Source organism: Arvicanthis niloticus, chromosome 2 (assembly GCF_011762505.2).
Source record: "Arvicanthis niloticus isolate mArvNil1 chromosome 2, mArvNil1.pat.X, whole genome shotgun sequence".
Taxonomy (NCBI): domain Eukaryota; kingdom Metazoa; phylum Chordata; class Mammalia; order Rodentia; family Muridae; genus Arvicanthis; species Arvicanthis niloticus.
In genome coordinates, this window is record NC_047659.1 from 127,519,894 (window position 1) to 127,645,944 (window position 126,051).

General features: G+C 49.8%; 2 protein-coding genes across 4 annotated transcripts; one reads left to right on the forward strand and one right to left on the reverse strand.

Moving 5' to 3' along the window:
• Positions 1 to 36,693: 36,693 nt before the first annotated feature.
• On the reverse strand, positions 36,694 to 70,174 carry Kiaa1755 (KIAA1755 ortholog). 3 transcript variants are annotated; one of them, XM_034495400.2, is made up of 14 exons: positions 69,950 to 70,174; positions 60,732 to 60,929; positions 56,778 to 58,125; positions 56,180 to 56,362; positions 53,561 to 53,684; positions 51,794 to 51,887; positions 50,695 to 50,778; positions 49,119 to 49,235; positions 46,607 to 46,705; positions 45,554 to 45,702; positions 43,891 to 44,029; positions 41,950 to 42,072; positions 41,154 to 41,366; positions 36,694 to 37,615 (listed from the first exon to the last, which is right to left on the reverse strand). In XM_034495400.2, the coding sequence occupies exons 1-14, from the start codon at positions 70,157 to 70,159 to the stop codon at positions 36,914 to 36,916; spliced, it is 3,783 nt and encodes a 1,260-aa protein (XP_034351291.2). In that variant the 5' UTR covers positions 70,160 to 70,174; the 3' UTR covers positions 36,694 to 36,913. The 3 variants fall into 3 exon arrangements, with proteins under 3 accessions (XP_034351291.2, XP_076786261.1, XP_076786262.1); XM_076930146.1 differs by having other exon boundaries at positions 60,732 to 60,932; XM_076930147.1 differs by lacking the exon at positions 69,950 to 70,174 and adding an exon at positions 62,500 to 62,836.
• Positions 70,175 to 97,941: 27,767 nt separating this feature from the next.
• On the forward strand, positions 97,942 to 125,796 carry Bpi (bactericidal permeability increasing protein). The gene is made up of 15 exons (XM_034496165.2): positions 97,942 to 98,301; positions 101,004 to 101,118; positions 101,300 to 101,428; positions 102,740 to 102,898; positions 103,767 to 103,830; positions 107,270 to 107,333; positions 108,446 to 108,537; positions 111,409 to 111,585; positions 113,204 to 113,263; positions 114,356 to 114,523; positions 115,507 to 115,574; positions 116,550 to 116,592; positions 120,865 to 120,928; positions 121,679 to 121,755; positions 123,677 to 125,796. The coding sequence occupies exons 1-15, from the start codon at positions 98,022 to 98,024 to the stop codon at positions 123,713 to 123,715; spliced, it is 1,599 nt and encodes a 532-aa protein (XP_034352056.2). The 5' UTR covers positions 97,942 to 98,021; the 3' UTR covers positions 123,716 to 125,796.
• The last annotated feature ends 255 nt before the right edge of the window (positions 125,797 to 126,051 follow it).

Consider the following 126,051-nt stretch of genomic DNA (forward strand, 5'->3'; position numbering starts at 1 on the left):
TAACCATTAACTCAACACAGCCTAGAGTTCCTGAGAAGTAAGTTCTAACTGAGGAATTGCTCAGGTCATGCTGACATTTGAGCATCTCTACAGATGGTTGTCTTGATAGTTAATTGATGTTGGAGGGCCCAGCCCACTGTGGGCGACACTATTCCCTAAGCAGGCAGTCCTTGGCTGTACAAGAAAGCAAGTTAAACATGAGCCCTTGAGTGAACCCGCATGCCTCCAGGTTTCTCCAGGGTTTCCTTAACTGTGAGTTCCCTGCTCAGAGAAAATGCTGCATGCATGAAATAGCAAGCAGCCCTGCCTTTAGGGTCATGCCTCCACTCCCTCAAAGATGAACTGTGGCCTAGAATTGTAAGAGAAACTAAAACCTTTCCTGCCCTAAGTTGCCTTTGGTCAGAATGTTTCATCAGAACAACAGAGAATAAGCTAGAACAATGCTTTAAAACCTAAGTTAAATTACAGCACTCCCCTGCTCCAGAGCTGGCAATGGCTCCTCTCTGTTTCACTTAAACAAATGTGCCCATGGGCCTCTTGTTACATCACACCTTTTCCTCTGGCCATTAAGAGATGCCATTCTTGGACTTTGCCCTGTATCCATGACAACTGGAGCAGAACAACGCAGTGGTGGCCAGGTCTGTGGTAATGGGGCTAGAGCTGGTGACCTGGGTAGAGGTGGGACTTTGCGGTGATGCAATTGCTTGGGGTCACCCACCCTCTTGTAAGCAATTCCTCACCTGTGCTCTGTAAGAAAGCCAATAAACTCACTGGTCTCACTAAGCTGAACTTTGTGACATCACACTTTGACCTGCCATTGATGCCAGTCTGGGGTGATTAGATGTCTGTTTTTGGCTACCCCACATTCCAGGACCTGCCCATCATTCTTGGACCTCCTCTCCCAGGGCTGTCCCTGCTCCCTTAGCCCTTAGCTCCAGCAGAATTGGCTCTCATCATTTTACATTGGCTCTTCCCTCTGCCTAGAAAGGACAGACAGACATACTTCTCCAACTTTGTGCCTTATCTGCAGGAAGCTTAGAGAGAGGGGACTCCACAGTAGAGATCGGGCCTCACATGTAAGGGGCTATGTGGCCTCGAAGTCAGTTTTACTTTCTCTGTTTCCTCTTTAGTGGAAGTAGCCGACAGCTTGACTGGGCCAGTGGTCATGTCTGTGGGAACACAGACAGAAGACAGATGTCATGAGGTCAGGACCTCAGAAGTAGCTAGTTCAATTTCCCACTCACCCTACCCCCACCGTGGCCTGTTCCTCCTCACCCCCGTGACCCCTTCCTCTTCCCCCTCCTCTTTATTCTTTTCTGGTAAGCCTGGATGCTGGGCAAGCACTGTCGCTGTGCCACACCCCAGGCCAGCAAATGATGGCTTCCATTGTCAGACACCCCTAAACGCTCAGAGGCAGAACTGTGGGGTGTTTTGGAGACTGACTTACTGATAGAATAATTTTTTGAACACTTATGGAGCCCCTCACGTGTCCTGAGTTGGGAACAGAGTTTTGTTGAGGAACTCTAGTCTCTATGGAGGTAAACAGGCCAGCTCCAAGGTACTCACTGTGTTAGCGGTTCACAGCCTGAGCTCAGAGTTGTGGAGGGGAAGGTGGGAGACTCGAGGGGCTATCTGGAAGATCAGGACAGGCTCCACGGAGGAGGCGGCAGTCTGAGTGTGGCAGTATGAGTTGGGCAGATATGGCAAAGCATGGTACTTCCAACCAAGAGACCTGCGCGTGCACACAGGACCAAGTCAGAGGGGTGAGGAGGTGTGGAGAAACACATGACGGGAGTCTCAGGGCCCATGGAGGGAATGAATGGATGGGTAGAGCAGAGGTAGCAAAGTGTCCCAGACTTGGGGCTGACCCACAAAGAGCCAATTATTATTGATGCAACAGGAGTGGCATGTTTGGACCAGAGTTTGGGGATGATGACAGGGAGCTCATTAGTGGTGGGGCTCTTAGAGTTGGACTTAGTGATGCCAACAGCCCTGGGCTCTTTCAAAAGATGAATACATGGAGGCTAGAGGTAGCAGTGGTACCCACAGGGCAACAGCTCCTACCTACCTGTCAGGGGAGGGAGACAGAGGATGAGGATGAGGCTAACCTGAGCCGTTCGTAACACCGTTCGCCATCTCTCCCATTTGATCCTGCCCTGGATTCTCAGAAGGCCTTGGTGGGAACAGTGATCCTCTTTGTAGATATTTCTCTCCCAGTGCGTGCTCCTGGCTGTGTCATTGGCTCTCCGGAGCCTCAGTTTCCTGCCTTCCTGATGGGTGTGATAGATGCCACACAGCTGAGGACAACAGTTGGGCAGTCTTGACCTCCTCCCAACTTACGAGGCCACCGAAAAGGAAGCGGGCAGCTGTCACCAGAAGTCCTGTCTACCGGCTGGCCTTTGGCAAAGGTGAGGAAACCGAGGCATGTAAGTTGCCTCATCGGAACCTAGTGTGTTCCGAGTGGCAGAGACCTCCTCCTCCAGCCCATAATAAGCACACCTCACTGAGGGTCTCCAGGTGATAATCAAGACAGCCTTGAAGAAGGGCGGGCTTCCCACTACCCTTCCATCTCCAGAAAGCCTCTGTCCCTAGGTACAATAGAGAGTTTTAATGTCAGTCCTGATTTGGGAGCTGGTACAGCAATGGCTCAGGGCCCTGATGGGTGTATGGATGGGTGTATCAATGGGTGGAGTCATTGATCCTGTACTACTCACAGACCATGAGTGTGACCTGAGCCAGCCTGGGCAGTTCTTAAGACTGGCCCTTTCAAAGGGTCTCCAGACTCTGGTGCTCGGGGAACTGTGGGTGGCAGCAGAGTTAGGCTCTCCCTGGAAGCTCAGTTCCCGTCAGGCTCTCAGAGAAAGATTCAGGAACCTCCCCTCACCCCACCAACGCTGACTGAGACTCACACTGTTGCTTAGCAAGCAGGGAGCAGCACCCACTGTGGGCCCAGTCTGGCCAGCCCTGTGAGAGACAGAGCAATGAGCTCAGCGTGTTTTCCCTCTGAGGCGCTTCCAGAACATCTGTGCTCTCCCTAATTGATATTGATGCCTGCTCACTGTTTGACATTTGCAAAGTTCAAAGAGCCAAAAGAGGAGAGGGAAAGTCACTGAAAAGTCACCAGCGGAGAGCAATTGTTGACATTTGTCGTATCTGTCCAGCCTTGCTCTATGACGGCCAAACAGCTGCAGACTCAAATAGCTATGCATTGCATTCCTAAAAACAGAATCATGCCATCCTACAAGGTCTGGGTCTTGAGAGCCTCCTCTGTGCCAAGTACGTGTCAGGGGATGGGCAAGAAGGACACAGTGCCTACTCTTGTGAAAGTTGCCACGCCAGTGCTGTTCCCACCTGCCTCCTTTTCCTCAGTCTAATGCTTCTCAAGCCACTTGCATTTCTGCAGCGTGTGTATCAGTGGTCTAGAATCTCACCAGATAAATAAATGCACTGAGTTTTATCCATCCCCTTTTACCATACGCTTACACTCAAGCTGTTTCCTTCTGTTTTCATTACTGCAAACAGAGGAATCCCTGTCGCCATGGGCTCAGACAGTAGTCGACTCATTCAATGTCCGTTTTGACCTCCTTCTGTGTGATTTCTGGTATGCAGGGTCTAGAAGGAGAAAGATGGCATTTCCCAGACTCCTTTGCAGCTAGGGGTGAGAGATCAACTAGGTTGTGCCTATTAAAATGCACTTGTGGGAACCTGAAGACAGAGATAGAGACAGACAGACAGACAGACAGACACACACACACAGAGGTGAGAGGGAGAGGGAGAGGGAGAGGGAGAGGGAGAGGGAGAGGGAGAGGGAGAGGGAGAGGGAGAGGGAGAGGGAGAGGGAGAGGGAGAGGGAGAGGGAGAGACAGGCAGACACACACACAGAGAGAGACAGAGACAGAGAAACAGAGACAGAATTTATACATACACTTAAATCTTAAAATATACCTGTCTGGGATGGTTATATAAATCCCAGCCATCAGGAGGCAGAATCAGGATGATTGCCCCAAGTGTGAGTCCAGTCAGTGCTTACACTAAAACCCTGTCTCAGAAAACAAACAGGTGACTGCTTGTGTGACATTTAAGACAAAGGAAGATGGAGGTAACCTCCTCATGCTTCAACTTTTTAATAGCCGGGTCTCAGTGCCTGTCAGCAGCTGAAAAAATGGTTTTGGGGTACCAACAGTATCTCCAGTACCCTGATTAAAACTAAGGTACACACATTCCTGAACATGATTCCTAAGCTTCTGGGTTGTCAACAGGGATGATGGCTTCTCTAGACGGGCCAGCTTTGTGGTGACACCTGAAAGTCAATCCTAAAGGCTCAGGGCTACTTCTCCAGGTCTTTCGATAATTTTCCAAGAACCCAGTTTCCTGTATTAAATTACTTTCAATTTAGAACAGTAAATGTGGTTTTCTGGGCTCTGGGTGTGAACCCTGAGTAACAAATTATTCTGGAGCCTGTCAGCAACTCTCTCTTGAGAATGAGTTTCTGCCTGTGTAGACTAGCTCAGCCTTCCTCATTGCCTCGGCTGTTTTTGTGAGATGTGAGGTTCTGGCATTAAATGTGTTCCACCACAAATCCTAGAGGACGACAGAGCTTAGATTCATCACTATCATCAGTGTTAGGATATTTGTTGCCTGGCTTCCAGAAGAGGCCTCAGCGAGCGGTGGCAGCGGGCATCCGTTATCCTAGCCCTTGGGAGACACAGCAGCCTGATGTTGACACTGGGCTATAGAGTGAGGGCGTGCTTCAGAAATCTAAAACGGTCCCCAAACACTTCCTACCACCGGTGTCATCCTCATCCCCCTCCCAACATCGTAGGCAACAAGGGATCAGCTTTCTGTTCCTCTGGATTTGTCTGTTCTGGGTATTTCATCTAAACATAATTAAGCGCTGTGTTCTTTGTAACTGTCTCTTAGTACAATGTGTTCAGGGTCCAGGGGCGTGAGACACATGTTAGAATATCATTCCTTAAATTTTATTTTTCACTGAGATATATAGACTTTGGTTCCAAGTTTTAAATTTTGGCTGTGATTTTATTAATTTGAATGTTTTTAAAGATTAAAGTTTACTAAAAAAATTTTTTAAAAAAATAATAAACAAGCAAAACAAAACCAGAAATGAAAAACACACACCTTTTTTATTTTCTTCATTTATATATATATGTGTGTGTGTGTGTGTGTGTGTGCACGTGTACATGTGCACATGAGGCCTGCCACACATGTAGAAAAGACAGAGGACAACTTACTGGAGTCAGTTCTTTCTTCCCATCATGGGGTTTTGTATATAGAGGCCAGAGAACAACCAAGGGTGTCATTCATCAGGACCCATCCATTTTGTCTTTCTGAGACAGAGAATTTTGTTGACTGACTTGGAACTTGCTGATTAGCCTAGGCTAGCCCCAGGGATCTATCTGTCTCCTTCCCAGAGCTGGGATTAAACACACAAGCCACTGTGCCCAGAATTAAATATATACATTATAAAGATTCATTTAGTTATTTATTTAGCTAGAATAAATTTAGGGAGGTAGGACACTCATGTGCCATGGAAGTTACATGGAGATCAGAGGAGAACTTTCCAGAGTGAGTTCTTCCTTGCCCCCATATTGGTCTCAGAGTTGAATTCAGGATGTCATACTTGCAAGGTAGGCACTTCAGGGACTTCTCTATGTCCCCAGATCTACTTTGTTTTCATTTTCTTCTCTTTTATTTTAAATTAATTTTTTAGGTTACTGCTAGAGTAATGGATCTCACCCCAGCCATCGTCTTGTTAGTGAGCCTTCTGACCTATGACCTCTTCTTATCCAGGGCTCTCTCTGCTCTCAGCGACGCTCTATGGTTTTTGTTATACAAGCCATGGACTTTCATATAATTTGTTCCTGAGTGTTTTATTCTTCTGGCTGCTACAGGAACTGAAATTGTTTTCTTAATTTCATTTCAGACCATTCACGGCCAGGGTGTAGAAATACCGTTGATTTTGTACATTTATCTTGTGTCCCTCAACCTTGCCGAAGTGGCTCATCAGTTCTAATAATGTTCTGTCCATCCCTCACCGCTTCCCTGTATAAGCTCATGGCAGACTGAGATATTTTTTGTTATCTTTGTGTTTTGCTCTTTGAGAGTGGGTGTGTAGCCTAGGATAGCCTTGAGCTAACCTCTCAAATGCTGGAATTCCAAGGATGCCCCCTCACCCTCACCCAGGTCATTGTGAAGATGTACCGTTTAGAAATGTCACAGGGCTGGAAGAAATAAAGATTTTCTAAAAAAGATACTCTAAAGAGACAGATTATTATAAAGCAGTAAACCCCAAAGAAATGAGATTTTTCCCAGCACTCTCCTGTTGGGAAAAGGAGAAGTAGCATCCAGAGCAGGAACTTGTCTCTGAAAGAGATTTCATGATGCTCTACCAACTTGTCAGACTTCCTTGCAGGATGAGACTGAATCGCAGACATGGTCGGAGGCGAGCAGGACAACACCCAGGCAAGGATCGTTTCCCACGTACATATCTCTGGCTCTCTGTTCATAAATTTGCCTTCACTTCAAGACCCGAAAAGTAAGAGTCTCTGGGTGGGGTGAGGAGAACATTCCCTGGATCTCTTCTCAGTGTGGACACACCAAGTAAACCTCTCTTTCCTGCTTCCCACTGGTGGCTTGGCTCTTTTAAAACCTTTTAGATTTAAGTATGATTTTACATATGTCGAGTATTTTGTCTGTACGTATGAGACATTTATGTTCACAGTGTCCTCAGAGATCAGAAGAGGGTGTCAGATCCCTTGGGACTGGAGTTACAGATGGTAGTGAGCTGGCACGTGGATGCAGAGAATCAAACTCAAGGCTTTTGCAGAAACAAGAGCTCTTAAGTGCTGAGCCGTCGCGGCGCTGCAGCCCGCAGCTTGGCTCCTTTGCGTGGCTGTCGAACATGGTGGTTGAACCTGGCTTGGGGCATAGGCTGTGATTCCCAAGTCTGGTAACAAAAGTAGCCACATTTCTCCAGGTTACACTGGCAAACAGAGGATAGGGGCCCATGGCACAGTCTCTCCTTTGATCTAGTCCTGACAGTTCTGCTCACAGGGTGGACACGGCTCTGCGGCAACCATAACTATAATAAGGCCTCTTGGGAGCATTGTTCATGTTAGCTATTCGCAAACTCGTGAGTAGGTTGCTCCCCACCCCTTAATGACTGGTTCATTGAAGAATAACATTGTGCTAGTTCATTTTAAGTGTCCAGTTAACTAGGTCATGCTACTCTGTTATTTGACCGGGTAAGATTCTAGCTATTTCTACAGAAGTCTTCTGTGCTGTTGTTGTTTCAGACAAGACAAACAAACATCTAACATTCAAATCAAGAAACTTTGCACATAGCCAGTGAGCCTCCTGGCTCAATGACTCGGCCTTCCTTATAGACTGACCTATGATTCAAATAGCTGTGTCACTACCTTCCTGACTCTAGCCTGTTGGTCTACCCAGAGGAGCAAGCCTGTATCAATAGTCTACCTATAAATCTATTTATCTATCTGTCTATCATTAATCATCACACACACATACGGTTCTGTTTTATACATCTCTGAAGAGCTTCAGTACTGGCACATACACAAGGAAGTACTCACAAGTGAGCAGCCTGGTGAGTTTTCACGCACTGACAAATCAGATTAGGAAGTGGGGCACCACACACCTTCCTGTAAGTCTCCTTTCGCTTTCACTGGGTCACTGACCACAAAGGTAGGCAGGCAGGCACCTCCCTGCTGTCTGGCAGTGCAGAATTAACCAGGCTCTGCTAGAGCTCTGTGTAGGTGGATCTAGCTTCCTGACTGGATCTTCCACTCCCTTGCATGTTTGAGTGTGATCCTTCTGTCTGTGCCGCTGTGAACAGTCATGCCTGGCTCCTGTTTCTTGCTCTAGAGAGTTCACAGTGTGCCTTACCTCAGGGAACACATCCCTTCAGCTCTGGTGGGTGTGGCACTCTTTCCCACTTGGGGTTGTTATGAGTGGTTCCAACTCAAAGATTCTTGCCTATGTGAAGAGTTTCTAGTAGGGGCTTTACTTTTGGTTTTGTTTGGTTTTGAGACTGTCTCATGTAGCCAAGGATGGCCTCAAATTTACTATGTAGTGAGGATATCTTTGAATTCCTGATCTTCCTGCTTTCAGCTACCAAGCTTGAATCCACAAGTATAATTACCCCAGCCTTTTATTTATATCAAGTGTCGATCTTACTTTTTCATTTAAATGTTTCAAATGGAACTCATGAGTAATAACACACACACACACACACACACACACACACACACACACACACCTACACCTGTGCAATGACTAGTCTATCATATAAAGAAGGAATAGGAAGGAAGTTATCTGTAATAAAATAACGTATTTTAATATAGTCTTGGGAACAACCACCCAGGAAGGGTTAAGAAAATATCAGACTCACACATAATGAGTAAATTCAGATTCCAAGCAAGTAAGGATCCCAGCAAACCTTAGACCCAGGAAGCCCAGGAAGATGAAGGGGTAAGGGGTTCAGCAGGAAAAGAAAATAAAGCCTGCTGTTAGGGCAGGACATAATGGCCTGTGCTCATCTGCATGTGACCAGAGGACGAGAAATAACCATAGCTGAAAAAGGAGAGCATGCAGGAAGACACATGGCACCTGTCACTTGAAGAGAGTCAGCAAGGGCCCCCAGAGAACAAGGATACAAAGTTCCCAACTAGATATCACAACTAGAAAGTGCATCCCCAGCTCAGAGATGCCTTCTGCCTGCCCCGTCTAGCAAACCTCAGTTGACCACATCCCTTATTTGGATGGGGGGGTGAATCACAAGAATCCACTTTCCATCCGGTGATACGGGAAAGCCAGTGGCACACTAGAACTTGATGCTAAGCCTGTAGGAGCCTCAGCTCTCCGTTCCACGCTCACTCGCTGTTGGTTTTGCTACGTTTGCAAGAATTACAGCCATGCTCAGAACCCTTTTCCTATAACTCTGCCATTGGAGATGGTTCAACTTTCAGACCAAACGGGCTGCGTGGAATGAGAAAATGATTCAGAAACTGAGTCACCATTCCTGTCCCATGTCTGCTTCTCTATCAGTAACAACCTGTTCCCGAGCTAGTGTCTTTCTGTGACTTCCTGCAAAGTCCTTTGGCTCTGCTGTGGATGAAAGCCTGACTTGTTTAGATTTGCGGTGTGTTTTTGGTTTCTGTTTTTGTTTTTTTTATTTTTTGGTTTTGTTTGTTTGTTTGTTTGTTAATGGGCGTTTGAGAGTAGTGAAGGAAGTCGAGTAATGCTCTGTTGGAGAAGACAATTCCAGATGTTTTGGCGAGGCCCAGGACCCCTGATTCTTGGACCCAAAGCATCACTATGGTGCTTCATTCCTTAATTGTTGTGACATCCAAAATAACATTATAAATTGTAAAATGCCGCCCCCCCGCCCCCATCCCAGACCTGGTGACTTAAACTCACACTGCCTCAGTGACTGAGTCTGACTGGTGTCTGAGTCCAGGCACCACACAGGCTGTAGGAAGGTGCCCCTTGCGTTCTGTCTCCTCACACTTAGTCCCTCGGTCCTGCTGTTCCATGTCCTTAGACACTGTGGTTCTGATGTCCTATGACATATCGCCTCTCCTGAGTCACCTTTCTATTTTAAAGTGAGCTGCAGACAAATTGTTGACCTCACAGTGTGAGCCTGTGCTTCGTCGACTCCTTCTGAAGAAAGCTTAGATGTTAGAGTTTATCGTACGGTGTGGCTCTGAGTGGAGAAGTGACTTGCCCAGGATCCCTCAGTGAGTCAGTGGAGCCAGGACCCAACAGTTGACCTGTTCTAGCCCCTAGGGCTTTTAATTCCTCTGATACCGACTCAGCAGCTGGGAGTAGGACCACACACTGCTCAGATTTGGCCTAAAAAGGGGTGGAATCCAGGGACCTGCTCCAGCCAAGTGCACAGTGTCCACAGCCTTATTTCAACACCTGGCTAGACGCCACTGAAGGGCAGTGAGCCAGCGCTTTGTGGAGAGAACCATGTATACAGCTTTGCCTGATTAGAGATACCAGGAGATGCCATTCAGGCTTCAGTGTCAGAGTGGTGGATGGGGCGTGGGGTGGGGGACTGACATGTGATCTCCACCGGGCCTTGGACTCGGTTTTCCCATCAGTAAAGTGGAGCAGCCCCTCTATGGTGGTTAATTTGTGTTGATAGTCAACTCAACAGGAACTTTAATCGCCTAGGAGACAAGCCTTCAATTGAGTTTACTGAGGCAAGAAGGCTCAGCCTTCGTGAGGGCGGCACCATCCCTCGCATTGGAATCTCAAGAAACTGAGTTCATGACTCTCCAGTTCCTGACTTGGATGCAACATCACACAACACCTCCAGCTCCTGTCCCCACGTCCTCCCGGCTGTGAAGGACGGCACGCTCTGTGAGCCAAGTGAACCCTCCCTTCCTTAAGCTGCTTCAGTCCCAGATTTTGTTACAGTGACCAGGAACACAATCATTACACTCTCCTCCCACCACTGTTTGCCTCCTAAAAGGTATTGTAAGAATCTAAGGCGGCCTGAACTATTTTGACTCTCTAGAGCATTCCAAAGGTACTGACTTGTCCTGACACGGGAGTCATTGAGCTGTGAGAAGTCCAGCTCGGTTGGGTTTCAGCAGGAGGCTCTTGATGCTGGGGGAGGAGGGGATAGCACTGAGGAAAGCCTTGAAAGAGATGGGCAAGTGAGGGGCTACTGCCATAATCCAGGTGTGGGATGAAAGGGGGAGCGGATGTTAAATGGTCAAAGGTCAGACTCTGGGTACCTTCAGTGTGGTGTGAGAGACAGCTGCCAAAACTGAGTGGGAGGGTTCTGACCCCAGTGGAAGATAGCTGTCATTGACTGGGATGGGGAGATTCCGAAAGAGATGATGGCTTAACCCTGACATGGGAAGTGTGACTTGCCTCAGACATCCAAGTGTTCAGAATATCAAGTCTATCGTAACTGAACAATTAAGCATGCTGTCCCTCCCTGGTTAGCCAGTGACCTCAACACTTTGTCCTTGACATTCTGAGGAAGGGCAATGTGGTTGTACATGAATGCCCTTCTTGGGAGCACCTCTTCTGTGGCCACTAGTATTTCTCTCTGCTGGGCTACTTGATAGTCTACCCTTCCCTCCCATCCGCCTTTCCTTATGTCCCAGCTCTAGTCTGACTTGTGCTGTTGTATTTCCTCTGAGATACCCTGGGGAGCCCCTGGAAACCCTAAGGGAACACTGAGTGGTCTAGGAACTTAGTATTTAAAATCAGACTGCCCGGGGCTGGAGAGATGGCTCAGTGGTTAAAAGCACTGGCTGTTCTTCCAGTGGACCTGGGTTCAATTCCCAGCACCCAGAGAATGGTCTGTAACTCCACCCCGGGGGATCTAACACCCTCTTCTGCCTTCTATAGGCACCAGGCATGCATCTAGTACACAGACATACATGCAGACAAAACACCCATATATACAAATGCAAATACATCTTTAAATCAAGCCCCCTCCTCCGTCCATGTATTGGACAACAAGCCAGAGTGTCTTCCTTAGTGATTCTTCATGCAGAGGGCACCAGAAACACCCCGCTGTGGTCTCCAACCTGTGTCCTCTTCTCTAAATTGTCGTTGGCTTACCTAGACAGCAGGCAAGCAGTAGCCAGAGTGAAGCTCTAGCTATGTCTTGCTGTCTCTGAGTCAGGGATCGACAGCTCCAGCCTCCTGGGCTCTGAAATCACCTACTAGGGTCAAGATGATTCTGAGTCCTGGCCTTGTGCAGGAGTGGGAAATCCAGGTCTAAAACTGGGCTGTGGCTTTTCCATGTCACTCAGCAATGCAAGGCTCAGCTGGGGCTGGGACTCAGGCTCTCCTGACCATGGTCTAGGATGTGCACATATCTCCCTTAAAGCAAGCTCTTCCTAATGGAAGAAAAACCCTTCCCACTATTCTGCTGCCCAGAGTCTTCCCTCCCTCCACAGTCCTGGTCTGTACCTGTCTACCTTCCTGGTTTTATTCAGCCAGTGAGCCAGACCTTTATGCAGGGCTCCCCTTCTAGCCTTTGCAGGACCAAAGCATAACCTCTGTGAAGATCTGCTGTGTGAACTCTGGTCATAAGCAGCTAAGTGTGTCTACAGATCTATTTGTAACCTTCAGATGACCACCAGTCCATTTTGCTGATGAGTGCACTGAGGCCCAGAAAGACTATAAAACAGATCCAGGATTTAAAACAGCAGCCCCAGTCTCTTCCCCCACCTGGCTCTGTTGTTCAGAAACCTTGTCCTGAGGCAATCAGTCTCTTGCAAACCCAGGCTGGAGTGGAATCTCTGCTTTCCTGTGGGCCAGGAGAGCCAGGCCTCTTGGAGTGGCCTCCAAGGGAGACAAATCCAGGCCAAAAGCTGGAGATGCCAAAGCAAAACTAGTTAGGTTGGTATCAGAAAGTGTGGCTGGGATCAGGCCAGCTGAGGCTTGGCTGGGTCAGGAAGGGGTCACCAAGGAAACCAGGCTTGTTAAACAGGCCCCCTTCCTCAGCAGCACAGCCTACTAGCCCTGCTAGGGGCCTCAGTGGCAAAGCCATGTCCCCCCTGAAGGCCATTTAGTACCACCCCAAACCCCAGCCCCTCTCATTGAAAGAGATACATCCCCCTCTCTCACTGACCATATAATTTGGCCCTTCACTATTCCCAGATGTAAGGAACAGGAGAAAGAGTCCCAGAATGCCTGCCAGGACTTCTGGGCTGTTCATTCACCAAGTGGGGAAACTGAGGCAAAGAAGTGGTTTACTCAAGGCTAACCAGCTAGTACAGTGGTAGATGTGGGAATCGAACTCCAATCTGCCTGACTCTGGACTCCAGCTCGCCATAGCCTTACAGGCTTGCCGGAGAAGTGGGAACTGGTTGAGGAGAGAACAGAGGAGCTACAGTCTCCAGAGGGAATGTTCAGAAACATCCTGTCAGATGTTTCCATGATGCCAGGGGCCACGCTTCACTTGGTAGAATGAGAGGGTTAGCACTGGGCACTTTGGGGTTGAAATCATTTTGCTGGGAAAGAGAAAAGGGAAGTGAAATTTTAAAAAGCCAGACAGACTCACAGTGGGCAGTCAGCTTTCTCACCCAGCAATGCTGTGCCACAGGCTTGGATGGAAAATCGAGAAGTGGCTGGATGTCGGCATCATTCCTTCTCTCATGGGCTTTTGTCACTGTATACCCAACCTGAGGCTAAGCCATTGGACCAGCAGGATCCAGTTGAACAGGAGCCAGTCCCAAGGTTCCAGATAGGCATGTCAAGAGCCTGGGGATACAGCTAATGATTAGAATGTTTACCTAGTGTGCCAACGGCCTGGGTCTGATCTCAGGCACTTGGAGCTTAGGTTATACTGCAAACATGCATGAATGTGACTACCTCTGTGCTGGGCAAGGGACACACTGCAACCTGAAGAGGTGTAGTCAGAGAAAGAGAGAGAGAGAGAGAGAGAGAGAGAGAGAGAGAGAGAGAGAGAGCGCTTCCAAGATGGCACTGGTGTGCTTTGGAGGGAGATAAGCACCAGATGGATGGACAACTGGGATTGGCAGGTGCCAAGGCCTGGACAAGCAGAGGACAGCTTCCTTAGGGAACTAAAGATTACTTGGCATGCAGAGAAAGGAAACATGACCTCTGAGCCCAGACACTCTGGCCACGAGAAGCTGGGCACTGGGCTGAATAATACCCTTGGCAGAGGAGGAAGGTGAAAGCCAGGAAATTTCCATGGTACTTCCTGGACCAGACACCTGACACACCCATGGCTCAGGGACAGGGCAGCTTTCCTGAGATACAGGAGCGTCTCAGCATGCCTCAGTCGAGGACATGGAGAGTCAGATTATAATGAGGGTGGTGGTGAAGCAGAGTGCCCATGATGGAGCAAGTAAGACCAAATACCTCCAGTTCTTGCCATGCCCGGCCAGTCTTCATGTCACCTCACTGTTTGAGAAGTGCTTCTGACATGTCATGTGCCCCCACCCCCAATTCTTTAGCACACCTAACACTGCGCATCCATCCAACCAGCGGTCCTTACTGTACCCAGTATGCCCTGGGCTTGAGAACAGAGTGAACACCACAGCCAGGCACGCATCGCACGGTAGAATGTATGACACAACTGGGTGACAGATGTCAAAAGGTCACTGAGGAAATGTGGGCAATAAAGGCGCAGAGCATGGTTTCCTGAGAACAGAGGACATTGTCCCGAGTGTTTCAAAGTGGGCTTCCTAGAAGTCACCCCCAATCTGAGAGTTGCAGGAAGAAAAGTTACACACAGGCAGAGAGGAGCAGTCAGCACCCTGCACTTCCTCCTGGCCTCTCAGCCCTGGTGCCTCCAGTTCACAAGGCTTGGTCAAGTCCATTCAGTTTGCTGTGTGCTTGGGGGTACAGCAAGAGCATAGACTTAAGGGGTCACCTTGACTCCCATGTCCACTGAACAGTGACAACAGCCACCTTCCTAACTTCCTGTTTTGAGGTCTGCTCCACTGACCTCAAAGCCTTTCTTTCTGTGCCATCTGTGGTCACCTCTCCCCCCAGTCTTTCCCACCGGCCGCTATCTGCCTGGGTTGCAAAACCACTGCCCAGTTCCTGAAACACCACCATGTCCCTCAGGCTCCCCTGAGGCCAATGGTCATCCCCTATACTTGGGAAATGTCAGCTATAGGACATGCTGACCCCGGGTCAAGGCTTTTGGAAAGAGTTTCATTTCCACAGAAAGGCTGACTTTAGTGTCATCAGGCCTGGGCAGCAGTCATCAACATTACGATGTCACGTCTTAATCTTATCTGGCTTGTAAGTGTTCATTCATCTGACAAATGTTTGCCGAGTACCTGCCACAACCCCTGAGAGACAGTGGTTACAGGTCAAGCAGAAGAGACAAACCACAGGGGTGATCCTATCCCGGGTGCTTACATTCCACCGAAACAAGTACTATGGGTAACTAAGCAGGCAGGTGCTACCACACTGACTGCTGACAAACTGCAGAAGGACTGAGGGCAGACGTTAGATGAGGGCTCCGCCAGCAAAGTGCTTTCTGTGTCAGTGGGAGGACCTGAGTTTGGGTCCCATGAAAGCCGAGGATGGCAGGTCACACCTCTGTGCTCTCAGCCAGGAAGGTAGAAACACGTGGATACCTGGAGATGACCAGCCAGCAAGCATAGCTGGTTTTGATACAGGACTGTTGGGATGTCTTTGAGATTGACGGGCTCTTTCTGAGGAGCAAATGTCCCAGAAACTTAAAAGCTGCCTACTAAGCTGGCTTGAACAAATGGCTTTGGGGGTCCTTGTCTTAGGAAAAAAAAAAAAAAAAAAAAACGAAATTCATGGGCCGTAGAGGAGGAGTTTTAAAGAGAGAGATGTTTATTATAGATTCATAGGTGGGAGCATAGGAGAGAGGAACCCGAGCTCCTGGATAGCAGGAGGCAGGGCTTAGGAAATAGGGTATTGTGCTGTAGTGGCTGGGTTTGTGTGTCAACTTGACACAAGTTAAAGTCATCAGAGAGGAAGGAGACTTAGTTGAGGAAATGCCTCCATGAGATCCAGCTGTACGGCATTTTTTCAATTAGTGATCAGTCTAGGAGAGGTGGGGGAGCTGTCAGCCCAGCTGGCCCACCAAGCATCCATTGTCTGTTCTGTTTCAGTCACACTGTGAAGTCACTTTGCAACCTCCGGCAAAAGCATTCATCTAGGAGCTGGCACAGGAACCAGGACCCTGCCGGCATTCTTGCTTTCAGCAAGGATGTTGTGGTAACTGCTACCTCAGAGTCCTCACCCTTCCTCACTGGCTCCCATCACCCTGCTCATCAGTCTCATGAGCTCCAGATTCAGTGAGAGGCCCTGTTTAAAAAATGAGGTGGGCTATGCCAACCTCTGGCTTCCACACGGGCTTGTCCACACTAGCACCGCCCCCAACACACAGGAGCTAAAAGAGACATCACAGACATCTTCCTGATGTCAGGGCTGGAGAGATGGCTCAGTGGGTGACTCTTGCAGAGGACCCGGGTTCACTTTCCAGCATCCACATGGTGGCACACAATTATCTGTAATTCCAGTTCTAGGTGATTCCATGCCCCCTTCTGGCCTCCATGGGTACCAGGCACGCACGTGGGGCACGCACATACATGTATAGCCAAACACCCAAACACATAAAATATTTTGACATCTTCTGGGGAAAGAACCAAAGGAAACAAGAAGTAAGCTACATGATTTGGGGGAGCAGGAGAGGTGTGGGGGGCGGGATGGAGGAATGCGAGCATGGAAGGCTAAGGCAGACATGCACTGTGGGTGTGCTTGTGTCTGTTTTGAATTAGAGATTCTCAGGAGTGCATTCTTTGAGACAAAGGCTTCCTATGTAGCCCAGGCTACCCTAGCCTCACAGTCTTGCTCCTGCTATCTCAGTCTCTTAAAGTTTTGGGATTAAGAGCATGTGCCACCATGACCAAGGACATTTCTGTCATGTATTCTATACGTGTGTGTGTGTGTGTGTCTGTGTGTCTGTGTGTCTGTGACACAGACAGACAGACAGAGACAGAGACCCAGAAAAACTGTAGCCCCTTTGCCTCCCCCACCCTCTGCTTCCTGGCATCATCAAGATAAAGAGAAGGAAAATCACAGATGATTAGATGATTCTAATGTGCAAGTAAAATACCGCCTCAGTGAGCGCATTATGCAAATATATGCAATTAACATCACAAATGAGGTGAAGCCTGGGGCCAAGCAGCGAACTTCTCAGGGGGCCTCAGCTCTCCACTTCCTGGTCTCCCAGTGCCAGAAACTGCTCTGGATGGAAGGGACAGAGTAGAGTGAGTGGTCATGGCTTAGGTGTGCCTCAGACGTACACTTTATCCTATAGAGAAGACTTGGGCATTGCTGCATTTTCTGGGCAAGGGCAGAAGCATCTGGTGGGCGTGGCCCAGCTCTGGGTGGGATCCCTTCATTAAATAACTGCATTTTGTTCCTTAGTGAGGTACAGTGAACTATGAAAGAGGTGCATGGTTGGATCCCAAGTCAGGTGTGCGGTCACTGGTCTTAAGGGATCTGTGCGTCCTAGCTCTCTGTTCTGCTATGCGCTTGCCCTGTGAAAGGCAATTGTCACCTGTCTTTTGTTCTGTCTCCACGGGGGCCACGTGAAGGGTGACTCAGTCATTGGGGGCAGCCTGGTGATGGATGCTGACTGTCAGCTGGGAGCTTAGCACTGGACCACAGGCCAAAATACGTCCTCGTGGCCCTCAGGGTGGACTCTCTGTGTGGGGCTTAGGTCAAGCTTCCTTACAGCTTGTTGGCCAGGCTCCAAGGCAGCCAAACAAAAACGCATTTTTATGACCCTGCTTTGAAGTCACACAGAGTCAAACTACTGTCACACTGTTCTCAAAGGGAAGGGAACACAGACCTCCACCTGCACAGTCCGGAGCCAAGGTCAATCTGTAAGATGACTTCTTGGAATGAGAGATGTCCATTGTTATGGGCAGCTTTGGATAATGTCATCCACCCATAGCTCTGGGGTCCTCAAAGTCCTTTGAGACCCCTTTCTGGGCCAAGTCAGTCCCCAACAATCCTGGACTTTCTTGCACAGAGAACTCAGAACTGTACAGCAGCCTGTCTTTGGCCACTGGCCTTGTGGAGCCTTTCCTTACAAACAATGAAGTAAAACCCCTCACCTACACATCTCCCCATGACCCAGCAGTGGGCGGTGTTGGTTGAGAAGATGTGGAAACCCTGAGACAGCCAGCAGGGAAACGTCTGCCAGGCCAGAGGGTGTGACTTCGATGAGGGTCAGAGAGTGGACCGGGGACCCTTGGAGTCCAACTAGTGGAAACAAGGCTTCTGGAAGATGCTGGGGCACACAGAGTCATTGCTGAGTCCTGAGATCCCAGCTGTTGGACCTCCAGGAAGATGAGAACCCCCGCCTAGGCTCAAGCGTGGTAAGTGGACCAAGGCTCCCTGACAGCTTGTGGCAGAGCTCTGGCTACTGCTTGGGAAGGCCTTTTGATCTGAATGAGCTCAAGAGGCTTGCAGGAAGTGGGAGGTTGGGGTACAGAGTTGTGGTGGTGAGGAGTTTGTTGGCCTGGTGGGCGGGGCCGGCCTGGTGGGCGGGGCTGGCCTTGGTTCTCACTCTAAGCAAGTGCCTGAGCAGGTCACAAACCCACTGCATTAGTTCAGTGGAGGACTCTTAGGCTTCGGACATGGCTCTGTTGTGCTACCAGCCTCTCTGAGAATCCTCCATGTTGCCTCATGCAAGCCCAAGGCCACAATTTATAGCCCCTGTTTTCAGAGAAAGAAGTGTGACTTACAGAGACCAGAACCGCCAAGTTTGGCTGTCACACTCAGGAGCATGTTTACGGGTTCTCCCGCAGGGTGCTGGAGTGCCGGGATGTTCCCAAGATTTGTTCAGCTTACTGGAGTTTCCAGGCCATTGAAAACCAGAGATCCCCAGAGACCCTCTGCATGCAGTTTCCTCTGCAGGGCATTCAAAGCAGTGGGTTGTGCTGACACCCTACCCCCCCAGCCATCTTGGCTCAAGTAACAGCCTCTTTAACAGATGGATAAACTAAGGTGGACAGGAAATCAGTTCCCCCATTAGGGTTAGGGGGAGCTGCAGCTGGGATGGGCAGGCTTCCTGCCTGCAGCTCCTCCTCCAGAGTGCCTGGATGCCTGGGAACCATAGAAAGCCGGGACAGCCCACAGCTGCTCCCTGCAACTTCAGCCGGTCAGAAGGCCCCATGACTCATCTCATATCCCCAAAGCCCTGCCCTCAGCTCCCTACCCAGCCTAGTTCCTCAGAAATGAGAATGGCATCAGGACTGTTCCCCTCCTTCTCCCAGGATCCCAGGGAGATACTGTTCTCAGTACACACAGCAGATGGGATGGGTATCCATGCAATTTACCAGCCAAATTGGAACACTTTAGGGAGTTGCTGATAATTACACAGGGATGGTGCACGGCAAATAGCGGTGCCTGCCATCCTGCCGGAGTCATTGCTTAACTCACCTAACTTAGACCTCAGCCACAGATTAGAGCCAAAGAGCACAGGGGTAGATGTGGGCTTGAGAACTCCACACCCTGAGGGGAATCCAGGTGTGTAAGAGACTTCGAGGACGGAGTGAGATGAGCCTGCCTGGGTTCACATCCTGCTTCTGCCACTTGTGGGCTGTGTGAGCTCAAGCATGTTGCTTAACCTCTCTGACCCTCAGTTTTCCCATTCATAAAAATACTCACAGGACCGTGGGAACAGCTATGAGATGGATAATACAAATGCACTAAGCACAGTGGCCAGTACTTAGTAAATAAGAGGCCATTGTTATTGTGTGAGATTAATGGCTTTGGTAGGTCTTGAGATTAAACATCAGAATCCCAGCCACAGCCCTGACCGGTGACTTAGGCACAGAACCATAGGAATGAAGACCAGTTGTCCATGAGGGACTTTCTCACAGGGTAAGGACTTCAGAATTGTGTTCCAGAACAAGGCAGCCTCTGGGCAGGGACAGTCGGGCCTTTCTGGAATATTAAGCCACATGTTAATAGGGCCACCAAGTCCTAACACACAGAAAGAAAGTGAAGAGCTCCAAACTCCGGAGAACCTTCCTCAAGTCTCAGGAATCACGACCACCCAAAAATCACAAGAAACCATACCTGGATGCAATCAGCAGAGGTTTATTAGGGAAAGAGCTGGCAGCCAGCGGTCTGACCAGGTACTCGTGCTGGAGTCAAGGTCCGACACCCACGGCCAGTCCTTGGAGGGTTTTAAAGGGAAAAACCACAAACCAGGGGAGTGGGAAGGGGGGTGGTGGTGAGGGGTTGTCAAGGATACAAAACATGAAAACAGTGGAACAATTCAGAGGTACTCACCCTAAATGATTAGTGTCATGTGGAAATCGCCCTGCATTCTTCTCAAAAATGTGGTTTTTTACCATGCCATTGTGCCCTATCCTGCCATTTCAGATTACTATCTTTACTTTTTCCGGCTATAGCCCCACCTAGGTGGCAGCATCTTTATCTGTAGTCAGGAATGTCTTCCTGCCTTGAGCCTCTCCTACCCATAGGTGGGAGAGGCTTGAGGAATGTCTGCACTTTTCCTGCTCAGGTCTAAGGCAAAAAATCTACACATATTTCATAAAATGGCCTTTATAATTTTTCACTCTACAAAAGCTTTCTGTATTCTGCTTCTTGTGGGCTTGCTCTGTAGCCCAGGCTGGCTTTGAACTTGTGATCCTCCTGCCACAGCCTCCAGAGTGCTTGGATTACGTACAAACACGGCCGTACATACGTAAGAAGCTGATGGTCTGCTTTTGACCTCCCTGTAAAAAACCTCAGTGCTCGGTGATCTTGCAGAGGGGCGGGGTTAGGTTTTCCAGAACTCACCTGATGGCTCCCAACTGACTGTTCCTCCAATCCTTACGCCCTCTTCTGGTCTCTGTGGGTACTGCATGCACATAGTGCACTTAATCCAGTGGCCCAGGCCTCAGTTCCCAACCTAGCTCTGTTCCTCGGGAATGTGAATGCAGCAGGCCATGCCGCCAAAACACTCAATAAAATAAAAATAAAAATAAATAAGCCTTAAGAGAAGAACCACAGGGCTCTTTTTGAAAGGTCAGATGCCACTCTTTCTCTCCATAGGTTTTCCTTGATGTCCTTGGGCTTGCATGTCACCTGCATACTGTTTAGTCCAGGTGGGAGAAGAAGGGAAGAGGGTGTTCAGAGTAGGGTGGGGGATAGTGGAGCCTGGCCTAGGGAGGCAGTAAGAGCTGCTGCCTCCAGGCCTCCCAAATCTACCTCTGAGCCCATCAGTGAGGCCTGTTCTGATTTCTAAGACCATATGCTTTCTTCTGACCGTATGCTTGGTTCAGAAGTTGTCTAACTTCTTTGCTCCCCCCCCCCCCAAGTTAAAATCCTGAGATAGTTTTTCTGGCTGCCTAAGCCACCTCTCTCTCTCTCTCTCTCTCTCTCTCTCTCTCTCTCTCTCTCTCTCTCAGGATCAGTCTATGATGATGAGATATAGGCATAGGCTAGGCAAAGAATTAACTACATATAGAGGTTGGTAAGAAAGAAGTCTGTGATTGATTAACGATGTCTGCCACAGGTGCCGGCTGGGTAAAGGCGATGTGTGTGTTTCAAAGTTGAGAACTTAGAAACTAGATAGGGCCATGCCTCAGGGACCCCTTAGGGCCACAGGCATGCTGAGTACTGCCGACTGTGCCCAGTGACTATTGTGCCAGGAGAGAGAAGAGGCTTCTAGAGGGCACAGCCAGGACAGAAGCTTAGGTGTGGGACTCTGACCTCAAGTGTGCAGAACACTGGGTGGGTAGGCTTCTATCAACCCGTCAGTGGCTGCTTGAAGGGCAGCTCCCCCAGCCACACCCCTGTTCCTGTACCTGATGTCACAGCCCCAGCCTGAGGGAAAGTCATAAGAGGGTTGGCAGCTGAGCCCAAGCTCAAACAAACCCTATTCCTTTGCCAGCCCATCCTCTGTGCAGAGGAGGGAGTAGGAGCACGGGAGCGGGAGATGAGATCAGGAAATAACAGGCTTCACGGGAGCAGTAATGACATTTTAACTTGAAAATTGCAAGAAGACAGGGCTGCGGAGGCATATGCAAATTTCACATAAACGAGATGCAAATGAGCCTGCCTCTTGCACCTGGATGTGGCTCAGTGACAAATCCTAATGGGCACAGCGTGGCTGTGTGATTGATTATTGAGGCCAGCTGGGATGACAACTGTGCTCTTTTTCTGGGAGCTGGGGGAGAGATGTGCCTGTTCCTAGGCGGCCCTGAGTTCTCTCTGGCAGGGGACCCCAAGGCATAGCCCTATCAAGCTCAAGGTTAGTGAATTGAGGGCATATCTACTACCTATATTCCTGCCAGTACTCATGGCAGACATCATTAATCAATCATAGAGTTCTTACTGAGCTCTGGGCAGTCCTTATTAATAGAAAAGAGTTACTGTTCATTCACTTATTCATTCATGCACCTGACCACCATGAAGTTCAAAGGACACAGAATAGGCAGACTCGGTTCTTGTTCTCACAAGACAGTTTTAGGACAAGACACGAGCATTAGTAAAATGTTGCAAAATGGCAATTTAAGTACATATCAAGGAAAAGTATAGGTTTATGTAAGGTGTTTATATATGTGTATGTAAACATGTGAACATGTATATTATATTGGGGATTAAATCCAGGGTCTTCCTCCACCGCAGAGCTACACCCTTATCCCTAAAAGGAGTTTTCCACCTTCAGGGTGGGCAGGAAAGGCTGACCCTGCCAATCAGAAGGCTAAGGAAATCTGGATAGTTTAAAGGAGGAGTGCAGAATTCTCTAAGTCCTAGGAAGAGAAAGCCCATGTGGGACACCATCAGTGCTGTCTGGATTCCCGTGGTCACTTTTTCTCATTTTCTTTTTCCTGTGCTTCTCTCTCTTTCTGGCTTCTGTCTGTCTGTGTTTCGTGTGTATGTCTTAAATAGTTATATAAAGATAAAGCTTACATACCACAAAATCTGCTCACTTAAAACACACAGCACCAAGATTTCTAATGTATTTACAAGTGTGTTCTGCCATCACCACAGTTAATTTTAGAACACTTTCATCTCAAGAGGAAGAGAAAGAAGAAGAGGAGGAGGAGGGAAGAATGATGATGAAGATGGTGACAACAGTGACGAAGACAATGATGATGATATCTGGGGTCAGAGAGATCCCTCAGCCGTTTAGAGCACGTGCTCTTGCAAAGGACTCGGGTTCCATTCCCAGCACCTATGTGATGGTTTACAACCATCCCTAGTTATGGTTCCAGAGGATCCAGTGCCCCTTTCTGACCTCCAAGTCAACAAGCATGCAAGTGGTACTTGCAGGTAAAACACTCACCCACAAAATAAAATGAATAAATTTAACATAAGATCCACTTGGAGAAAGAAGAGGAAAACAAACGGTGTGTTGTGTTCTGTAAGCATCACTTCTAGACCCGATGTTCCCTTCTGCAGTCTTAGGAACCACCAGCTCCTCTTGTGTTCTGTGTAAATGTGGTGACTATAACCCAGCCTCCCAAGACTAATGTCTTCCACATAGCATGAAGTCTGGAAGGTCATCCATGTTGCCTTGTGAATCACTATTTATCTCCAACAATTTTCACTGTGGTAAAATACACTCAGCGTAGGATGGGTCCCTTTAACTGCTTTCAGATGCGCAGTTCACTGGTGGTCATCTCCAAAATGTGTGGGCACCAGCACTGGCTATTTCCAAATATCTTTCCTATGTTCAAACAAAAACCCCCACCCACTAACAATTCCTACTCTCTCCTCTCCCAGCCCCAACTAACTCCTCCCCCACTTAACCTCTCTATGAACATCTGGCCATTTCACACAATGGAACGGCAAACAGCCCTCTTTCTGTGTCTCGCTCATTGCACTTAGTATAAGGCTTGCCCCGAGTTGCAGCGCGCATCAGAACTTGGCTCCTGTTTAAGTGGAGTGTAGCTCAGTAGGCAGAGCACTTGCTGAGCGTGTCCTTAAGCTCTGGGTGTGGTGGCGCATGCCTGTTCCGGGGAGGTGAGGGAATTAGAAATGCAAGTTATCCTTGGCTACATAGTAAGTTCAAGGCTAGCCTGGGATACATAAGACCCAGCCTCAAACAAATAAGCACATCGTTCCTTTCTCTATATACGACATAGATCTATATATGTGATGTGTGTGTGATTATCTATTCATATTTTCTGGATATTTGTGTTGTTTCTGCTTTTAGTTATTGTGACTAATGATGCATAGTTTGCATAAAATACCTTTTTTTGTTGTTGTTCTTGTTTGTTTTCAGTTCCTGGGGTTTGTATCCCAGAGTGGGATTGTTGGGTTATCTAAGCCATAGCAGCTGTACCATTATGTGTCTAAAAGTTCTGCTTCCTGAGCTCCCCACACATAGTATCTTCTGCATTTGTTATTGTATCCATCTCTTTAGGAGGTGAGAGCCAGGTTGTGGCAGTTTTCATCTGGATTCCCTCATGGCAAACGATGTGTCTTTCCATGTGCTTTTCCACCGTTGCTGTGTTCTCTCTCATGATGTCAACTCAAACAGAAGACTGTCTTCTGTTAAGTTGTATCAGTTCTTTATTTCTTTATGTATCCTGGATAAAGAAGTCTTCAAAGACTTCTGTATGTGTGTGTGCATGTGTGTGTTGGAGAGTTGTTTCTCTCCTTCCACTTTTACAAGAGTTCCAGGAATGGAACTTAGGCTGTCAGGCTTGTGTGGTCGGCACTTTGCTCTCTGAGTGGGCCCCAGACAGTTGACTCATTCCGTGTGCTATCTGCAAATGCTGAGTCCTATTCTACATACTGTCTTTTCACTTTCATTTTTAATTTTTTATTATATACATAATTTATATTAATGTATATGAGTGTTTTGCCTGCATGTATGCTTGTATGTGCATGTTTGGTGCCCACAGAGGTCAGAAGGAGGCGTCACATGGAGTTACAGAAAGTAGTGAGCCACCATGTGGGTGCTGGGAACTGAACCTGGGTCCTCTGCAAGAACGACAGGTGCTCTTAACCGCCCGTCCATCCCTCTATCTCCTTTTTTGCTTTCTTGATAAGGTCTCTCGATGTATAGAGGTTTTAACTGGAGAGAGAGTGTCTCACTTCACAGCTTACCCTGACCTTGAAAATGACCTATCCTCCTGCCTTCACTTTCTGAACGCCAGGATTAGAAGTATGTAGCACCACCACACACCTACCTGTGTTTAATCTCAATGAAGTCTAATTTATACATTTTTACATTTTTTTCCCTTGTGATTTACCAGTCATGTCTGAGAATCCACTGTCAAGTCCAAGTTCACACTTCCTCCTGACCTTTCTTTGGTTTCTTTCTTTTAGATCTGTGATTCATACGCTTCGGAATATGGAGTCTGGAAAAAGGGGTCCGGCTTCATTCTTTTACATGTGGAAACCCAATAGTCCCAAAGCCATTTCCTGGAGAGACAATTCTATTTCTCAAAGGTCTGTTTTATGCATTATTGCTGTGTGTCTATGATGTGCTTGAGTACACATGTGCCACAACAAGCACGTGGAGGTCAGAGGACAACTTTCCAGAATCAGTTACAGCCTGGGATAGAACTCAGGTCATTGGGCTCCTGCGGCAAGCACCTGTACTCACTGAGCCATCTTGCTGGCCCTAAGGAGACAACTCTTTCTTCACTGGTAGACTTGACATCTTGGTCAAATAGACTGATTGTGGACACCTGGCTTCCTTTCTGCCTCTCACTCTGTCCCACTTAGCCATGTTTATCCTCTGGCAATACGGCACTGTTTTCATCAGTGCAGATTCATAGTAAGCCTTTAAACTGGGAACTTGGAGTTCTCCAGCTTTTTGGCAGTCTAGGGCTTTTTGAAGTTTGGTATAAATGTGAAGATTATCTGTGCGACAGAGCCTTCAGGAATTGTGCAAGGCTTGCCCTGCATCTGCAGATTGCTTCTGTGAGTCCTGTGCTCTCATCAGGGTAAAGTCTTCCTGTTACAGGAGATTTCCGGCTCAAGCTTGGGCCCTGGCAGCTCTACCAAGCCAGACTCAGCCACCCACCCTCAAGAGGCCAATTCAAGAGACAAGAAACGGTGAAAAGCTGAGGTGGGAGATTTATTCAATGTGGTCCCATTGGAAAGAATGACAAATGTCCAGTGTCACTCAAGTCCATTTTGGGGACTCTGACATGAGCTCTAGTTTTAAAGGGAGGGCAAGAGCTATGCATAAGGAGGCACTCCTGGTCCAAGTGTAGCCCTGCCTGTCACTGACCCATCATTGTCTCTGCTCCAGTCTGTCCTACAAGATGGTCATGGGGACTTACCTGAACTGTGTGGAACCTCTTTCTGGGAGGCAGGTTTCTTGTCTCTGACTGTACCAGGATTCAGCCTTCCCCTCCCCCCAGCATAGGCCTGCTGAAGAAACTCTAATTCTTTGGGGCCCATAACTTTAGTATCTAACACTTGTGTTAAGTGGCCTCATTAGAATACTGTCTCTCTTCCCAGGACCAGGATAACCCCCTTCTCTTTGTTTTTTTATTTCAGTCTCGAGTGACTTGATGTGATATGCTGTAGTTGACATAAAATTTTCTGAAATTCAACTGAGGTCTTAAATAAACATCATATACAGTATACAAGTAACAACCCAGGCTAGAAGATGTTCACTTAGTGTCAGGTCACCATGGTGAAGAACCGTTCTCTTCCTCTCTAATCTAGGAACTAGGAAGGACAGGTACAATCCTCCTGCTACCACATCGGAGGGCAGTGGTAAATGCCAGATGTCAAGGAGTGGGTGCAAATAAATCCTTTACGACATGTTTTAAGCAGCTAAGGAGGTATAGAATGAATAACTCTTAGATCCGGCCTCACTGGGGTCTGTTCTTAAATTTCTTTTAATTTTTGAGAACTTTATAAATGGAGTTCACCATATTTATGTCATTTCTATCCCTCTTTCTCCCCCTTCTCCCCCATCTATGCTATTAGGTCAACTGGTGTGGTCTTTTTTTTTTTTTTTTTAAGATTTATTTTATGTATATGAATATACTGTCACTGTCTTCAGACACACCAGAAGAGGGCATCTGATCCCATTACAGATAGTTGTGAGCCACAATGTGGTTGTTGGGACTTGAACTGAGGACCTCTGTTCCAGAGATCAGCTTAGCCATCTCTCCAGCCTAACTGGTGTGGTCTTATGCAGGCAGCCATATTGTTCAGAGTCCATGAGTACAGCTTCCCTGTCATACCCAGCAGACACAACTGCAGCAAGCAACCACCTCCATCCTCTGGCGCTAACATTTCTGCCCTGCCTTTGCAGTTCCCCAAGCCTTATGCGTAGGGATAAGATTGTACAAGTTCCTTTTGGAGTTGCATACCCAGAGTCACTTGTTCTATGCATAATGACTAGTTGTGGAATCTCTGCAACAGCTTCTGTCTGCTGTAGCAAGCAGCCTCTTTGATGAAGGGGTGAAAGCCATATTTATCTCTGGACATAAAGATAAGTATTTAGAAGGCAGTTGGGAACTATACTAATTTAGCAAAATGGTAGTTGTAGATTCTAGGGTCCATGACTCTCCAGCCATGGGTTCCTGGCTTGGTTGATAGTACCAGGCATGAGTTCCGTCCTACTGAGCAGGCTGTAGGTCCAATCCCACAGCTATTGGTTACCCTCAAGATACACACGCCACTATTGCGCTGCTGAGGCCATCTTGGTGGGTGAGTTGTTATGGTGGTTCACAGGCTTTACAGCAAGATAAAACTATTGATAAATATTCTCTCCTGGCAGTTTGCTTAGCTCCTTCTGCTGCTGTGAGAATTAGCTTCAGGGACGAGGCTTCCAGGAAAGAACCATCTTGATTTCTGCAAGTCCTATAACCAAAGTGTGCAGTGTCTTTAGCAACAGGGTCTTCTGTGAAGTTCTGGCAGCCAACCAAGAGAATTAATCCTGTCAGTTTTATGGGTGATGTGTTAGAGTCAGAAAACAACCCCCCCCCAAACGCACACAAATACTGTTTATGTAATAAAAATGGCAGCTGTAATTCTGCAGACTGTTACCAGACAACAGTTATACAGCTTTACCAAAACATAACCAACAGCAGCAAATATTTAAGGAAAACTAGCCTGCAAATTCACTGCTTGTTTACAGACATATTCCCTAAGTGACTAGTGTCTAATACCTCTTAATTATTAGGAAACGCTGCTTGGAGTGCACAGTGCTAGGGCCTGTCTAATTATCCTTGCTTCAAGGGAACAGTCATGAACACACAATTAGGAACACACAGAGAAGGGCCTGGGAAAGGTAAACAATTCTCTTCTGGAGCAGACTGGCTTGGTAAAGGGTTCTCTCAGGTTTTGGGTTGTAGAAAGCTGAGACGACAGAAGAGGAACATATGTACACTAAACGGGTAGAGGGGTCACTGTCGCTGCACAGGCAAACATCCAAACGTTAGACCTCTTACACATGCAAGGGCTAGCGCTAGTGACAACAAATGGACCTGTTTTTTCTCATGTACAAATACACCCATAGACACAACAGCAGAAGGTCTTTAGACAAGGCAAATAGATGTGGACCAGCGTTTAAATCTCGGGCCTGCCTACATGGTGAGCCTGTAGTCTAAGCAGCACTGATTTAATAATGGCAGAAACTCCAGGGGGAATTTCCTTGGCCCTTTTATGTGTTAAAACTCCAGATATAAAACATATCATATAAAAGAGAGCACTTACTAGTCATTTTGCACACATCAAATTTACATGCTTTTACTTCTAGGAGCTTTCATATAATATATAGATAAAGGGATGCCAATGTGGCTCAGAAAACAAAAGTGATTGCCACCAGGACTGATGACCTGAGTTTGGTTCCTGGAACCCATGTGGTGAAAGGAGAGAAGTGACTTCTGTAAGCTATCCTCTGGCACGTGGGTTGTGGCATGCTCACATGCACACAACTGTACCTGTGCACAAACATACACATAATAAATAAATGTTGCAAATTTCAGACTTGCCACTCCATGTATTTCTAAGCACAGATATATAGAATTAAACGCACTGCAATCACTTTAAAGTAGTTGTGTATAAAGCAGTTATTTAAAAGACTTTAACAAAAATAGACACTTACATGAACCTTGACTTTGTTCAAACTCAGTTTCCCAAGCAGTGAAAAACCAGGCAAAATCCACAGAAACCATAAGCAACTCTAATAAAACATAAAATCTTGATGATTTTATAATGTACATGTACACCAAGTTAGATATTAAAATATCCACTTTCACAACATTATTTATAACAAAATATACAACCTATTCACCAACCAATCGATGCTGAGTGGCAACTTTATTATTCCAACTGCAAAATTAGCCCATTTCAATGCTGACAAAAATATATGTTGTTCCATATGGAACAAAACCCAGAAATGTTGTAAAAAATATATCTCTAAATGTAGGTCAGTATAAAAATGCATTTTTAAATTTACATTTTTAACTTTGCCTGGCAGAAATCAGCTTAGAAAACTTCTGAGCACTTAACAAAAGCATACATTAACACTCTAGTCACCTTTAAATGCTAGATTTTAGCTCTCTCTTTTTGATAGGGTTTAATAATAAGCCTCTTTCCTATTACATTCAGGGTAAGCGCTTCATAACTACTCTTTATAAGGACTGAATTCTCCTGGAAATTTCATTATGAGAAGGACATTTAACATAAAGATATACATCTATATTTCCATATCTGTAACAGCCTTAATAAAAACGTGCACTGGACCTGTAGAAAGCTTGCATTTATCAATCCCATATTAAGAACATCCGGCCAGTGAGACGGCTCAGTGAATGAGAACACCCACCCCACAAGTCTGGCCACCTGAGGTTCATCCCCAGAACTCTCAGTGGAAGGAGACAACCAACTTCCAAAAGTTGACCTCTGACCTCCACCAGGGCCCTTGTGTTCCCAGCATGCAGACACAATAATAATAAATTAATTCAAAAGTAAGAATATTTCTGGAAACCCATAAATAAAAGGAAGGTTCCTCCCCCCGCCAAGCTTTAGTTTCAATTAATTAACTCAAAATTAATATTTGAAAGTTATAGACCAAAACTATCCCACAAGTTATCACCTTGGGCAGTGGTTCTCAACCTTCCCAATGCTGCGAGCCTTTCATACAGTTCTTCATGCTGTGGTGGCCCCCAACCATAACATTATTTCATTGCTACTTCATAACTGTAATTTTGCTACTGCTGTGAATCATAATATAATATCTGATATGCAGGGTATCTGATGTTGAACCCCCAAAGGGGTCGCAACCCACACATTGAGAACCACCGCCTTAAGGTATCAGACACTTAGTTTTACAAGTAAACTCAAAATTAACCTTTCATTTAATAAACATTTGGTTAGGCCTAATACCAAGTCTATGTATAACTAGACTTTTTCCTTCGGTCTCAAACTGTCTAGTGTTAAACTCACGTGCTTTAGCTATTTTGGGAGATGTGTGTTTGGACGCCTCCCAGTCGGTATTTCAGAGAAAGCGAGACTCTGTATGATTTATTACAAAGCTGTGGGGACGCTTCTGTCCGGGTTGAGAACAGGTTCAGGGCCTGTGACTGGCTGAAGTAAAGACTGTGCCGAGCACAGTCATCCAGCACAAGGCTGGTGATGTCCTGTAGCAGCAGGTGATCCTCGGTTTCAACAGGCAACTGGACAGAGTCTAGAGTCCCCTGAGAAGAGAATCCCAGTGAAGGCTGTGCTTTCAACGGCTTTCCCGTTGGCTGGAGGGTATGTCTGTCGGGGGAAGGGGTGTCTTAACAGGATTAATTGAGGTGAGGACCCACCCTTACAGTAGAAGGAAGAATTTCCTGGGCTGAGTCCTGGACTTTGTGAAGAGGAGAGAGAGTATTGAAAACCTTATGTATTCATTCTCTCTGCTCTTGACTGTGGATGTGATCACCTGCCTTGACTCCCGCTGTTGTCAACAGGCTCTACCCTGAAATCCTGAGCTAAAATAAGCCCTCCTTCCAGGTTGCTTTGGCTGGGGTTATTAGATCACAGAGTCTGCAAGGATGCTGAAACGGTCCCATGGGCTAAGCGTTTGACGGCTGCTTCCCCTGCTGACGGTGCTGGTTTAGACGGTTCTGAAAAATTTGGAAGTAGACCCAGCTGAAGATGAAAGTCACTGGGGTTGCATGCTTGGGGGTGTATCATTCCCCAGCCACGCCCACTCTCATGAATCTGCTTTTCCTGGCTCCCGAGATGTCAGCTGCTTTGCTCCAGCGTGCCCTCCCGCCATGATGGACCGAACCCTCAGAAACCTTCTCCAAGACAGCTCCATCTCCTTTGCAACTTGTTCTGCCAAGTGCTGTACACGTCAACGCCTACGTGGCTGATGCAGGGCTGAGGACGAGGCTCCACTGGCAGGGTGCTTGCCTAGTACTCACAAAGCTCTGGACTTGATCCCCCGTACTGCATAAAACTGGGCATGGTGGTGAGTGTCTGTAATATGGCACTTAGGATGTGGATGCAGTTGGATCAGATATGAGTTAGAGGCTGGCCTACTTGTGACTGTGTCTAATAATAATAATAATAATAATAATAATAATAATAATAATAATAATAAGTATGTGCACCTTCCGTTTTGCACCCGAGTCTCTGGGCACAGTGCAATGGCCTGCCCCTGAGGCCAGCAGTCAGAAGCAGCCAGAGCCACTCAGCAACAGCTGGGCTCATGTCTAAGTCCTGTTCCTGGACAGGTTGGCGCCATCTTTAAAAGGCTCTTTAATGATGTTTTCATGTACGTTTCCCTTCTATTTTTATAGTCTGTTTAGAGTTCTGGAGAGGTTCAAGGGCATGTTGTTCCTCTCCTCGGTGCCAGGATGGGCTGTTAGTGAGTGTGTGGAGAAGGAGGCAAGGTGGAAGCTTCAAATGACAATACCCAGAGGCCACCCTGCCATCCTGCCTCCACTCCCTCAGAAGGTCAATCCTTCACCACAGGCCACTAGATCTCTCTAAAAAAGCTAAAGCCACGGGGCTCTTCCGTAACCCCAGCTCTCTGATGGAGCCTGGGTGGGGCATTCTTCAATTCAGGTCAGGGTGGTACTGCCTCCCTGGGGTCAGAGTTGGATGGCGCAGGCCACCAGCTTGGGCCTACAGGACAGTTCCAACTTTGGATGCCAATCACATGCCTTGAGCTGTAAGTTGGGGGGCCCACACCCCTCCTTGGGCATCATCTCTTTGCTGAGACAGATCACAGACCTTGGGAACACACTTGTACACATATGTCAACTACAAAGGTAAAGAGGAAGAACATGGCAAGCAAAGAGGCGAAAAGCTTGTGCCCAGCTGGGCTCTCCATCCTCCTCTATTCCCCAGTGTCCAGCCTGTGGCAGCTTTCCTGATCCAGGCCTTGGACTCTTTACAACGATCACATAAGGCAGCTCTCACTGGCGAGTCAAAGGCTGTGGACGATCAGTGTGACTTTCAGCCCCCTGGTCTTCCTTGGTTCCACAGACAGGATTTTTAAGGATTGGAGATCCTATTCCTCACTCAAAGACCCTCTCACCCCTCTGAAGACCTGTCGGGGTTCAGGAACTGTGAACCAGGGACCAGGTATGGAGACCAACTAGGTACTTCCAAGTCTATCTCAGCATCAAATCCCCATTTCATGGATGGGGACATTGAGGCCTGAGGAGATCAGTGTTCACTCTCCAGAGCCACCCACACCCCCCAGGGCGCTGCTGTCCTCAGGGTTCCTCCTCAGGGTCCTGCTGGCTCACATGCATTGTGATATTTTTCATCTGGGTGAGGGTGGGGTTCTGGGCTGGACAGTTTGTCCTGGGCAGGGAGCCAGCTTAAAGCCCCTGGGAACAGCACAGCCCTATTTCTTGAGGGCAGACTGTGCCTTGACCCGGACCAGCTGTCCCCTCTCCATCTGGAGTGAGTAGTTAGTGGGTACAGAGTGTGTATTGATTACCTCAGAATGGATGGCGCTCTCTGGCCAGGCTCCGTGTTGTCCCAGATGCCGCACTAATCAGATATGGGGGTCCAAGCTCCCTCCTCTCCATTTGTTTCCCAGATATTTGGCCTTGAACAAGTCTCCCCCCAGGCACCCACCTTCTTGTCTGGGAAATGGGAGTGTCTTAGAGGATGGCTGCAATACCATCAGGGCTGAGGTGAACATCAGATGAGGAAATGGTCTCAGTTTCCCTTTGGGCTCAGTCCTGCCTCTGCCTCCACCTCTGTCAGGATCAAAGCTTTGCTCCTTCACAGGACTGATGGCTGCAGAAAGGGAAGGTTTGCTATGTGTTATAATGCCGAAAACTGGCCCCGCAAGGTCTGCTTGCCCCCAGGGACAAGGAGATCCTCACACACACCAAAAGATGCTCTGTAACCTTGTTCCTTGAATAAGGATGTCAACAGCCTGCAGCTGGGCAGAAGAGAGGTAGGCAGGGCTTCCGTTCCCAGGCTGGGGGTTTGAGGGTCTGAGGCAGAGAGACCCATGAGGAGAGAAAAGGAGACAGAAGAGTCCATGGGGTAAGGGATCATGAGAACTGGCCATGAGGGCTGGACCATCTGACTAAGAGCAGCCCAGTGAAACATGGCAAGTCATGTCTCAGGGTTATTGACAGGGAAATAGACAAAATAGCTTAGAGGGTTGATATCTACCCAGCTCTAGTGCTGACTAAGGCGTATTATAAGGGCTTTCTGTCTTTTATCTGGGAACTAAGTGATCTAAGGTGGGGTAGAAACCCCCAATTAATTTTTTACTGCCACAGAAAGGCTTAGTGCTGAGCTTGGCGATCCAGTTTCTTGACCCAGCAGGCTTGTCAACCCATTTGATAGATGGCGAAGCTCAGAGTAGCCTTCTACTGAGAACACCAGGCTAGTGAGCCCGGGTTCAAGCCAGGGCTTTGTGTTTCTCAAGGTGGAGAGGGCTTCCATCCATCCAGAGCACCCGTTTGATATAGGAGGGAGTTTGGCCATCAGAGGTGAGGAGCCACCTGCCGGGGGGTTGCTCCGACATCTCAGGCTATGTTCCTTCAACTGTCCCCAGCCTCCCATTTCCCAGGCTGGGAGGGATCCTGAGACAATGGGATAACTGGTCACATCACCACCTACTTAGGGGTCTCTAGGAACTCCAGTTTTCTTCCCCCACAGCAGGTTACAAACCTCTGCCTAAAGTCCCACGGAGGGACACCGTAGCCCCAGTCTCTCAGAGCAGCCTCTGGGGACAAGGCTTTGCTATTGGAAGCTACGGTCATGGGGCCGTTTCCCATGTGTGGGAACTCTTTGCCAGGTTTCCACCTTGCTGATAAATTCCATCCCTGTGGCCTTCAGGAGTCAACTGGGGATTCAGAAAACACAGGAAACCATATGACTTGGAGTGACAGAGTCGGGAAGTCAGTAGGGGATTTTGCTGGGGCTCTGGAGAGATAGCTTCCTGGATATTCCAGGTAACAAAAACAAGGGCTGGCAGGGCTGGTGCCAAAGTTATGCATCTAGCTACCATTTAGTGAGCAGTTACTATGTTCCAGCAACTGAGGAATTCCCACAGGCCAACTCATAATGCTTACCAACAAACCTCTGAGGCCCTGCAGTTTTCAGTCTACAAGTAAGGAAACCAAGAAACAGAGACACACAGCCTATGGCTGACACAGTCTGGGCAGTCAACTCCAGGTTTTCATCGCTAACCTTTCTCTAGGTCTGCTCATGCTCCACCAGAGGACCTGGCATTAGTACCACCCAGAGAACCAGGACTTCTGGTGCATGCCAATGACCAAGGACAACAGGAACAAATCCTTAGCCACCAGCACCCAACAATCAGCTCCAGCTTGCCTGTGGTGGCCAAGGCATCAGCATCACATGTAAGGTCCACATCAGTCACTTGTTGTCACATCAGATAAGACATCCCCAAGCCACTTAGAAGTCTTGACTTCCTCCTCCAGAAAATGATAGGAAATTTGATGCCAACTCCACAGGGCTGTGGGGATGCAGTCAGCTGAGCAGACTTGCGGAGTTTTTAAGGATCTCAGCACCAAGCTGGATGCAACCGAAATACCAGCTGGTTGCTCGTTTTTTTTTTTTTTATTGTTAGATTCTTGCGGGTATATGAACGTGTACTTGAGTTATTACCTGTGCACGTGGAGGCCAGACACGGACAACTGTGTTCTTTCTCCCCACCTTGCTTTGTGATACAGAGTCTCTCACTGAACCTGGAGCTCAATGATTCAGCTAGGCTGGCTGGCCAGTGAGCCTGGGGATCTGCCTGTCTCCTCCATCCCACTGCTCAGGGTTAAAGGCATATACTGCCATACCACACTGGGGACCTGAGCACAGGTCCCCAGGCTTGCACAAGCACTTCACCACTGTGCCATCTACCCAGTCCCTCCTCGTTTTTGAATGTCATTCACCCACATTCTATGTCTGTACCCCTTCTCCTTAGGAGCCGCTGTAGGCAGCTCAATAGTTGAGGTTCAATTCTTTTTGGAAACAGAAGAATGCATAAGACATTGGGGCCCCCTCCTACACAACAATCCTTGGCTCACCCACCCTCCCCGCCCCCCATCCCATCCTCATTCCCAGCAGAGGTTGTGGGTCTCACTAAAGGCAGCTTGCATTCTTTCTCCCCAGGTTTCCTGCTCCAAGCCTGTGGTCTCCGCTGGCTGGATGCTGTTGCTATGGTAACAATAGCTTAAGAGCCTTAGGCCCCCCCTCTGGGGTGACAGGCTTGGATGGAGATGGCTGATCAAATTCCTGGAGCATCCTCAGCCTTCTGGATGCAAGGCCTGAGAGATGAATACTAAGTCTGAGCTGCCTGGGGTCTGGAGCCCCAAGAACTTCCCGAGGGAACCACCCCAGGTTTCGAGGGTCCCCTGAAACTCACGTGCTGGAAACTTGAGGTGGAGGCGGAAAGGTCAAAAGGGTGCTCATTTTCCTCCTGCAAGATTAATGTGGGAGTGGCCTTCTCATGAGGATGTGTTTGACCCTTTTCGCCCACCCCTCTTCACATAAGCTTCATCTACAGGTGACGCTTGCACTGAAGAAGGGCCTCACAAGAGACAGCCCCTTGACCTTGAACTCCCCAGACTATGAACTGTAAATCTAAAAAAAACTTCCATTGTTTGTAAGTCGTACAGCCTGTGGCAATCTGTGATAATAGCAGAATAAACCGCAACCACCTGGAAAACACCCGAGCAGGTGGCCCCAGGTTTTAGTGTGTCTACAGAGCGGGTGTCAGTCCCTGGGCATCCTTCCTTACAATCATCTTCAGTGGTGGGTCTGAAGCAGGCAGACCTCAGGCTATGCTTAGAGAAATCCAGAGTCTTAGAGAAGATTCTTGAAGCTATTTGGGGGCTGAGATGTCTCCTGAGGCACCTCATCCCCTAAGCATGATTCGGGCGTTCTCTCTCCCTGTCTTCTCCTCACTGGTGGGAGAATAGCTATCTTACACTTCTCCCAGGGCTTGGAAAATTCAGCCAGGGCCGCCAGGAGGCCATCTTGGTGAAGACTGATTCAGAACCCTGTGACTACTTCCAACACATCAGTGCTTAGAGGTGGAACTAGGGGGCGCTATGCAGCCCTGCAAAAAGGCAGGTGCTGTAGATGTAGTGTCTTTGTCTGTTGTACCCACCCTCACTAGCTTTCAAAGACTGACCCGTCCCCTTCCACCATTGCCCCCGATGATTCAGCACACCTGGTATTGGATGTGGGAGATGGAGATGCGATAACACTCCCTGGGAACTGGGGGCAATCTATGGATTGCACGGACAAGATTCTCTGTGGTTTCTTGAGTCTGAGCTAGGGAGGGGAGGGCTGGTCCCTGGGGAGAACTCTGCATCAACCAGTTTCTTCCCCTCCATGTTGCTGCCTTTGCCCACCAGAGCACTCCTGGGAGTAGGAGTGCTGGGCTGCCTCCACCTCAGATGGGCATCTCAAGAGTCTTGCTGCTGTCCTTGCTGCCTCCTGGCAGGCCTCAGCTGGATGGAACTTGCCTGACAAATGCCCTTTATTCCCTCCCCTATCTACCCTCTTCCCAGTGGCTCCTGGGGTCCCTGCCAAATGCAAAGTCCTTGTCTTGGGGGTCTGTTAATCTGGGGCTCAAGACAAGAAACCCCTCCCACTATTTTGTTACCCATGTGAACCCCTGGTGGCAGTTTGGGCTGCCTAAGGACAATTCTTTGTTGACAAGGTGGCCCCAACCAGCCTTGCCATATGAGACTCTGCAGTCACAACCCTCAATAAAAATGTCTTTTTATTGAGTCTGGATTCTAATTCCCACACATACTCTTCTGTGTGGGTAACAATCCATCGTCTTGGAGTTTTCTGAAGCCGGAAGGAAGATGGTCCTCCTAACATTGCTTCGCTGTCATGTTTGATGGGGTGGCCTGGGCTCTGCAGACCCCTTCTGTCCATCCTATCACAGTCCCTGGAGCTGGTGTGGTTTCAGATCCAGTTAGAGGGACGCAGGAGGGCTTGTGTGGGGTGAGTCCTCCAGGGATGTCTGTGAGTCCGTCCCTTCCGAGGAAAAGCTGCCCCCAGTCGGACCAGAGGCCTTGCTCTGCTTGGGAAGGTGGGGCCAGGAGAAGAGGGAGGCAAGGAGCCGCTCCAGGGTGGGGTCAGGGAGCTTGGGGGCACCCCTGACTTCCTCAGTGTCTACAGAGTGGCCAGGTTCTGGGGATAGCAGGCCTGCCCACATGTTTCTGCTCTGCTCTCCTTGAGGGGTCCGAGGAGACTGTTGGGATTTGAACACATGATCCACAGCCAGAGAGTCCTGTAGCGACCTGTCCCATTTGGAACCCACTTCTCTAGGCAGACCCTGACCCTTAGCTGCTAGCCTGCTTCGGTCTATGTGTGCCAAGTGAGCAGCAGGAACCTCTGGGCATGGGCAGTAGGCTAGTGCCTTCCTCAGGAATCTCTGGATCTCTTGGTGTCGCTCCTGGGCCTCTTCCCACAATTCCTGACCCAGGCCAGGCCGGCTCAGGGAGGCCACCTGGAGCTTCATGGCCAGGAGTTTCTCCGTCTGGAACTCAGAAGCCAGGCGTTTCAGGTAGCAGTGGAGGCGGAGGTGGAGCTGGTCCCCGGGGCTGGACTTCACAGCCTTGCCCAGCCTCAGCTGGGTTAGCAGGTTCTGGCAGTCCGTGTGGAACCGGGACATCTAAGGACAGGAAGAGAAAAGAAGGTGGGGGCTCCGTAAAGACGATGAGTCTCTGAGCAGGGGCCTTTGAGACAGTGTAGCTGAGTGAACTAACATGCGCAGCCTGCTGACAATAATCCGCTCACTGTGACGACCATTATCTGGGCTGGGCTCCTCCATGTGGCTGCCCCTGCAAACAGCCTCTAGAACCCTCAGGGTCCTTCTAACAGATCCATGGGCCAGCAGGGCACACTGTAAAGCAAAAGCTACAGAAATTACCAGAAAATCCCTCTTTAGACTGAGAGCCAGAATGGGGAGAGGACTCAGTAGGTAAAGTGTTGGTAGTACAAGTGTGAGGACCTGAGTTCAAATCCCCAGAACCCATGTAAGGCTGCCTGGCAGAGCTTACAACTGTAATTCCAGTGCTCATGATGTGGGATGGGAGGCTGAGGCAGGGCAACCCCCACCAGCTCTTGGGGCAGCTAGCCCAGCATGCTCAGTACCAAATGACAAGACACTGTTTCAAAAAATGTGGAAGTCAAGAAGGATACCTGAGGTTATCCTCTGACCTCCAGAGGCACATGTGTCACACACACACACACACACACACACACACACACACACACACACACACACACACTGAGTATAGACAGGCCTGGTGGAATAAGACTGCCCTGGCTACTCAGAAAGTCAAAACTAGAGGATAATCCATTCAAAGCCTTCCTGGGCTAGAGAACAAGTTCAAATCTAACCTGGGCAACTTAATAGCTGTCTCCAAATGAAAAGAGACTTGGTGGTTGAGCATCTCCCTTGAGACCTTAGCTTTAATTCTCTGCCTGGAAGACAGGCGGGGGTGGGGGTGGGGCTGAGACACTGAGGGAGGAGCATCACTAAGACATCCAGAGTGTCCTCTGTTTGCCTAGTTCCATGAATGTCCTGTGTCTCCACTCTGAGCTGGTTTGCTCAGAAACGGAGGCTCAAAGCACTGAAATCACTTGCCCCAAGTCACACAGTGGATGGAGCAAGAAGGAATGGAATCCCATCCCAGATCTGGTCTGCCCCTATGGTTCTGTTCTTTGCACCCATAGAAAAGCTGGCCCAGGCAAGAGTGGGCGGTCAGCCCAGCAGGCCCCCTAGCCCTTACACCAGCTGGGCCTCTGCCCATCATGTGATTCTGCCTTTTCCTGACACCCTCCCCCATCCCACCCCCACCACAACCCTCTGGCTTGCTACAGCAGCTCATGCAAAGGATAATTCATTCTCTCTCTCTCTCTCTCTCTCTCTCTCTCTCTCTCTCTCTCTCTCTCTCTCTCCTAATTTAGGGCCGACAGCATGCCACTGGCTAGGGGACAGCAGAGCCATTTGCTGCGAGGAGACGTCTTTCTGTGGATCAAGGGAGCTTGTCTTTAGATAAATGGCTTCATATTCACGGTAGCATTCAAAACTCACGGCACCATAAATCTCCCTTAGCAGCGAATCTAATTAGGATTATTTAGGGCAGAAGGTTCAGCGCCCGGGCGTCCCACCTGGGCAGAGTCCTGTCTGTGGCTTCGTCCTCCTATCCAAGCCTGACAGTCTTGGCCAGTGACTCAGACAGCACATCCAACCCTCAGTCTCACAGGGGAGCAGTCAGAGCATCAGTGTCTAGCCTTGGTCAAGCCGCCAGAGGTGGACAGGGGGACGGTCAGGCCTGCCCCCTTCCATGATACTGCTCTAACCTAGGATGAATGCTACCGTCTCATGGGCTCAGCCTGTCTTCTCTCGCCCTCCTTTTTACTTATGTCAGGCTGACCTTCTACAAACACCAAGTGTGCTCTGCAGCCTCAGGGAGCTCACAACCCACAGGGCACATCAGAGACATGCAAGTGACACGCTGCAGGGTTATTTCAGGTCCTCGGGGAGCACTGTGAAGCTATAGCATGGGAGGTGTGGCGATCTGGACAGGCCTCAGCTTCACTGGCCAAGGGAAAGCTTTCCAGGCTGTGGGAATAGCAGACTCAAAGGCTTCAGTGCTAGGGAGTTTTGTTGATTTGGGGGAAGGTCTCGGCGAGGAAGCGGGCAGCGGTCACTGGGCAAAGAGAGGCTTCCAGATGCCCTTAGCTCTAGATGCATTGCTCTGGGGTGTTTCTCGCATCTACTTTGCTTTTCTGTCTTTGGAAAAAATAATAATTTAACTTTTCACATGTGAGTATCTTGCCTGCATGAATGTGTGTGCACCGTGTGCACGCCCAGCACCCAGGGAAGCCAGAAGAGTGTATTGGATTCCCTGGAACGGGAGTTACGGCCTGTTGTGAGCCACCATGTGGATGCTGGGAGTCGAGCCCGAGTCTTCTAGAAGAGCAGCCAGTGCTCACAACCACGGAGCCGTCTCTCCAGCTCATATTCGCTTCTCTTACCATCCGGCTGGGAATGCGTCCAAGCCCAAGGTCTGGGTTTGAACTGCAGCACTGTCACCTGCCAGCTGTGTGGCTTTGGGTGAGTCGTTTAACCTCTCTGTTTTCAGCATAGGGTTGGGGTGACAATCATTAGCACAGAGCCTGGCACTGGAGACCCAACATCAGCACTAGCCACTTTTATTAGAACAGAAGCAGAGGCTTGGAGCAGTGGGGGGCAGCTGTGGAAGTCTCCCACAGTCTAGGGGCAGTGGGGCAGCTGTGGAGCACCCACAGTCTACGCGAGCTATTTCTGAGTCCTGAACTCTGCCCTCCCGTGCTCTCCATGGTGGGGAAGGGGGAGGATGTCCCTTCACTGCCGCTGTTGACATCTGCCTGCCTTGTCCCCAATCTGGGGAGACAGAGAAGTCCTGTCCTCCGGGTCCCCAGGCATTCGTGAGCTGTCTGGGTCCCTCCTACTGTCCTCTGAAGCATCCCCAACCCTAACCCTGATCCAATCTGTCCCTTCATGCCCAGCCAGCCAACAGCTGGGGGTGGGGTGGGGTCACGCTCCTCCCACACTCTGTCCCTCTTGGCAAGTTCAAGGGGCAGCTGAGGGCACAAGGCAGCCATGTGGCTGTCTGTCCAGCTGGGTCCCAGCCCTCCCAGCCTGCTTTGTTTGTTTGTTTGTTTGTTTGTTTATAGACCTCAGTTTTTCCATTATAAAATGGGGTGGTGGTGGTGGTGGTTATGTGGATTTAGGAGGTGAAACTTAGAAGTCAAATCCTAATCAGCCACTGCTTAATCCTATTCTAGTGGCTGACTCTAGGCCTCGGTTTCCTTGCCTGTAAACTGGGCACAATGCAGGTGACCCTGAGTCACCCACAGATGTGAAGTACTTACAGGCTGTGCACTCAGGCAGGCGTCCCTTCTAACTTAAACACTTTCACTTTCCCCATGCCTACTTGAATAAGCCGCCACCATTCTGCCTCACTTGGAGAAGGACCCAGGAACGTCCCAGATCACACCTGCCTCCAACTCAGCTTCCTCTCCCCTCTCCCCACCATGAAGATGTCTCTCACAAGGTGCCTAGTGTTGTGTCCAGGCCACCCCCACCCTGTGCCACCCCGACCCTGTGCCACCCCAGCGGGAGGATGTGCTGATGATGGCCCAGGAGGCCTACTCACCTTCCTTCCGAAGCGGTGGAGATGGAGCAGGGTCTCCAGGTCAGTGCGTTGCCTCTCGGCTGCCATGTAGAAGTGTGTCAGCCTGGCTTGGAAGGCCTGTTGGGTGGAGGTGAAGGCCGCCAGGTCTGGGAGCTCTGTCTCACCTGCCCCTTCCTCTGCAGCTCCCAGCTGGGCCGCCTGCTTGGACAGTTCCAGGCCCTGGCGGTACTGGGCCTGAGAAGGAAAAGAACACTCAACTCCTACCTGAGGATCCACCCAGCAGTCAGGAACCACCATGGACCACGAGCCTCAGTTTCCCTATCTACAAAGCTCAGCCCACAGCCAAAAGTTAGCACAGGCTTTGTTACACATCCAACAGTCCAAGCCTTTACCCTGGAAGTTTAGAGTCTTCTAGAAGGTTCTGTGACCCTCAAGTCTAGGTCAGAGACTTTGATCCCCAACAGCCCTCTCTGCTGTGTCCAGGCTAGCTCTATCCTCCAGTGCCCGGAGTTCTGAGGGCTGTGACAGCCCAAGGCCTCCTATGTCATTGCAAATGTGATATCCCTGACTGTCTTTCTATGCTGATCCAGCAGGCTTAGGTCCGGGCCCTGGAACCTGCATTTTAAGAAACCGCCAGGAGTTGTGACTTCTTGGTACTTGGTCTTGGAGGACTTCCTGGAGGAGGCAGGACCTAAGGTGATGGCCCTGTGGTCCAGGCTGCTCCCTGCTGCCCCTGGAAGCTCCCTCGCATTTTCCCACCCCTGTATCTAGGACCCCACCCCAATGCCCTCTTGGCAACTTGGGTCCTAGAACATACCGAAACCTGCAGGAAGAAGTCCTCAAACTCCGCATGGACTTTCTCTACTGTCTCCGCACATATATCCACAGGAGCAAATGCCTGCAGACACTGGCTGCCTTCTCCCCCCATCCAGTCACTGACCTGGGCAGGAGACAATGGTTTCAGTGTGATGGGGGGTGGGGGAAGGAGCCACATCAGGCTAACTGCCTACTTCCTTGTGTGTGTATACATGCATGGGTGTATGCATGAATGTGTGTACATGTGTGTGTGTGCAGGTATGCATATGTGGGTGCACTTCTATATAGAGGTCAGAGGTCAACCTAGGTATTTTATATAGAGGTCAGAGGTCAACCTAGGTATTCTATATAGAGGTCAGAGGTCAAACTTAGGAGCTGCCCACCATTTATTTATTTATTTATTTATTTATTTATTTATTTATTTATTTCTGATACAGGGTCTCTCACTGGGCTCTGGGATTCACCAATTAGGCTAGGCCTGGCTGGCCAGTGAACCCCAAGGGTCTCGGCCTCTGCCACCTTTAGTGTTAGGTTTCCAATGCACACCGGTATGCCCAGCGTTTTATGTAGGTTTTGTGGATCAAACTCAGGTCTATGTACTTGTGTGGTGAAGCACTTCACTGACTGAGCCATCTCCCTGACCTCTCTACTTCTTGAGAGGCCAAAAAAGTCTTCTTGTCCTGCCAGTCATGGGCCTGGATGGAATGCTGGGCGGGAGAGCCAGGGATTGGAAGGGAAGCATGTGACTGCATTCTGCAAATGTCAGAAGGCAATGGCCTTACTCGGCTCAACCCAGAGGGGACATGGTTCTGTGAGTGCCCTGCCCCTAGGCGACCCTCGGTCTCTATGGTTGTGGGAGGAAGCCAAAATGACATGAGGCCACGGGAAGGTAAAACTTGGGTCAGTCTGACCACTTACAGTCACCTGGTCATAGAAGGTCTCTGGGGGATGAGTTCCCTGTCTTAGGGGTATGTAACTGGAGAAACACCTGACAGTGGCAGCAAGTCTCCCAAGAACTCACTGTGTCACTGACGCCCCTGGCTTCAGTTTAATGTCGGTCATGGATAGGCATGAATAGTCAATGAGGGCTGGATGGTAAAAAGGTCCTCTGACCCTGTGATGGTTAGGGCTACCTCTGAACATGACAGAGTATAGGATCAGCTAGGAGACTAGCCCCCGGGGCTTATCTTGATTTTGGTGAATGCAGTGGGAGACACGCCCACTGTGGGTGGCACCATTCCCTGGCAGGGACCCTAGACTGTGTATTCCTGATTATGGATGTGATGTGACCAGCCATTCCAAGAGCCTTGTCTTCCCCACCATGATGCACCCATGAACCGTGAGCCAGAATAAACTTCCTCGGGTTGCTTTTGCCAGAGTATTTCATCATAGCAACAGGAAAAGAAAATGAGGTATTCTTGCTCTGAGGACACTGACAAGTTCCTATGAATTTACATTGTCTTCACAAAACTCAGGAAATGAAGGTGCAGAGGCTTGAGCAGTCAGGTGACCTGGGGGCCACCAGAGCCAAGACTAAGGGCCCAGCAGGGATGACCTGGCCCAAGGCAGAGAGGGCTGTGTTGACTTTAGGTACTGCAACCAGGTGAAGGGGTTACCAACAGCTCCAGGCTCAGACTCCAGATGTGCTGCCACAGCGGGCAGCATATGCTGGCCCTGGTTTCCCCATGTGTGGTGGGGAATCCTCAAAGCTCCTTTGTCACTGGTAAGAGACCATACTGGAAGACAGGGATATTCACAAAAGCTCTAGTCCAGGGCATGCACACAGCCAGCGCTCTATGAACGCAGCCTTATGATTGTGTCTTAATCACTGGTTGCATGTTTGCTGTCTTGTCCCAAACACCAAGCCTGCCAGCATGACATGTTAACTCCGAAACATAGTGACCCCTGTAAAATGCCATGTCCCCTGTAGCCTCCCCGTCACCTGATGGATGGCAGTTTCCAGGTGGCCCAGGCGGACACGGAGCTCTAGCCTTCGGAGGAGCTGATTGGATGCAGTGACCAAGTCATGCAGCTGATCATCCACAAGGTTGTACAGGGCAGCAGCCTCGGTCAGATGGCTCCTGGGACAGGGAAGAGGGTGAGCAGGCGCTCCTCTCTGTGGTCTCATCAGGCATGGGCCTGCTTTCCTAATCACCACTTTGGAGGTCTCTGTCTCTCCATTGGAAAGGTGGGAATAGGAACAGAACCCACTTCCCAGAGTGGCTGTGTGCAGAGTGATCTGAGCAGGGCCTTCTGGAAGCCCAGCACCCACATTCCACCCCAGGCTGGCATCAGGTCTTGACCATGGAACTTTCTAGTTCTGCTTAGGAGGTTCTGGCCAGCCTGGGAACCATCCCTCTTTCATGAGAAACACTCAGTGGAGTGTCAGGCACAGGAGGCTGGGTGATGCTCACATTTGCAACATTCTATCTTCCCAGTCTCCATTCTGCAGGGAACAGGTGCAGAGAGGGTGGCAACTATAACCTGTGGTCATCTTTTGTCTCTGATAGAGACTCAGGGTCAAAGGCTGGCTTCAAATTCCTATGTAGTCAAGGATGGCATTAAACCTGGGGCACACCTGCTCTGTAAGGCATTTTTAAATTGGCCAAAGCCAGAGGACCTAAATAAAGCAGCTAGTGAGGGGACTTCTCCAGTGGCGACGCTTGGTGAAGGGAAACCTGAAGTCTCCCACCCCTCCCTGGGGAGCCGGTTTTCAGACAAAGATGATGGAAGGAAAGGCTGCCTTTTCAAGGGACCCCAGTTACGGGATCCTACATCAGAAGAAAGTCAAAAACTCTTGAAGGAGGGGCGAGCCACAAGGGTTGCAGAGATGGGTACAGAACAGTGAAGCGCCGCGGTGAGCATGGGCCCACAGCGCCCCCTGGTGGAATTCCAGGTCAAAGGTCCAGAGGGACCTCTAGTTATCTAGAAGAACGATGGGCAACACAGGTGAGGCAGGGACATGGTGGGTAACAACAACAGGGCATCACAAGGGGCGGGAGATGGCTCACAGTTGGCACCAGGGTCCATTGTTATTCCCGCTCCACCTGCATGAATCTGGAGTCTAGGGGGATGCAGCTCAGGGTGATCTGTTCTACTAGCTTCTATCGGATTCCTAGCCCCACCACATTCCAGATGTGTGATCCTAAGATACTCAGCCAGGCTCTTATAAGTCTCAGGGTCCTCTGCTGTAACTAAAGGACCCACCTCACAAGTAGGAATTAAATGAGTTCATATTTATAATGACCTAGAGCAGTGCACACATATATATCAAATGATAGTTTAATCTGTAAGTTGTTCTTAGTTGTGTGCACAAACTTAAGGCGGGCCTGTAGAGTTAGCTTCCCAGCCGTCCCGGCCTTGGCTCCTTTGGGCTTTCCTTATTACTTCCCCCTGCTCAGCCTCAGTTTCTTCAAACCAAATAAAGGTGGCATGAGCAGAGCAGGTTCTTGCCAGGAACAAATGAGACAAGACCTCGAAGGGCTTGGACCAGAGTCTGGGGTGGAAAAGGCTTTCCTAGACTCACCCTAAGCATTCTCTTCACATGGTGGCCCTACTTCTGAGCTCTGACTGGGAATGAAGGAGGGGAGACTGGGTATCTATACCTGACATCAGGGTTAACATTTAACCCGCTGGCCTCCTGCTGCAAGCTGGCCAGAGTAGTTCCTCCTTCCCTCTGAAGAGCCAGCAGGCCAGGGTCCCTCAGCACAGTCTCCATCAGCTCCTTGGACTTGCTCAGGCACCTGGTAGCCTCCTGCCAACAGAGGGAGGTGTCCTGAGGCCCAATCTCCTCTCCCCATCTTGCAGGGATCCCCACAGGGAGAGAGCCTGACTCGCAGCTGAGTCCAGGCTTCTCCATCTGTCCTTCAGTCTCTAGCACATCTTCTGAAGCTATGACCCTCCTATCACCATGGAAACCTCACTGGTTTAGCTCCCTCTTCTCTTTGAAACATCCATCCTGGACTCTTGGTTGAGCTCTCCGATGCCCTCTGGTTTTCTCTGTAGCCAAAAGAAGGACATCAAAGGGTGTACCCCATAATCCCCTGTTTAAAACTCCCCGTGCTTCGCTGCCCAGCTCCTGGACCCATTTCTCAGAGATATGATTCTTATTCTTCCCCCTTACTCTGCTCCACAGACATGCAGCTACACTCTGCCGCAGGGCCACTGCACATGCTTGCCCTCTGCCTGGAGTTCATTTCCCCTCAAATATACTTTCAGGATTCAGTTAAACACCATCTCTTCAAACACCACTCACATGCCTCGCTCTTCTCACTCAATCTTATGTTTACTGAATTTGGCACAGTTTGTACTATCTTCCTTCCCTCCCCCCCCCCTTTTTCTTTTTCAGTATAGGCTCTCATGCATGCTAGGCAATTGCTCACCACTGATTTACACTCCCAATCCCTCATAACTACCTTCTAAATGGCCACTCTGCCACTGCACTCTGACCCTCACCAGGGCTCAGGCCAGCCAGTTCCTCAGGCTTGGGTCCCCAGTGCAGGGCGCATGGTGGAGGCCTAAGAGCTACTAGCTAAAAACTAATTAGTGAAAAGCAGAGTGTCCCCACCCCCCTCCACCGAGTGTCCCCTCCCGGTACACTTGGTACTTAGAGGCTGAGGTGTGCTGGTAGCTTCCCCACCGGGTTATTCCAGGTTTACCTGCACCCCACCAGGGGGGTCACCCTTTTCAAACTCATGGATGGAAGCCTGCAGCAGGGATGAGGCCTGGTGAAGGTCGGTGAGGAACGGGTCCAGCTTCTGCAAGGACAGGAGCCAGAGCAGAGCTCAGCCTGAGGGAACCAAGAAGAGATGCCTTTCCCCAGGGGACCTGGGAAGGGACCAGGCGGTGTTTCTAGAACTTACACTACATCAGAACCATCAGGAGAGCTGGTGAAATCACAGCTCTGGACCATGCATCCCCTCCCCCATGCCCTGGTCTTCCTCCCACTTCTACGCCCCCCCCCCCAGTCCCCACCCCACAGCTGAGCCAGTGTTTGGGGCAGTCTGAGAACATCTACCAGGTCTCTAAGTCACAATGCTGCTACTGCAAGTCAGTGCGGTCTGTAGTGGGAGAACGGGAGCCAGAGGAGAAAGAGGACAGGCCTGAGCTGTTCACAGACCCTGGGGGTCCTTACAGAAGGGGTAGGATGGAAGTGTGAGGGTGGGCTAGAGAAGCACCCTTGATCCAGTTGAGCCATCAGCTAGCTGTGAGACCGGAGGTAAGTTACTTAACCTCTCTGGGCTTCCCTGGACTTCTGAGAAGTGGAAACTACAGTACATGTTTTACAGCAGGATGAAGGGCTGATGGACTAATTTGCGTACAGGATTTAGTATAGAACCCAGAACTTGCCAGAGTCATGATCACCATCGATCGGTTTTACACTCTGGATCACCCCGTGAGATTTCTCTTAAAGGGACAGCCTGAAAGTTGAAGTTCATAGGTCACGGGGTTAATGAGAGGCCTCTGGAGAGGGAACCTGGAGCCCAGGAGCAGGACATGCCACCGAAATATGAGTACATGCTTCTCCTTTCCCTCTCCATGTTCAGGGGGGTGATTCCAGGACACCAAGGCCAGGATCCCCAATACCCTGTGCTAAGTGTCCTGTAGAACCACGCACAGTTCCTGGGGACTAGAAACTGGCTGCTGACTACTCAGGGACCTGATGCCAGGTAGAAGCTGCCATGAAAGCTATACTGGTTCCTTTCTAGACTAGAAACACACAGAAGTCTGCAGAGGATCCCAGGCATCAATGCCTCCCTCCCCCCACCTCGATTTTTGTTGTTGTCTTTGTTTCTTTGTTTGTTCAGTTTTTATTGGGAGAGGGATATGCACACCATAGTGTGTGTGTGTGTGTGTGTGAGATTCAGGGGATGTGTCATGGAGTTGGTTCTCTCCTTCCACCTTTGCATGGGTACCACGGATGGAACGCAGGTCACCAGGCTTACATGACAAGTGCTTTTACCCACTGGGCCAGCTCGCTGGTTGCTTTCTCTGGGTTTGTTTCTTGAGTTTCTTGCAACAAGGTCTCTTGTAGGCAAAGATGACCTTAATCTCTTTGTCCTCGTGTCTCAGGTGCTGGGATGGATAGAAAGCCTCTGCCACTGTGCTAGCTAAATACTTTTGGCCTGATGGTTGCTGAATCCACACTTATGCTGCACTCAGCAGGACATGAGGGTGCAAGCCTGTTACCCCAATACTCAGAGGGACTCAGAGGGGAGGAGGCTCTTGAGTTTAAGGCCAATTGGACCACAAAGTAAGTCAAGAATATATAGCTATGTGGCCTGAGCTATGCATCTAGACCCTGTCTCAGACAAACAGGGGCTGGGCCTGGAAGTTCAAAGCACAGCACTCGCTTAGCTCACTCAGGGCCTGTGTTCCACATCCCAGGGCCACTGACAAACAAACAAAACAATTCAAACAAGATCTCCTACACAAACAGCAGATAACCAGCCAACTGTCAGACTGTCCAAGGAGACAGGGGTTCTTCATGGAGGGGTGACTTTGCACCCATCCATGGCTGGAAGCGGTTATAATTTGTGGGGAGAGGCAGGGGGCTGTTGGTCATACCACAGTGCAAAAGGAAACTCTAGGCCCTGGCTGAGAGGTCCAGACTAGGCAGTGGGCGGAGGGGCCCTGGGCGGGCTTTCAAGGTACCAAACCTGTGGAAGGAGGGCAAGGGGCCAGGAGCAGTTTCCTCCCCTGCCCTGTAGATGGCAGTGCATACTAACCCACCATGTGTGGCGTTATCTGTGGCTCCATGGAGCCTATGCCCATCTAACTGGTTTCAGCTGACATAGCCGAAGCCTTAAAAGTGTGCCAGATACCCGTCCAAGCTCGTCGCTCACATTAATTCAGTCCTCACTAAAATCTCATAGAAAGGTGACCTCATTACCCTCCCCGTTCCCCACTTTACTAACGAGGAAAGCTCGGCTCAGAGAAGGTGGGAAACTCACCCAACATCACAGAGCAGAGCTGGACTGTATCCCAGCAAGATGGCCTTAAGAGCCTGATGCCTTACTGGGGCTACTCTGTACCTTCATGGTAAATGTTTGTTGAATGACTGTCTGTTCTTGAACCCCGTTTTTAACAGGGTTCAGGGACCCATGGGGCAGGGCGGGGAAGGGAAGAGGAGAAGAAAGGGTTGGAAATTGAAGGCTCTGAGGTACACACCTGGAAGAACTGCACCCACTCCCTGTGGTGGTAGGGAAAGGGGCCTTCCAGAGCCTCCGGCAGCTGGCTAGGGTCCACGTGGTTTCTGAGGGCCTTCAGCGAGATCAGTACCTCCACCTGCAGGGAAAAGGAGAGTCAGGAGGAACAGGGGACTCGCCCCAGAGATATAGGAGGTCCTGCTTAGATCTCTGCGCAGGCTCCACATCTCCCACTGAGAAGGTCCAGAGTGGTGTTTGAGCAGTGAGTCTTCTCTGGAAGCTTTGATAAATCTTTTGACCCAGGCCCTGATTCTGGAATGGCACATACAAGTCATACATACTACTGCTCCCAAGTCTGTGTTCCAGGCAGACATCATCAATCGACTGCAGCACTCATTTGTCCAAAACTCTTTCTCAACACTGCTGCCTCAGGGATGAAATGTGTGTAGTTTTCACACTACTCTCAAATGACCCATAACAGTGTTGTTCCCTCCTACGGGCTGATGGTTACCAAATCACAATAGTGTCCCTTGAAACACAGAGATGGCATTTTCCAGGCAGCAAGGTTTCAGGTTTGAGCTGGAACAGCTCCTAATATGTAGGCTTTGGGTGGGGCGGACTGTGCAGGGATAGACTCATCTGCTCTCCCGGATGCTCTAGGGGCCATTCCTAGTCAGCAGCTCCATCATCCCCTCCAAGCAAAGAACTGCAGGATCCCTGCCCCACAGGAACTCCTGAATCAGAGCCTACTCCTGGATAAGATCCCCCAAGAGTTGTTCCCATGCAGGTCCTATCACAGAACCCGCCTACTAGCCCAGGGCAGGCTGGCCCTTGGATTTAAGAGTTATTTTCAAGGCAACCAATCTGGATGCTGGAAGCAGGTTCAAGCTTGAGAGGCAATGCCCAGCTCTCCCCGTGTCTCTTTTCTGTTTTTAATCAATGCTATTTTATTATGTGCGCACACAGTTGCCTCAGAGCGCATGTGGGGGTCAGAGGACAACTTTCAGGAGGTGGTTCCTTCCTTCCACCATAGGTCCCATGTGTTGAACTCAGGTGGTCAGGCTTGACCGCAAGTGCCTTTCTTGCTGGTCCCCGTGCCTGTTTTCTGACCCGGAGGAAGGAGGCCTCCAGAGTCTTCACTTCCTTCTAGGCGCAGAGTCGGTGCCCACACCCACCCTCGTGGGGCAGGTTGCTCTCTCACAGTCCTTAAGTTTGCCATGTCTGAATCAATCAGGGGGAGAAATGCAGAGAGGGGGTCCCAGAGCATTAGAGACTCCAGTTCTGCATCAGGCTGTTGGGTGGTCTAACCTAACCTAACCTATCTCTCAAGGAGAGGGACTGCCTGGATGGAGCCTTGCAAGCTGATCTCCTCCCCGTGTACATCTTAGTCCTGTGGGAGTGACCACCAGGAACAGGCTGAGATGCCAGAGAGGTCATGTGACAATGTCTCCTGCAGAGGGTGGGGGTGGGGGGTCCTTGGCAACTCTTAGGCTACGGTAGATGCTTTTAAAGTGGGGATTAACCATGCAGTTCTCCATCCCTTTGCCGGGCTCTACTGAAGCCTGGCCCCTGCCCCAGCTGCCCAGGTCTCTTCTCACCTGGACAGATAGTACAGGTAGCTGGAGAACGGACGCCTTCTCCCCCAGGACGATCACTTTACTGATGGAGGCGGGAGCCAGAGCCTGTGAAGAGAGAGCTTCTTCAGGACCACTCTGTTTCCCCCTCCCTCTTGTCGTGTCCTCCTTCTCCCCGAGGGACATGCAGAGGCTTGGGGTGGTCCCCAGGTGGGGGCTTGTGTGGCATGTTTAGAGTGAGCCTCAAGCCTCAAGAGAAATCAAGCCCAAGCTGGGCTGCAAGACTTCCTTGAGGCCTCAGTTTCCCCAGCTGTGACAAGAGGTCAGATGGCCAGGTATATCATACCTTCACCTGCCCAGTTGCCCATACTGGCTAGTCAAGATTCTTCTCTGTTAGGGGATTTTATGCTACTTAAGGCTAAACTAATCAGAGCCCTGTATCCCCCAGAACATGGAGCTTGTTCGATGTGGACTTCTGAGCCGATCGGGACTAATGATACACTAAGAAATGTTTGCTGGGGCTCCTCTCACTGTGTCCTGCTGGAATCAAATGACTGTGTGTCTTGCAAGCTAGTGGGAGCCATGCTGCCACCTAGTGGAAGTGGGGCCTTAAGAGAATGTCACCCTTCTAGGAGTTACTGCACAGAAAGAGGGTTGGTGGAACTCTCTGAGGCCTTGGGTGGAGCCCTACCAACAGCTAGATTCAACTCTTGGCTGTTAATGAAGCTCCTCTCTGGATTTTTATGGGAAGCCCCCTTCCTCTTTAAGGTCTCTATTGTGTCTGTCTCTCCCATCTTGCCCCATCTCCCTCTAAAGTTCTCCCTCTCTCTGTAGCCCCGAGCCCCTTTCATCCTAATGCAATGCATTTTCGGAAGGGAGCCATTCCGTTCATCAGCTTGCTTCCCAGGACTCATGGCTGACACCTTTAGCCTCTTTGTTGATATTTTGAACCAGCCAGCACTCTTTGTCTAGAAGCCTGGCTGCAGGGCTTTTGAAGTTGCCACGGAAAGACTCTGCCTGGGTTTTGTGATGCCAACCATAAGCACACCAGGCTTGGGGCATGTCACAGCCCCCTGGGGACTCTCAAGACCAGCTAGCCGAAGGTGCTCTACCTGGCACTCACCTGTATGCTCTGCAAGGTGCTGACAAGACCAGGCTTCTGGGCTCCTTTCCTGGCATCAATCACTACCAGTAGCCCCTTGGCTTTATCTTCCGGCCTGAGGGTAGAAAACAGAAATCAGGTCCTGCAGGGCAAGGACTGCCTGGTGGAAGGGACAAGACTCAGAGGTTGTGTGTAAGTCTCACTGCATTCCATTCCCAGAGTTCCAAGCAAAAACTGAACAAAATGAAACACTCCCCTGTCACACGCACGCACGCGCGCACACACACACACCACACAACTGTTTCTTTGGGTAGGCAGGGCCCGAGATTGTTCAGGATTTACCAGCTCCCAGGTATGGCTTCTGATCTATAGAGGCTACACTAGTAACCCAACTTCCGTGGCCAATGATTGGGCTAGATGGGGTCATGCGACCTATCTCTTCCCAATGAGATGAGACAAGTTAACTAAATGGCTTCAGAACAATCGATTTTCTCTTTTAAGGAGCTCTTTGAAGGTGGGAGGAGGGTATTGGGAGGTGGGGGACAAGCAGGCGGGAAGAGAACAAGAAGAGTGGCCAGCTGAGACAGAGCCATAAGGAAACCCCCTACTTTGTATAGTTACTGTAACTCCTACAGCATTGCAGAGACGTGAGGAATTCTAGGCCTCAGGACAGACAACCAGAGGCTGTTCTGAATCTGAACTTAGCTGCTGTTGTCACCAGAGTGAGCGGGTTGGACAGCGGCTGCTTCTCAAGTCTCAGGCTGGTCCAGTTATAGGTCTAAGTCAAACATGAGTCCTTCCCTGACCCTAACCTAGGGCCCTCAGACTTTGAGCAGCAGGTAGAAGGGGTGTAATGGGGGAGTAGAGGGTCTGGTGGGCTGTATGTGCCAGTCTGCGGGTCAAGGGGGTTCGGCAGACACCTATAACTGCCTTCAAACCTTACACTACAAGTTCACAAGCACAGTCTGTGTGCCCCCCTGTGGGTAACTGGCCACATGGCCACATTGTTTTGTGACCCCCATTAACAAAAGGGCTGTGTGAGGGTCAGTGGGTTCACTAGTGTAACACACTCAGTTTCTGCCCAGAGCAAGAGGGGCAAACATGCTTGCTATGACCGTCCGTCCCCAGGCGGGGAAACCGAGACACAGAACAGCCAAGCCGTATACTGCAAGAGGAGTTGACATCACGCATTCTGCTCATGCCAGTTGCTTGTGACGCCACCCGGGCTCCCTGGTTATTGGGGGGACAGGGTGAGCCACAAAGGAGGAAAGTCAGTGCCACGAGGCCGCAGAGCAAAGTAGGTGGGGAGACGTTCCAGGGTTCTGTCTGCCACAGGGCCAGTTCTGCACAGAGATGGCAGCCATTTTCCACCCTGGCTTCCAAGCTGAAATCAACTCTCTCGGCTTTTCTGTACCATAACAGTGCTTCTCAAAGACGTGTCCAGACACATCACCGTCAGTAGAAACCTTACTAAAAATACAGACTCTGAGGCCTGCTGACCCCTCAAGGCTGGGGACAAGTGTTCTGTTCAACAGCTCATCTATGACTCGAGTGCACCATCAGGTCGGAACCGTGGGTTCCTGCTGTGTGTCTGTGGAATGCTTCCTGTCTCACAGCAGCCCGGGGAAAGCCCTGGCTGCAGGGACAGAGCCCATCTGCCATACCTGCACCTAGCCTGTGGCTGGCTCTTTGGTCATACGGTGGATTGAAGGGCCTGGGGCCTCTCCATTACACACCCATCTGAGGAGTGAGGGTGGGGACGGTCAAGGTACAAGAGTGTCCCCTTACCTAGGAACACTGCATAAGTAGGAGAGCAACTTGGTGACCTCTGAGGCGGTACACCATGGTGCCTCCCAGGCTTCCTCTGTGGTCGACACCAGGAGCAGTGGCCTCCCCACCTTGTCCCTACCACCTGAAGAAGAGAAGACATATGAGCAATGATGATTCTGGGGAGCCCTTCATGAGAGCCTCCTCTGTGACTCTCCAGGCCTTTGCCTACCCTGTTTCTACCTGGAAGGTCCTTTCTTCTCTCCCTTCTGTGACCTCCAAACTCCTATTCATCCTCCAAAGACCCAGCTTCAAAGCCCTTCCTGAGAAAAGTCTCCCCAAACTCTTCTTCAGCACAGAGGGCCGCTCACTCATAGAGCTCCTGGAGGCTGCCTCTGTACAATGCATGCACCCCAGCAAGCAGAGCTGGGGCAGTGAGCTCTGGGTCACAGAGACCAGTTCACATCCTCAGTTGCTGTGTGTTCCTGGGTTGGTCTGGGCATCTCTGAGCTTTAGTTTCATGTACCTGATGAGACAGATTCAGTTCTGGGCAGATGAGGTTTCTTTGGGGATTAGGTGAGCCAGTTCCTGACATTGTTCAACACTCGGCCAGGATCAGTGGACTCAATCACTGTGGTGACTGGGAACCATCTTTGTCCCCATCTTATACAGCTCACAGCTGTGTACTCCAGCTGTGTACTCTTGACAGGCCATTTCCTGTTCTAGGGATGGGGGCTCTGGGTCTCACTGTCCTCTCAGGACTCCGAATAGCAGGCAGGACCTTCCTTCATCCTCTCTGCTTGTCTAGTGTACCTCACCTTCCTGTCTCCAGCTACTGAGATCCTCTGTGTCCCCCCAGCCCCCGGTCCAGCCAAGGCACCATTTCCATATTCCTCATCTTCTAGAACTCTGACCCCTGCCCAGGATCCTGCGGTAAGCTTCCCCACAGCTCTGCTGCCTCCTGGGATTGGCTCAGGACAGCGTCAGAGCATGGAGGCCTGAGGGGTTGACCAGGGCATTGAGGTTATAGTTGTGTGGCTCTAACCTCACACAGCTCTAACCCTGTAAACCCGAGAGCTTGCAGAGTGCAGATGGACCCAGCAGCCCCGCCTGCCTGCTCTCCCTAGCTCCCACGAAGTTCAAGTGGAGTCAGTCCCTGCACAAGTTTGGGTAGCAAAGGGTCAGACTGGATATCCCGGGACATGGCAATCATGTGACTGGTGCCCGGCTCTGCTTACCCAGCAAATGCTGCCCAGACAGGAGCAGGACAAGAGGCAGTGTCTCACATGGGAGACATCACTGTCCACTTGATGTGCTTTTCACTGAACCAAGGAGATCCTCGTGCCCCAAACACTGCCCTTGCCTAGTGGGTGATACCAAAAATACTATCTCTAACCCTAAAAGAAACCTTTCTGCTATGGCCATGCTGGGTGATCAATGTTACAGAAATAGGAATGGCAGGTGGGAATGCAGGAGGCTCTTTTAGCCACTGAAAAAATCCAATAAAGCATCAACAAATGACAGGGACACCAGCAGATGGCCCCTCTGGGATCTGTGGGTAGATGGGGCCCGGGAGATGTGGCCATCCAGGTGTAGCGAGTAAGGTGGCAGGGCAGTTAGTTTCCAAAGGCACGGTGGCCCTTGCTGCTCCTGACCTTTACAAGTGCTGTTCCCTGTTTTAGAAACTCTGTTCCCAACATTTACATGGCTAATTCCCATCACTACTAAACGGCTATATTTTTCATTACTTCTTCCAGAAGCTTTCCTGGCCTCTTCCCTGGGAAGCCTGGGCCAGGGGCACTATCTGTGTTTTCCCAGTTCCTGGAGATTTCCTTTATGTTGGATTGCAATGGCCTGTTGAATTTTCCCTAACATTAGAACAAGGGCTTTGTGGGTGCAGGGATCCCAGTCGACTTGTTTCTTTACAGCGCTGAGTCTGGGGTTCAGGAAACAGTGATGGAATAGCTACGAATCGGGAATTTAAGATCTGCAGCATGGAAGCTGTCACTAGCTGGACCAAAGCCCCTCGGTGGGCTTGCTTTCCACGGGCTGGAAGGATGGATACCAGAGCCTCATAGATGCCTCCTTCCCTGAAGACTTGCCCTTAGCTGTACTACCTTATTGGCTCAGCCTGCATCCCATTATAGAATCAGCCTGCAGTTAATGACTGACAGATTCAGGATTGGCCTGCAGTTAATGACTGACTGACACACCCAGGACCAGCCTGCAGTTAATGACTAACAGACCCAAAAGTTAAATACTGACCCCCATGCCTTAGGCGAGGTGGTATAATCCATCCCTCAGAGCCTCTCCCAGAGCCTGGCCACAGTCTTCTTCATCCCTTTCTCAGCCTGCCTTGCTTTGCTCTGTCCCTTTCTCGTGGGATCCTTTCCAAGAATGTTTATCTCAGGCTTGGCCTTGGCTGCCTCACCAAAGTCTAGATAGATGGATGGATAGATGGTTGGGTGGATGGACAACTGAATAGACCTGTGAATGGATCCTAGAAACTGCTTTCCTCTAACCCAAGCCTTTGGCTGGGAATTTTGCGGCCTCCTGGGCCCTCCCCCCTCTTCACCCTCTCCCCCACGCCAGTGTCTGGGATTGCTCTGCTCCCCCTCACACCCCTCTCAACCCTGGGACCTGGCAGGCAGGCTATCCTGGAGTGGAGAAGCTTGACTCCCAGGGTCCCAATCCTGGGCTTAGGCCTAGAACACTCCTCCAGGCGAAGTCCTCCTCCTGGGGGACCTGCAGAATCTCTCCGGAAGCCAGGCGGCTCCCCAGACAGCGTGCCTGAGCCAGCTGTTGTAGGGAGAGCTGTTCCATCTGGGAAGAAGAATGACAAAGCAGGAGATGTTATACAAGACACAGACTTTTCAAGGGACAGCATTTTCTCTCCCATCCAAATGACAACACAGCTGATAGCATGATCTGCTCTCTGCCAATGATGCTAAGTCCTTTCCTTCTGGTGTGTCTTTGAACCATCAGAGCATCTCTGTGATGTAAGTTCCCAGCAGAGTAAGAGGCGTAAATTCAGAGAGGTTAAATGTCTGGCCGTCACACAGCATGACCCAAAGCTGGAATGTGAACCCAAACAGCCCAGTAGTGTTGCTCAGCTCGACACTAGTGAGATGTCTAACCCTCTGAGATTGGGACAGCATTGTGGCCCCTGTGCCACACAGCCGGAGCCTCCTGTACCAGGATAAGCCTGGTCCTTGCCCTGCTGAATATGGGCTCTTACCTTTGCCTAGGACCTTGGCTCCACAAGGCTGCAGAGAGTTGAGGGGGCACAGGGCGGCCTTCCAAGGCCTGGTATGTTGGAGTGGGGTCTTCTCGGGGGTCACAAGGGGTGCCCTCTGTTCTTTCAAGTAGGAGAACTGGATACCAGGAGCTGGGGAGCCATGAAAGGAGGTGTTCTTATTGAGGCAGTCCTTAGGCTTAGAAGCTCTACCATGTCCGGGTATGGTCTCCTCTGTCTTTGTTTCAGACGCTGGGGCTACAGGGCCAGCTGAAGCCAGGAGGGGAGGGAATGCTTGTTGTGGCCCAGGCCTGAGCTGGACCACAGCTTCTGGCATTCCCAAATGCTTTTGTATCTTGGAGGCTGCTGGTTCTTCTTCAGTGTCTTCCACCAGGCCAGAGGTACAATCCAGCAGCTTCTCTGGGACACTCACATAGGGCTGCTGTGTCTGTCCCACTGCAGTATGGCCAGATGCTTTATGCCTGGCCTTTTTCCTTGAGCCCCCACTACAGGGCTTCTCCCCTGAGCTTGCTGGCTTTGCACATGCCCATCCTCCCAAAGGAAGTGCCCCAGCAGGCCCCGAGACAGCGAGGACCTTTCCAAGCAAAGGTGCCCCCTTAGTTCTGGATCTTGTCTCCTGTGACCTTTGAGTGTCCACACTGAATGCCACTACCTTGCTGTCTGGAGATGCCCCTCTATACTCTGGGGGAAAGCCTAGGAGAGCCACATAGTCCCCCTCCAGGCTCTGGCTGGCCTCACTGTCTATCCTGAAGGCCACCTGCCCTGGCGTTGCTGACTCCACCTTGATGAGCCGAGAATACTTGTCCTCAGACAACTTCCTTTTATCCTTATCCCAGCTCTGGGCCACCAACTCCTTGCTGTCCAAGTCGCTATCCTGGTATGGCTCCTGGGGGCTGCCCAGCTGGAGAGTCTCTAGTGGACAGGAGTCCCCATCTGAGGAAGGGACCTTCACTATTGGGGGTTTATCATCTACAAACTCCGGACTGGTAATCCTGGTCCAAGGTACAGGTGTGACCCCATTTTCTGAAGCCACGAGACAGTTGTGTAAGGGACGTCCCTCAAAGTCATTGTTGATGGCCTCCAACCATTCTGGGGTGAAAATGAGAGAGTAGGAAGACTCAGGAATCGGCTTCTTGTCCACCTCACGGAGGTCTGAGGAGAGACACTTGAGTGTCATGTGGACAGACTGCTCCTCCCAGGACTCCACTTGAAGGTAGAAATCACCCTGACGTAGCAGGAGCGGGTTGAGTGGCGCCAGGTGCACCACGACCTCATCCCGCAGACACAATGGCCAGCCCTCATGCAGGAAGAGGCAGTGGGTATAGAGGGCCTGCAGAGAGAAAGGGAGCATCAGAGAAACAGGCTCCAGGAGACCTTGCTTCTGGTCAACTTCCTTCCTTCTCTCTCCCACATGGGACCTCAAATAGCCAGGGACTAGGCAAAGGCAAGAGAGATGCCTAGAACCAGGCACCAAAGAGGCCTTTGCTCTCAGAGTGTGCGAAGTCATTTCTCGATCCTAATCTCAGTATTGACCTTGAAGATGCTTGCTAGCCTCCTGGCCTAAAGGGAAGGCCCATGCTCAAAGTCATCAAGCGCCTTACCTGGCAACCCTGCTTGGCTCACCCCTCTCCTCCCCATCTACCCCAAACTTCTCGAAACCCAGCTGGACCCTTAGCCCCCTCCCCTCAAAGCCATGAAGGCATAGGTCTGAGGTCTAAATGGGGTGTGTATACCTGTTACTGAGCTGCTCTGAGATTTGATTTCTCAACCTGCAAATTGGAGTTGAATAAAAAAACACCGGTATTTCTGGGCTGGCGTGAGGTAAGTCGAGTATGGATGCAGAACAGCCAACTGGATCCTCGGGGAGGTTCAGAGAACGTGAATTCACTCCCTTCTGAAAATACCTGCTTGTGTGCATATGTGTGCGTGATCAAAGCAGCATCCATGCGGAGGTCACAGAATAAGTCTGAGGCCTGGCTTCTCTCCTTTTGTCTTTGTGTGGGTTCCAGGCATCAACTTTGAGTCACCAGGCTTGCGTGGTGAGAACCTTTGACTACTGAGTCATCTTGCCAGCCCCAGTCTCTGGTTTTTAAGCTGAGCAGTTAAAATGACACAGAGACAGTACTGAATGAGAAGTCGGGAAACTTGACCCTACCTCTGCCTTGCCAGACCCTCTCTCTCTCTCTCTCTCTCTCTCTCTCTCTCTCTCTCTCTCTCTCGCTCCCCTTTTGGGGAGGGGTGGTGGTTTGGAGCCTCTAAGAGACAACATGGATCCCCCATGTTCTCAGTGACTGAGTCTTGGTTTGAAGCAGAGAACCTGACCTCAAAGGACCCACTGTGCATTCATCTTTGCTCCTGTCTATTCTGAGGTGACATAAATTTGTCCATGACAGCCAACAAATCAAAATTAAAATAAAGACACAGAAAGGCTGTGCATTTGCCACTGAGAAAGGAGGGGACAGGGAAAGCATGGCTTTGTCTGTTTTTTTTTTTTTTTTTTTCCTTTTAAGACAGGGTCCCGTGTAGCCCAGGCTGGTTTAGATCTCACACTATAGCTGAAGATGACCTTGAACTTCTGATCCTCCTGCTTCCACCTGCTGAGTGCTAGCATCATGGGCATGCATCATCACCATGGCATCTAATGTGGATGAATGCAAGCCCAGGGCTTTGCATATGTCAGGCAAACCCTCTACCAACTGCGCTATGTCTACAGGCCTGCACTTGTGGTTTGGTCAGCCAAACAAAGTGACAGTTGTGTGGCTGGTCAGGAGGAGGAAAAGGGGGTGGGGTGGGGAGGAGGATCTTCATGCATCAGGGTCAAGGGGTCATGGAGAGACCACGGGCAAAGGCTTCTGGGAAACAGTGCATTCTACTACTCCCTTTCGGGTGCAGTTGCCATGTGGGGTTTCCCACTAGATGCGTTGGCTCCTAGGATTGGCAGCATGGCTCTTGTTCGGGGTGGCAGTGGGCTCAGGTTAACTAACAATTGCTCAAGGGGCACTGGCAAACTTCTGAAGGGATGAGGGCAGGGAGAATCAGAAGTTTGACTCCTTGGTGATCGCCTCACTGTTGCTCTAAAACAGGAGAAAGAGAGAGACAGAGAGACAGAGACAGACAGAGAGACAAAGACAGACAGAGACAGACAGAGACAGAAAGATAGACAGAGACAGAGAGGCAGCAGTCAGAGATAGAGAGAGACAGACAGAGACAGAGACACAGAGATAGAGCACATGAATGACTCAGGGGTCTGGTCAATCTTAATACCCAGTTCCTCTGGTCAACAGTGATTGGTCTAGCCATGGTCACATGACCACAGTCTGGCCAATAAAGATTCTTCCTGGGACTTTTCTCTTTACAGCTGCTATAGCCACAGGCCAATAGAGAGAAGCAGAATGTATCTTCAAGTGGATTGACTGGGGTCAGCTCCCAGCTTGAGCAGGGACTACGTTGTTTTTCACTACTGCCTAAAATGTTTGGTTCTCCACTTTTCCCCGAGAGTCACCACCCTGAAATCTCAAGAGGTTTTCAGGGCTAAAAGTGACAGTGTCTTTGGGCAAGCTCTGAAACATTCTCTGTTGCCTCTGTGGAAGCCACCTCACCAGGACCAGAGCCAGCTGGTACCACTCCTGGTGCCAGCACCCAGGCAGGCCCATCAAGACCAGGCAACGTCCATAGATGCCTGGATTTTCCCCCTGTTGATGGAATGTAAATGCCATTGGCCCCTAGGTGTCAGAGGGCCGTAAGTCAAGTACCTTCTCTGTCTACTGAGGGGTGGCCTTTCCCTTCCGATCAGCAGTGGTTCCTGGGAACTCTGCCCACGGCCACCATACTTCTTGTTGGGGAGACACACCTTGCCCATCTCCTTCTCTCTTCAATCCCAGCCCTCAGGCCTCCAAAGGGAGCTTGCTACCACAGCCCAGGCCTTCCCCAACTTACACAGGCCGCTTCCCGCACTTGCTCACACAGACGCTTGGCAGGGATGAGGAAATCCAAGAGGAAGCTCAGCCCATCTCCCCGGAAGTCAGAGTCCAGAAGCCGGAACACTTGACCCAGGACAGTGGGGGCAGTGGCTTCGAAAGGTGGGTAGAGCCCTGCCAGGGCATGCTGGATGGCCATGTCAAGGCCTGAAGGGTCCTGCTGGGGACAGCAGGGAGAACAGTTACAGTAACAGTGTGGGCAGGCGCAGTGACCACTCCAGTGATCTTCAGAGCCCTGTGAGTGAGACCCTGCTGACTCCCACGGCCAGAGCTAGCCGCTCACTTTACCCCAGCCTAACTCAGGAACTTTCCAATTCTCGTGTCTCCCTGCCTCTGCCCAGTGATGGCCCCACAACCCAACCAGATCCCATGGTGGCATGTCCTCTGCATGTCCTTCTTGACACCTGCCCCAGCGGACCGCAGACAGATCACATTCGCCCTCTCCAGCTCACCCACCTATGAGCCCTCCCCTGTCAAGTTGTATGGCCAGTTTCATGCAATCTCCTTCTCTGCCTCACCAGCCTTTAGACTTCTTTACTCCAGCCATCTTCCGTCAGGACCCCAGAGCAAACTTACTCTAACACACCAGGCATCCAGCAACTTAGTTCTACCCACTGTGCATGACACTAGCCTCCCCCAGCTCTGTCGCCTCTGTCTGTTTCTCCACCATGATAAGAGTGGTCTCTAGCTCACCTTCAGCCTCTGCCAGTGTCGGCCCTTCCTCCCAAACACCTGCCTGCCTCTTTCTCACCTCACCTGGCAACACCCTCTTAATTTAACTTCAAGACCCAGACCAGCCTTTGGCTGTTCTGGAAGGTACTCAGACTTTACACCTGCTTCCTCCCAGTGTGGTCAGATGTCCCCCTCCTCTGGTACCATGTCAGAAAATTCCCACACTGACTTCTGGTCCCTAAAGGGCAAGAGGGTCAGGCAGGACAGCATCCAAAGGTACCCAAATCCAAATCTCCACAGCCTGTGAGTACAGGCAAATAGGGACTGACTGTAATAGAGCAGAGATGCTGAGGCAGGTGAGAAGGCACAGTTCACTCTCAACCAGATTCTGAAGCCAAAGAGAGAGGCCCTGGTCCTTCCCATCTGTGGCCTACGCAGAGCAGGCCACACCCCCCCCATCATTTTGGCAGAATAAGTGAATGAATGAAGAAATGAATGCCTGCAACTGCACTCTAGAGGAAGGCAGGTCACCGTGCTGGCATGCTGCAGAGCATGGGGTGGGAATGGGGAAGTCACTCCTCAGAGCAGGGGGGTGGAGGGGTCCTTAGTGTGGTGGAACAGGAAGGGGTTTGCCAGGCCTGTAGGCTCAGCCCCGCCCACCCAACCCCTGCTTCCCCACTGCCATGGTCTGAGTGAGAATAGTCCCACAGGCTCATAGGCGAATACTTTGGTCACCAGTTGGTAGAACTGTTTGGGAAGAATTAGAAGGCGTGGCCTTGTTGCAGGGGGTGTGTCTCTGGGGATGGGGTTTGAGGTTTCAACATCTCGAGCCATCCCCACTTGGCATTCTCTGTCTCGGTCTTGTAGGTAAGACTGAGTTCTCAGCTACCGCCTACCGCAGCACCAAGCCTGTCTCCTGCCTTGCTACCTGCCATGGTGGTTATAGACGCTAATCCTCTGGAACTGTGAGTTCCCAGATAAACTCTTTCTTCTATAAGTCTCCTTTGTCGTGGTGCCTTTGCAGCAATATAAAAGTGACCAACACAGCCACCAACCTGGGGACAGAGAGAGGAGGAGATGATACGTGTCGGCCAAGGACATAAACACAGTAGGTCCCTGGGCCTGCACCCCTTCATGCCATGCGCCCCACTCCATGCTGGAACACTGGCACACCTGGCTTCTTCTGTCTTCTTTTGTGACCTTGGTTAGAGACCTGCCCTCTCCAGACCTCACCTGCAGCCTGGCTGGCTGCTTCAGTTTGGGAAATGTAATTACACATGGCCTTCAGCATGTGTACAGTACAAAGTCATTTTTGGTTGGTTGGTTGTTTTTCTTTTTTTCACATCTAGCCACTGTGCAGAAAGGTACATAATTGTGTTCCTCAAAAGAAAAAGGGGGTGGGGAAGAGATCGAGAGATAGCGAGAGAGAGAGAGAGTGAGTGAGAGAGAGAGATAGAGAGAGATTGATTCAGTCTCCAGAAACTTGCTGTGTACCAGACCTACACTCACAGTCTCTTGCTTGGTGTCACCTCCAGTGCTACCACTGCTAACCTGGAGATTCCCATTTTGCAAGTAAAGGGTCAGAGTCAACCTTGCCCAGGGTCTTAGTGAGAGAGACAGTGCAGATCCAACCCAGACCCATGGCGGTGAAGACAGCTGGCTTTCTTTCCCTGCCTCTGGCTGCCTGCTCTGTCTGGGGTCCACTCCTTTCAGAATGGTCTGCCCAGGATACTCGTGGCCTAAAGAAACCACAAGAGGAAAAGCAAGGTCTGCCCACTGAGCTGACCTTGGCTTACACAGGGCTGCCCGAATTTGCCACGTGCCTTAGCCACCTTTAGAGGTGGCTGGAGAGTGGGAAATTGTGACAAGCAGACAGGCTATACTCTTGGTGGTTCACTATCTACCAGTCAGGGTCTCCTGGGTCTTAGAACTGTCCAAGGATTCAGGAAGAACATGGTGTAAAGGCCCCAGAGGCTGGAGGGAGGAATGCTGGCCCCTTGCCATCACAAATGAACTGGGCAGCCCAGCCTGGGACCACAGGAGTCTAAATTTTGTTGCCAGACTCTGAATGATTGCTGTGAAATTTGATAGATGGGTTTCCATTCCTTCCCAGTGAGGGCAGCCCAGCCCAACCCAGCCCAGCCCAGCCCAGCCCAGCCCAGCCCAGCCCAGCCCAGCCCAGCCCAGCCCAGCCCAGCCCAGCCCAGCCCAGCCCAGCCCAGCCCAGCAGACAGTTGCTCCTTGTAGGAGCCAGGCATGAATGGATGCTGAAAAGGATGGAGACAGAACCCCCTTTGCAACCAGGGCCACAAGTAGAGCTCAGCGCCCCAGCCAGAGATGGACTCATGAAATGGAGCCCTAGTTTTCTTTCTGAAGTGCTGAGCTGGAACCCAGGGTCTGTGCATGAGAGGCAAGAATAAACTGTAACCACACCCTTCCATATTTCCCACTGAGCCACGCCTCCAGTCCTCAGTCTTTTTCGATAGGTTCTTACCAGAAGCTAAGGTTAACCTTGAACTCACTGTGTAGCCCAGGCTGACCTCCACTTCCTACCTCGGCCTGCTGAGTGCTGGGATTGCAGGTGTGCACCACTGCTCTGGGCTGCACGCATCTGTCTTAGCAGCTTTGCAGTGGGCCTGCTCTACTGCTGTCCTAAGTGTTCATTTTATCAAGCAAAATCTGCAAATGCAAGGTGTACAGTCAGATAGACTCTTACCCGTGTATCCATCTTTGCAATCATCATCCAACTCAGTGTACCAGAGTTCCGTCACCCCCACACAGAGACTCACTCCTAGCCAACTTCTGTTATAATGTTTTTAAAGAAAATTTTCTGTACAGTGTAATCCACAGAATGTGAGTAGGCCCAGACAAAACCCAAGTGGGCACTAAGCACCGTTACCCCGAGGGTAGTGAGGGCAGGGGCCTCACAGGGCAGCCTTTTCATTTTCTTCTGAGCTTGGTACATTTTCCAAACCTTCTGGAACCACTGAGTATGGCTTTCATAACCAGGGGGAAAACATAAAAGTGTGATCGTGTGCTTTTAAGGTTGGCTCCTTTTTTAAATGGCCTTGCCAGATGTTCTTAACTGGGCCTTCTGAGATGTGCGCTGGACTGCCTTAAAGGTCCAGATCTTTCCACTGGCTCCGCAGAGCCAAGATTCTAGTCTCATTTGGCTTGGCTGCTTCCTCCTCCTCCTCTTCCTTCTCTTCCTCCTCCTCTTCTTTTTCCTCCTTCTCCTCCTCCTCCTTTTCTCCCTCCTCTTCTTCTCCCTCTTCCTCCTCCTCCTCCTCCTCACCATCCTCCTCTTCTTCCTCCTCTTACTCCTTGTGGGAAGGGCTGATGTGGGCAGGGTCCTAGCATTCCCTCTGCTCTGTGGGAAAACTAAGATGCAGCTTGGGATTTGGGAAGCACTTGCCTAATATTCCATCCCCCACCACAAACAAAGAAGAAAACAAAAAGCTAGGAAAGGGGGCTGGAGAGACTGCTCAGCAGTTAAGAGCACTGACTGCTCTTCCAGAGGTCCTGAGTTCAATTCCCAGCAACCACATGGTGGCTCACTACCAACTGTAGTAGGATCTGATGCCCTCTTCTGGTGTGTCTGAAGACAGCAACAATGTACTCATACACATAAAATAAATAAATAAACCTAGGAAAGGTTAGACACTGACTATAAAAGTCACCAGGTGATTTTGGCTACAGGCAATAAATAAATACACTTATAAATAGGAGGCTCTGGGGTGCTCGGACCTCCTCAGAGACTTCTTTCTGCAGTTGACTATGGTTAAGGCGGAAGCTCACAATTGGTCAACGTGCGGACAAGTGTCTGTGGCATGCTCAGCCACAAATGAACATCTGCATCATACGAGACCATACAGAGATGTCGTAGCGACGGCTCAGACCATCATGGAAGATGAGGCAGAAAGGTTTTAAGACCTAGAGGTTGGAGATGCCAGGCTGCTTTTCGAATCCCAGACTAGACAAGTTCCAGAGGAGCATCCCCCAGAACTGCCAGGAAGGACAGTGTCTCCTGGACATGACAGAACCAGATACTCATGAGCTCACAGCATCTGTGGTTACCTGCACAAGGGCTGCACAAGATCAAGCCAGTCCACATTCCAGCATCAAGTGGGGGGAGGCTCACGGCTTTCCTTCCCCTGCTGAGGAGGAGCTACTGACAGTTGAGGCCTTCTGCAGGACGTAGGGTTTATTTGCTTTGAGGGAGTTTAGCCCTAAGTAGATGGACCAAACTCCAGTGGATGGCCCCACATCCGTGAATATATAGGCAGCACAAATTGAACTCCACTGATTATAAAAGCAAGACAAAGAAACAAACAAAGAAACAAAAACAAAACAAAACCCCATAGGCTACAGATTTAGGAGGGAGAGGGAAGTGAAGAGATGGTCTGAGAAGAGTTGAGGAAAAGGGAAAAGTGAATATGATTAAAATACATTGTATACTTGCATGAAATTCTCAAAGAATTATTAAAAGTATTATATTTATTCTTTTTCTTTCTTTCTTTTGTTTTTTAAAGCATTGGGCATATCCATTCTAGGCCCCTTCTAGAATTGTCCATATAATTTTGTTCCGGAAGGTGTGGGGTAAGGATGTGGTTTCCAAATGGACCAATCTTTAGTTGCTGAGGAAGTTTCAAAGGTCTGACCTCAACCCGTGTCCCTACTCCTGCCCGGGAACAGTCTCATGAGGGGGCTTGCCTGTGAGAAACGGAAGCAGATGAATGTGAGAAAGCACACCACCGACCCTTGCTGAGGACCCCCAACCACCCACCCCAGAGGAGCAATAGGTCTGGGACACTGCAGCCTGTCCTATCTGATCTACTGATGTGAGTAAGCTTCCCAGCGTTTTGAAGATTGGCCAAAGCAAGCCGATCTGTGAGCCAGCTGCTGCCCAGCAGGTGTCAGGCTTTGAGCTTCCTGGGACTCTCTTGAACTTGTCTAGGCTGAGGTCCCAAAGTCAGCTCCCCGACTGCCTGCTCCCATCCGACTCAAATTGCTTGCGCTTTTTGTCTGTGTGTGGGTGGATGGGGGTTGGAGTGAGAATCCAGTTCTTTATAAACCAGCTTTCAAATCAGGGCTTTATAAACAAACTTTCGAAACTGGAAGTGCTGCCCAGATGCAGTGAACCAGGCCAGGAGTGGGTGTCAAAGAGCTGTATTCAAGTCCAGCTCAGCCATGTGGCATCCAGGAAGTTGTTTCTGCTTCTACAAGACCTCCCTAGTCTCCTGTTTGTCCTTGTCTCTACTTTCCTGTGCCTCTGGCTTGGGGCACAATTCTCGCTGGAGTCACCAGTCACGAGATGACAAAGTTGCTCCCTAGTGCTGCCTCTGAGCTGCCCTGAGCAAGCCTTCCGTTCTGGGCGAGGCCCGAGCTAGGTCCATTCCGTGCATGGTTTTACACGGTTGTCCTGATGATTCTGTGAGCTGGGTATCTTCTCCCCATTTTACAGATTAATAAACAGAGGCTCACATCATCCACCTGGACGGTGGACAGGAACATTGTCTGAGGCTCTCTGAAGGCTTTCATACACAGAGTTGTGGCCCTCAGTAACACCAGGTGCCTCCCTATTGCTTCAGCAGCTTCTCAGGTATCCCTTCCTATCTTCCCTGCTTCCTAAACAGACCCAGCTCTAGCAGGAGCTCCCCCTCATCCGCCTGCCCCATGTGCAAGGTTTTCTTGCTCACACACTTGGATTAGTTCTTTGCTTAATATTTATTCTTGATTATTCAATGTTTGACTTTTCTTCCTATTCATCTTCAGTGTAAATTTGCTTTGTTTATTGTCTTGTGTTTATGCCATTTCAATCACCTCCACGACAATCCCCTCTAAGTGTCTCCTCATTTAGCCTACGGCATCCCCTCCTGGGCCCACGCTGTCTCTGCTCACACTGTACATCTCTATACAAGGTAAGCGCCTGCCCACCCTTCAGAGTTCTGCCGTCTCTTCTCAGGTTTCCATGGTGCCTGTGCTCACAGGCAAGAAATATAGACTCCTCTTGGACTCGCCCATTTACTCTAAATATGAGAAAGTTGCGGGCTGAAGGCTGGCCCAGACAGCTTAGTAGGATCCTATCTTAAAATAAAGTAAGTAAGACAGAGAACTGGGGATGTGGCTCAGTGGTAGAGCAATTACTTAGCATGCACGAAACCATAGGTCTTCAAAATCACAGTATGAAATCTCCTCCACGGGCCAGCAAAATGGTTCAGCAAGCTAAGGTACTTGCTTCCAAGCCTGATGACCAGTTTGATCCCACCTCAGAAGGAGAGAACCCACTCCGAAAGTTGTCCTCTGACCTCCACATGCATGCCACAAAGGCATGCTGCAGGGAGCAGATTGTGAGCGGATATGCCACAGTGGTTTGGTTTGGGTGGGTATTACAGGTCAAAGAGGAATTTCTCTGTAAAGACAGCACATGCAAAGGTCCTGGGGCAGGAGAGACCATGAACTCTAAGGGATTCTGAAACCAGGTCTAAGTATTCAGGGCACAAGTTAAGATCGGAGAAAAAGAGAAAACCGTGATGTAGATCCCAACACCCACATAATAACCTGGGTGTGGTCTCACACACACTTATACCCCCAGCACTGAGTCAGACAGACACGGGAGGATCCTTGGAGCTTTTCTACCCTAGCCAATAAAGTGCAAGATCCAGGTTCAGGGAGAGACTGAGGATGTGGATGGAAGGAGTGGATGGAAGTTATAAAGGCCCTCCTCTGGCTTGTGTGTGATGCAGGTATCCATACACATGCATGTGCTGTATCATACACACCTCACATGTATACTTATACAAGCATGTGCATTCCCTCATACCACATCACAATACACACTCACACATGCATGCACACACACACACATACATACATGCACACATATGTGTATGTACACATGCATGCACACAAATACACACCACACAAACGCATGCACACACACAAGCACATGCACACACACATGAAAATAAAGACAGAGATGAAAACATGGCCGTCCTACCCTTTAGGAAATACTTTCTCAGCTGTTCTGAGGAGCACCCCGGAGTCTGACCTTTGACCCGAAAGTCTAGAGTTCACTGAGGGTTTGTTTGTCTTTAAGAAAAGTGAATAAACTGGTGCTATCAAAACTGGAGCTTTAACAGATAGATGAGTTGTGGTACTGAGGTAGCTTTGCAGGGTAAGACTTCCAGCTGTTCCTGCTTCGTACTTCTGGAAGAGTGACATTGCCAGCCACATAAGCTCCTTGGCGTCAGGTTCTAATCTGTGCCATGAGGGGCTACAAGTCTGCAGTTAGAATTGGTGGGAGTGGTATGTCTCCCACTCATAGAGTGCCTGGCACAGGGTCTTGCTATAGAGAGAGGCAGACAGCCACTGCCTTAGGCCATGTCACCTATGATGCACTTTTATGCTCCTAGAGTGGTGTGTACCAAGCGGTGTGTACGTGCCTCTGCTGTCTGAGTTTGGGAGCCTAGTTTTGTACTGTCCGTGTGCACACGTGTCTGTCCATATTTCAGCATGAGCAAGCAGGTACATGAGGCCTATGTGTTTGTACTCCTTGTGGTTCAGGGATTTGTGTGTGCATGCACAGCATGAATGCACCTCTCTATGGAACCCTGGGTGTGGACCTGCACAGGAAGAGAAGCCCACCCAAACCAGCATAGCAAATCAGAGTCCAGGGGTGAATGCCCTGGCCTGTCTCCCAGCTCTGTCCAAATCCCCAGAGATTTGCGAAATTGCTCCAGAGAATCCTACCCATTCCTGAACCTGTCTGGAGCTGAGCTAAGACTCTGAGCAAAGACTTCACTTTGATTCTTCCCAGACGCTGGCACAAAAGCACACACAACTCTCCTGAAGGTCCCCTTCACAGGGTGCGGTCCAGGGAACCCAGGCACAGAGGTACTGTACCCACTCAACATCCCCAGATGCCTCTACACCTCATGCCCATGGGAGGACCTCACGCCCCAACATGTGCGTGTTTAACTTGCCAAACTCCCGTGTCTAAAATAGCAAAGGCACCCAAGACTTGGTGAGCAATTCCCTGGAACCCACTCTCCTACCCTCAGGGTCCGCCCTTTCCCAGCACTGTGCTGTGCGGGGTGGGGGACTCTGACTCCCGTCTCATTCCAGACTCCCTACAGGACACAGCACTGTCATTCGGCACAAAGTTTAAAGTGCTAAAAACATCCCAAGTTTTCTGTATGGCTCAAGATCCAGAACCCCAGTTCAGATTTGCATACTGGTTTGGAGCGAGATGAAAGCGTGCATCTCTGCAGAGAGGCCCAGGCAGGACGCGCGGCCCAGGGGTGGATCTGAGCCCCACTCTTGCCCTAATATTGCGGGAGCTGCGCAATTAAGCACCGACCCAGACCAGGAACCGAGGGTCTCTAGGTACACACACACAAACACACACACACACACACACACACACACGGGGGGGGGGGGCGTGGGAGCCGTGCCGGAGAAAATCCAGCAGAGTAAGGTGGTCCAGGCCCAGGAGGGCGTTACCATGGTGATGCTCCTCTGGTCCCCGCGTTGGCAGCTCTCTGTCCCGCGAAGCTTTGGCTCGCCTAGCTCTGGAGAAAGTGCGAAGGGCAAGCGGGGAACTCCCAACCTGGCCTCATCCCGAGGGGCAGCCAGGCCCGGACAGGGAAGAGGGAGAGGGGACCCAGACTGAGGAGGCGAAAGGGAGGGGGGAGAAGAGGCGGGCCACCCCATGGGGGGCGGGGCGGCGGCGGGACAGCGGCCCTTTGTGCGACGCCTTGCCCTGCTCCCGCCCTGCAGCCGCGCCGCCGCTGCGGGTGACAGGATCAGCCCACCCCGCACCCCCTGCCGAGGCCTCCGGAACCGTCTAGGGGTGTCTGGAGCTACCTAGCGCTCCCTCCAGCGTCCCCACCCAGGACTGCTGGCTTCTTGTCCCAATCTGCAAGTCATTTTGTCTCCCAAGCCTCAGTTTTCTCACCTGTAAAATGGGGAGGCGGTGGAGGCGATGCTGGTGAGGATAGCATCCCTTCCTGGAATTGGGGAGCAGGGATCATCATCGGTCCTGACGGTCCTGATGGCTTGGGATTTCAGGCTTGGGATGGTAGCTAACAAACATTCAGTCTTCAAGAACTTGAAGCCACCATGACAGACACCGCATTGCTGTGAGACAGGGTGCTCCAGACACCCACCATGTCTGTGTCTTGACCTAGGACTCCCTAGCTCTGAAACCAATCATGGCAGGAGAGGTGGGCTGTTTGGAAGCCCCCACTTGAGGTGCTCTGTACTAGGTTTCCCATTGGATGACTCTGGAGTTGATCCGTTTATTATCGAACACGGTGCTGAGCCAGAACAACACAGACTCCCTATCCTGGGGGCGGTGGAGTGGGGGGGCGGTTGTCATCTGCTGGACCGAGGATCAGAATGAGAGGAACAGAAAGAATAACCATGAGTTAACTGCTGAGAAGGAATGGAGTTAATGAGGAACTCCCAGAGGGGGCTGGAGAGATTTGTGTGCTCTTCTAGAGATAGAAGACCCAGGTTCGATTCCCAGCGTCCATATGGCCATTCACTACCATCTGCTAAGGGGACCTAATGTCCTCTTTTGGCCTCAGAGACCATCGGGAACACACACGGTACACAGATACACATGCAGGAAAAACACTTTTTTTTTTTTTTTTTTTTTTTTTTTTAAGAGTGGAGAGAACTGAGTGAATGGCGAGGGGCAGCAGGGAATGGGGCTCTAGGCAGTGAGAACAGGACACCAGGCCTCCAGAGTGGTGGCTTAAAACGATGGGGACATGTAAGTGGAGACAGATCACCCATGGTGGTGGTAAAGTCTTCCCTTCTAAGTCTTATGCACAGCTGTGCTCCACTCCCCCCCTCCCCCCCATTATCTAGTCTCTTCACAGGAACCCGAGTTAGGAGCCAGTCCAAACCCTTTCCTGCTCCTTGGTCCTCTGTGTATTGCTGTTGGACTAGTAATCCAACAATAATCTCACTATGCTGTGGGGCTCCAAGGGACCCTTGGGGATGTTACTTAAACATCATATAACTCCTTCCTAAGAGGCAGAGAGGACAGGGGGGCTTTTGTTGTTGTTGTTATTGTTGTTGTTTTATTTTTGTTTTGTTTTGTTTGAGACAGGGTCTTATGTGTCCGAGCCTGAGGTAGAATTCCATATGTAGCTGAGGATGGCCTTGAACTTCTGACCCTTCTGCCTCTCCTTCCCAAGTGCTGAGGTCACAGGCATGCACTGCTACTTGTGTTTTATGTGGGTATGGGCCTTTGTACATGCTAGGCAAACACTCTGCCAACAGCCCCATAGAAATGCATTTGTTTACAGGAAAATAGCCTTCAGTTTACGGTGCAGAATTCAGCTGGGAGGTGAGGTTGCAAGATCCAGACTGCAACAAGACAGAAGTAGCACACGGGTTAGTTTTCTAGGATCACAGGAAACAGAAAGGATTCTGAATTAAGTAAGCAGAGAAAATCAAATTGAAAAGGCCTCGGGTGTTTACAGAGTCTGTGAGAAAGCTTGGGTCTCTCCTCTGGGAAGGATGTTCCAGGAGTCTCATTGTCGGGAATAATCTGGAAGCCCCTAAAAACCTGGGGGACTACTTCAAGCTGTGAGCACGCTGAAATTGAACTTGCTGCACGTCAGACACTCTTGCAAGTAAACTGTGGGGCGGGCCCAGCCACTGGCATCACATGAGAGACAAAGAGCCCAGGCAGAGTGTGGGGGGGGCGGGGGGTAGAGAGCTACATTCCTGGGCTGAACAAGGCCTCCATTCTAGAAACCACTCCATTAACTACCTTGGTGTGCTGCCTGAATGAATCCCAGACATTCCTCTTGCCTGGGTCACTGTCCGTAAGCCTTAGAAGGACAATCCAATCAGGCCAAGCCTACATGTGCTCAGGAGGACTGTCCACATGAGGAAGAGCTGGTCATCCAAGAGGAGAGTAGAGTTCATAGGAAGGAGGAGGAGGACATGAAATGGACTCTAAATGACACGTGTCAGTACAGTCCACTGCTGGGCCTCTCAGCAGCCGTCACACCGTATGTCTATGTATGTTCTTCCCAAAATGTGCTGAACAAATGGTTATGGCATAACAGTTTGACAGACTCCCAGGAGTATGTTTGCTCATGTGTGCACTTCTACATGTCCCCATAAACACACACACACACACACACACACACACACAGACACAGGCACACATAGACACATATACATCTATCTACACATTGACACACATAGACACAGACACACAGAGAGACATATATCAGACACACAAAGACATACACACATAGACACAGACACACATACATAGATACAGACACACATACATAGACATAGACACACACACATAGACACAGATACACACAGAGACAGATACATACCGATACACAAAAACACACACATAGACACACACATACATACACACACACAGACATGTACACAGACCCAGTCACATACAAACATTTACATACACACAGACAGACAGACAGACAGACAGACACAGATACACAGACCCAGACCCACACACAGGCACGCAGACACACATACACATATTTATACACAGATACACAGACAACCAGATACACACATACACACAAAGACACACACACATATACACATGTAGAGATACACACAGAGACATAAACATACAGATATACAGACACTCAGATATACATATACACACATAGAGAGACACACAAATACACAGACACACAGAGACACAGACACACAGATACACACACACAGAGACACACACACACAGACACACACACAAGATCTGGTCTGAGCCCATAGAAACCCTTCTGAGTCTCAGATTCCTCTTTTGTGTTCAGAATACCTCTTCTCACAGGACTGCTGGGGCTTCATCAGGCAGGCAGATGTTAAGGGCTCTGGGCTGGACGTGGTCCCTCTGGACTTTCCAGGGGATTCCCAAGGGCTAGTTAAGGATTCACATCCTCTCTCTTCAGCCAGTGAGTAACTGAACCACATCCAATTGCTAGGCTACATTGGAGAAATCAACCCCACCCCCACCTGTCTGACATCTGCTGGTGGGAGGATGGGAGCAGACAGGGGAAGACTTTCTGCTGGTGAGTCCTTGGGTGGTCCTGAGAAGATCACATGCCTCTCAGAGCCAGAGTTTCCTCAGCAGGCAACAGAGGTTCCAGACGCTCCTGGAGGAGGACTCCATTGGAAAGGTGAAAATCAAGCAGGTCTTATGACAGGTCTTAAGCAATGGCAGCTCTGCCTGTGACCTTGAGACTTGAGAGCCAGGTGCTAGGACACCTCACCAAGGGGACAGGCTCATCTTGGGAAAGGGGTGGTGGTGCCAAATTTAGGGAGAATATCATGGGATTAGGAATTCATTAACTCCTTTGCTAAATATGTGTACCCATTGTAAGGATGCCAGATACTTGGCAGTCATGTATACCCTTACCCTTCTCCGTCCAGAACAGACATAAACAATCAATTACAGAACTTCCGTTGAAACCTAGAGGCAGCCTTAGAATCCTCCTCAATGTACACAGTACAGGCAGATGCCACCAGTCAGCACAAGTGATCATGGACCTGAGATTCATTTGTCATCTGTGGTCTGAAATGTTACTGTGGGCTGGCATGGAAGAAGACACAGGTTCCCAAGGCTGAGGATTCGGCTCTGAGTCTTGCCTTAAAACCCCTGGTAGGGTGGGAGAATGACTCAACACATGTTTGGCACTTGTGAGGAAGTCCTGTGTTCCGTCCCCGGCATGGCAAAAGCAGACACAAGCCACACCCCTAAGGCCCTTGAGAATGAGTAGATACTGAGTGAGTGGCAAATACAATCCATAGAAATCCCCTCAAGTCAAAGCCAGAGTCACGGGTACCTTCAAGACCAGTCTCACAGGCAGCCCCCTGTGAGCAGGAGCCCTGGTACTTTTTTTTTTTTTTTTTTTTTTAAATGGCTGTAACACCATACCCTGAGGCAGAACAGTTTATGAAGAAAAGAGGTTTATTCAAGATAATGGAAGTGTTGACTAGTGACAGCCGACAGAGAAAAGAATGACAGGCCGGTGGACCAGCGTGTGCCAAGAGACAGGGGATGTGAGGTTTTTCCTGAAAGACATAAAATGTCAGGAGGGAACTAAATGAGGGCCTCCCCTGAGATCCCCCTAACTGCTGGGTGGACATAGTGTTAGAGGTCAGCCAGGACCAGAGACTATCAGCCTGGGTGTGCATCCCACAGGCTCTGGGGGTTGCTAAATCAAAACTTCTCTTTCCCTTTAACCCCAGCCGGTGTCTTGTAATTGTGGAACAGACTCCATGGTTGATTCACACAATGGCCACAGACTCTAGGGCTCCTCTTTGTCTGGGGAGGTGCCAGCTGAGGGAGGAGGGGAGAGAGTACAGCCTACTTAGGCCTTCCTGCCTCCCTCACTCTGCACACATGCCCAGGTTCCCCCACATTCCCCACCCCACCCCATCCCCAGAGATTACTTTTTCACAACGCCTACTCTTTCTTGGAGGACCAAGCCCTCTGAGAAACCTGGCCTAGTGGCCCAAGTCCATCCTTCTCAGCTCTGATGCTCAGGGTTTCTCCCTCCCTCCCTCGGGAGTTCACTTACTGCTGAGGGAGGCAGAATCACAGAGCTGGGCTGTGGGCACAAACAGGGTTGGAGTCTGGAGGAGGGAACCCAACCACACCTCCTAGAGGTCAAGTCAGAGAGGGTTTCTCAGAGGAAAGGACACTTGCATTGGGGTTTAGAAGGAAAAATAGAAGTTCACTGTGAGCAGACATTTGTAGCCAAGGAGACAATGTACACTGCTGGTCATTGCAGGCTAGTTCTATGAAGTCGGAAAGGGGCTCTATGTCTATAAATATCTGCTAAGTGAATGTTTGAGGGGAAGAGCTCTGGTATGGCTGCATTGGTTTCAAGACTGGCAGTGGATCAAGCCAGGCAAACAGAAAGTTAAAAAGAGTATCAGTTGAGTGGGCCTAGATCTCAAACTTGGGGTGTCTGTCCCCCAGCTCACCAGAGCTCACAGCTATTCACCTGCTCATTCACGTGGCCCCTGTACACAGCAGACACCCGCAACACTCATTCAGCATAATCAGCTCTTGCAAATTCTGGACTGTGAACAGTTCTCAGGGATAGGCAAACAGTAGGTGCTCAATAAATGTCTGTCTACTAGGTGGATGGATAGAGATTGCGTGGTAATTTTAAAAGATGCTCACGGATTTCTTACTCTTCTCATTGAGGGCAAAGCCTCTTGGTGTGGGCTAGACTTTGAGACTGAGGTCTCAACATGAAGGCAGGTGAGGTGTGCCTTTCAAGATGATGTCATTAAAGACACTGTGGCTCTGTCTTGCTGCTTATGCCATGGTGATGCCCAACATCATGTGGCTAGAACACTCAAGTATCCCTGTGGGCATGCTCAGATGAAGCAGCCAGAGGGCTGCTGCTATTGGTCAACACTTGGGGAGCCATCTCCATATGGGTCCTTATCCTAAGCAAGCCTTTGAGCAGCTGCATTCCAGGCCGGCAACCAGATGGCCACTTCATACATGACCCTGGGCCAGGGCCACCTCATGAAGATGCTCCAGAAAACCCAGTCCACAGAAACTCCAGGAAACAAGAAAAGTTTACTGTTGGTTCACACTGAGCTGTGAGAGGGCTCGTGAAGTACTGACAGGTAGGCATGGAGACGGTTGGGTGGGTGGGTAAAAAATAGTTGGTGGGGTGGGTGGGTGGTCAGGGTGCTGAATGAATGGGTGGGTAGGTTAGTGAATAGATAAATAGTAGTTGGCTATATGGTAAACGGGTGGAAAGATGATGAAGGAAAGATGGATGGATGGATGGATGGATGGATGGATGGATGGATGGAGAATGAATGGGTGAGTAGGTAGGTAGATATATAGGTAGATGGGTAAGCATGTGGGCACACAGATTGTTGGGGGCCGACTTTTAGCAGAAAGCGGCTATCAGCTTTGCAGCCATCTTGAGCCAGATACCCTGACATGAGACTTGGATTACAATAGCCTACAACAGCTGAGCACACTCTGATAATCTTGGTTTAGATACCTTGGGTGTGTGAGATTAAAGGTGTGTGAGATTAAAGGTGTGTAACTTAAGAGTGTGACTTAGAAGTGTAGAGATCAGATTTAGAGACAAGACCTAAGGACATGATTAAAGGTGTGACCAAAAGGCATGGCTTAGAAGTGAGACATTAAAAAGGCAGAGGCAGACAGAGAGAGAATCAGACACTTCAGAGAGTACAACTTGGAGTAGGAATTAGGCATTAGGTAGCAGGCACTTGGAAGAGAAATTGGAAGAAGTTACTTGGAACTTGGAGGCACTAGGGACTAGGAACTAGGGACTAGGAACTCAAGACTTGGGACTTGGAGAGAAGAAGAGAGACTGAAGAATAAATTGGACTGAAACACACTCTGTCTGGTCTCCATTCTTCGAGTCCGTCCTCACTCTCTCTCTTGCTGAACCCCAACCCACGAACCGGAGCGGCAGCTTGGGCCAGGATACAGTGGCCGCCAAATGCGGGGCAGCCCGGGTCTCAACATTTTGCTCAGGCCGCAACATTTTTGGTGCCCGAACAGGGACTAGTGTGGTTCTCAACAACAGATAGCCAGATTGGTGGATGGATGGATGGATGGATGGATGGATGGATGGATGGATGGATGAGTGGGTGGGTTGCAGGATGAATGAATAGTGCGTGGATAGGTAGATGGGTAGGAGGATAGATGGGTAAGAGTGCATTAGGTAGTCAGAGGTTCTACTGGAAAAGTAGGGGGTTCTGATGCCAACAAGTTTACTATCCTGAAAATCTGGAAGAAGTTCATCATCCTGGAATGCCATGCTTACCTCTGAGTTTTAGGCAGGTCACCTAGGCAGCCAAGGACAGAACTGAGCCTTGAGCCAAGAGGTTCATAGAAATCCTGTGTCTACTGCTCCAGCTCTCTCCAGCTGCCCCTGCATCCTGGCCCTGTCATTCCTCATCAAGGGTGACCTCTGAATCCTGCAGGAAGTCAGGGCTCCAGCATTTCTCAGAGGCTGCATCATGCTCCTCACTAGGAGCACCCCCCCCCGTGTGTGTGTGTGTGTGTGTGTGTGTGTGTGGTCATACAATCACAGTGGAAGATTGATTTGTCTCTCTGTGGAGAGAGGAGTTGGGAGACCCAGAACAGAACTTGCAGTATTCAAGGACCAAAAGGAAGGGACATTAGAAACTGTAACCCAGTGACCCTATGACCCAGTGACCCTATGACCCAGTGACCCTATGACCCAGTGTAGAGATTTGGCTGACTTCAAAGATGTGGTGGGCAGCCATAGCTACCAGCCTCCAAAGAGCTAGGAAGCAAGCATAAGACTCAGGGTGGGGCCACTATTTGGGATTACCCAGCATGTGTCCTGGGACACAGACACAGAGAGAATGTAAACCTAGGCCACACTGACAAACTACTCCTCACCCCTCATTCTGGCAAAGGTTCCAAATCCTGGCATTGGGCACCATCACAGTGTGTGGATGGCTGCAGAAGTCCTGTGTGAAAGGCTTGGCCTCCAGCTGGGTACTGTTGTATGAGGTGGAGCCTTTAGGAAGGGTGGTGGTTTGAATGAGAATGAACTCCATAGGCTCTTACATTTGAATGGCTGGTCCCTACTTGGTGGAACTGTCTTGGGAAAGATCAGGAGGTGTGGCCTTGTTGGAGGAGCACCTGGGGGGGGGGAGGGGGTGGGCTCTGAGGTTTCAAACACTCATGCCAGCCCCAACCCTCTGCCTCTAACTTTTGAATCAGGATGTGAGCTTTCAGCTTCTGCTCAAGCATCATGCCAGCCAGCCTGCCTGTCACCACGCTCCTTACCATGATGTTTGTGGACTCACCTGAAACCGTAAGAAAGCCTATACATTAAAAGCTTTCTTTTATAAGATACCTTGGTCATGGTGTCTCTTCACAGCAAAAGAACAGTGACTAAGACAAGGGGGTGAGGATCTAGGAGGTTTGAGGCCACAGAAGGCGTATCCTGGAAGGGGGGATCCAACCTCCCCTCCTTTTCCCCTTTCTCCTCCCCTTCCTCCTCCCCTCCCTCCTCCACTTTCTCCTCCCCTCCCTCTTTGACCGCTCTCATGAGATGAGCATCTTGCCTTTGCCATATGGTGCCCCCTGCTGCTAGGTTCCTCTTCACCACAAGCCCAAAGGTAATCTGGCCACATGACTTGGGGACTGGAATTCTAAAAACATGAGCCAAATAAATCTTCTTTCTGCATGTTATTCTCATCTCTGACTTTCTTACAGTTGCAGAAAGTCTGACCAAAGTCCTGGGAATGCCTCATAAAATGAACCATCTAGCAATATGGCATGCACATTTCCCCACAGTGCAGGTCTTTCACTTCTAGGTCATATTCTAAGAAGACAATTCTGCAAATACAAAGAAGTCTGATGCACAGTTTATTCTCTGAGTTTATCATAGCAGCATGTTGGGAATGCTCAAATATCCATCTGTTAGTACTCCTCTGATGGCTGTGCCCAAACACACTTAAGATGCCACTTATGGGAGGAAAGACTTATTTTAGCTCATGATTTCACAGGACATGGCCCATCTCGGAGGGGAAGCCTGGTGGCAAAAGGCAGGAGCATGAAGCCCATTTGTCTTACCTGGTGCCCAGCAGAGAGAGAGGTGTGCCAGAGCCCAGCTTGATCTCTTCTTTTCACTCTTATAATCCAGTCAGGTCCTCAGTTTGTGGGTCAGGGTGACAGACATGCAGGGAAGGTCTTTCCCCTCAGCTAATCTTCTCCAAAACTCCCTCAAAGGCACAGCCAGAGGTATGCCTTTAGTGAGTGTCATTCCCATCAAGGTAATGAGGAAGATTAACCATGACACCACTGAGAGGTGGCATATGGGGCATCTTACATAGCAAGAAAAGCAAGAGGATCTCCATAGTGAGGGATTTCTAGTCCCTATTATTAGGTAAAAAATAGAATACAAACGCATGCCACTTTACACTTAAGAATGCAGAAAGGGGAGCTGAAGGGGTGGCTCAGCAGTTAAGAGCCCTTGCTGCCCTTCGAGAAGATCCAAGCTCAATCCCTGCACCCACATCATGCGGCTCACAAGCGCCTTTTACTCCAGTTCCAGGAGACCAGGAGATCTGACGCCCTCTGCTGTCCGCTGACAGGCACTGCATGCACATGCACACACACACACACACACACACACACACACACACACACACAAATAAAAATAAAGAAAGAAAATTAAAATTAAAAAAAAAAAGAACCCACACATATTAACTTAATTATACAAAAGAAAGGAAGGATAAACCAGAACCGTATTGAGAAGGGAAGATCTAAGGATGAGTTTCTCTGGGAATGCGTTTATATGGCCTTGAGTTTTAACCATGTAAACATTTCACATGGCCCAGAAAACCAGAAGAGGAGACAAAGGCATAAACCTTGAACTGTAAACAAAGCAACCGAGGTAAGCTCCTCTGCCTGTCAAACTGATAATGAGTTGGGCATAAGTCAGGCACACCTGAAATACCAGTACCCAGGAGGTGGAGGCAGGAGGATTGAGAGGTCAAGATCAGCTCAAGCTATGTAGCAAAAATTCTGTCTCCAAAACCAGAACAATAATAACAGTACAGTATTAATTACTTTTGCCTTCCTAGAAACCAGTGTCTTGACAGAATCAAGTTGAGAGGAAGGATTTATTTTGACTCAGGGCTTCACCAGATTGCAGGACATTATAGTGGGGAAGGTGTAGCTTAGAACCACCCAGACGCCCAGACCTCTTCCCTGTAGTGTTGAAAGTGGGGCTGATGCTATTCATGTTGTGCCCTGCAGGATGGGGACAGGGTGGGGCCAGCACATCCTGGGGCCGATCTGTCTGGTACAACCACAGCCTCAGCTCTCACTGTTGTCCTTCATCTTCAGCCCAGTCAGGAAGGTGTAGGCTTAAATTTTTCAAAAGCCTACTTTTAATAAGGGCTCTTAATTGCTTTAACCTCCCTTCCAGCCCACCACCCACCAGAGGTGGTGGAAAGGAAAGGTTAATAGAGCTGAGAAGGATGTGGACCTGTTTAGAACTAGTTCTTTGGAGCAAATCCAATCTGTGTTGTCAAGATATCATCAGTTCAGCTCACACAAATCAGCAGTGGCAGCTCGATCCACTTGCAAACACCATTCAGGAATCAGCAACAGCAGGTCTATCCAGAAGAAACCAAGAGGCTCTGCTCTATGTGGTTTAGCAATAGTTCCTTGGGGGGCAATTCCAATCTCCAATTGTCAGGACACCAGCAGTCCAGTTCAGTAGCGACAGGATAGCAAACATGAATCAGTAGCAGTGACCCGATCCAGCAGAAACAGCCGTGCCTCCACCTTATTGGCAGGAGTCAGCAGGAGTCACCAAGACCATCAGGGACACCAGGAGAAGTTCTCTGCTGTGCCGCTCTCAACAAAGTGAAGATCAATGAATACAAACACTCAAGACCAATGAAGCATTGCAAAGCTAGCTATGCAAGCACATCATCACTGTCTGCTGAGTTCTATTGATACTCCCTCCAAACATCATGTGTCTTGCCTCAGCAAAACACCACACGAGTCTGTATTATCTGACATATCCAGAAACTTACACCTCACTCTGTTATTTGGCTCAAGTCCTAGGAAGTGGCAAGAAACTGCCAGAATGCCGCCAGAAGGTTTTTGGAGTACTTCTCTCTATGAAATCACAACAAACAATAACCAGGAAAGTATGGTAAGACGTACCAAGACCATCCAGCATGGTCCACTGTCTGTGGAGTCATATGTATATTCTCTCTAAACATCGTCCATCCTGTGTGTGCGGGGGAACATCATCCATCCTTTCATGTGTCTGCTTTGGAAAAGCATCCTTTCACCTGTGTCTGCTTCAGGAAACATTCTTTCACAGGTGTGCCCCAGTAAAACATTATCTGACATAACTTACTTTCCAAAAAAACCAGAAGTTTCCACTTCAGGAAGGGCACTCTCCTTCCAGTCTGTCTCCCCTCTTTTGAATCCCCCTAGGATAGTCCTCCAGAGCCCGGGGTTCTGCTTCCACCCTTGGGTCCTGATAAAGCAGCATCCCAGGACATAAGAAGAAGGAAAGGGCATAAGAAGCTACCTACTGCTCACAAGAATGGGTGACCTCCAGAGTGCTCTGTATGAGTGCACTGTTTGCCAACAGGATTAGACCATAAGGCCTAGGACTGGAAACCATGGAGACTGTTTTGTTTTTGGAGACAGGGATTCAGCATGTGTTCTGGGCTGGCCTCAGACTCACTGTATGGTTTAGGCTGGTCTCTTCATGATCCTCCTGCCTTAACTCCTTTATTGCTGGGACTATAGACACACACAGGCAACCTCAGCTGGACTCTATGTTTGTAATAAACACAGATGGCCAGTTAGACCCTTGGTTACACAGTCTGAGAAACACTGGCCCAGAGAGGCCTGGAGACCTGCTCAGAGTCACGGACAAAGAGGTGTGGCTGGGTTCAGGTTAATTTACTCATTCATTCATTGACAGATTCCTTCACTCATTGACAGATTCATTCATTCATTCATTGATGAAACCTAGTCTCAGTGCTGACTCCACCAGGCACTTCACTGAGAGGCAGGTCTACTGAGATGGAGGAGCAGACTGAAGAGAGGGAAGCGATGGGGCTTTTGTTGGCTGTCTCTGTCATCGGTGTGATGATTCAAAATCCTGAGCCTGAGAGAGGCGCTATGATGCTGGGTCTGGGGAGAGGAACTGGCCTCCAATGTATTCTGTATGGCTATGACTGTTGAGAGGAAAGAGAGGGTGCCCCCACACTGCAGGAAGCCACTGGATCTAGAATAGAAGCCCATGAGAAAATCAAGTGGTCAGTATCCTAAGTGTGGTGACGAGACCTATTGGTGAGGTCAAAGGTGCTTTGGTGAGAGAGAGAGAGCAAGTTCTGAATGAATCAGAGGCTGGGCTATGTCCGGAGTACCTTGTTGGCAGTGAGCAGACCTGGGTGGAGCCAATCTCCAGGTGGTATTAGGTGGCATGTGGGTGCCCAATGCCTCTCCAGCTCAGTAGCTTCCTGCAACTCAGCTTCCCACGGTTCCTAAGGATGGGTGCTTGGAAACAGTTTGGCTGGGTGCTTCTGGCCACAAGCCGCTCTCATGAGGTTGCAGTTAAGATGTTGGCAGGCTGCGCTGCCTGCAGGGTTGACAGCTGACAGATCCACTGCCAGCATGGCTCCCCTCCACAGCAGAAGAGTGGCTGCTAGCTGGGTAGGTGACCTCAGTTTCTGCACATAGACCTGGGACTACTGGACTGCTTTACAATGTGACAGACCTCCTATCCCAAGAGAAGGCGGCTGGAAGCTACAAGGGTGAGGGCAGGACCTCTGAAGTCACAGAATGTCTGAAGTGTTCTAACTGGCTGGCTTTAGTCAGTGTGATAGGGGACTTCCAGGTCCTCCCTCCTCTTAGACCAAGCATACTGACACCTCCTTGTAGCTCAGCTCTTGTCACAGCCCCAGATTGTCACCCTTTGAGGACAGGGAAGACAGGAGGCCATCTTGCTTACTGGCTTCCACAAAGAAAATACAAATTATTCCTGGCACAGAACAGTCCCTGGCAGAGTTACAAGGCCACCCAGCATCGTTGCATCTGACAACTGCAGATGGGTTGATGCTTTCCTGAAGCAGATCTGGGAGGCCTGGGCTTCTGCACTTTTCTTCTTTGTATCTACAACATCTACCCCACCCCTACACACACACACACACACACACACACACACACACACACACACACACACATTTTTTAAAGTATTAAATGACCCAAAGCAGTAGCCACCAAGTTTGGAAAGATGTCCTCTTGTGTACTCAAGCTACCACTGTTTACTGGAATTCTGTCTGTGGGACAGGCAGGCTTTCTGGCTCAGGAAATGGAGAGATGAAGACAGCAACACTTGGCCACTCTTGCATGCTGGGTCAGTTTTCCAGGGCTTCCAAACAAAACATCAAGGACAGATACTTCTTCCAACAGGTCTACACTCTGTGGAACTGAGGGATAAGGCTGCAGTGTGTGAATTTGAGGAGAGCAACACAGTTCTACACCTAGGATGGGGGCCTTCCAGAAGTAGGGGCTGGGCAAAGCGGGTCTCCGGGGTGAGAAGGCTGGTCAGGAGGTTCCAACAGCTCGGGACCATTGAGGGAGCCTATGGGCCGGAAGTGGACCACTGTAGCCGGAAGTAGGTTCCGCAAAGTGAAAGTCGGGTAAGGAGATGAGCAGGACTCTGAGGAGGTTTGGTTGAAGAATGAATATCATCAGCTGGAGGGAGATGTGGGATCCATGGGAGGTCTCTCTTGACTGTATCCTAAAGCTGAGAAGACTTAGATGCCAAGCAGCAAGGGCTAGGTCCAGCCGGAAGCCAAGCCTCCTGGCACTGCAGGACAGGAGACTTGAAGAAACGGGAAGGTGCATGCTCCTGCCAGGATGCGGAGGTGGCTGACAGCCAGGCATGAAGTTGACTGAAGGCACAGGGGAACCGGAAGATGGAGGTCACAGCCCACTCACAGCTCTTGGGCCTCTCTTCTTGCAGCTTCTGGCTCTCCTTCTCTTATATCCCTTCCCACTTCACCAGAGCCCCTCCTAGAACAAGTCTGCAGGACTCTCCCTGCGCCAGCTGCCCAGCTGGTCAATGGAGGCTGTGTTCTCTCCAGCTCCCCCCTCCCTGTCCTCACTGCCACATGTCAGGGTCAAGGCCTTCTTCATCGGCCCTCAAGGAAGTTCTGCCTACACCCCACCCGGTCTAGGACACTATTTAAGATTCTTGAGACAGCACACTGTACTCTATTACATCCTTGGGCCCTGCCCCACCCTACCCCTGGAAAACCCTTCAGGGATACCTAAGGCTCAGAGAACAGGATTCAAACACCCCAGATTGGCTCCCCAGAACCCTGTGAATTCAGCTCCCCAAGAACTTACTACAAGCAAACATTTTACTAGCATACACTAACTGCATCTGCATCAAGCACTGGATTTCACCATGATGTTTGCATGAGGTACATCATGTTACCTGTACTCTCCCTGGTGACACAGGCCTGTGGTATCAGCTACCCAGAGGGACAAAAAGGTCAAGTCTAGCCCTGAACAACCTGTGAGACCCTGTCCCAAAATAAAATAGAAGACTGGGGGTGAATTTTATTGGCACAGTTTGCCTACTATGCCTGAGACCTTAGGTTCCATACGTGGCACCACCTAATGTATATTTTTATAGTAAAGAAAAATAACCATGGGTCCTGGGGTTGTAGCTCAGCTGGTAGAGTGCTTGCTTAGCATGCACAAGGCCCAGAGTTCTATCTCCAGCACTGAATGAACCAAACAGGGTGGCCCATGCCTGTAATCCCAGCACTCGATAGAGACAGGAGGAACAGGAAGTTCAAGGTCATTCCAGGTTACACAGCAAATTTGAGGCCAACCTGGGCTACATGAGACCCTATTAAAATTGAGTCTGGATGTTTCCCATTTTTGCTATGGGAGACACCAGGGACACAATAATATATGGGTGCCCCCAGTGCGTGGAGATGATAGGACATTATGTCAACCAAACCTTACAGTGTACCCTTCCTCTGCCTGCTCAGTGATTGTCCCCAAGAAGCTCATTTGTAGGGGTGTTTGAATGACAACTTGGAGACACTAAGGCCATGGGAGAAAGAATTTGTTGCCCACAGGGGTGGGGTATACTCTGCCACTCATGGCTGCCTGTGTGGAGGGATGCATGAGGTTGGTGAGGGCCAGAGCTGTCATTAGGTCCCACAGGGCAGGTTAGCTAGGACACAGAGCAGAGCAAGCCCCTGAGAGCAGCTAGAAGAAAGAACCTGCAGGCTCCAGGCTCCAGGCCAATCTCTAGTTGTCTGTCTCCAGCCATGGTGTGGTGTCAGGCAGGGAGACACTGGGTGGTGTATGAGTTGAATGAGAGCAGTTGGGGTCAGGCACCAGGCTGCTTCTCTTGGGAGTGAAAGGCTGACTCCAGCCAGGCTTCTTGTTATTCCAGCTCAGGAGCAGCCACCCCCGCCCAGCCAGCAAGGAGTAAACAAACAATTAATATTAAATTAAATAAGTGTTTGTTGCAGTTTTCTTCTTAACCCAGCTAGCTCCCACATGAGACACTACACTATTATGTTTATTTAATAAGCTTTAAGGGCACAACAACTGAGCAGTATTACTCTGTTTTAATCCTCTAAACTAATCTAGTTACCTTCCCGCCAAAATCCCTTTGACTCTTGCAGTTTAGTACTGATCTGGCTCTCTGGGCTCCAGGTGTTTTCTCGTGATATCTCCTGGACTCTTTCCCATGGCAAATTCCCCACTCCTTTCTCTCTGTCTTCTTACTCCTCGGGGAGGAAGTCCAGCCCTGTTCTCTCCCCTGCTCAGTCATTGGCTGATCAGCTTCTTTAATGACCAGTCAGGGAATAATTGGGGAACAATGTTCACACAACATTGACACAAGAAGATTCTCAGAATAAGTATTATAACCAGATATGGAGGTGGGGACACAGAAATCAGCATTTGAGTAATACAAGAATAATCTTTACACAATGTTCAATAACAGTATGCCTCCAAAAAAAACCAAAAAACCATGAGCCACACAGCCCCTCCCTCTGGCCCCTTGCCTAACTGTCAGAATCCTCTTATTTTTTCTATAGTAAGACTGTATAGAGATGTAACCATCCAACAGGAATGGATATTTTGTTGCTTTGTCTGTACTCAGGCTTTCTACTAAGGGAATCTGCTGAGGACGCCCCTCTGTGATTTGCATTCTGCTCACGCTCTGCTGCCCAAGGGATCCAGGTGTCAGGGCACATTCTTGTTTACTGCGTAAAATGTCTCATTGTCTACTTGTTACAATGTTTCTACCTGTTGTTGTCAATAGCTTTTTGGGTTCAGTCAGGTTCTTGAGTGTACCTTCCTGGGCTGCTGACACACAGCTTTGAAAGCTTCCTTTGGGAAGTCTGAGAGTGGCATTGCCTATCTGATGATGGTCAAATCCCAGCACAAAACTCATAGCTCTATCATGCGTCAGAAGGGTTTTCCAGCTTCTTCCAGATCCTTGTCATGCCAGGGCACCATTTGACTTCTGGCACGATCAAAGGTGGCATGTCTCTGATGGTGTCTCCTTGGTCTCCTGCACACTCTGATGGACAATGAGGGGGAAGGACAACTTTCAAAGGGCTCATGGATTTTTCTCTGCTCTCAGTGTGGATATCACCCCTGGGTTAGGTGCATGGGCTGTGAGCATCTAAGTGTGGACCACAGCATCTTCTCATGATTCTCATGGAGTTTTTTGATGTTTCACCATATGAGTCCTGGGGATTAAACTCAGGTTGTCAGATTTGGCAGCAAGTACCTTTACCTGCTGAGCTCTTTAGCCAGCCCTTTTCATTCCAGAAGGGTGTTCTCCAACATTTCATCAAAAAGTTGTAAAATTTTACTACTTACATTTAAATCCACAATCCATATGGTATGGGTTTTATGTGTGATGTGTGTGTCATGTTCACATGAAGAGCTAATTATCTTAGCCTCATTGATTAGAAAGACTGTTTTTTTCCCTCCAGGACATGCAATGGGGATTATGTGAAAGCCTTGCACATACGCACAGAGAGAGGAGCATTAAGGGGAGGTGACCGAATGATAGCAGGTAACTTTCTGTCAGAGAAAGCTCATGTCTAGGAACCTATCCTCAGGACTGGAAACACAAGCAGATCTGATACAGGGATGCTGCCTTAAGAGCCCAAACTAGAAGACAATCCAAGAGTGTATCCAACAAGCCGGGACCACTCAATGAAGTTGTGTGTCTCTCTACAACCAAACACAGTACATTAATTTAAAAAGAGGTGGAGGCTTCACTGTAGTGACATGGGAAAAGCGTTGGGGGGGGGGGTTGAAGGAAAGCCACATAGAGAGAGCACTCCTCTGTCCTCACCCCAGAGGCACAGGCACACAGTGGCAGTGGAAGCCAGCAACCCATTAGAATTGTTTAAATTTGTATGATATGTGATCACCCAAAAGAAAACACAATTCATGCTTTTCATGTTTAAATAAGAGAGAGAGAGAGATGGGGTGCTGAGGGGGAGGGGACGTGGCTCGGTCAGTGATGTGCTTACCTGCATAAGCTTGAGCACCTTAGATGGAATCTCCAGAACCCAGTAAGAGCTGGGCGTGGTGGTGCATGCTTGCAGTCCCTTTGTTGGGAAAACAAAAGCAAGTAGAGGATTGTCCTCAGGCTTCTAAACACACATGCATACACATGCATGCACAGGAATGTGTGCACACGTACACACACACACACACACACACACACAGCAGACAAGGCGGTAAACATCTATAATTCCAGCACTAAGGCAGGAAGAGTGTGAGTTTGAGGCTATCTTAGGCTACATAGGGATTATGTCTCATATGCTAAGGGTCAGACTATAAAACCCAAAAACACTATTTCTAGATGGTTTCTCTAGTAAAATATGCTTCTTCACCTGGAGGCCAGTATGTGACTGTTAGTGCAGCTGTATTCGCCCATGTGATGAATGCATAAGCAAACACTGTTATGGCCACACAACAGATCTTACCCAGAAATGCAAAACAGCACTCTTGAGAGATAGAAGCCCATGGGGAAGCTCCAATGTGTGACATTAAATGGTAGAAGCCGGACCCAAAGGGCACAAGCTCGATGGTACACTTATGTGACACTCTGCAAAGCACAGACTTGTAGGAAGACAACATGTGGACAGGGTCTGGGGTGGAGGAAGTGGAGAGATCTAGAGAGGCACGAGGGGTCGTGTTTAGAATGAAGAAGGTCCTACTCTGGGTCTGACTGTAGGCTTGGCAAAGCCCACAGATACTGAATACAGGATGCTGTATGCAGTGCCTCTGCAATTAAAGTAAGCCAAAAATGTGTAGCTGAGCCTGGAGGAGGAGCATAACAGCTAGTCTTCACAGTCTGAGGCAGGAAGATTGCAAGTTCAAGGTCAGCCAGGGCAGCTTGGTGAGACTAGACGATGTCTCAGCATACACACACACACACACACACACACACACACGCGCGCGCACACACACACACACACACACACACACACGGAGGGGGTGGGGATGTAGCTTAATGATAGAATGTATGACTAGAGTGTGCAAGGGCCCAGGTTCAATCTCCAGCATAGAAAAATTATAACAAAAACCCAAAAGATGTGGAACCTCAAGAAAAATGTGCCATGTAAGCGCGGTGCCACATAAGCGCAGTGCCACATAAGCGTAGTTCTTAACATGGAGCAGTTTCAAAGCACCATCAAGGAGTGTCTGTGGCACAGCCACATGTGTGAACACAGAGGCTCGCCCACAGATGAACACCTGGAAAAAGGTCCCAATGGCCGCACTTGGCCCTGGCTTCCAGGACCCACTAGAGTCCAGGACTGACTCATTGAGTCAGGGGCGACTGCCTCTCCACAGCTGGGAAAACAGCAGCTGCAGATGGACTCTGTGTCCCACCCTGTCAATATTTAGTTTCCTTCCTGGGCAGATAAGGCTGAAGACAGAAAACATGGGCATGAATCCAGGCTCAGAAGGCTCCTCAGATGTCCTCAGGCAGCTGGGCTCTCTGAACCTGGAGTTTCTGGTCAATGGCTCATTCTTGTGAATGAGCTTCAGAGGGTCAAGAGTTCAGTCTCTGGTGTCTACCAAATCAACTTCTCCTCAGCAGTCAACTTAGCTGTGAGGCTCTGAGCCTTGTCTCCATCTATCATATTGAGACAGATATTGTGCCTGCCTTTTGGGGATGTCCTGTATAGAGTTTGCACTAAGCGCATATACAAACCCCTTAGAACTCTCCCTCGCCTTGCTTACATGCTCACTAGTGATTCCAGTTTATACTACATCATTCAAAATGTCAGGAACTTGGAGAAGCTAATCCTAGCCTCAGTCAGGAGCAGAGAGAGAATGAGCATGTACATGCTACTCTTTCAAAGCTCACTTTCTCCTTTTGTATACAGTTAAGGACCTAAGCTTAGGGAATGGTGACGCCCACTTTTAGGCTGCATCTTCCCACATCAATTGATGTACTCAAGACAACCCCTCCACTACATACACTTCTCAAGCCAACCTGATCTAGACAACCCCTCACTGAAACTCATTTCTCAGTGATTCTACACTGTGTCAGGTCCATAGTTAAAACTAGCCATCAAACTCATTATTTTCATCTATGAAAGCCATTTTTCCTCTCAGTCAGGTGCAATACATGAAAACATTTTATAAGTGTTCATCTCCCCTTTCTCTAGCTAGTTTTATTGTTGCCGCCTGCAGCAACAGCTGAACGGGTTCACCTGCAAGAGAGGCTGAGAATAGGGGAAACGGCGGGAAGAGATGAAGCCAAGACAAAGTTCTCTGATCAAGGCTTGTAGTTTAATGTAAGACCATCAAATAAAAAGGGGAAGACCCAACCCCCACAAGAAGAGTCTCCTTCGGCACTTCAGCTCAGCAGCATGGGTGAGGGGTGTGCATCCTTAATCACTAAAAAAGCAGGCTGAGCAAGCCATGAGGAGCAAGCCAGTAAGCAGCATTCCTCCATGGCTTCTGCATCAGCTCCTGCCTCCAGGTTCCTGTCCAGTTTGAGTTCCTGTCCTGACTTCTTCAATGATAGACTGTGATTCAGGATACATAAGCCAAGTTGCTGTTGGTCATGGTGTTTCTTCACAGTAATAATAACTCTAACCAGGGCAGGAAGGAAGCCTCTGCCTTCAGAACAGAAGGCACGTGGGGAAAGACCCACTCAGGACACTGCCAGTGGTGACTCACATGAAGTGGCTACCTGGATTACTCAGCCACACCCATGCTCTTGTGCACCATGGACTGGTGTTCATGGGTATTGTAGTTCCCAGCTATCAGCATCAGAGAGAGACTGAGCCTGACCTGAGCAGAAGACCATCAAGAGTGTCTGCTTTGACTGGGCTCGTGGGAAAGGCAGACCAACCTTCACTTTAGCTGAGGTGTATACAACATCGTACTTTACAAACAGTAAGTGACCAAAAGACGTGATAGGAAAAATGAAATTACATCTTATGATTACTGACACTTAAGGGCAAAGACCCTGACTTCAGGGTCCCAAAAGACTAGTTCTACCACCTGTCTCAAGATGACCACGAAGCGGACAAGCAGAGGTAAAGGCAAGAAGAGAGTTAGAACTGATACAGGTGTACTGAGAACACAGAGGGCCTGGCTTCCTCAGTCCTTAAGGGGTACTGAGTCCTTAGCCTGCCTTCAAGGGTACTGAGTCTTCAGCCTGTATTCAGGGTACTGAGTCTTCAGCCTGTATTCAGAGGTTTAAAAAAAAAAAAAAAAAAAAACAAAAAAAAACAAAAAAAAACAAAAAAAAAAAAAAACAAAAAAACCCATAAAAAGGAATGAAGGAAGCAAAAAGAAGGAGGCACAGCCATGAAGCCTTGTGTCCAGTTGATCACAGCTCGGGTCTAATTCTGTAAATCTCTATTCAGTTCCCACTGGGGTGTCTGTTTCTGTATAGAAACACCATGATGTCCCACAATGATGTAGCTGCTCCTACATGAGGGGTAACCTTAGTTCCTATCATGGGGTAGTTGCTCCACTCAGACATATGTTAGTTACTTTTGTGAATCTATAACCAAAATAGCTGACATAATAACTGAAAAGGGGGTGGTCTGTTTTGACACATGGGTCGCAGGTTTCTGCCTGTAGTCCTGTCTGCTGCAGACTCTAGGCCTGTGTAAGGCAGAGCATGATAACAGTAGCATATGAAACAAGAGGTCATGCACTTCAGGGGGGACAGGGAGCAGAGGAAGAAGGAAGGACCAGGGACCAGGTATAACTTCTAATGGCCCAGCCCCAGGATCTGTTTCCTTCAGGTTCCCACCACCCCCTTAAGTTTCTAATACCTCCCAAAATTGAGGGGCACTAAGTGTTCTACATAAGCACCTTTTGGGGTGCTTTAGGTTTGAACTGTAATACTGTCACATGGTATGATCTGCTGCAAGGCTCTGCTCTGCTTGGAGACCCTGGGCTCTGCTCTATGTATCAGCAACCAGACATTATATGAGCTGGCAGTTGGCAATGTGTTGATTATAATGTCCCTTGCAAATGTTGAAAACACCTTCATTTTTCATTTTGAAACCAAGTGAGCTAGGATCAGACCAGACTTAAAGTAACAGAGGAGAGAGGTGCACTATGGTGGCCAAGACATGGAGCTTTGGCGGGCTGTACTTATCTCCCAGGCATCTACAGGCCCCGAGTGAAGATTCTGTTCCTTGACCCCGTGAAGTTTTAAATTCTGTCCCTCTATGGTGTGAGGTCTTGCTTGGCAAGAACTCCTTTTAGAGTTCTGGTGGCCCACCATAGCAGTCCTGGATTCTGGGCTGGGCACATATTGGTGGGGATGGGTGCTTTGAGTTCTTTAACAGTGCACACATACCTGCATGTGCTGTCCTCAGGATCACCCCCTCTCCACCCCAGCAGTTGCTCTCTTCTCCTGGATTTCCTCTCCCCTGGGTCTGGAACTGTGACATCAGTAATATTGGTTTTTGTTTTTGTAAAACTCTGGGTGGCTAAACAGCCATGGGCCTAGGGCTCCCTCCCCTCTCCTGCTTCTCCTAAGCCGTGCTGCTTGTTCTCACCCTTCCCACTCTCCCCACACTAGGCTAGTCAGAAATCACAAGGCTTGCAGGACGCTGGCTGGGCTGTACCCACTTCACAAGCAAGCAGCAGCTACTAAAAAATTGAAGACAGGACTTATCTATTATCAGTGGGGCTGGGGTGGGGAGGGAGTGGGTTCTAGTCTTTATCTCCAAACTGTTTCCTCTCCTGATAATTTAGACCCCACCCCCACCCACCCTATTCTCCTGTTACATCAGTGGCTAAACTCCATACAGGGTCCTCGGATGTGCCCCTAGGCTCCTTGGTTCAGAGATCTGTAACTGGGGAGCCAAGGAGTGCAAATGTGCTAAATTTGCAGTGTCCCCTCCCCCAAATCTAACTAGCATACAGAAGGACCCTCATAATTAAAATCCATGGAGTCACCTACCTTCAAGGACAAGACCAGAACATGACCCTGTGGCCTCATCCACAATGCCTTCTTCTTGTGGTCTCACACTATAACCCCTAAGGACCACATCCTCTGTCCCTTTGTTTAATGTTTCCTCCTCCTCCCCTTCACACGGCAGGTTCCAGGTTAGAGAAGCTTTCCCGTGGGCTGGGTGCACAGGTCCCACCAGGACTGTGTTAGTCCTTTTCTCACAGGCCTGCATCCTTGGTGTTCTCTTCTCATCCCACCCACCATCCTGCATGTAGCCATCAAGACTGTTCTAGAAAGGTATATGGGGTCACACTCTTGTCTCTTCTCTGAGTTTTTCAAGAGCACCTGTCTTGTTGGCAGGACACAGGCCTTGGCCATCGGATGGTGCCAGCCTATTTAGGCACAGGTTTCTGGGAATCAGGAGAGCTGAGGCATTAGCCTCCTGGACCTAGGAACCTCACCAAACCTGCTTCCTTTCTTTGAAGCAGAAGGGGCTGCTGGCTGAATGCAGAGGGCCTGCGGTGCAGCCTCTCAGCCAGAAGACCCACCTCATCTTTCCCTTCAGGAGGTCACAGGTCAGCAGTATCCTTAGGAGGTCTGGTCCCAAAACCCCCACAAACAGCAGTCTGTACAAAAGAGACAAACACTGTTCAAGGTTGAGGCTGGAGAGAAAGGCGCTCTGAGGGGGGAGGAGCTACAGCAGGACACACCCACACACTACCACATTCACATACACTTAGCATAGGGCCAGTTCAAATTTTACAGAACTTTCTGGATTGTTTTTTTTCCCAAAGATTTAACCCATGCTTGATTGAATTTGCAAGTATGGAATCTAGATTATGAAAGTCCCTGTCTTCCCCACAGCTGCAGGCATGGATAAACCCAGAAGACAGGGAAGGAAGAAAAAGCAAGCCATATTCCCATAGGCACCCCTCATATCCCCACCCAGCTGCCACACACATTGCCTCCTGAAGTCCCTTGAGGGCAGCATCACTGTCCTACCCAACAGGTACAGAGATGCAGGCTGGCTGATATGGTAGCCCTTCCTGAAACGGTGAGTGGGTGAAAACTCCACCTAACCAGACGGAGCAGTCAGTGACTGTACTGTGACCCAGGCCTGGTGCTTCAGAGACTTTAGGACAAAGGGTGTTTAGGAAGAGGAGACCTCCTATAGGAACTGGTACTGTACTCAGAGGCATGAAGATGTGATGCTGGCTCCCCAGACTCTGCCCCATTTATCCCCTCAGGGTATAATGTCTCTTTCCTTCTGTCTCCAGCCAGGTGCTCTGGGAACTTTGAGATTTGTCCTAGGAGGTCACCCTGAGGGTCAAGTCCTGGTTCCAAGAGGGTATCAGGATGAAAGTAAATCTCCCAGCCAAATCAGCATCAACTTGGAGGTATCAGGTGAGCCTGGGGTGCCTCTGCTGATTCTAGAATATGTGTTTGGTCTCTGTCCTGAATCACAGCCCCGAGCGTGACTACAGTAGCTGCCACATGGTACTCAGATGCTTCATGGGGCCCCCACTCTGCTTTCTTGAGACCATATGCCCCACTGAGCTCGACAAGAAAGGCACACCAACACCTGCAGGCTGGTACCCCATCTGCCAGCCCTCCTCAAGCCTTCTCAACACACCTGAACCACAGACAACAGCAACATCCCAGCAAGGGACAACTTAATGCCACAGACTAATGCACTGGGAAGACAGCATCACTCCCAGGTCCCTTTCGGGAATGCATGGCCTAACTCCAACCCCCAGAAAACTTCAGACCATCCCAAACTGGCATTCTTCAGATAGTAGCTGGCTTGTTCTTCAGAAATGTCAAGGTCATGAAATACAAGGGAACACAGAGGAACTGTTTCAGCTCACAGGAGGCTTGGGGCACACAACTGACGTCAGAGGCAGATCCTGCCTGGATCCTGAGTCCTGGCAGGACCCTCTGGAGACCGCAGGAGATCTGAACGGGGTCTGTAAGCTGGCCACTGGTTCTGGACGGATGATGGTGCTATGGTTATGTGGGACAATGCTCTTGTTTCTAGGAAACACATGCTGCATCTATGCTCAAATACTTCCAAGAAAGCATCTAATATACATCTACACACACAGATTTCTATGTGCATGAGACAGATGTCCTGAAATGTCAACAACTAAATCATGATATGAAACTTCCCACCACCCCTGAAAGGGTGTGAAAGGTCAGACCTCTTTTTGCTCTGAGAGTTGATCTGAGACTCCCCAAGGAGATTTGTTCAGAAGTCTGGGGAGAGACTCTGAAGCCAACACCCCAACTCTCAGTTTTTTAAACAGGGTGTCCCTCTGTCATTCTGGCTAGTCTGGAACTCACAAATATCTTCCTGCCTCTGCCTTCTGAATTAGCTTTCTATCTCACTGTTAATGAAGTTCTTCACCAGGCTTTAAAGCAGTAGTTGTCAACCTGTGGGTCAAGAACTTTCTGGGATACAACGACCTTTTCACATGGGGTCACATATCAGATCTCCTGCATAACAGATACTTACATTAAAATTCTTAACAGTAGCAAAATTACAATTATGAAGTAGCAATGAAGTAACTATGTTTGGGGGTCACTGTAACCGTATTAAAGGGTCGCAGCATTAGGAAGGTTAAGAACCACTAGGTAAGAGGGAAGCCCCTCCTTCCCTGTAAATTTTCATCATATTCAGATCTCCATACACTGTATTGCTTCTGTCTAATGTAATGTCTAATTCCCTCTGCCTTCTTGAGGTCCCTTTGCTAAGTGGAGGGCTGCATGCACTTAGGAAAAACCCAGATGCCTGAGGTCCCACATCTCTGCAATAGGACCCTGGTGAGCTGTCACAGTGGGAGTCTGGGCCTCCCCTGCCAGAGCAGATCAAAGCTGAATCATGACTAAGCTAGAAGCAGTGTATGCAAATCTACTCCTATCTGATGGCTCACTTTATTGTCTGCACACCTCCAGGACAGACACTCTCATCCATAAATGCGGAAACATGGCTTCAAAAAGAAGGGTTAGAGCTTAGGTGTACTATCCCCAGAAACAAGTGACAAGGCAGAAGCCGGAGCCCCATCCAAGTGACCCTCCCCCTAGTTTACCTTTTAACAGAGTAAGGACCGAGAGCAGGGCAGTGCATAGAATCAGCCTCTGAGCCAGCCCACTCATGATGTCCCTCCATGAAGTCCCACTGTGATCACAAGTTCTGCTCATCACTTAAGCCATGTGGAGTCAGGTCAGCAGAATAGTGTGGGTGAGGTTGCAGCAAGTGGACATTCTGAGCAGACTAAAAGTCCAGGCTAGAGAGTACTCTGTGATTTAAAAAGAAGAGAAGAGAAGAGAAGAGAAGAGAAGAGAAGAGAAGAGAAGAGAAGAGAAGAGAAAAGAAAAGGCAATGTATTCTGTCTCATTCAGAGGACCTGGATTCAGTTCCCAGTACCAGCCTCAGATATCTTACAATTGTCTGAGCTCCAGCTCAGGGAGATCTGACACCCTCTCCTGGCCTCTGAAGTCACTTTGCACTCATGTGTGCACACAAGAACACACACTGTCACAGATACACAGGCATAAACATACTTTTAAAAAACTTAAGAAAAAGACCAGAAGCCCATAGGAATAAAAAAATTACACCAGGGTATATGCACAATGTCAAGAATTTCCTAAACCTGGGACATCTGCTCTGTGTGTGTGTGTTCCTGCATCCCTCTATGCCTTATTTTATTTTTAAAAAATGTGTTTATTTTCACTTTATGTGTATGGGTTTTTTGCCTGAGTGTATGTCTGAATGGGAAGGTGTTCAAGATTATTTTCTGAAAACGGCATTTTAAGGCATGGATCCTGGCTGCTTCGGGGTGCAGAAGAAAGATTCTGAGGGAGGTGCAAAGGGCGAAAACCCAGGGACAAGAATTCCTGGTGTCTCCCCCTCACCTCCTCCTAAAAGGCTGTGACCATTACCCGACTTGGTATCATTGCATAGAGGGATCAACCAGTCTTCCTTAGCCTTGGCAAGGATCCCTGAGAAACATCTAGTCTTAAGCCTTGTGCACACACACGGCTCTGGGTTCCTTCCTATACTGGGAAGGCAATGTCTCCTAGCTGGGGCAGACAGCTGGAGGGCCTGCTTAGAAACAGGTGATAAGGGAAAAAAAGAAGGAAGGAAGGAAGGAAGGAAGGAAGGAAGGAAGGAAGGAAGGAAGGAAGGAAGGAAGGAAGAGGAAAAAAGAAAAGACAAGAAGAGAAAAGAAAAGAGAAAAGAAAGCCTGATCTCAGAGAATAGGAGGATTCCTGGCTTCCTTAGACTTTCATAAAATCCTGGGGTGGGGCGTGAGAAACTTTGAGCCTCTCAAGTCCAGCCCCCTCTGTTCACCATGGAGACAGGGCCACTCCCACTCCGGGCCTGCGGGTGCTGCAGCCCCAGGGCGGGACTGCAGCACTTCAAGGTCCTGCGGTCCTGCAGTCCTGCGTGCAAAGCTGAACTGGATTGCGGGGGTTCCCACCTTGCCCCTCCAGCCTAGCGCCTCCTACTCCTACTGGTATTAGAAGCATCTTGGCTCTAAGAGTAGCCTACTGTCCCCTCAGAAGGCTCCAGTCCTCATCCCTGAGAAGGAGGGGTGAAATGTGTGAAAACAGATACCGAGTTAAGAAACTGGGCCGAGGAAACGATGGAATGCTGAATTCTGGGCGAGAACACTCGCTGCTTATTATTCAGAAAAAGGGAACTTTACAAGGTTACCTACTGTGCTCCTATTTCTGATAGGAAAACAAACAGGCAGAACCAACTATGTACGCTTTCGGGGGGCGGGGGGGGAGGGATTGGGACAGGAGAAAATGAAAATGTGTTTGGTCTTGTTTCTTGGAGAAGAACAAGAAGAAAGAAGATTCTCGTCTTTACTTCCGGTTAATGCTCCCATCTGGGATTTCTTTCCTGCAAGTCACACTACGACCTGCTTCTGCTTTCCCCACTGAAGGCTATCTTATCCTCACAGTAAGCTAGGGGCAAAGGTGATAGTCGTGCCCCACCCCAAAACACACTCTATAGGAGAAGAAACCAAGGCTCAGAGAAGCACAGAGAGGCTGAGACCAGCCTTAAAGAGGAGCCAAGATACCAAGGACAAGACTCCAGAATTAGAGCATTAAAAAACACCTCTGAGGCCTGGAGGTTGTGTGTGTGTGTGTGTGTGTGTGTGTGTGTGTGTGTGTGTGTGTGTGTGTCAGGGTGCACCTCCAAAGGTCCTGTTTTTAAAAACATTTTCCTACGGGGGCGGGGGGGCGCAAAGGAATAGAAAATGGATAGAGTGAATCTTCATGTGGTCGCCACCCAGCTTGGAAGAAAGCCTTAAATGAGTTGAGGAGGACTCAGGAAAAGGATGGAATGCTTAGGAAGAGGAATCAGCCCCAGAGCCACAGGTCTCAACAGGCTCGCGCGTGCTTGCATGTATGTGCGCGTACACGTGCACAGCACATGCGCACATGCCCATGCTCGCACAGACCTCTAGGCTCCACTGGGGCAGCCCCTGGACTGGTCCCCAACGTTGATGGGGAACCGCAGCTGCCCTCCCCCTCCCGCCCCCACGATTGCCTTCCTCCTTCCTCTTTCTACTACTGCCCTGCCCTTCCCCAGAAGGCTTCTTTATAGGTCTCAGGTTCCCATCCGAGGCCTTGAGGTTTGGGCTGCCCTGGAGGACATGACCTGGGGCCCTGACAACGTGCGGAAATGGTCAACCCTGGCGCTGCTGGCCATCATGGGCACAGCCCTGACAGCGGCCACCGACCCTGGCTTCGTGGCCATGATCTCCAAGAAGGGTCTGGATTTCGGTAATTGGATGCCTTTTTCCCTTCCTCCCCTTCCCTGACAGGGCACTTAGGGTGCACAGCCCTTTAAATCAGGTGCCTGGCAAGTTCATAACTCTGCTGGGGAGAGCCTCCCTTTCCCCCTGTTTTACACAGAAAGAAACTAAGGCACGGTCTCATAGGGCTGGGACCCGACCATGCTACCCTAGAAAATTCCAAGTGCCCCGGGACTCTGAGGGTCCCCACTGGCCCTTCTCTCTACACCGAGCACCGGTGCACATTTATAGGCTCTTTCTTTCCAAAGCCTGAAGTCTGTCTTACTTCCTTTGTTAGAGACTGAGCAGGCTGGGAGAGGGAGCCCTCTCCAGTGAGATGTTCACACTCCACCGGGCAGACTCTGGGAAAGCTACCCCAGGCTACTCTCAAAGCCCAGGCAGGTAACAACTCAACTCACCTGCTTCACTGCCAGGCACATCACAGATCCACCGGTCCTGATTCGTCCATTGCAGGACAGGGTGGGACACACCACTCCAGCAGGTGAGCAGAGTCTCTCTTGCAAAGGCTACCGAAAGTGCTTACTTGCGTTTGAGCTCTGCTCCTCACTGAGGCCCTTCTTGGGGCTGTTTAGTGCTGCCTCCTAGTGACAGAGAGAGGAACTGCAGAACTCAGGGCGATTCCCTCTCAAATCAGATCAAGTTGGGGCAGGTCCTCAAAACCCAGTGTGCACAGGCGCGAGGGAATCACCTTTCCTATCCCAGAACTCATGTTCCAGGCCATGCAGGACATCACAAGAATGCAAACAGATTCCCCTATGGGCTTCGAGGAGGATATGGTTGTGTTTAAACCGAGAGCTGGTGTGTGTGTGTGTGTGTGTGTGTGTGTGTGTGTGTGTTTATACATGTCACATGAGTGCATGTGTGACTGACAGCTTTGGGGGAGCAGAGGCTCCCATGTGGCAACTGGAGTTAGTTTTTGAAAATGCAGCAAGCCTATAATTCATCTGTATGCCCACATCCAAAGGCTGACCCTGGGGACTAAGCTTGGGAACAAGAAGCCTAGATCCCCCATCTTACCTCTACCATATGTCAGCTGTGAGCTCTTGAATGGGGCACTAGGGATGGGAGAGAAGGGAAGGACCCCCTTCCTAGAATTGCTCAGCTTTGCAGGGAGCAGTGCTGGTGGACAGACTCCATGCTTCTTATTGTTGCTACTGCTGGTTATAACTACTTCTGGGCTGGTTCCTGGTAAACTGGAAACCATCTCAGCTCACCTCTCTGCCTCCTTTTTCTCCCCTCGGGACATGGTTGCCTGTTAATTGGATCCTTGGTGCTGTTAGCCATATAATCACTGGTGGCAGAATTCCTGCCTCTGGGGCACTCATTTATTTACCCAACAAATAGTAAGTGCCAGACACCTCGGTAAATACCATAGACACATTAATACATAAAAGCTGGCATTACACCAACTTCTGGGGACATCCATCTAGCAAGGAAGAATGACATCAATCAGAGTTATGTGACTAGATGCCTAATTACAAAGAAGAGTGGGTGCTCCAAATGAGACACTTAGGACTGGGAAGATGCTGCACGTCTGTGTCAGGGAAGCTTCCTGAAGAACTGGCGATGGAACCGAGGAGAAGCTGAACAGATAGCTGCAGGTGAACAGCAGGAGCCGAATGTGCAAAGGTCCTGTAGATCGAGTCTGGAGGCTATAGAGGTGCCCATCAGTGGGACTACACAGTCTAGGAGAAGAGGAGAGACATACTTGGCCAGCTAGCTGTTTGGGGTGCTATATCTGAGCAGGGTTTAAAACTACAGCCCACAGACTCGCTGTGGCTTGCTGTATATTTCTAAATAACCTATAAGCTAGGAAGGATTTGTTTTGGAATACGCATGCATGCATTATAATGGGGGTGGGTACACCTGGGAGCCAGGTGAAAGCTCAGGTGTTGTTCCTCAGGCACCATGCACAGTGTGTGTGTGCAGGGGCAGGGTGGAGGTGTGTCTGTGTGTGAGCAAGCATGCTCATGGGTGCATACGTACCCATGGTCATGTGTGCGCAACGGTGCTCATGTGTCGCGTGCAGGCCAGAACTTGACACTGTGTGTCTTCCTTGATCATTCTCCATCTTACATTTTGAGGCTGATCTTCAATTCAGAGCTCATGGATACAGCCATTCTAGCCAGTCAGCTGGGTCCCCTGTCCCCATCTCCTGAGCAATGGGATTACAGACAAGTCACCCCACCCTCCAGCTTTATGTGGCTTCTGAGGATATGAACTCTGGTCCTTATCTTTGCATTGCTATTACTTTAACTACCAAAGCATCTTCCCAGCATTTGGTGCTCTTAGAGACAGGGTCTTGCTGTATGCCCTTATATTCAAGATTCAGCATTCTCAGTGCTGGGATTACAGGTGTACACATACATCCTTAAGGATGGGCTTTGTTGTTCAAATGGTCCACTGACTGAGAATGACAGTTCCAGTGTTCACAGAGCCGTGCTGGGACACGGTCCTCTCTGTGTGTGTCTCTGTGATATCAGAGTGTCATACAGAATGGGAAGGGGTTGGTGAGCCACCAGTTCAAGGTCCTGGCTGTCTGAAGACAGACTCCTGCTGTAACCTGCTGTCAACTCTGAGGTCAGGCCCAAGGATCTGGAGCTGCTTGGAGCTTCCAGTCCTGCTTGTGAGCTGAGTTCTGAGCTTGCCTCTCTATGCTCTGTCCTCCAGCGTGCCAGCAGGGTGTGGTCGAGTTGCAGAAGGAGCTACAAGCAATCAATGTTCCTGACTTCTCTGGAGTCTTTAAGATGAAGCACCTAGGAAAGGGTTCCTATGAATTCTACAGGTGAGGCTTGAAATCTTTGTTGGTAAGCATCCTACAGGACAGAAACCACCCGTCCATGGTGAATCTAACAAGCCTAAGGCACCGGAGTGACCGAATGGCGTGTCCAGGGTGGCACGTGGGTGAAGGGCCTCACTGAGCCCTCTTGGGCTCAGGACACTAACTGGGACTTTTTCCTTTGCAGCATGGCTGTGGATGGCTTTTATATTCCTAATCCCAAGATCAAGCTGCTGCCCAGTGATGGCCTCTACCTGTCCATCAAAGGTGCCAGCATCAAGATCAGTGGAAAGTGGAAATCAAGGAAGAACTTCCTGTGAGTCTCATGTGTTGCTGGATGGACTGGTGGCACTTGGAGGCATTAGAGCCAGAGTGGTGGCAATGTCCACTTCCGCCCCGTCTATAGACGCATGTCACCGCAGGGTTTCTGGGCTGGGGGGATTGTTCACTTCAAAGAACTCTACAAAACCCTGGATGAATAGCTGAGTTTATTTACGTGCCAGGGCAGGATGTGGCAAGGCTGAGTTGGTGTGTGTGGCTCGGAAGGGAAAGCTAAGTAGGACTTTTGATTTCTTCCCTGTATTAGGCAGCTACTACTGCTGTGTAACAAGCATCCCAGTCTCCATGGCTGAAACAGTAACCATGATGCAGTGTTGGGTGTGCCTAAACCAATAAAGACTGACAATGGCCCAGATTATACAAGCTCCAGTTTCCACCAATTCTGTGAAAAATTGGGAATAGTACATAAAACGGGTATTCCATATAATCCACAGAGCCAAGGTATGGTAGAAAGGGCACATCAAACCATTAAATGTCAATTTGAAAAAATTAAAAAGGGGGAATGGTACCCTACCAAGGAATCCCCCAGAAATATCCTTCATCACACACTCTTTATGTCTCACACCTTTAAATCTCACACACCCAAGGGAAAATCCTGGGTATCTAAAACAAGATGCTATCAGAGTGTGCGCAGCTGTTGTAGGCTGTTGTAAACAAGTCTCTTGTCAGGGTATATGGCTCAAGATGGCTGCAAGGATGATAGCCTCCTTCTGTCGGCTCCCCACAATGCAGTGTCTGTATCTGTGTAGAGGTAGGCCCAGCTCAGAGGTGTGGCTTCATCCCTGACGTTCTATGTACCACCCAGAGTGTAAGCCTTAGTGATAGAAAGAAATGCAAAAGGCAGAGAGCTGATCATGCACAGTCCTGTCCCCTGCCTTATATAAATTCATTTACTTTCTACAGGGACAGTGATTAAATTCATTAATAGATTACTGGATCAGTAATTGCTTAAAGTCCCAACACCAAACACTCAGTTTTTAGTGACAAGACTGAGATGTATGCCCTGTGTTCAGCTGCTAGTACAAAGTCTGGATGAGAAAACAGAAGCTCAGAGAGGCTAAGAAACAGGAATAAAACCACACAGCAAAGGCTCTGAGGGAGGCAGAGTAACTATCGCGTGGAAACAGGTTGGGATGTCAAGTTAGAACCCTGACACCCAGTGTTATGGGGTTTGTTTGCACAGTTGCCTCTTCTCTCTGAAGTCCCTGATCCCTGGAGTGAAGGATCCCCCTGCTGATGGGGGAAGGAGGAGGAGGAAAGGCTTCACTTCCCTCTGTCTGCCTTTCAGCAAAGCCAGTGGCAATTTTGACCTGAGCATCCAGGGTGTCTCCATCTCCGTTGAACTGACGCTGGGTAGTGACACCTCTGGCCACATCACCACCTCCTGTTCCAATTGCGGCAGTCACATCGACAGCGTCCATATCAAAATCTCGGGCAGCATGCTGGGGTAGGTCTCCTGGGGCTGCAGTCCTGAGAGATGACTGTGTCCCCTTATATCCCCTTCCTCGGAAAATACAGCTGTAGACTGGCCTCCACACAGGTGTTTCAGAGCCTTGGGTGTGGGAGGGGCAGGGCCTCAAGTGGAGCAGACACTGTCTCAAGGGACAGCTCAGTACTGACAGGTGTTCATACCCCTATTCCATAATCACCTACAAGACACGCTCTGCGCCAGGCCTGGAAAGCCTTCACAGGGGATGGCAGGCACTGATGAAACCTCACATACACCTTCGTCCACCAGAGCCTTGCTGTGCAGCCAACTCGGCTCAGCATATTAACGCTCTTACACCATCTGCCCAGGGTCCTCAGATAAAGGTCCCTCTGACAGCCCAGCCTTGTTTTCTAAAGCTCCTGGCTCAGTGGAGGAGAGAAACATTAGTGATGTCATTACATCAATGCAGGGCTCACCTAGGCTCTGTAAGAACTTAGGAAAGGTACAGAGTGCCCTGGACACTTAGAACTGGAGGAGATGGCCCAGTCTGGGGGCAGGAGGAAATGACATTAAACCGAGATGAAAAGAGTCCGTGGGTAGAAGTTGGTCATGGGCTGTTTTGGACAAGGCGGACCACATGTACTAACTGTGGTGAGAGGAAGCAGAGGTACCAGGGAACAAGGCAGGCCAGTTCGGCTGGTTTGTGGGGTGGGGGTGGATATGGTATGGGGCAGGTGTCTGTAGCTATTAAGAAAGTAGTCCTGCAAGCAGGTTGCTGCAAAATGGGGAGAAATGTCTAATGAAGGCTCCCCCACCAAGGCCTAGCTGCCAGGGTTCCCAGGTACATCTGAAAGTCTCCTGTGTGTCCCCACATGTCAACCTCCAGGTGGCTGATCCGACTGTTCCACAGGAAAATTGAGACTTCCCTGAAAAACATCATTTACAAAAAGGTAGGAGGACTGGGCATCCGTGGTGGCAAGGCAGAGGCCTCAAGGACACACCTTGGCCTTCATCCCAACCCCTCAGCATCCACAGGCAGTGGAACCCACAACTCCATCCCCAGAGCCCCGCTGTGTGCTTTACAGGAAGGCCCATAGAAGGCAGGGGGAGCAGCTGCCTCCTACTCAGAAAACCTTCCTGTAACTGCCAAGCGACCTGTGTGTACCGCCCCAGCTCCTGCCTAGAGGAACAGCCAGACTCTCTGCTGTCCCCTCCTAGCTGCCCTCCCCTGTCCTGCCCTGCCCTGCCCTGCCCGGTGCTGCCCTAGAACACATGGCACCAGAAAGAAGCATTTAGAAGGAATCCCTGCAGAATGTGGAGTCAAGTGATGGTGAGGGTGCAGATGGCAGGGTATCCCCCATCCCCCACAGAGTAACACTATTCCAAGAACCCTCTGTGTATACTCTCTGGCACTAGGTCCTCAAAGGTCCTCATCAGTAGGATATCCTGCTTGGCAGCAGCCCCCACCACCACCACCACCACCACACACACTTAAGAACCTTGGATGCCAGATGCCACAGGCTGCAAAAGAGCCTAAGCAGACTGGGGCAGGCTGGAGCAGGCTGGGGAGTTGGCTAAGAAGGGAACTGAGGCCTTGAGATGCTGCAGAGACTCTTGGGTTCCATTTGGTGATTTGGAAACTCCCATTGGCCTGGTGCATAAGCAATGGAGGGCACACAGTAGCTCAGGAGCAGCTGGAGTGTTCTTCATAGGCCCTGGGGATTTGAACTCAGAACTGTTGAGCACCCTCACTGTTGAGCAGCAAGCATCTTTACCATTGAACCCCACATTTAGGGTTGTCACTGAGAGGTGATGCACACTAACTTCCTTAAAGGTTTTCTAGGTTACTGAGTTGAAGCCCGAGTCTTTCCTTCTTCTCCCTGGTTATTCTCCTAATGATTCGGATCCTTGCCTAAGCTGTGTACTGGTGTGTGTCTCTACTGTGTGTCATGTGTGTCCCCACAGACCCACCAGATCCTCCAAATGCTGCCTTCAGCACTGGTTAGTGGGGAAGATGGCTTTAGTCTGTGGCCACTGTAGGGAGTCTTTATTTCCCTTTTGGTGGTAGCTTTTCCTGGTAGTCTGCAGACAGTTCTTTATTTTGGGACTGAGAAAGCAAATCCCTTACCCCTGCCCTGGACTTCTGTGGATAGGTGTGCTGTTACTCTGATAACTTTGCCTACCTGAGTGGCTTCACTGCTGCAGCCTCCAGAGTTCATCCGTTCATGCGGCTTCTTGTCTTTAGCCTCAATAGGACATGAGACAGTTCTCTTCTGATAGTGTCTACATGGGGTTCCAAATACCTAATAAACTTAAATATCATTTCTTTCCCCAGATCTGAGGGATTTCCTGCAATAATTCTTTTTTTGATTGAGTAGGTTTCCCACCCTTGTTCTGTCACCCACTGGTCACCCACTGGTCTAGTTATCATGATGCAGAGATCTCAGATGTTGTGGCCACAGCTTCTTTCCCTTGGCCACTGTCTGTGTGTAGTAGTAACCCCTCCATCTTGCCTTCAATTCCGGACATTCCTTTGTCCTCCTGGTCTAGTCTCTTGGCGATTGCGTTATTTTACTCATTGCTGGTTCAAAACCTGACAAAGGTAGCAAGGGTTAATTTGGCTGTGGTTTGAAGGTGTCCCGTTATGGACAGGCAGTCAGGGCAGTGGGAGAATGAGGTGTCCTGTACCACCACATCCAGTCAGGAAGCAGAGAGATGGATGCTGGGTTATTACATGTGTCTCCTTTTTATTCAGTTGGGGAACCACCTCTTGGAATGATGTCACCCTACAAAGCCTCTTCTTCCTGCCTTGAAGGCTAAATCTTGAGGCTTGTACCCTCCCAGAGGATGAAACATAGCTTAAATGAGCCAGTGCTGTGTCACACTCATGATAAGACACTGTCTTTAAGAGTTCCAGTGGCAACCTGCCTGACCTTAGAGTCATTGCCAAGTTTGGTTACGTGGGCACAAACACTGGGATTGGTCTGATGACCCGGATGCGTAGGTACTTAGGGGCTGACAGGCAGGTAGCCTACAGAAAAGAACTTGGATGTAAAGAGCAAAGGAGTCACCCATGTCTTAGGTGGGATTGGGTGAGATTTCATCATCTCTTCAAAATAGCACACAATTTAAAACTTGAAATTTTCTTATTTCTAGAATTTTCCATTTCCATAGTTTTGGATAATGGTTGACTGTAGGTAACTACATTTGCCAATGGCAAAGGTTTGGTAATCTAGGCTACTGCAGTTGACGTGTTCCATGTCACAGGTAAAGAGAGATTCTAGAGAAATGGAAAGACTTCCTCAGCAATAAAGTCGGCCAGTTCTTAGGTCAGAGTGTCTTCCCTTGTGAGCCACATCCTGGGGAGCTTCCAGAAACGGCTTCTCCAGTCACAAGGGTAAGGTGAGGGCGCCTACCAACACCCGAGACTAGAGGTTGTCCCACAATCAAGAGCACAGAGAAGGGAAGGCTACCCATGGCCCAACCTGTGTTCATTCACTGCTCCATTCCATGAAAGATCTGAGACAACAACAACAACAAAAAGTAGATAATTCACTAATTGATTAATTAAAAAATAAAATAATAACAACAGTGAACACAACACTATAGATCACACATATACCCATTAAGGAAGTTTTACTTGCAGGAAAGGTATGGAATGCAAGCATGCAGGCAGTATAGTCTTTCACAACAGTTACTGTTTCAGAGCTTCCTGGTGGCCAAAGGAAAGAAAGAAGCTTGACTAGCTGCATGGTTTTTAAGAAGACACCAAAGGAAGGGAAAGCTGTGCTGTGCTGTGGTTTTGATTTGTATCCACAGAGTTCATGTGCCAGACACTTAATCCCCCAATAAATGTTAATGGTATTAAAAGGTACAGCCTATAGGAGGTAACCAGGGTCACATAAGCCCCCATGATGCATTGGTGGTTTGATAGGAAGAGACAGAGGGACCCAAGCTAGCACCTCTCTATCTTCCCTCTACAGTGTCACAATGCAGCAAGAAGTCTCCTGACACCCTTGTTCTTGGGATTTATAAAGAACCATGAGCTAAATAAACCTGTGTTATCTGTAAATTACTTGGTCTCTCGTATTTTGCTATAGCCACAGAGAAAAGATGGAGACAGTGTGTCTTGACTCTCAGTTGTGGATGACACTTTTAAAAAGAATTATTCATTTTATGTACATAAGTACTGTCACTCTCTTCAGACACACCAGAAGAGGGCATCAGATCCCATTACAGATGATTGTGAGCCACCATGTGGTTGATGGGAATTGAACTCAGGACCTCTGGAAGAGCAGTCGGTGCTCTTAACCGCTGAGCCATCTCTCCAGCCCTTGTGGAAGGCACCTTACTTCTGAAGCTCATTGACATCTCTTTTGCTGCCCCTAGATCTGCAAGGTCGTGAGAAACTCTGTGTCCTCCAAACTGCAGCCTTATGTGAATACTCTTCCAGGTGAGGGCTGGGAGTGGGCTGAAGATAGATATCGGGAGTGGGGGAGAGGCAGAGTGGATATGGCAGGCCTGAGCCTGCTGAGGAGGGGCAGGACAGGCTACATTCCACCAGAGTGGGCATTGGGCCAGTTCCTTGTGTATCCAAAAGTAAGATAAAAAGTAACTGCCTTCAGTCAGGCAGAAAGCAAACACCTGACACCCTGGCATCCCTGCACACCAGCACCCTAGGACCCCACACCCCAGTACCCCCACACCCTGGCTCTCTGAGGCCTGTGAGCCACAGTCTGAGATGAGAGGCTGCTCACTTCTCTCTAGACCTCAGTCTCCACATCCTGAAAAAGGGCCGATATCTCTATACATAGCAAATGGCAAAGAGCAGCTGCTGTTACTGCTGTTGGCAGGCATCCTCCTGTCCCAGGAACTCAGGATGCCCCAGCTTCCTCACTTCATTCTTGGAGAAATTAAGGCTCAGAGAAGAGCAGACATGTGCTTGAAGTTCCAGAGCCACCCAGAAGAATCCAGATCCCAGACTGGAGTTAAAATGTTATTCTTTGGCAATCACATACATGTATATGATGTGTGTTAATCGTGTCCACCTAAAGTTGGGTTTTATAAATTGACTAGTCCCTTTTGGACTGCAGCCCCGCTGGGTTCATAATGCATGCTCTGATGTGGGACCAAAAATTAGCCTCTCTCCACTCCTCCAGGATCTCACTTAGCAGCCCAGGCTAGCCTTAAACTCTTAGCAATCTGGCTAGCTTCAACCTCAAAGCAATCCTCTTGCCTCTGCCCCCACCCCCATATAGTGGGACTGTACGCATGTTGACCCCTCAACAAGCCATTGTTATCTGTATGAATGCGTGTATGCATGTGTGCACGTGTGTGTCTGTGTGTCTCTGTGTGTGTCTGTGCATGCACTCTGGACTAGGGACTGAACCCAGGGTCTGGCATTGGCTCTCTAGGTGCTCCAACCCAATCTCCATCTCCAGACTTCACGTCTTTTAAGGGAATCTTAGGGCTCCCTGGAGCAGTAATGGAGAGACCACAGTTCCCCTTGCAGCCATGCAGGCTACTGCCCCTGGAACCAGCTCACGGCGCATTCTCTATGTCTAGTGATAGCCAGAGTGGATGATGTGACCTCGATTGACTACAGTCCGGTAGCTCCTCTGACGACCACGGATGATTTCCTGGAGGGGCAGCTGAGGGTAAGGCTTCCACAGAGACACATACCTGCTCACACATGTACTCTGTAACCCTGGAAACGGACTTCTTCCTGCTTGTTTTACCCTACCCCACACTCCCCTGCATCTCTGTCCCAGCCCTGCTGGCTCCCAAGATCCCAAAAACTCACTACACCTGCCTACTGCCCAGGACCTTTGCACTGGCTCTCTCTTCTGCCCAGGCCCCTCCGCAGCAGATATGGACACAGCTCTCTCTGCTTCCTTCCAGTTCTTGCTCAAATAGGCCTTCCTAGGGATGTCTTCCCAGGGATGCTGTCCCCGGCCACTCTTGCTGAAATAGTCCCTCACTGTGTTTACCACTGTATGTATAACATCTTCAGTGTTCAGGAAATTTGTTGGAGGGAAAGAAGAAAGAAAGGAAGGGAGGGAGGGAAGGAGGGAAGGAAGAAGAGAGGGAGGGAAGGAGGGAAGAAAAAAGAGAGGTTGAAAAGCAACAGAGGAAGGTCAATGACACTGCCAGTCAGTGGCCCTTAGCCTTCCTAATGCTGTGACCACCGTTTAATACAGTTCCTCAAGCGGTAGTGACCCCCAACCATAACATTATCTTCTTGTTACCTCATAACTGTAATTTTGCTACTGCTATGAATTGTAATGCAAATATCTGATATTCAGGATATCTGCTATGTGATCCCGGTGGGGGTCCCAACCCACATGTTGAGGACCACTGGCCTATCACCTAGAAATAAGCAGTATCAAGACCGATCCTTCTCTACAACAGTTCAACATACACAGGGAGAGAGCAAGAGTGGGGAATGGACACAGAGAGACAGAGACAGCAACAGCACACGCAGAGGCACAGAAACAGATCCACACAGCACTGCCCACACCGCCCAGATGCAAATGCACACTGCACACACATACTTCACGATCCTGTTGGGAACACTGCTATCCATCACTGAGCCAAAAGAACATAATGTAGACAAGCCATGCATGATTCATCATCTCCCGTGGCCTTTCACTGGTGGCTCTGTCCTTCAGTGAACAACCAGAGGAAGACCATGAAGCTCCCCGTCTGGGACAGGTGGGCACTTTCTGGGTGTCCCATGCAGCAAACCAGAGCTGCAGTGGGCACTGAACCAGGACCAGTTTGCCCACTGTGTGGCATGCCAGTCACTAAAATGACAAGAGCTATTCACACGATGGGTAAGTGTGCTCATGCAGTCCAGGTCTCTAGTCCTCCCTAAGGATGAACTTGGAGACGTTCTTGGTCTGGGACATGAGAGAGATGATGGGAGGTTAACCAGGGGCAGATGGGGGATAGCAAAACAATGAACTCAGAGCAGGCAGAGCCGTGCAGTAATTCAGGAAGAAAGAGCAGGCAGCTGCATCACAGGGATCGTCCCGACAGCCCTCTGTCCACTGTGACTACCCTCTAGAGGTAGACAAGACTGAATGTCCCTCTCATCCACATACACACAAGCAGTGCACACACCTACACATACACATAGACACATATGCATGTACAAACACACTGTAATACACGCATATACCCGAACACATGCATATGTGCATATGCATACACACACATGCACAGGGCATACATACATACATACACACGTGCACATATATGTACACACACATACATGTGCAAATAGACACATTCACCTGTACCTATATAGAAACATACTGGATCACACCAGAGGCACATCTGGTCTTGGCTGATGAGCTGTTTTACATGGTGGACTGGTGCGTCCTGTCTGTGTTGCTCTATAAGGATGCGGATTGAAGAGAGTTTTCACTGTCTTTAAGAACTGCATGGTCCGCTGAGTGATACTCACCCTTAATCCCAACATTAAGGTGGCAGAGACAGGAGCATCCTTTGTGAGTTCAGCCTGGGCTATATAGTTTCAGGCCAGCCAAGGTTACACAGAGACTCTGTCTCAGGAAGGAAGGAAGGAAGGAAGGAAAGAAGGAAGGAAGAAAGGAAGGGAGGGAGGGAGGGAGGAAGGGAGGGAAGGGAGGGAGGGAGGGAGGGAGGGAGGGAGGGAGGGAGGGAAGGAGGGAAGGAGGGAAGGAGGGAAGGAGGGAAGGAGGGAAGGAGGGAAGGAGGGAAGGAGGAAGGAAGGGGTGGATGGACAGAGGAAGGTATGGACAGAGGGAAGATAGAGAAGGAAGGAAGAAAAAAGAAAAAGGAAAGAAAGGAATTATGGGTGACATGGACATTAACGGAAAGACCAGCATGATTTGGGGGCTCAGAGAATGGGCTGGGCTGTAGTGGTACAGAGCCTCCCCACATGTCTGACATCAAAGTCCACGTTCCGCCCTGCCCTTCTGCCCGCACAAGGCGCTGCACTGACTATAACATCCGTCTTTTTTGTGCACATTTCAGACTCTCTAATGCTTTTTAAATTTTACCTCAGTGATATTCTACCATATGCACCTGTAATTTGCTTCTCTGGGCTCAACATTATTCTTCTTTCTGAACAAACCATCTGCTTTCATCGCACGTTGTCAAATCATGTTTTAGAGATATAGAGAGCATGTGTCCTCCTTGTAGCATGTAATGCTTACCAAAACACATGCAACTCAGCCTTCTGAATTCTGCTAATGGGACAGAGGAGACAAGTGCTCTTTTGATGGATGCCGAGCTGACTGGCAAGAGGGAGGTGGAGCGGTACAGTGGGAAAGAGGTGCTGGCTTGACGCCTCTGCCTCGGCCACTTACTGGCTGTATGACCTCCTCGAGTCCCAAGATGCTGGAAAGCACACCCAGGTGCCCCCAACCCCATACCACCGGCAGTTCCTGCTCATGTCTAGCTGGTTCTTTTCCGTCTTTTACTGGACTCACCTGCAATCCTAGAAGGGCACCTAGACTTGCTCTTTTCTTTCCATCCAGGGGGAGTTTTTCTGGCGTGGACACCGTGGCCCACTTCCCATTGACCCGCCAGTAATGAGGTTTTTACCCAACAATGACTACATGGTATGCATGGGCATCTCTGACTACTTCTTCAACTCTGCGGGATTTGCGTACCAAGAATCTGGAACCTTGAAAATAACCCTGGAGGACCAATTGGTGAGTGTGGCTGACTGTAAGCATAGAAGAACAAGGACTCCGAGTCCAGCAGACCTAGGTGGGAGGCTTTGATCCCAGGGGTGGAGTCCAAGGTGCCATGAGGGTCAGGAGTCACAGAGCCCTGAATTCAAGTGCTGCTCCCACTCATTTTCAACTGAAGGGTCCTAAGTTACTTATGCATCCTTGGACCTCAGACTCATCTGTAGGCCACCACACTAATGTCTCCTCAGAGGCCATTGTGCATATCAATGAGGCAGCAGGGTAGGAGGCTGGGAGCCCAGGGCTCTCAGCGCTGAGCAGTCATACCCCCATCATATGACATTCCCGCCCTTGACTCAGCATCGCCTGCCCAAAGCAACCATCAGTCTCATTGGCTCTAACCACATGTTCATGACTGGACTCACTCTGGACCTAGTTTTCCCATCTGTACATGCTGAAGCTTCTGTACAACCTAGGAGGTACAGCCATCCCAACCCGGTCCCCCACATCCTGGATTCCTTTTACAGCACTGTGGGTCCCTGTTCAGGAGGGCGTCCCATGAAGATCTCCGGCCCGGCCGGGTGCAGGGGTCCAGGCCAAGGGGATTGAGTTCAAGCAGGGAGGGGGGAATCACCTCTGCTGCCTCCACTGCTGCCTACTGCTGCCTCTGTCTCCACTGTCGCTACCCAGTTACTCCCAGGTGCTGCACCTGGCTCTCTGTGCTGAGCCAGGTCCAGGCTGGGCCGGTGAGAAGCCGGCTAACTAGCAAGGAGGGGAGGGTCCTGAAGGCGCTTCGGGAGAGCGGATCTCTTCCCAAGTGTTACAGCTCTTGCGACAGAAACTCTCGGACAACGGGATGATTCTCGCACATTTTTACTTCTCCTGAATAGGGCTCTTATATACAGTTTTGGGGTGAGTTAGGGTCTGGCAGCAGATAACCCCGTTGGCTTGGTCTGAGAGCTTGGAGATACCTCATTTACATGTGGGAGAGCCTGAGGCACCATTCCTATATGACTGATGGCCATAGACCTCTCTGTGGGAGGAGCTGTGAAGGGCTGAAACTAAGTGAAAGGAGCCAGGGGCCCAGGAGCAAAGCCGAACATCTTCCGTCCCATTAGGGTGCAAGGTTTGAGGCCTGTGCTCGACCAGGCGCCCAGCTGCCTCTCACAGCCCACAGCCCCACATAACACTCATTAGAACCAGCAGGTTCTCGTTTCTGTATAGGAAGGAATGCAGAATGCCCACTACCCACTATGGAAGCCAGCACAGGCCACCCGGCAGGGCTCAGGCTGCTTACTCAGAGCAAGACTGGGACCCACAGCGGATGTTCCTCAGGAGTCAGAGGCAGCAGGGACATCACAGGATGGGATGGAGTGGGTTTGTCAGGCTGCTGCCATTGGATGGGTAGCATGGAGTCAGGCACACTGAAGCAGAAATCCTGTGATTGGTCTGTCAGCAGATGGCAGTCACGGGTCATGTCTACCCTTCCTGGCCTATTGCTACCCAAGTAGTTCCAGGTGGTACTGCCACAGTGGTACCAGTATGCACCGGTGTCCATAGTCTTTCCTCTGGCCTGGTATGTGCCTCTTCTTCTCAGCCTATAACAATCTCCCAATGTCCTTTTCTCTCCTCGCTGCAGTTATCAAAGGATCCCAGATTCCAGCTGAACACTGACCTCCTTAGCACCTTCCTGCCCAAGGTAGGAGACTTGTCTCCTCACTCGGCTTACTAGAGTGCTGGGGAGGACTGGACCATCGTGATAGGATGAGAACCCCCTTCAGGCAGCAGAGTGGAGGTGGCTCAGCATAGCCCAGCTCAGACATAGTCCGGGTGCCCCAACAATGCCGTGAGGATGAGGCCAGGTGCGAGGCTCACCCAATCACCAAATCTCTGCTGAGCTGGGAACCAACAGAACAGACTACCTACCTGTTATCTCCCACCTGCATCTCTGTCTCCTCTCCCTGTACTCCCCTCCTGCTGGTGCCCTCCTCCCCCCTCTCTTCCTCCCCTCCCGTCTCTCCCTCCCCTCTCTGCCTCCCCTCCCCTCTCTCCCTCCCTCCTCTGCCTCCCTTCCCCCCTCTGCCTCCTTCATGTTCCTCTGCTTCCTGCCTCTCTCAGTCCTGTAAAGATGAAAAATTTCCACTCAGGTGCACAAGGCAGTTAAACAAACCATGCACACAGCCTGTGGTGGTGACAGAGAAGGGGTGGGTAGCTGAGACAGTTCTGTCAGCTCAGAGCCTTGCACTCTTGACCTCATCCAACCTGGTTTCCATAGAGGCCTGTCTCTAAGCAAAGCCACATGGCTACAACACGAATTACAGAAAAGGAGCGCACGCATTCCATAGGCACTTCTAGCAGAAGGTGGTGGCTAGGGAGGGTGTGGCTGGTAGAAATGTTCAGAGGAAGTTGTCTTGAACCTTCCTCAGGAAGGCTTGCAGAGAGAAGAAGGGAGGAGCTCTCCTAAGCTCTCCTCAAAGCCCACACTGTCCGTGACAAATTGACGGCTGAGCTGATGTCTGAAGGAAGCTTGTCAGCCTGCCCGGGGAAGGACAGGGACAAGCACTCAAAAAAGGGAAACAGACGGTGGGAAGGGGTTTCCATGGGAAAGAGCATTGCAGGAGGAGAGCAGAAGCGATGTCGTTGTCGCTGGGGTCGGGGGCAACAGAGGTGAGTGGACAGGCCAGCAGGTCCAGGCTGACACTGGTGTGTATGCTGACGGGCCACCATGGGTCTTCAAAACCTTTAAATAAGAAAGACCTCTTCTGTCCCTTGTCCCCACTGGGAACTGCAGGTGGCCATGATGTTCCCGGGCATGGGTGTGCAGCTGCTCATCTCAGCGCCCTTGTCTCCACACCTGATCATACAGCCCTCAGGCCTTTCGTTCAGACTTAAGCTGGAGACCCGGGCCTTTGTGATCCTCCCCAATGCCTCCTTGGTCCCTCTCTTCGTCCTTGGCATGGTAAGAAGGCTGGGGACCCAGATTCAAGCCCAGACACCATGACTCCATAGCTTGAGCCTCGAGACACCAACTCACCTGTGCGTGCACGCGCGCGCGCGCGCGCGCGCGCACACACACACACACACACACACACACACACACCCCATAGGCACTCATTACCAGCCAGCGCCTGCACACTCATTGGCTTATTTACATGTGGATAAGTCACGCACGCCTTCATCCTTTCATTTGTTCAGTAATTCATTCCTTCATGGCATAAAACAGTTCCCAGCTGCCCATCTTTGTGAGTCAGATAGCACCTGTGTGCTTTTTCCAGCCATCCATTCACCTATCGGTCCAATTGTTAACTAAGTCAGTCGCTCATTCTCATGTGAAATATGCCCTATCTTTTCTGGCCCCTACACCCATCACTTCTTCAGTTATTCACGGATTCATTTGCTTCACCCTTATTCAAATTTCCATTCCACTGTTGATTTGCATTCATTGGTTGGGTCACCCTATTGTTACAGAAATGGTTGGTGGCCCCTGCATGTGTCCAGCATCTCCCCTAGCAGGGGACACTAAAGGCCTATGGACCTCCAACATAGGTCTATACCCTCCCAGAAGGGGGCACTAGAGGTCTGTGGACAATCTGCCCAGTTCTAAACTGAAGCCCACTTTACTGATGAAATGGGTTATGGTTTTGCTTACCTAAGGCCATATGTAGGCCAGAAGCTGAGGTGGGGCTTCCCTTTCTTAGCAGGTTTGGAGTGAAGCTATGGGTGGCTATTGTAAGCAAAGGCCAGCCTGGACTCCAGTGTCCTCCCCACCCCAGGCTGACAGTCCAGGACTTAGAACCACAAGGCCAAAGCCAGTCTTCCTGCTTCCTGGGCTCTATGGGTATGACCCAGAGGTACAGCCACACTGCTAGGCCTCTGAGAAAACGACCCCTGACCCTCCCTGCCTGGAGGTCAGGCCAGTTCCTTGGATCACTTGCTTTGCAGAAAACAAATGCCTCTTTGGAAGTGGATGCTAAAGAAAACAGGCTTGTTGGAGAGATGAAGCTAGGCAGGTAAGCAGGCCTGTGGGGACGAGAGGAGACGGGCGGGCACCCATCCGTTTCTGGATCTGAAGGAGAATAGTGGCCGGCAGACACACACAGCACCCAAACCTGGCCTTGGTCCATCTGACCAAGCCTCAGACAGTGTGCAACAGGCACACTCTTCCCATGTGCTCAGAGCCAGGGAGAGATGGAGTGGGGGTAGAGCACAGAGAGAACGAGAAACACTGATAAAAAGAAGGGGATGATAGAAAACTAGAAAACATGGCTCTGGTGTGTGTCAGAGACGGGGTGAGGGACAGGACTCCACAGGGCAGAGATGGGGGTGGGGCCACTGACTTGATGAACAGGCAGCAACAAGTTTTCAGACTTTGAAGAACTTTAGAGATTTGACTGAAGTCCTACTTTGCCAGTTATTACCTGTGTGGCCTTGGGTAGATGGTTTGACCTCTCTGAGGGTGTTTCTCACTTGTGAGATGGGAGCCTCCTAGAGCCTTACAGGAACAAAGCACCTACCCCAGTACTTCCTCTTGCTCTCAAACCACCATTAAATGACATCCTGGCCACCAGGGAGTAGGATGTGCCATCAGGTGACTGATAAGCCTGAGGCCTAAGTGCCCCAGTGAAGTCCTTGGGAGCCTGAGTCACTCCGTCTTTTGGCTCTGCTGTCCCCTGGACTGTCTGCATTCCCAGCAAGCTGTCCCAGCATGCAGCTTCCCATGTGGCAAGAGAGTGACACTTACTGGCCTTGGAAACAGATCCCACTGGACAACTCATTTGCCTGTCAGCAGGGAGCAGGGAGGTGGACTGTGCTTGGAGCTTAGGGTGTGGTCAGTAGCACTAACAATTTGAGGACCTGTGACTGACCCCAAAGGAGCTCCAGGGTCATGCTGAGAGAGCACACTGAGTCAGAGGCCTGGGTAGTGTCCATTGGTGGGTTCTTGGCCACTCGGGCCACTGGATGACCTCATCTTCCCTCCTCCGCAGGCTGTTGCTGAAACTGAAGCAATCCAACTTTGGCCCCTTTAAGGTGAGTCTGAGCCCTGCTGAGGAAGCTCCTGGCTCTTCTGCAAGCAGCCTGCTTTGTGAGCAGCCTCAGACCAGTCATGTGCCCTCTCTACTCCGTCTTTCATCACCTGAGCTTGTGTCCTGGGAGTCCACTGGGGACAAAATGCACAGAAAAGAGCCACTCGGTGTGGTTGTCGAGCGGACAGACCAATCACGTTACTGAGCACCCATTCTTAGGTATTAGAAGATGAGAACAAGCTGAGTGTGTTAGTCCCAGCCCTTGAGAAGCAGAGTCAGGCAGATCTCTGTGAGTGCGAGACCCGCCTTGTCTACATACTGAGTTCTAGGTCAGCCAGGGCTAATGCATAATGAGACCATGTCTCAAAGAAAGCGGCGAATGGTGGTGGTGGTGGTGGTGGTGGGAGAGAACAGGACAGGCCACTCTGAGGACGTGATATTTTGCCAGTCAGAATGAGCCAGCACCAGTGGGAACAACAGGGTCATAAGGTCCTGTGACGGGAACATCTCGGCCTGTGTAAGGAATGTATGAAGTCAGGGTAGCTGGTGGGTACTGAGTAGAGGTCATAGAAGCTATGACTGGTAAAGCAGGCCAGGACTCGGTCCCCCAGGGCCGTGTTGGAAGACTGGGGAGGGAGGAGGGAGAAGGGAGAAAGGAGGAGGGAGGAGGGAGTTAAGGGTCAGTAAACAGCCTTAGTGAGCCTGTTCTTACAGGGAACAAGGAGCTGTGGTTTATGCTGTTTTTAGGGGCCTGTGGTTGGGCTAGAGGACCAGCCATAGAACACAAGAGTGTGGCCACAAGGGTGTGAGGACGGGTGTGAGGAAGCAGAGGAAGGAGGGTGGGCTGGAGGAACAGTTGCAGGGGCCTTAGGTAGAATTGATGTGAGATGTTTGCGAGAAGGCATTGTGGTGGCATCCGGGTTGTAGCTGAGTGACTGGGAGTCAGAAGAGGTCTGACCACTTGGCTGCTCTAGTGTTCTCCATCCTCCCCAAACCCTCCTCCCTCCCCCAGCTCTGCGCCCAGACCCATCCATACTGCTGAAGTCCAGCTTCAACAGGTCAGGTAAACTGAGGAGGGCTGAGTGTGGAGCTGGCAATTGATCACTCAGCAAATTTTTCTGAGGGGATAAAATGTGATTTATTGGGGCAAGAATTCCCTGTGACCAGTGAGAAACTCTCTGAACTCTTTAAATTCTTGGAGGGACGGCCAGAAGGAAAAGGGAAAAAAAAATGAAACACACACACACAGAGTGGATGAAGCAAGACAAACTCCAACAATTTCACACATACACACACACACATACATACATACATACATACACACATACATACACACATACATACATACATACATACACACATACATTTGTGCACATTCACACACTGGGCAGATGGAGCAAGGCTCTAATCACTTTACATACATACACATATATTTTTGTGGATGGACGGAGCAAAGCTCCAACAAGCAAGCTCCAACCATTTTACATATGTATGTACACGTATGTACATGTGCACACATTTAGTGGATGGGACAAGCTTCAGGAGCAGCTTTGCTCAAACAGCTTTCTTTCTCTCTTAGCCTTTTATACATCTAAGACAAAGTTCTCCAGGTAAGAACAAGATTACCACATAGCCACAAGTGGTATGTTCTCTAAAAAACAATTACCCTAAAAACGTATTCTTAAAAAAACAGATTAAATATCATCATACAAAAGGAAATTACAACAAGATTATTGATTGCGTATTCTTCTTTTGAAACCCAGACCTAACAACATTTCCCATCTATCTTCCTCTCCACAAGTTCAACATAACCTCAAAGTAATAATTCTCTTGTCATTGATTAACAAAGTTTGAGCAAGCCAGTCTATAGTTGTAAGTTTTTTCCCATGCTTAGCTGATGACAATTTGTATTTACCAAGAAACAGATCACCCTCTATCTTACATCTTATTTTTGAAGTCTTGTTCAGCTGGCTAACCATCTGTTCTCTATTCTTACACTCATAATAGAATTATTTACTCTTCATTCATAACGCTGTCTTTTCATGGTACATACCGAAACCTGTGGCCACATCCCTAGGTCACAAGATCTAGGAACTCAGACTCAACTTAGAATGCAGTGTTTTCTTTGATCGTTAACTCGTCCCAAGCCCATTTTTCTCTTCCAAGTACAATTATGCACGTACTCATGAAAGCGCACTGTTATTTACGTATTTCTGGCAAAACCAACTTAACCCACCTCCTTAGACTTTCTATCAGCTCCCTCACCTTCCTAAAACTAAATCAAATCAGGAATTCTGTAAAATCGTTAGTTCCTCTAAACAATATTATTTTTATGAAAGTTCATCTTCATATTGTTCTGTGGGAAAATTGCCCAATAGAGTGGGCTGTCTCCCAAGAGGCAACAATACCAGACTACAGGCAGTGTGGGTTTCCTCATGTCCAATCACAGCATGTCACATACATGACAAACTTGAGAAGGTACAACAGTAGCAAGAAACAACCCAGGGACAAAGTTCCAGGGGCTGTGCCTGTCTGAGGTACATCCATCGGAGCTGTGCAAAACAGTGGACAGCCTCCAGGAAGCTCGCTTGCCCACAGCAGTTTCTCCTGCTTGGCATCGGCCACCATAAGGCATCTCCACACAGTGTACATGTATCCAGCAGAACCCTGCTTCCCACTGCCTTGCAGGGCATCCTCCTTCATCAGTGGACAAGCCTCAAATTCCCCACTGAGGCCTTGGAGCCACCAACTCCAAAATCACATAATCGTGGCCTGCCATCTCTAAATCTGCTGAGAATTCATCTGAGATAACACCAGCAAACAGAAGGCCTGCCTTCCCCTCTTGGGGATCTTCCAGGTTCCCCTGCCCAGGCTGGCTTGGGCTGGTAAACTAATTTCTGCTTCTGCAGAAAATGAAGAGGGGTCTTCCCAGATGCAGAGCTAAGAGGACATCAAACTGAGAGGCCTAGGGGAGCAGAGCCCAGGGGGACCACAGCCTGAGGAGCACAGCCTGGGGAGCAGAGCTGGGTGAGCACAGCCTGGGGGAGTAAGCTTGATTACTTCAGAAACAAAAGCATCCACATTTTCGAGCTCTAAGTGTCACCGACCAGGGCAGGCATCCTAGTGTGGGTTCCAAGATGTTTTCAATTTTTATTTTTTTATTATTGTCAAAACAGCACATTATGTAGCACCGAGCACACGGAACCCGCACTTTTGCAAACCCAAGAAGTCAAACTTATTTGTTTGTATTCCTACCATTCAGTTCATGATTTAAAATATATCCTTCGTGGCCTTTCTTTATGCCTCTTTAATTAAAGTTCAGAACTCCATGGCTCCTGGAGCCTCCATCTCCCGCCTGACATGTCCTCCCATCCCTGTGCTGATGGTTGCATTTCTACAATATTGTGCTTAGTGACTGCCTACTACTTCTTGGTATCAAAGTAGGGCCACTTGCCCCAAGTGAGACCCCTTCTGTAAGACTCAGCGGTTCTGTTAGCTTATTGTTTGTAGTAAGTGTGTCTGTGGAAGACTTGCTTCTTAGGTTTCACTTTTGTCCCATGTTATTCCCCCATAACCCACCAACTCCTCCAGGATGAATGCGTGAGGTCTGTGATGCTGCAAAACCATATGTCTGAAAGAAAGACTTGCCTTTCTGCCTGCCTGCCTGCCTTCCTTCCTTCCTTCCTTCCTTCCTTCCTTCCTTCCTTCCTTCCTTCCTTTCTTCCTTCTTTCCTTGCTTTTTCTTCCCTCCTTTCCTCCCTCCCTTCCTTTCTTCCTTCCTCTTCCTTCTTTGCTTTTTGTTTTTTTAAGGTAGGGTCTTACTATTGTAACCTTAGCCTGGTACTCACTATGTAAACCAGCTTAGCCTCGAACTCAGAGATCCACCTGTCCAAGCCTCCAGAGTGCTGGGATTAAAGGTGTGTGCTACCACACCTGGTTTTGGTTTTGGTTTTTGTGTTGATCTCAAACTCATGATCCTCCTGCCTCAGCACCTCAATCACAGGCATGTCCCATGTCCTGCTCATTTGCAAGGCTTTTGTTGACTAGTGTGGAAAAGCCCTGAACCCCTCCATCCCCCACCCTTTCATGCTCTCCTGAACTTCCTAGATGACCTGTGTTCCTGTGACCTTGTCAGCTGCTCACTTCCCAGTTTCAGTGTCTCGTGTATCTCTTGTGGCCACTCCTGTGCTTCTCCAGGCTGGGAGGCTGTGGAGGGCTGAGTGGGAGGTGGAGGAAGTATGAAAGGCAGATAACAGCACCACCGTTTCATCCGCAGGTGGAGTTACTGGAGGATGTCATAAACTACCTCATACCCACAATGGTGCTGCCTGGGGTCAATGGTAAGAAGCTTTGGAGAAAGCAATGGTTTTCACTCCCGGGTCAGAAATGTGGAGCTGCCTGCCTGCAGGTCCTGGTTCCTGGCCAGGTTTGTGGGGGCAGAGGATGGGTCCCTCAAATGACCTCAAATGACATCTAACCCAAAAGCTTAGAGGACAAAAGGGACTCACATGCCCTGGGCTCCGACTCTGCCTCTATCCCTTACGTCATTTCTGCCCGTCTGACAGCAGCCTATGAGATGGAAGCTGTTGAGTGACTTTTTCAGGGTGGCGTACACTAACATCTGACCCCCAACTGGGGTTCACACCAGCAGCTCCGAGACTGACCTCCAAGTTCATCTTCATGGGAAAGATGGACCTCTCAGGAGTTCCTCAGGGATGATCCCAACCAACCCCCATTACTAAACTATCCTCCGCCCTTGCCTGGCTCAGTTCCACTGGAGTTTATGGAGTGCAGGAGTTGCTGGGCCCAGCTACTGCCCATTCCCAGTTTCGTCTGCAACATAGAGGGGCTCCCCAAGCACCACAGGTCCATGCTCCATCTATGTAGCCCCTGGTTCACTCAGGGGTGGTCTAGACCAGCAGTGTGTACCCTCAGAAGGGGAGAGGTCCACAGAGGTCCTGCATGTGACCTTGGGTACTGATGGAGGACAAGGAGGCAGGGCACAGACATCAGGGCAGGCTTCCTTGCTGGCATGCAAACTTGTGCCGTGGCCTCTGTCTCACTCCTCGCTCTGTTGTCTCACACCACAGAGAGGCTGCGTAGAGGTTTTCCTCTCCCTTTGCCTTCTGGGATCCAGCTCATCAACTTCATGTTTTACTCCTACCAGGTAGGTCCTTGAGGTCTCTGGTCACCAAGCATCCCATAGGATAGCAACCCAACACTGCAAGCCTCCTCTGTACCACACTGTGCATGGGGCTCTGCCTATTCTCACATCCCTAGGACACAGAGGAGCCGGGGCTTAGAAAACCCACCTGGCATTGAGTGACGTCCACAGTCTAAGCCAGGCTCCTGGCTTTTTATACCATCATTGCTTGCCCCCATAAACATGGACTCACCAAGCGGACACACGGTTCTTTTTAGGTGCATGTGTTTAAGTGCCTAATGCTAAATTCCTTTACAAAGTAGCTGTACTGAAAGAAAAGGGAGAAGGAAGGAGAGGCTTGGTCTGATCAGAGGCAGGGCCATGTTCGTTCATAGCTAAGGGGATCTTTGTCACCCACACCTGCAGATAGCCAAAATGCCTATAGGAGATGGACTCTTCTTGCTCTCATATGCTTATATGCTATAAGATGAGCCTCTTCTGGGGTGGATATGACTTCGATATTCTGCAAGGGAAGCTGGGAAATGTAGTCTTTCAGCAGGAAACTATCACCTGGTACATAGTCTATGTCACAGAGGCACCAAGCATCAGTCTTGGCCCATTTAGATAGAGTTCTCTCCGAACATGTCCTGCAGGTGTGACACCATATGGTTTGCATATGCCTTCTCTGAGTTTCCAGGCTCCTGGGCTCCAGGGGCCTTTTCTCTCAAGTATTTCATTCTCCCTGTCTTGTTCTGTCTCCCACCCTGACCCCTTGCATAGCAGCAAGCCCCGCTTCCCTCCCCAACCATCTTTAGCTTGTATTACTGACAATCTTGGTCACTCTCAGCAACTCTTCAAGCTCAGCAGCTATCTCTGTGACACCCAGCTTCCCCGCTGAGGGAACAGCCTTCCTCTGTGCCGTGCATGTTGGGGCCCCTCCCTTCCTCAGTGTCTGTGCCCTGAGTCCCTTTATCCCTTTGAATCACAAGAAGCTGCAAGTTCCTACCTCTGTTGACAGCTTGTCTTTCTGATACATGGCATTATAGAGAGGTCCTTGTCACTAAGTTCCTTGCTTTAATGCAGTTGTTTTCAACCTGTGGGTCAAGCAACCCGTTTGAAGGTCAAACAACCCTTTTACAGGGGCCACAAATCAGATATGTTACAGATCAGATATCTATATCATGATTCACAACAGTAGCAAAATTATAGTTATGAAGTAGCAACAATAATAATTTTGTGGGTGGGGGGAGCTGTATTAAAGGGGTGTAGCATCAGGAAGGTTGAGAACCACTGCTCTAATGCCTAGTGTCTATCAGCCCAGTTCTTTTAGACCTGGGGGGCTACTGAAGATGAGACTGGAAAACAAGTGATAGAGACCAGAGAAATCTGCCCCCAGCCTCCCAGAGTCTCTGTTCTTAAATTTTATCAAGGTCATCCTTTAAAAAAAAAAAAAAAAATTCCACCCAACCCCTCTCCCCACCTGGCAAAATTTAATTTCTTCACTTAACAACAGAGTGGAGTGCACTCTGGGTAGGGAGTCATTTTTCAGCCTTGATTGGAACTAGGACTTTCGAGCTGCTGCAAGGCAGGATGACACACAGAGGCCCCCAAGGTGGGCCTGCTCGGGAAGCTGATGACAGGTTCTCCAGGTGTTGCTGCAGCCACACAAACCAGCCCACTGCTGACACCCTAGAGTCCCCTGCCTCCTGCCGTTCTCAAGCAGGCCTCACCCTACCCACATCGTCATCACCAAGCCTCCAAGTTTCCTTTTTTTAAAATATGTGTGGTGTGTGCACGCAGGCATGTGGAGGCCAACGGTGACATGTTTTCATCCGTCACTCTCTATCTTATATACTGAGACAGGTTCCCAGACAGGTCCCTTCTTTAAGAAGTCCAACCCAGCAGCAAAGGTGCATTTCAGCTAACGGAGCTTGTTTCTCCCTAGAATTTCCTGTTGCTTGAAGCGGATTTACACCGTAGCTGAGATCACCTCGGACCCTGGGCCAGGAAGCTCTGCAGCTGCTCCCAAGGGGCTATCACACTCACCTGGCTGTCCTACTCCAGGACTTCTTTAGTCTTTGGCCCCTGACCTGCAGCCCCCTGCTTGCTTCCCCATGCTCAGTTCCTGAAATAACCCAAGCCAGTGGAAGCTGAGGGGAAAGCAGGTCTGTGTGCTAAGGCTCCGGGGCTCTTTCAGAGCAGCCCCTCCAGCATCCGCATTTCCGCTGGAGCTGCGACATTACTTTGGGCTTTACAAAAACACCCATTTCCCCCCCCCTGTAGATTCTGTGTGCTGGTGTGGTTTTTTGCCCATTGATTACTGCGCTCACTGGCTGTAGCCAGCATGGCCTACAGCACGTGTACTCTTGAATCCTGACCGCCTACGTTAGCGCAAAGTCCCACTGTTCCGACTGCCCTTGGGGGTTTCTTAATTGGAAGGGATGAGCTGGGCTTTCTAGGGTCCTGCAGTTTTGAGAGGTGATCGGTCTGACAGGGCTGTTTGTGGGGCGTGCCTGCACAGCCTATTGTCTTCCTGTGGTCAATGTTCCTCACTACCACGTGGTGGCGCTATTGAACACCTGACCACCACCACCACTACCACCACCACCACCACCCCACCCCCCCCAAAAAAAAACCCAAACAAACAAAAACTGATGGTCCATGTCACTGTGCCTCAGCAAGAAACAGGCCAGGGTATGCAGCTCTAACTTAGTGTAATTAGCGCACCTCACGATCTCCAGGCCCTGGTGTGGGAGACTTCAGTTCCAGGCTCTCCAGGACTAGTGTTGGATCCCATTGAGGGCTTTGGGCTATGTCCTTCCTCAAGACATCTGGTGGGACTGACCAAGACTGTTAGATGAGTTTTGCATGGATCAAGCGGCCCTGAGGCCCTTGGTACTCATAGCTTTGGTCTGAAGATCTCATTATCTCATGCAGGCCTCAGTGCACTCGTCCCCCTCACCCTGAGACTTAGGTCTTTCCGATTGTGTCACGGCCCACCTATAGCAAAGTTGGGGTTCCTACAGTCTTCCCTCAGCCCGTGAGCCTCCACTTCCTTCCAAATGTCAGAGCTGTCTGGGGACTTTAGTACTGGGTAAGGTAGATTTTCTGCATTCAGTTGCTTGGGTCACACCCTGATAAAAAGGCACCAAGGCTTGGGAAACAAAAATCTTCCCATTTGTCAGCCAGGAGGGTGCACTTGTTTCTATTTGCTGGTGGCTAGTGGAGGACCCGGCTTAGGACCAGAGGGCATCCAGAGCGGGGGGCTAAAAGGAAGAGAGTAATAGAAACACAGTGAGAGATGAGGCTGGTCTGCTCTCAAAAGCTATGGGAAGCCCTTGGAGGGTTTTGAGCACAAGAAGGACGCTTTGGGGCTGCAGAGATGGCTCAGCCACTGAGGATGCTCGCTGCTCCTGCAGAGGACCATAGTTCAGTATGAGGCAGCTCACAACCTCCAGTAACTGTGGCTGCAGGTGACCAGATGCCCTCTTAGGACCTCTGTGGCTTACACATACAGGCTTACACATAAATCTTTTTTTTCAAGACACAATCCAATTCATTTTTGAAAGTCTAGGAACATCTGTTACATATAGAGAGATTGCCCTCCACCCCCTCACCCTCTCTCCCATCATTTTTGTGATTCAGTAACTTTCTGGCCACTTTCCAACACACATGACAACCCTGCTCTACCCTCTGAAAAACAAACAGTCACCTCTGGGCCCTAAGTGGACAGGCAGAGCCACAGTTTCCCCAAAACATCTCTTCTCCAGTGTTGGGAAAAGACAGCACCATGGGGTCTGGTTTGGGGGCATGTTCCCCAAAGATTCAGACAAGGCCACCTCAAAGCTGCTCTCTGAGCCATTTCTCCTTCAGGCAGGGACCTCTTGTTGCAACCAGTGTCCCCTACGTTGCTCCCAGGGTTGAAAAGGCTTTAAAGTTAAGTGGCGATGGTCTGTGATAGACCAAAGGAAGCCAGACTGCACGCTTTGCTTGGGCAAGCATTAAGGCATGTATGGGGGTTAATGCTATCAACCTAATCTGATTAATAAATGTTTAGGAGCTGGGTAAAGTGCATCTCAGGGTGTTTTCAGAAAGGATCAGATCATGGGAGCTCTGACCTAGGACATGGATAAATCTCCTAATGGACTCAGACTGTGACCGTGTGGGGATGGGGTGGAAGGTAGGTGAGGCCTGCCTGGAGGAGGTGGTCACTGGAAACATGTCTTTGGGGCTGTTTCTCTGGCCCTTCCTACAGTTCATCTTTCTCTGCTTGCTGTCCACCATGACACCAGCAGCTCTGTTCGGCCACACCCTCTCTGT

What these genes read in the sequence shown, in the direction of transcription:
- Kiaa1755 (XM_076930146.1), bottom strand. Translation starts at nt 70,159, where the DNA reads ATGGGGTGGCCCGCCTCTTCTCCCCCCTCCCTTTCGCCTCCTCAGTCT. An exon ending in ACCCCCCTGGTGGGGTGCAG is followed by an intron (nt 45,703 to 46,606) that starts GTAAACCTGGAA and finishes CTCTGTTGGCAG; the next exon opens with GAGGCTACCAGGTGCCTGAG. An exon ending in AATGTTAACCCTGATGTCAG is followed by an intron (nt 44,030 to 45,553) that starts GTATAGATACCC and finishes TCCCTGTCCCAG; the next exon opens with GAGCCATCTGACCGAGGCTG.
- Bpi (XM_034496165.2), top strand. Translation starts at nt 98,022, where the DNA reads ATGGGGAACCGCAGCTGCCCTCCCCCTCCCGCCCCCACGATTGCCTTC. An exon ending in TTATGTGAATACTCTTCCAG is followed by an intron (nt 107,334 to 108,445) that starts GTGAGGGCTGGG and finishes CTCTATGTCTAG; the next exon opens with TGATAGCCAGAGTGGATGAT. An exon ending in TCATGTTTTACTCCTACCAG is followed by an intron (nt 121,756 to 123,676) that starts GTAGGTCCTTGA and finishes GTTTCTCCCTAG; the next exon opens with AATTTCCTGTTGCTTGAAGC.